We start from the raw sequence: 144179 nt of genomic DNA on the forward strand, positions 1-144179 counted from the left end.
TATGTGCAAGTTCTTAATGATATTTGTAGAATCGTATGTACATACATATTGATTTTTTTTTTTTCAATTTAACTTTATTAAGTTATAATAAATTCCATATTTTTTAGGAGCATCTATCACTAGGTCGAAGAGAGTATCAAATCAATCAATGGAGGGCCATTGTGCACATCATCGTGGTATGGTATTGTTGTATTATTCAACAACCCCCCCATTTATTGATTTAATAGTTAATATTCTATTGATAAATGGGGACCCTTTATAAATATTCTCCAAAAAACTTAGCACTTAAGCGCTTCCTTTTTGAATTATTAGAAATAAATTTCTAAATAAACATAAGGTATCAAGCCAAAATCCCTTTGTGACTAGATATTCTCACTTTATCGCATATTGCTGGACCATGTGTGTCAAAGGTTAATTAACAATCAGGATCTACGAATTGTGATAAGAGGGACCACCATAATAGACTTATGGTATCATTAAACCTTTCATTAAAACTAAGGCTTAAAGTATTTCTTACAAAATAAAGTACCTATCGTAATTGCATAGTGGCATTCACAAAAGCACAAACAAGCAAAACCGAAAGTGTGATGTTGCGATATTGCGACATAACAAGCTGAACACTCATCGCATCACAACACTTACACAAAGGCCAATATTATGAACCATGAAAGGTTACGAAATGCGATATGACCCGGACCCAATGAAAGTATGTGATAATTGTTATAACTTTGGTTAGGTCCGGCGCATAGTAAAAGTCACTTTATGCAATAAGTATTCATTCATGCAAAATGCGCTCAAAACAATAAAAGGTACGTTGCTCACATCGCATGTCGCAAAATTCTAAATAACTTCGAAATAACGCATAACCGAAAGTGCGATGTTGCGATAATATTTATCGCAATCGCATAATCGGCATCACGCGCTTCAAACTCATCAACTTGAAGTTTTTCTTACACATTTGCGATGCAATGGCTTAAATCAATAATAAAGGAAATAATAAAAGATCTTATTGTGTATTTAATGAGTTTTAATGGCATTTATGTTTAAAATGACTTGACGTGATTTGATATCTTTCATCTGCATTTTTGATTAAAATCTTCTTCCTTGTCATCTTTCGAAATTAACTGTATCATTGCATTTTCTCTATCATTTTCGCTTTGTGTGTTTATCCGATAATATTCATTGCTCAATTTTAGGGAACCTCCGGAAACAATGTTTGAAAAGATGGCGAAGAAGGGAAAAGCTACTGTATCTAAGAAATCGAACATGATACCACTCTTCTCCGATACCACCTATAGCAAAGACAGAGCAACCACATCATGGGAAGCCATGTATAACCTACTGGAAGAAGAGAAACCCAAGCCACTAGAAATAAAGGCAACAACTGATGCCGAAGAATCATCTAACGCTTCCTACTTTGAGGTAACATGTTTGTTTTTACACAGAATAGCTGCAAGTCCTAAGATATTACCATACACAGATATGGTAAAATGGGTGATTGATAATGTAAATATCTCATACAGAACTTTCAGGAATGAAAGACATGAGGTCATGGGGTCTTTCACACCAGACAAATTGCGCTAGATGTACCATCTACCAGAGCCTCAAAAGCTCTATGACAAAGATTTCCTAGAGCATTTTTCCAAAGAGAACGAGGACCCATTGGACATTACACAGACCTAGAGGTCAGGCTCGGGCAAATTCAAATGGGAGAAATCCGGTATGTACCCAATTGCATCCCTCTCGGCCCCACATAATTTCGCAGCTGCGATGATGTGTAGATTATTTGGTAAAGTTGATAGTACCAAATTTTCTATAGAGTGGCTTCCATTAATTGATGCACAGTTAACACAATGATTATGAATTGGAGTCAGATTTTATCAGACAATTTAGCTATGGCTATTAGGGAATATAGGCAAAAGAGAAGTATCTCCTCAAGAATTATTCCCCCTTTTTATATGAGTGCTTATGTAATGGACGCCATTTGTTTTTGTTCTCAATTTCCAAACATGGGTTGGAAATGGATTGTACAGAACCCTCTCCCCATCCATGTGTATCATAAAATCTTGTGGGAATCCCAATTCAATTCCCATTTTTACAAAATATGCCATGGTATTATGTTACCTATTTATAAAAACATTTTTGACAAAACGACCCCCAGGATTTCCAAAGAAGACAAGATAGACATCTTGCTAGTCGCAAGATGGTTCAGTGAATAAACATTCACTTATATCAGAGTCTCAAATTGAGTTTAAGGTGAAAAAATTATTAAATTTACAAATGATGATAATTAAAAGTTATCTGAAGATTTATATCTCCTCCACATGTCTGCATGACCACTATTTATCAAATATTTTGAAAATTTGACTTAGATGGAAACCTTAATACCTAATGATATTGAAAACCCTAAGACATAAGACTTATTTAAATCAAATGGACAAAAGATAAGAATTAACTCTAAACCATTTAACTGAATTGTGTCTGAAGGAGGTCAACAGATCTTATGTGATGAGGAGAAAAAACTGGAAATAAATCTACCATTAGTTGACCCATGACCTAATGGAGTGCAACTCATCAGAATGGGACACCTAATATGAAATGAAAAAGAGCAATTTGATCATTGATGGTAGTGTGAAAGCAATGACATTAACAACCTACACCATTTTGACACTAGGGCCCATAGACTTAGTCCCTCATGGACGAATTTTGTTATCAACGTCTTATGTTTTATGTTGATGATTCTTGACATGTTCCTTATTCTTTACAGCATGCATATATGTTCCCTTGTGCTTTTTTAAATGCAATTCTAATCACATCACGAAAGCAAAAGATCCTTGTTAAATCCGGGAGTCGAGTCAACTCAGATTAGTTGCCATCCTTAGTAGAAGGAAGGTCCAACATGTAATCCATGGAGATGGATTCCCAAGCTTGACTAGAGGAGTATACAGGCCTTTCTTCTTGATGTTTGGTTTGAAAATGACACAAGCAGTGCATGATCTGATGTACTCCCAACATCCTATAGAAGGTTCAGCCAATAAAAATACTTATGTATTAGTGCCACTATTTTCTCTACCCTAAAATGTCCAGCGACCCTACTATAGTGCGCCTACCAAATCATCTTGGAACACTCGCCTGAAGGAACATAGAGGTGTCCCAGGTGGCATAACATTGCATCCTGGAGGTGAAAATTTGGAACTTGCTTGCCTTCCAAGAGTGTCTGGTATGCGTAATTTTTTTGGACCCTCTATTAGGTGGGAAGACCTACCTATGGTTTTGTGCGTGGTTTTCACACATGGTTTTGGGCATGATCATTTTCTACCCATGTTATTTTGTAGATCCGGTCAGGGGAACTATGATTATGTTCTAATACAGGGTTAATGGATTGGGTTTTATGGATGCTTCGACATGTATATATATGTATTATAACATTGAAATGAATAGAATGAAAAATCAATCTAGTAGTTCCGGTTTTGGGATCCAGGGGAAAAATATCTGTGTATATTTGTTTTATGTTTTATGCTCTTGCCATTGTTTATCTTTTGTTTTTAGAATTCGTATGCAAGTAATTTCTGTACGGGGTTAAAACCTACAGTACCCTAGATATTGAACCTGGGTCATACCAAAAGTGTATTTCTCCAAATTGGCACACAACTTGTTCTGCCGCAAGGTTTGGAGGACCTGCCTAATATGGTGGAGGTGTTCTTCCCAGCTCTAGCTAAAGATCATAATGTCATCCAAATACACCACCACAAATGAGTTGGTGAAGGGTCGCAAGATGATATCCATCAACGTCATGAAAGTTGCAGGGGCATTCGTCAACACGAAAGGCATGACCAGCCATTCGAAAAGGCCATCTACTTGATGAAAACTCGACTTCAAATCAATATTGTTGAAATATTTGGCCCCCTTGAGCTGGTACAGAAGGTCATCAATCCTTGGGAATGGATACCTATTCCAGACAATGATCTTGTTCAACGCCCGATAGTCAATATAGAGTATCCAGGTCTCGTCCTTCTTCTATACCAACACGATCGAGCTCCCACATAGTGATGAACTTGGCATGATGTGCCCTTTATCCAACAACTCCTGAATTTGCCTCTTGATTTCATCATTCTCCAGAACAAATCGTTGATAGATTGGTCTATTAGGTAGTGACACACCCAGGGTCAGATCGATGGAGTTTTTGACTTGGCAGTGTATAGGTACCCATGTAGGCGAGGTGAAGATGTCCATGAACTCCTCTACTATCTTGTTGATCTGCTGCTGTAATGTGGAGGATCCTTTTCTGGAGGCTGTGGCCACAATATTCTTCTTTCCTTAAGGGTGAACCATAAGGAAAACAAATTTCCTAGTTTGGGAAATGATCTTACTACATTACTTCGCAGTGATCAAAGAAATGATGGTAGGTGGTGCTACCTCTAGTATCCTATACAATTTACTGCCAAAAGTAATAATAAAAGTGCAAGGCTTAGAATTATACACAGCATGTCACTTCCACTAGTATGGTTGGCCTAATAAAATGTCACAAACTTCAAGAGGAGCAACATCATACAATACATCATCTGTGAAGGGTTTGATTCTATAGGGAAGGCGACGTTATTGGCTAACGTGAAGATCTCTCCCTTGGTGAAGCCACCCAATTGTGTATGATTGTGGGTGTCTTGTGGTCGGAAGGCCCAACCGCTTCACGACCTTTGCTGAAATGAGGTTCTTTTGGCTCCCAATGTTGAAAATGAACTGCAACGAAGCACCCTTCACCCACATCTATGAGTGGAAGAGTCTCTCCCCCTCCTCTAGATATTTAGGTTCATCCTTCTGGATATTGGTGGTGGAAATGGTCGCACTAGGCTATGCATCGATAATATGCTTCCCTTTGTCATTCCCCTTGTTGGTTTCTAAAGCAAAGTCGAAACATGCATCTGATTCGGAAGCCTTCAGCTCCAGTACCAATGACTGCTTGGCTTAGCACTCACTTGTGTTGGAACGCTCGCCTGAAGGAACATAGAGGTGTCCGAGGTGGCATAAAATTGCATCCTGGAGGTGAAAATTTGGAACTTGCTTACCTTCCAAGAGTCTCTGGTATGTGTAAATTTTTTGAACCTTATATTAGGTGGGCGAACCTACCTATGGTTTTGTGCGTGGTTTTCACACATGGTTTTGGGCATGATCGTTTTCTGCCCATGGTATTTTGTAGATCTGGTAAGGGGAACTATGATTATATTCTAATCTAGGGTTAATGGATTGGGGTTTATGAATGCTTCGACATGTATATATATGTATTGTAACATTGAAATGAATAGAATGAAAAATCAATCTGATAGTCCCGGTTTTGGGATCTAGGGGAAAAATATGTATGTATATTTGTTTTATGTTTTATGCTCTTGCCATTGTTTATTTTTGTTTTTAGAATTCGTATGCAAGTAATTTTTGTATGGGGTGTTACACCTCTGAGATAGTAGTAGGTCAGGTTACCAATGCCAGAGCATCTAAAATAATTTGTTTTGGGGGTTTTTGGTTTTAGTTTTGGAAGACCAATGAATGAAGACGAATGTAGAATTGAATAAATTAATCCTTTGGGGTATATTAATACTTCAACAAAGGGCTGCTATAAAGCATTACACAGTGATATAGATCAAAATAGTGGTGAGTAGAAGACAACAAAAAATATGATTATCACAGTTTCCAGACTGTAAAACAGAACAATCATAAGTGGGAAAACCTTCTGAACTACGTTCAAAATATTCAAGGCAGTATACTTAAGCTTACACAATATGCTGATGATTTATTGATTAGAGGGGATTAGCTACACAGACAATTGCATTAATCCAATCTCTTTAATAGATGATCACTTTAGGAGCTTATAGGAATCAATTGAAACGCTAATTGTTCCTACCTAGATATCTCTGTAAGTCGTAAGCATATGAAGAAATAACATAATGATTGAAAACTGGAAAAACTTACAAGATAACACAAACTATGCAAGACCATATTTAGAATCCTTTGCTTTGTATTAAGGTTCCATAAAGACCGATTACATCAAGTGTCAGCAAAAGCTTCCTTCAAAGGTGGCTTCCAGGTTCAAAGTAGCATTAAAAATCAAGACTTTAGAAGCAATGAACTATGAATATTGAAATCTGAACCATTTACAACTCTAGAAAAGAGTTATTTATACAGTGATGAAATTCAGGAAAAGATCCTGAAATAGGTTAAGATCTTTAGGAAAAGAAAGATCTTCATGGCAAGAAGATGGGCAGTTGTATGAGCTGTTTCTTGTTGTCCCCTTTATTCAGGCTGTGCTGGCTTTTTGTAGGATATTTTTGCCCTTTAAGCTGCTTGGTTGTTCACATTCTTCATGCTGGACGATTGTTTTCATTTAACCTTTTATCTGATATTGTTTGAACTCTGTAAATATCCTTTAATCTGGCTGAGTGACCTTTACTATGATCCTTTCTACTTTACTGCGCATTTGAGGTTTTTACTATGTTTTTCACAGTAAATCGCTCATTTTGTCTTCCAACTGTTATGCATGATTATTTTTATAAACCTGGAACAACAGTCTTTACCTACAAAACACAACAACTTATTAAGAAAAACATAGGTGACTAAAGGTCTTCAATGGAGGCTTCGTTGTATAAAATAGGCAAACAGAGCAAAAAATGGCTTTTATGTGTTCAATGGGATGATCTGATAATCACCCTATGAGTGACCTTAGTTTGAAGATTTATTAAACAAAAGGTATTACAGACTCGTGCTAGTGTGTGTGTTCTGTGTTATTGAAACAACGGATTGATCAGATTTCCAATACACAGAAAATAAGTGGAAAGACAATAGAGAAATACAGTAAGCAACATAAAGACACAAGCATTTTTAATAAGGAGTTCACCCTATTCTCCAGGGCTATGTCTCCGGTCCAGCTTCAGTGGTGGCCTTGTTTTATTGTGTCTTACAGCAGAGAAATTACAATACAGGGACTCAATGTGAGTTCTCCTGACAGCAGATTTTTGCTTGGCAGGGCGGTTCTTGGATTCCCCAAGCCACTCGGAGTACACAAACTCGTTCTCTTCCTACCAGTACTGTGACCCTTGGTCTACAGTGGAAAGAGCCAAATGTGATGCTCAGTCCGGACAGATTCCTCTATGGGAAGGCTTGAATCTTCAAGCTCTTTGGTGCTCGATGCTGCTTGTGGTCAGCTCGGCCCTCTGTCTCCTCTGCTTGGCTTTACTATTCTTTGTGTTCAGACCTCCTCTCAGGGTGCACTATTCACTATCTCTCTTGGTCGCTCGGACTCCTCTCAATTCTTCCTAGTTCTCTGTTCTCTGTTCATGGCTTTAGCCATTCGATCCCTATGCATGTTCGGTTCCTCTCCCACCTGCGTCGATTCACCTTCTGCAGCTGCGCTTGGAGTTCCCTGCTCGGCGTCAGCACGAACGCTCAGGAAGTGACCACGTGTCTCCATCTAACTGGTGCCAGCATGCTTCGTCGGTTCGTTTCTTTAGTTACGTCGGTTATGCGTTCTTTCTTCACTGTGGCGGTCAAACAGACTCCAAATCTCTTTAGAACACGACTTAATCCCCTGTCGATTCCGCTTCCTCCATCGGGCGTAATCTTAGCCATCCGATCTGGGCTCCTCCAGATCCAACATCATACACACGTCGAGCGCGGTTGACTTGGTCGACCGTTAGCGCGCGATCACGGCGGTTTTTCTCTCACCTCCGTTGCCATGCGTCGATCGTTGAGTGGGATCGTTCCGCTTTCCTCCAAAACCTCTTACCGCTCAAGGGCGCCTCGATCAATACCACCGGTTTTCCAGAGCGCGGGTCCCACCTTTGTCCTTTGGCGCTTTTTCTTTCTCCGCCCGCGGTTCTCCGGCTCCCAACGCGACCGAGTGCTTAAGGATTTTCCACTTTAGCCATTGCCACTGGTTCAAGGCGTTTTTGATCGCTGTTTTGGAATTTCAAAGATTTGTTCAACTCGATACAGTCAAGGTTCTTGACAGTCTTTTGTGCATCCGATTCGGAGAATGGCCTTCTCACTGAAAAAGCTTTTGGACCACCAAAAGTTGGTTTTCTTCAAGCATCGACTAAGTGAGCAAACTGTTGTCTCACTTGTCCAATTTCAATCCACTTCGCACTGCTCGGCTTCGAACCCTTAAGCCCAATCCTGAGGTATTCCACTTGTCCACTGCGCGTCGTCCTTACCTTCCTGTCTAACACTGTATCTTCCTGCAACTCATTAAGATATTCAGGTAGCAGGTCATCAATAGAAGGTAATTGACTCTACTCTTCAGGGTCCTCAATCATTGAAGGTTCAAACAACCTCAAACAGTCCGCATTTACGACTGAGTAGATGTGCATGTAAGCTAGTAGCTCAAGGCGGAAGGAATTTTCACCAATCTTCTCAAGTATCCTGAAGGGTCCATACCTGATAGGTTTCAACTTTTTACCTTCACCTTGCATCCTGTCCTTGCTAAGATACAGCCAGACTTGGTCTCCAACTTGAAAACTATGCTCCATCCGATGCTTATCATGCCTAGCCTTGTACTTTGCCTGGCTCTTTTCCAGCTGTTCCTATACTTCCTGGTGGATCTCCTAGATCTGTTCAATGAACCTAGTTGCCTTGTCCACATCACTGTGTCTATCAACCATGGTATCTTTACCAAAGACAAAATCCAAATGAGACCTTGGTATGAAACCAAAATAGGTCTCAAAAGGAGATCTCTTTGTAGAAGAGTGTTTGGCTCTATTGTAAGCATGTTGCACATAACAAAAGTATTCATCTCAAATCTTAGGGTGTTTGCTACAATATCCTCTCAGTAACTGGATCACTGTCCTATTAACTACTTCTATCTGGCCATCTGTTTGTGGATGAAAAGCTGTGCTTTTCTTTAACTTGGTGTCCATTAGTTCCCACAGACTTGACCAAAACTTCCCCACAAATCGGGTGTCTCGATCAGATACAATAGAAGTGGGTAAACCAAAATGAACCCATACATGTTCGAAGAATAATTTTGCAGTTTGTTCAGTTGTAATCTGTTTACTATAGGGTATCAAAATACACATTTTTCTAAACCTATCCACAACAACATACAGATAATCATGACCTTTCCTAGATTTTTTAGGCAGTCCTCCAACAAAATCCATGGAAATGCTTTCCCAAGGGTGAGAAGGAACTGGTAATGGAGTGTATAAGCCTAGTTTTCTGTTACTGGGCTTGCTTTTAGCACACATAGCACATCCCTTCACATATCTAGAAACTGTCTCATTCATTTTCGGCCAATAGCAGAACCTTTGCAGCTGTGTAACTGTTTTACTTACCCCAAAGTGACTTGATATCATAGAAGTGTGTGCTTCCCTAATTATCTTTACTCTCTCGGTTTGTGGAATGCAGAGTTTCCCACAATGATATAAGAGCCAGTCCTTCACATGATATTCCAATTCTTCTACTCTTTTGCCTTGACTCAAAGTTGCATATACATCTTTAAAGTCCATATCCTGAGCATACTGTTCTATGTAGCTTTCATGCAACACAAAATTATGCTTAAGTATGGTAGATGGATTTATAATGGGTCTAGATAACATATCTGCAACCTTATACCTGATGACTAAATGAAACTGTTGTAGAAAACCCATCCATCTGTAATGTCTTGATTGTTGCAACTTAGTTTGGGAGTGTAGGTATTGGAGTGGCTGATGATCAGTATGTATTACTGTTTCGTTGCCCATTAAGTAATGTTTCCACTTTTTCACACTATGAACTAATGCATACAATTCTTTATCATAGGTAGGATAGTTAACAACTGCAGGATTAAAAGTCTTAGAATGATAACATATGGGTTTACCAAGCTGTGTCAACACTGCTCCCATGGCATAGTCACTGGCATCAGTTTGGATCTCAAATGGTCTTTGTAGATCTGGCAGTGCTGTACTAATCTTTTCTTTCAAGGTGTCGAAGGATTTCTGCTGTTTGCCTCCCCACTGAAACACCTTGTTCAATCCTGTCAAAGCATGTAAGGGAGCTGCAATTGAGGAAAAATTTGAAATGAACTTCCTCCAATATTGTGCTGCTCCTAAGAAGCTTCTCACTTCTATAGCAGACTGGGGTTTAGTCCAGTTTACAATGACTACCACTTTAGAGGGATCTATTTTCAATTCACCTCCCCCTACTATGTGACCCAAATAATTTAGAGAGGTTTTGCCAAATTCCCATTTGGACAGTTTAACACAAAGTTTTTCTCTTCTCAAAACATCTAATGTCTACTTAACATGCTTTAAATGTTCTTCCCACGTTTTACTAAAAATCAGAATGTCATCCAGATGCACAATAACAAAATCATCAAGAAAAGGTCTGAGTAAATCATTCATTAATCTCATGAAAGTAGCAGGAGCATTAGTTAATCCAAAAGGCATAACCAGCCATTCATACAATCCCTGCATTGTTTTGAAAGCAGTCTTCCATGCATCTTGCTCTGCAACTCTGACCTGATGGTATCCACTGTGCAAATCTAGCTTGGTGAAGTAAATAGCTTCCTTCAATTTATCTAAAAGATCATCTATGCGAGGAAGGGGATAATGATTTTTGATTGTAACCTTATTCAGTGCTCGGTAGTCAATGCACATTCTCCACGAGCCATCTTTATTTCTCACCAAGATGATGGGTGACCCACATGTTGATGTGCTAGGCCTGATGAACCCTTTCTCGAGCAACTCCTGCACCTGCTTCTTGATTTCAACATTCTCTAAAGCAGACAACCTGTACATCCCAATGTTAGGCAAAGGAACATCTTGCTGCAAAAGAATATCATGTACTATTCCATTTTTGGGTGGCAGGCCTTTAGGTTCTTGAAATAAGACATCATACTCTGAAACAATCTTTTCTATATCAGCTTGCTGATCAGCATTACAGCCCCCAATACATTGGTTTTATCATATTTCTTTTCCTTTACAACCATTAGTAAGAACTGTTTGCATGAATTTATCATTCTTTTTATCTGTCCTGAGTTTATGAGAGTATAATTATTCTTGAGCTTATGAGCTCTTACAAAGTATTCAATTCCATATTTAACAAGTAGATACTTGTTCTCAGCTCTATAGAAAATATCTTTTCTATCATACAAGTAGGGACTTCCTAAAACAATTCCACATATATCTAAAGGAATTACATCTAACTCAACCTCATCTACAAATGCTGACCCAAAAGAAAACTTGAGTTTGCACTGTCTAGTCACTTGTAGTTGTGCTTTATCATTCAACCATCCTAATGGGTATGGCTTCTTATGAGGTGTAGTTGCTAATCCCAATTTCTTTACAATTGCTTCATAAATCAGATTTACTTGTGAGCCACTATCAAACAAAGTATCAATATTTTGATTTTTGGAAATAACTCAAATATGGAAAAGCTCATGTCTTTTTCTCTCATGTTCTTCATCAACAACAGATTGAGCAGAATTACTAGTAGATGCTTCAGAATTCTTACCTTTTATACCTGTGGCTGCAATGATTGTTTCATCTCCCGAGTCTGACCCCAAATATTTTTGAATAGCTGCAACAGTCTTCTTCTTCTTGCCCTCGGACTTCTTAGGTCTCAGCTCTGGATGCAGAATCCAACAGTGCTCATCATCATGCCCCTCCTTTTTACAGTGAGTGCATGAAGCTTTGCCTTTTTGTGCAGTGTTAGCCTTCCTTGCTTTCCACTTCTGCTTCCTTTTCTCCTTGCTCTTGCTTACAGTGGGTTGGGATGGTCCCCCAACTTCTGGATTTCCATTCTTTCCTCTAGTTTCTAGATGAGTAGCTTGTACAAATACCTCATCTATACTAGTGGGATTAAACATGAGGATGGTATGCCTCATGTAGCTGTGTAGACCACCAATGTACTTCAAAAGAGTCTCTGGTGAGTCTAATGAGATACCCAACATCAATGCTCTCTTTCTAAACTCTTGAGTATACCCTTGTACACTTTGCCCTTTCAATTGTCGAAGAGTTTGCCAACTCATCATGGCTTGTTGCATGTAGGCCAATCGATAGAACTGCTTTTTGATTGCAGCAACAAATTCACTCCAGACAAAGAGGGTCTTACCATGCCTTTTCATATAAGCTTGGGTTCTGCCTTCCCACCAAACCAAGGCAGTGCCTCCTAGGTGTAGGCTTGCCAGCTGAATCTTACTCTTGTCTGAGTCTATGTTTTGTACCCTGCAATACACATCAATTTGTTTAATCCAATTGTCCAACTTTTCAGCATTTAGCTCTCCATCATATATAGGCAAATCAAATTTAACATCTAACTTAATCAAAGATGCTTTCTTATTATGCACAGGGCTATTAGGAGGTGTGAGAAAGCTTTCCTCTTTCCCCTTTTCTTTGGAGTGGTCATGGGAATGTGACTCATCTTTTTGTTTATCTTGTTTAAAACCTGATGAATCTTCATCTCTATGCTTTCTAAAGTCCCTATACATTTCTTCTACCATAGACTTTATAGCTAGGAAAATTTCTATGAATTGAGGGTCGGGCCCTATAAAACCTTCTTCTGACATTGTCTTCCGAGAATAGACTCTCCCAATTTCAGGATTAGTTTCCACCAACTCTCCTTCTCCTAATTTGAGCTTTGATCTAGTGAGAATTCACAGCTAAACCAACACAAGCTTGTTTAACCTTACGGCCTAGAGCTCTGATACCACTTGATTTGATAATCACCCTATGAGTGACCTTAGTTTGAAGATTTATTAAACAAAAGGTATTACAGACTCATGTGCTGGTGTGTGTGTTCTGTGTTATTGAAACAACAGATCGATCAGATTGCTAATACACAGAAAATAAGTGGAAAGACAATAGAGAAATACAGTAAGCAACATAAAGACACAAGCATTTTTAATAATGAGTTCACCGTATTCTCCAAGGCTACGTCTCCGGTCCAGCTTCAGTGGTGGCCTTGTTTTATTGTGTCTTACAGCAGAGAAATTACAATATAGGGACTCAATGTGAGTTCTCCTGACAACAGTTTTTTGCTTGGCAGGGTGGTTCTTGGATTCCTCAATCCACTCGGAGTACACAGATTCGTTCTCTTCCTACTAGCTCTGTGACCCTTGGTCTACAGTGGAAAGAGCCAAATGTGATGCTCATTCTGGACAGATTCCTCTATGGGAAGGCTTGAATCTTCAAGCTCTCTGGTGCTCGATGCTACCTGTGGTCAGCTCAGCCCTCTGTCTCCTCTGCTTGGATTTACTGTTCTCTGTGTTCAGTCCTCCTCTCAGGGTGCACTGTTCAGTGTCTCTCTTGGTTGCTCGGACTCCTCTCAATTCTTATTAGTTCTCCATTATCTATTCATGGTTTTAGCCATTCGATCTTATGCCTGTTCGGTTCCTCTCCCGCCTGCGTCGATTCACCTTCTGCAGCTGCGCTTGGAGTTCCTTGCTCGACATCAGCACGAACGCTCAGGAAGTGACCACGTGTCTCCATCTAACTGGTGCCAGCATGCTTCGTCGGTTCATTTCTTCCGTTACGTTGGGTATGCATTCTTTCTCCACCGTGGCGGTCAAACGAACTCCAAATCTCTTTAGAACACGACTTAATCCCCTCTCGATTCCGCTTCCTCCATCGGGTGCAATCTCAGCTGTCCGATTTGCACTCCTCCAGATCCAACGTCATACGCACGTCGAGCGCAGTTGACTTGCTTGACCATTAGCTCGCGATCATGGCGGTTTTTATCTCACCTCCGCCGCCACGGGTCGATCGCTGAGTGGGATCGCTCTGCTTTCCTCCAAAACCTCTTACCGTTTAAGGGCGCCCCGATCAATACTGCCAGTTTTCCAGAGCGCGGGTCCCACCTTTGTCCTTTGGCGCTTTTTCTTTCTCCGCCTGCGGTTCTCCGGCTCCCAACGTGACCGAGTGCTTAAGGCTTTTCCACTTTAGCCCTTTTTCCCCAGCAATGCGCAATTAGCGCTAAGCGCTAATCGCGCATCAAAAATTGCCTCCTTTTCCCGATCCGGGGCTCCCAGGGGCTATTTTGACCTCCTGCGCAATCTCCATGGGCCTCGGTCATCGTACTTTGACCGAGGTCCTTGTCGTTCCATGTTGGCGGCCATTGCCACTGGTTCAAGGCGTTTTTGATCACTGTTTTGGAATTTTCAAAGATTTGTTCAACTCGATACAGTCAAGGTTCTTGACAGTCTTTTGTGGATCCAATTCGGATCATGGGAAAAACAATCTTCTTTTGCATTATCGGGCAAAGTTGAACAGTGTGAAAGAAAGGGTACGGAGGGACTAAATATGGCGGGAATGGCTTAATTGTGGTTAAAAGCGTGATTAGCAATTAAAATGAAGTTTCGGGTCATTTCTTTGTTTAAATCGAAAAAAACGATTTAACACAGAAAATATTTGCATACACATAATCGTGGATTTGAAATTTTATTAACCCGGGCCGATAATGATATCGGATCTAGGCTAATATTGCATATTGCTATCGCAGTATGGCGGGGGGAAGGCGCTTCACAAAATAATATGATAATGAGCGAATGCAACGTGAAATGATATATGACATATAAATATGTCGGGTTCGGGCTTCCATCGGATATCAAAAATCGCAGTGGTGGGAGATATATATATCGGACGAGATGTGTGATGAGGCCAGATGCGATGTGGCGATAGACTATAATATATAATGACATCGGGTCTGGATTCTCGTCGCGCATCGCATATCGCAATGGCGAAGGGTTATGTGTTATAAGCGGGACTTTGCGATGGGAGCGGACGCGATATGGGAATAGATTGCGATATATATAGCATCGGGTCCAGGCTTCCCATCGCATATCGCAATCGGAGGGGAATGTATTCATGTGGAAAAGCTTTGAATCCACCGATATTGCGATGTGATATGTTAATACATAGTTTTATTAATAAAACTAAGGGTTTTCGGGGTATTTTATTAAGGAGCTAATATATACGGGAGAGGGGAAATCTTAAGGATTTAATAATATATGTTAGTGTTAATATGAAATATAGCGGAAAAGAGGAATAACACTAAGTATAATGCTTTTTATGAGTTCTTGCTTTTCATATATGCATTAATACTTAGGGAAAACATCATTTGTGGGTTTTTTTTTTCGGATAAAAGAGATTTTACATGGTAAAAGGGATTTTTCATGGTATTTTTACTTTTCCTAGGTAAAAAGGGTTTTTACCATAGGAAAAGGGGTTTTTATGGAAATGAATGATTATGAACTGAATGAAGGTAGGAAGGAGGAAATTAGTAAATATATGAATGAATGGCGATGAATGGGAAGTTAATTACTTGATCAAGTAGACCTTCATTTGCCTTGTATAATTGCTTCATGAGCATAGAAACATGATAAATATTCATTTTGCCCAATCAACCATCAAACTACTGAAACCTTTCTCTACTTACCCTTTGCTTAACCTATCATTTTTCTTCACTTAATGGGTGCATTTAAGCTAGCAAAACCTTTTCCTTTCTTCTTATTTAACAAAAGAAAACTATCTAAATCTACCCTTATATCAATCCAAGGGCTCAGATTAAACTGATGAGCACCTTAAATAGTTTGGCCAGATCTTTATTCTCTAACTATAACATCAAATTTAAAGCATGAAGCAGTCAAGGTTAAACTGTTTGACTGTCATGGGTTGTGGCATTTAGACAAGCTGCACACAACCATTATTTTGCAGAAAAAGAATAGTGGCATTTAGACTTGCTCACTTTCAGAGTTTATTTGTTTTATTTTCTTTCTAACCTAACATTTTCTTTTTGCCTTGATTTTTTAGAGCATCTAACCTAACATTTTCTTTGATATGGACATCATCATCAAGATTTATTTTTCAACTAACATTTTATTCACTATTGTTATGTCCATATCCTAACTTAACATTTTTTCAAATATTCTATCTTATCAAAACCAAAAAATGCTACAACATTGGCTCCATCTGGGGACTGCTTTCTCCTGTAGAATGTAGAGAACCTGTAGATCCATGTGCCTTATCCTCAGGCTATGGAGTCCTTGCTGTAAGAAAATCACACTGACATCTTGGAAAGGAAAAGAAAACCAGAGTATTTACAATGAAAACTATTTCAAATTCTCAACACTGAATCTAATGTTTGAGAAACCTTCCATTTACAGGATAAGTGGAATATAGCCCCTCAAGATTCTATAGCACAAAAGTGTTATTACCCTTTACTTCAGCAATTTCTAAAGGTCCAAACCACAGATTGTCAAATTTGCCATGCTTTCCTTTCTCTTCTCTCATGGCATCCCATCTTAGAACTAAATCACCTTCCTTAAAGTCCCTTTCCCTGGATCTTCTATCAAATAGAACCTTCATCTTATTCTGGTATTTCTGCAATTTGTATTGAACTTCATCTCTGTTCTCATTAAATTCAATAATCTAATTTATTATTCTAGAAAAATCATCAGGTTCATTTGTTGCATCCTGCAGGAATTTTAAAATTGGGAAGGCCAAATTGGTAGGGAAGATTGCATCTTTATCATACACTAATTGAAATGTAGATTTTACAGTTGATCTCTTTGGAGTAATTCTATTTGCCCATACTGCATAAATCAAATGTGAATCCCAGCTCTTCTTATGATCAGCTAGTGTCTTTTTGATTACCTTTACCAAGATTTTGTTTGATGATTCTGCAAGGCCATTACCTTGAGGGTAATATGGAGTTGAATGATGTAACAAAATATGATATTTCTGGAAAAAGTCAATCATTTTAACACTAGAAAAAGCTACTGCATTATCAGTTACAATTTGAGTTGGGCAACCAAATATAGCTAAGATATTCTCCTCAATAAACTTAATTACTATTGCATCAGTAGCATTTCTGACTGGAATTGCTTCCACCCATTTAGTAAAGTAATCTATTGCAGTGAGGATCCATCTATGTTGATTACTTGAAGTGGGGTGAATCTCTCCAATAAAATCTAATCCCCATTGAGAAAAAGGAGTTGAAACTATTGATGGAATGAGTGGAAGAGCTGCTAATTTCTATTTTCCAACAAACATTTGGCAAGGAACACAACCTCTTACCTTTGCCCCTACTTGTAAAAACAATGTGGGCCAATAAAATCCTCCCCTCATAATCTTGTATGTTGTAGCTCTCCAAGCATAATGTCCCCCACAAAATCCTGTATGAAACTGATCAATGATTCCTTCAGTTTCAGATTCTGTTAAACATAATAACAAAATGTTGAGTGGATCTTTCCAGTATAAATTTGCATTAATAATGCAGTACTTGACTGATTTTAACTTAAGAGTTTTACACTAGGTTTTGGAGAACGATGCTGGACACTCAAAATTGATCAAGAAATTTACAATATCTTGATACCAGTTTGACAACAAATATTTTTCATCAATGTGTATAGGACTGATCTGCTCTGAAGGTAGAGGTTCTTGTGGATTCTCTCTTCTAGGATGAAGGGAAGGTTCTTGTGGATTCTCCCCTTCTACAAGGACAGAAGGTTCTTGTGTATTCTTCCATTGTATTTCCAAAACAGAATTAATTCCAAGTACTTTGCAGTCCAAAATTTGAGTGATCCATCTACCTCTTTTCCCATCGGTGTCTGGTTGGGTTAAGACAATTTTGACAACACTATTTGGGACATAAGCAGTAATAGGTGAGTGTAAGACATACATCTTGAATGATTTCAGGGCTTGAATAAGGGCATAGGCTTGCTTCTCAATGATGTCATACTTCAGCTCAACATCTCTCATAACCTTGTTGAAAAAGGCTATGGGTTGGTCATGGGAATCTTCATTTTTCTGTAAAAGAACAGCAGCAAGGGTTGTTTCAGAGGCAAAAGAGAAAATACTAAATCTCTTAGTATAATCGGGGTTGGCTAAGGTGGGAGCTACAGAGGTTGCTCTTTTTATTTGTTCAAATGCATGCCTAGAAGTGGGATTCCATTTGACTTCATGGTCCTTTCGGAGCATGTTAGTTATGTATTTTACAATCTCTGCATAATTTGGAATAAACCTCCTTAAAAAATTAATCTTTCCTAGAAAAGCCTGAATCTCCTTCTTGTTTCTAGGCAATGTCATTGATTCAATGGCAGATACTCATTTGGGATCAATTACTACTCCCTCCTTTGAATTTATATGGCCCTGTTAGCCTCCTGTTGCAATAGGTGTTCATATTTCATGATTGACAGATTGAAAGTGCCAAATATGTCATCTTTTCATGCTGCAAGGTTCCATATTTCCTAAAGAGGGCAAAGAAGAGGTCATGAAAGTGTGATATTCCAAATGCCACTGCTGTATTCCAATTTTGATAAGTTCTCCAATTAAGGGAAGGCCAAACAGCTTAATCTTGGCCTCCCTAGGTTTCAATTTCCTGTTTTAGAATATAGAGAATGATATCTATCCAAACAGCCTAATCTTGGCAGATTTGTAGATAGGTAGAGAATCAAAGGAGCCCAACTGCTTAATCTGGGCCCTTGGCAGAAATAAGTGTAGATTTAGATAGGAGGTCAGTCAAAAAAGAAAAATTGTAAAGATGGGTCTGCAAGTCTAAGTGCACCCAAACCAAAAAGAAGAAAAAATGTTAGGTCAGTAGGCTGGGTAGGTAGATTTGAGGTTGCAGAATGTTGATTTATGATCAATTTTGTGTTTCAAAGTGTTATATCTTTTCAGATCATAGTCATGATGCAGTTTTTCATCTGGAGGAGCTCGAGCTGGACATAACTAACCCCCCCTTCTTCTTATTCCCCAAATCACTCACTAACATCCCCAAAGAGGTCAAGATCTGCTTGAGCCTCTTAGTTTCATCATGTTCCATAACATTGGCCTTGGTGAAGATCTGCTTCACTCAAGGATTTCCATTCTTCTTTTACAAAGTTCTATCCCCCCAAAATAGCCTAAGGTCCCTCACCTTAGCACTTTCTTGTCATTTTCACATTAACTACTAACTCTATTATCTAGCTCCCTATTTGTTTTTCCCCTCCCCCTACTAAAACTATGTATAAAATTCCCCTATGTACATATCCCCTCCCTGGCACTATAGCCCTATTCTTCTAAGTCTGGGAAATAGCAGTTCATCTGGGGCTGTTATTAGCCCATCCGTGTCCTGGAGTTACTCTGACATCTGGTCAGAATAACAACCATTTCCCCTAAAGCCCTAAACCTACAAAACCCACTTTTTCGCCCTTATCTTAAAGCTTTGTTCATAAAACATTAAACCCCCGCTCATAATCCCAAAAATCCCACATTTCCTAAGTATTAACCCCCGCGCCGCACTGCATGAAGATTCAAATATTCCGTGGGCCCCGTCCCTTAACCTCCGCCGCCTCATCCATCCCGCCAGCTGTCAGATCTGACGCGCCCTAGATCTACGGTGGGCGGGTGTTGTCACACGCCAACATGTCGCGGGTTAGCGTCCGGGAGTTCGGCGGTTTTCCGTCATACTCCCGCCACGCGTCGCTCTCCCGGGGGTGGCGGAGCCCCCTCCTCCAAAACCACTTATGTGTAAAGGTGATGCGGCCGAAACCAGAAACTGCCCCCGCCCAGTGATGTCATCTGCCTGCGTCGGCATCCTGCCAAGTCATCCTGCCACGTCCCTGCCACAGTGTCCCCCTACCGTACTACCACGTCACACCGTACATGCTGATGTCACCCTGCTGACGTCATCCTGCCACGTCATCCACCGTACTGGGTCCCACCCGCTGATGTCATGCTGACGTCATCATCAATTTTGGCGCGAAAGGCAAAATCACAGCTCTGGAAGCCTGGATTCAAATTCTGAGGCAATTTTTGATGCGCGATTAGCGCCTAGAAAAAGGGGCCAAAATGGTAGCTCCCCTCGTCGCTCGGCCTCCAGCATGGCCCGAAAATCGCAAAATAACAGGTTTTCTTCACACAGTTTCAGAAAAGGAGCAAAAAAAAAAAAAACAGTTCAAAAGGAAACAGAGGGCCGAACAACGGCCATTAAATTTTTATTTGACACACAGCGCATCGAAGAAGCGACAAAGAGTATCAGGTGAATATTTTTAAAGGAAATCTTCAGTTCCCAAAGCAGCTTAACATTCAAGACCTCCATCAAAGTCAGCAAAGCAGTTAAGGCCATTTAAGGCTTATGTGGTCGGGATTGGTGCACATCAATGCCGTCGAACAGCAAGTATGGCCGACTTAGAAGTAGAGCAGAGACCCATGCACAGTTATTGCAGAAGCACTGCACCAAGCCACCGAGGACAATACATTTACTCAGTTTTGATACGGCTGCCCTCAGCGCAGCCCAAAGATATTTTCTTGCATTTATTTCTGGATAGGATTAGGTTAAAAGTAATCATTTTCTTTCAGACCTGTTTAGGTCAAGCTGTAATAGACAATTTTCCCTATATATACCGCCCTCTGTATTGTTTTAAGGGTTGGTTGGTTGAGAATTTTTCATCAGAGACTCGCACTGTATACCTGATAATCTTTCTATAATCAAAGACTGCTTACAAGCTTGGAGAATGGACTGTTTGATGTGTTGTTAATGGTTCTGAAGAATTGAATGTGGAATTCTTGTGCTGCAATATGAATCAATAAGTGTTCCTTACCTCTGTTATTTCAATTTCATATATGCTCAAGTCACAGAACAAAGGATTGGTTTAGAATTTGCTTAGCTGCACTCTATGCTCAGGTTCTGTGGCTTCTTAATGTTTTCCTCTTGATCTAGGCATAAATATGAATTCTGTTATGGCTCATGTTTGATCTATTTCACATATGAATGACTGTTATCTAGGAATTCTTAACTGCTCCTAGATAGAGTTCATCCATCTTCTTTCTGCTAACCTGTTTGAGAGATTATTTGTTGCCTCTCATTCCTTAGCCCTTATTCCATCCTTTCAAGCTTAAAATGTTGTTTCATGAGCAGCTACCTTGCTCCTCATTCGTGTTATGACCAAGTAAATGCACCAGCAGCCTTACGCCTCGACTCCATGCCCAATGGTTTGAAATTTACCACACTATGCATTGCCTCTCTACTTGAAAGCATTCTCCTTCCCACCAGAAATTAAACAAAAACCCCCTTGAACTCAATAACTAGCCTAAAATCATTTTCAACAAAGCTAAATCAGAAAGAGAGAGCCCTCTCTGACTGTAGGTGGGCTAGAACCTGCAGTCCAAAGATTGGTTTGTGGTTACCTCGGCTGTATCCTTTCAGGAGCTTAAGGACAACCTGAGTGATAACATAATGGCGACTCCACTGGGGACGATCCTCAGATAAATCAAGTTGGAAAGCTCCACTCTTAAAGAACCAGACCTGAGGTTTCTTTCTCATTTTCTAGAGAAGGTCATCTATTTCCTTCAGAACCATTTTTACAAGTTTAGTTCTGATCTGTGATGGTGGACATAGATCGGGCACTCCAAAGTTGATCATCCACCTGGCGACTCCACATCATCCTTACAATTAAGACTCCACTGGAGGAGTGAACCTGAAAGAGAAATTTTCAAAGTTTTTGAGCAGTTCTACAGCCAAGTAATCCCATTTCAAAGTGTTAACAGCGAGACAGGATGACCGGGTGTGTGGAAGATGAATTTGAACAAGCTGTAAATGAATTCACCAAGTTGTTATCAGAATATGAACTTGATGAATTTTTTTTAAGATTGGTATTATTAAAGGTCAAAGCAATACAACAGCCTCAAATCAAGATGTGTCTTCTTGATTTAGTTGTGGAAGAACATGAAAATCAAATTGAACTTTTGGATTCTCAAATTCAATCATATGATTTTCGCGATCCTAAATAATTCTTCCAAAATCTTCCTTCCCCAAGCTATGAGGAAATTGTACTACCTCCTGACTTACAGATAGAGGGTAATTATGCTTTCAAGAGTAAGACTGAAGTATTGGCTGCAGAGTTTGTCACTGAGGATGCAGCTGTTTCATCAGACAAAGAAAGCTCAGAAGAAACTCTCCCACATGATGCTTTTGTTGATCCTGTAGCTGATTACATGGAGGATCTTCTCAGCTCAAGATCTTTAACATGTTTGCTCTATAAAGACCAAGTGTATCAGCAGTGGCCTTCATGTATCACAATTTTGATTATGGGGGCACATGACCAGACAATGTTTCTGATTTCACCAAATGTCTGTCAAACAGTTTGTTTCTTTCTACAAGTGCTTAAGTGGTTGCACTGGTTGTTTCATTTTACCTAACCAGCAAACATGTGCTGATTAGGGTAGGTAGGTAGGTTTTCAGTTTTTTTTTGGATAGCAGCTTGATGCAGTTGAAGCCCGAAGTGAAGGCCCTAAGCTCTTCAAGTCTGCTGTCATATACATAAATAAAGCATCCAGCAAAGGAAAGTTTTTAGAATGCAGCAAATAATTGAAGATTAAGGCAGTCTGACCTGCTGTTCTTGGCTTTTCACAAGGAAAAGCCATCCCCAAGTGGAGCCACTGTTAGCCTCCTGTTGCAACAGGTGTTCATATTTCATGATTGAAAGATTGAAAGTGCCAAATATGTCATCTTTTCATGCTGCAAGGTTCCATATTTGCTAAAGAGGCCAAAGAAGAGGTCATGAAAGTGTGCTAGTCCAAATGCCACTGCTGTATTCCAATTTTGATAAGTTCTCCAGTTAAGGGAAGGCAAAACAACTTAATCTTGGCCTCCCTAGGTTTCAATTTCCTGTTTTAGAATATAGAGAATGATATCTGTCCAAACAGCCTAATCTTGGCAGATTTGTAGATAGGTAGAGAATCAAAGGAGCCCAACTGCTTAATTTGGGCCCTTGGCAGAAATAAGTGTAGATTTAGATAGGAGGTCAGTCAAAAAAGAAAAATTGTAAAGATGGGTCTGCAAGTCTAAGTGCACCCAAACCAAAAAGAAGAAAAAATGTTAGGTCAGTAGGCTGGGTAGGTAGTTTTGAGGTTGCAGAATGTTGATTTATGATCAATTTTGTGTTTCAAAGTGTTATATCTTTTCAGATCACAGTCATGATGCAGTTTTTCATCTGGAGGAGCTCAAGCTGGACATAACTAACTCCCCCTTCTTCTTATTCCCCAAATCACTCACTAACTTCCCCAAAGAGGTCAAGATCTGCTTGAGCCTCTTAATTTCATCATGTTCCATAACATTGGCCTTGGTGAAGATCTGCTTCACTCAAGGATTTCCATTCTTCTTTTACAAAGTTCTATCCCCCCCAAAATAGCCTAAGGTCCCTCACCTTAGCGCTTTCTTGTCATTTTCACATTAACTACTAACTCTATTATCTAGCTCCCTATCTGTTTTTCCCCTCCCCCTACTAAAACTATGTATAAAATTCCCCTATGTACATATCCCCTCCCTGGCACTATAGCCCTATTCTTCTAAGTCTGGGAAATAACAGTTCATCTGGGGCTATTATTAGCCCATCCGTGTCCTGGAGTTACTCTGACATCTGGTCAGAATAACAACCATTTCCCCTAAAGCCCTAAACCTACAAAACCCACTTTTCGCCCTTATCCTAAAGCTTTGTTCATAAAACATTAAACCCCCACTCATAATCCCCAAAAACCCACATTTCCTAAGTATTAACCCCCCTGCCGCGCTGCATGAAGATTCGAATATTCCGCGGGCCCCGTCCCTTAACCTCCGCCGCCTCATCCATCCCGCCAGCCGTCAGATCTGGCGCGCCCTAGATCTACGGTGCGCGGGTGTTGTCACACGCCAACATGCCGCGGGTTAGCGTCCGGGAGTTCGGCGGTTTTCCCGTCGTACTCCCGCCACGCGTTGCCCTCCAGGGGGTAGCGGAGCCCCCTCCTCCAAAACCACTTATGTGTAAAGGCGGTGCGCCCGAAACCAGAAACCGCCCCCGCCCAGTGACGTCATCTGCTTGTGTCACCTGCCTGCGTCGGCATCCTGCCAAGTCCTCCTGCCATGTCCCTGCCACCGTGTCCCCCTACCGTACTACCACGTCACACCGTACATGCTGACGTGACCCTGCTGACGTCATCCTGCCACATCATCCGCCGTACTGGGTCCCACCTTCTGACGTCATCATCAATTTTGGCGTGAAAGGCGAAATCGCAGCTCTGGAAGCCCAGATTCAGATTCTGAGGCAGTTTTTGATGCGTGATTAGCGCCTAGAAAAAGGGGCCAAAATGGTAGCTCCCCTCGTCGCTCGGCCTCCAGCATGGCTCGAAAATCGCAAAATAACAGGTTTTCTTCACACAGTTTCAGAAAAGGAGCAAAAAAAAAAAAACAGTTCTAAAGGAAACAGAGGGCCGAATAGCAGCCATTAAATTTTGATTTGACACACAGCACATCGAAGAAGCGGCAAAGAGTATCAGGTGAATATTTTTAAAGGAAATCTTCAGTTCCCAAAGCAGCTTAACATTGAAAGACCGCCATCAAAGTCAGCAAAGCAGTTAAGGCCATTTAAGGCTTATGTGGTCGGGATTGGTGCACATCAATGCCACCGAACAACAAGTATGGCCGACTTAGAAGTAGCGCAGAGGCCCATGCACAGTTATTGCAGAAGCACTGCACCAAGCCACTGAGGACAATACATTTACTCAGTTTTGATACGGTTGCCCTCAGCGCAGCCCAAAGGTATTTTCTTGCATTTATTTCTGGATAGGATTAGGTTAAAAGTAATCATTTTCTTTCAGACCTGTTTAGGTCAAGCTGTAATAAGACAAGTTTGGAGAGTTTTCCCTATATATACCGCCCTCTGTATTGTTTTAAGGGTTGGTTGGTTGAGAATTTTTCATCAAAGACTCGCACTGTATACTTGATAACCTTTCTATAATCAAAGACTGCTTACAAGCTTGGAGAATGGACTGTTTGATGTGTTGTTGATGGTTCTGAAGAATTGAATGTGGAATTCTTGTGCTGCAATATGAATCAATAAGTGTTCCTTACCTCTGTTATTTCAATTTCATATATGCTCAAGTCACAGAACAAAGGATTGGTTTAGAATTTGCTTAGATGCACTCTATGCTCAGGTTTTGTGGCTTCTTAATGTTTTCCTCTTGATCTAGGCATTAATGTGAATTCTGTTATGGCTCATGTTTGATCTATTTCACATATGAATGGCTGTTATCTAGGAATTCTTAACTGCTTCCAGATAGAGTTCATCCATCTTCTTTCTGCTAACCTATTTGAGAGATTCTTTGTTGCCTCTCATTCCTTAGCCCTTATTCCATCCTTTCAAGCTTAAAATGTTGTTTCATGAGCAGCTACCTTGCTCCTCATTCGTCTTATGACCAAGAAAATGCACCAGAATCCTTACTCCTCGACTCCATGCCCAATGGTTTGAAATTTACCACACTATGCATTGCCTCTCTACTTGAAAGCATTCTCCTTCCCACCAGAAATTAAAAAAACCCCCCTTGAACTCAATAACTAGCCTAAAATCATTTTCAACAAAGCTAAATCAGAAAGAGAGAGCCCTCTCTGACTATAGGTGGGCTAGAACCCGCAGTCCAAAGATTGGTTTGTGGTTACCTCGGCCGTATCCTTTCAGGAGCTTAAGGACAACCTGAGTGATAACATAATGGCAACTCCACTGGGAACAATCCTCAGATAAATCAAGTTGGAAAGCTCCACTGGGAAAGAACCAGACCTGAGGTTTCTTTCTCATTTTCTAGAGAAGGTCATCTGTTTCCTTCAGAACCATTTTTACAAGTTTAGTTCTGATCTGTGATGGTGGACACAGATCGGGCACTCCAAAGTTGATCATCCACCTGGCGACTCCACATCATCCTTACAATTAAGACTCCACTGGAGGAGCGAACCTGAAAGAAAAATTTTCAAAGTTTTTGAGCAGTTTTACAGCCAAGTAATCCCATTTCAAAGTGTTAACAGTGAGACATGATGACCGGGTGTGTGGAAGATGAATTTGAACAAGCTGTAAATGAATTCACCAAGTTGTTATCAGAATATGAACTTGATGAATTTTTTTTTAGATTGGTATTGTTAAAGTTCAAAGCAATACAACAGCCTCAAATCAAGATGTGTCTTCTTGATTTAGTTGTGGAAGAACATGAAAATCATATTGAACTTTTGCATTCTCAAATTCAATCATATGATTTTCGCGATCCTAAAGAATTCTTCCAAAATCTTCCTTCCCCAAGCTATGAGGAAATTGCACTACCTCCTGACTTACAGATAGAGGGTAATTATTCTTTCAAGAGTAAGACTGAAGTATTGGCTGCATAGTTTGTCACTGAGGATGCAGCTGTTTCATCAGACAAAGAAAGCTCAGAAGAAACTCTCCCACATGATGCTTTTGTTGATCCTGTAGCTGATTACATGGAGGATCTTCTCAGCTCAAGATCTTTAACATGTTTGCTCTATAAAGACCAAGTGCATCAGCAGTGGCCTTCATGTATCACAATTTTGATTATGGGGGCACATGACCAGACAATGTTTCTGATTTCACCAACTGTCTGTCAAACAGTTTGTTTCTTTCTACAAGTGCTTAAGTGGTTGCACTGGTTGTTTCATTTTACCTAACCAGCAAACAGGTGCTGATTAGGGTAGGTAGGTAGGTTTTCAGTTTTTGTTTGGATAGCAGCTTGATGCAGTTGAAGCCCGAAGTGAAGGCCCTAAGCTCTTCAAGTCTGCTGTCATATACATAAATAAAGCAGCCAGCAAAGGAAAGTTTTTAGAATGCAGCAAATAATTGAAGATTAAGGCAGTCTGACCTGCTGTTCTTGGCTTTTCACAAGGAAAAGCCATCCCCAAGTGGAGCCACTGTTAGCCTCCTGTTGCAACAGGTGTTCATATTTCGTGATTGACAGATTGAAAGTGCCAAATATGTCATCTTTTCATGCTGCAAGGTTCCATATTTCCTAAAGAGGCCAAAGAAGAGGTCATGAAAGTGTGCTAGTCCAAATGCCACTGCTATATTCCAATTTTGATAAGTTCTCCAGTTAAGGGAAGGCAAAACAACTTAATCTTGGCCTCCCTAGGTTTCAATTTCCTGTTTTAGAATATAGAGAATGATATATGTCCAAACAGCCTAATCTTGGCAGATTTGTAGATAGGTAGAGAATCAAAGGAGCCCAACTGCTTAATCTGGGCCCTTGTCAGAAATAAGTGTAGATTTAGATAGGAGGTCAGTCAAAAAAGAAAAATTGTAAAGATGGGTCTGCAAGTCTAAGTGCACCCAAACCAAAAAGAAGAAAAAATGTTAGGTCAGTAGGCTGGGTAGGTAGATTTGAGGTTGCAGAATGTTGATTTATGATCAATTTTGTGTTTCAAAGTGTTATATCTTTTCATATCACAATCATGATGCAGTTTTTCATCTGGGGGAGCTCAAGCTGGACATAACTAACCCCCCCTTCTTCTTATTCCCCAAATCACTCACTAACTTCCCCAAAGAGGTCAAGATCTGCTTGAGCCTCTTAGTTTCATCATGTTCCATAACATTGGCCTTGGTGAAGATCTGCTTCACTCAAGGATTTCTATTCTTCTTTTACAAAGTTCTATCCCCCCCAAAATAACCTAAGGTCCCTCACCTTAGCGCTTTCTTGTCATTTTCACATTAACTACTAACTCTATTATCTAGATCCCTATCTGTTTTTCCTCTCCCCCTACTAAAACTATGTATAAAATTCCCCTATGTACATATCCCCTCCCTGGCACTATAGCCCTATTCTTCTAAGTCTGGGAAATAGCAGTTCATTTGAGGCTGTTATTGGCCCATCCGTGTCCTGGAGTTACTCTGACATCTGGTCAGAATAACCATTTCCCCTAAAGCCCTAAACCTACAAAACCCACTTTTTCACCCTTATCCTAAAGCTTTGTTCATAAAACATTAAACCCCCGCTCATAATCCCAAAAAACCCACATTTCCTAAGTATTAACCCCCCCGCCGCGTTGCATGAAGATTCGAATATTCCGTGGGCCCCGTCCCTTAACCTCCGCCGCCTCATCCATCCCGCCAGCCGTCAGATCTGGCGCGCCCTAGATCTACGGTGGGCGGGTGTTGTCACACGCCAACATGCCGCGGGTTAGCGTCCGGGAGTTTGGCGGTTTTCCCGTCGTACTCCCGCCACGCGTCGCCCTCCCGGGGGTGGCGGAGCCCCCTCCTCCAAAACCACTTATGTGTAAAGGCGGTGCGCCCGAAACCAGAAACCGCCCCCGCCTAGTGACGTCATCTGCCTGCGTCACCTGCCTGCGTCGGCATCCTGTCAAGTCATCCTGCCACGTCCCTGCCACCGTGTCCCCCTACCGTACTACCATGTGACACCGTACATGCTGACGTCATCCTGCCACGTCATCCGCCGTACTGGGTCCCACTCACTGACGTCATCATCAATTTTGCCGCGAAAGGCGTAATCGCAGCTTTGGAAGCCCGGATTCAGATTCTGAGGTAGTTTTTGATTCGCGATTAGCGCCTAGAAAAAGGGGCCAAAATGGTAGCTCCCCTCGTCGCTCGGCCTCCAGCATGGCCCGAAAATCGCAAAATAACAGGTTTTCTTCTCACAGTTTCAGAAAAGGATCAAAAAAAAAAAAGTTCTAAAGGAAACAGAGGGCCGAACAGCGGCCATTAAATTTTGATTTGACACACAGCGCATCGAAGAAGCGGCAAAGAGTATCAGGTGAATATTTTTAAAGGAAATGTTCAGTTCCCAAAGCAGCTTAACATTCAAAGACCGCCATCAAAGTCAGCAAAGCAGTTAAGGCCATTTAAGGCTTATGTGGTCGGGATTGGTGCACATCAATGCCGCTGAACAACAAGTATGGCCGACTTAGAAGTAGAGCAGAGACCCATGCACAGTTATTGCAGAAGCACTGCACCAAGCCACCGAGGACAATACATTTACTCAGTTTTGATACGGCTGCCCTCAGTGCAGCTCAAAGATATTTTCTTGCATTTATTTCTGGATAGGATTAGGTTAAAAGTAATCATTTTCTTTCAGACCTGTTTAGGTCAAGCTGTAATAAGACAAGTTTGGAGAGTTTTCCCTATATATACCGCCCTCTGTATTGTTTTAAGGGTTGGTTGGTTGAGAATTTTTCATCAAAGACTCGCACTGTATACCTGATAACCTTTCTATAATCAAAGACTGCTTACAAGCTTGGAGAATGGACTGTTTGATGTGTTGTTGATGGTTCTGAAGAATTGAATGTGGAATTCTTGTGCTGCAATATGAATCAATAAGTGTTCCTTACCTCTGTTATTTCAATTTCATATATGCTCAAGTCACAGAACAAAGGATTGGTTTAGAATTTGCTTAGATGCACTCTACGCTCAGGTTCTGTGGCTTCTTAATGTTTTCCTCTTGATCTAGGCATAAATATGAATTCTGTTATGGCTCATGTTTGATCTATTTCACATATGAATGGCTGTTATCTAGGAATTCTTAACTGCTCCCTGATAGAGTTCATCCATCTTCTTTCTGCTAACCTGTTTGAGAGATTCTTTGTTGCCTCTCATTCCTTAGCCCTTATTCCATCCTTTCAAGCTTAAAATGTTGTTTCATGAGCAGCTACCTTGCTCCTCATTTGTCTTATGACCAAGAAAATGCACCAGCAGCCTTACTCCTCGACTCCATGCCCAATGGTTTGAAATTTACCACACTATGCATTGCCTCTCTACTTGAAAGCATTCTCCTTCCCACCAGAAATTAAACAAAACCCCCCTTGAACTCAATAACTAGCCTAAAATCATTTTCAACAAAGCTAAATCAGAAAGAGAGAGCCCTCTCCGACTGTAGGTGGGCTAGAACCTGCAGTCCAAAGATTGGTTTGTGGTTACCTCGGCCGTATCCTTTCAGGAGCTTAAGGACAACCTGAGTGATAACAGGCCCAACAATTTTCCTTCTTTAACAAAAAACAAGGAATGCTTTGGGTTCAGTGATATTCCAAATTTTCTACACCTGTCAAAAACTTTCATCAAGTGCTTTAAATGTTTTTTATCAGATTTAGAAAAAAAAAGTTATATCATCAAGATAAATAACCACAAATTTATTTATTTGACCCATGAAAGCGATGTCCATAGCTCTCTGAAACATTGCTCCAACATTTGTTAAGCCAAATGGCATCCTTGCGTACATGAATGTACCCCAGGGTGTAGTAAAAGTTGTTTTCTCTCTGTCTACTATATCAACGTTCACCTGATTATAACCTGAAAAACCATCAAGCATAGAAAGTCTTTGTGCTCCTGAAACCATTTGCAATAACTAGTCCATTTTGGGCAAAGGATAATTATCTTTTAATGATGCCTTGTTCATATTTCTAAAATCCACGCAGAGTCTTATTTCTCCATTTTTCTTTCTAACAAGAACCAGATTTGCAACCCAATTAGAATATCTAAGAGGGAGGATGATTTTGGCATCTAACATTTTCTTAATTTCTCTTTCTACAGTTGGTAGAAGAGCTGGATTTATTCTTCTAAGCTTCTGTTGATACGGTTTTGCTTCTGGCTTCAGAGGAATCTTGTGTTGTATTAACGATGTATCATAGGTTTTCAAATCAGTGTAAGTCCAGGCAAAAACGTCCTTATAATTTTGCAGTAATTTAAAATATTGAGCTTTGATTTTTGGGTCCAGAGATGCGCACAAATTTGATGTTTTTAATATCTTCAATAGTTCCAACATTAATCTCTTCCACGTCATCTTCTGAAGAAATAGACTGTGGGTTTTGGAAAACATCATTTTGATCGAATAATTTTTCTAAAGGAATGAGTCCCTTTGGAATAAAATTATTAGATAATTGGATAATGTCGTGATTAGAAATCTGGGCTTTAAAATCTGAAGTATCATTTCCTTCTGCGTTTTCATTTATTTCAGCTCTGTCTTCATCAATTTGTAGAAATGAGAAATCATCTACTACCTGCAGAAATGATTTCAGCTGTTCATCATCTTCAAATATTTGCCAATCTTTCAGATTATCTGGGATGGATGGCCTATATTTGACTTGTATCTGATAGGGTACATCAGTATGATCAAGAATTTTAAAAGCGCTAGCAGAGATAGCTAAGGCAACTGCGTGAATGTTTTGATCTTTGGGAATGTGAGTCAAATTAATAGCATCAAACAAGTTTTCCACCGAATCCCATACCTCATTTCTGTAGGACCTAAGTCTAGGGTGCTTGGTCTGGCAAACATTCTTTACTTGCTTAACAATAAGTTCAGAATTGGTAAAAACACTTAAGTTCTGAACTTTTAGGATTTTGGCTAAATTCAATCCTAAAAAGAAAGCTTCGTATTCAGCTACATTATTAGTGACTTCGAAGTCTAATTTACATGATTGGGTTATATTTTCCTTTTCAGGTGAAATTAAAACTACTCCAGCTCTTGCCCCATCTTTCGTGCAAGAGCCATCAAAGAACAGTTTCCAAATATCGGTTTGGTTTGGTTCAGAACTTTCAACTACCTCTTCAATTTTGACTTGAGTTTTATGTTGTTTTGAAGTGAGTTGAAAACAACCAAAGTCTTGATCTATTGCATAAATTGGATGGTTCCTTGGCTAGTCAGTGTTACAAACAGTATGTATAAATTGTGTGTAGTTTTCTTCCGGAGTTATCACATCCATAATTGTTTGCATCGACGTTTCGAGCCATCCATCGTGGCTCATCATCAGGATAGATCAGTAATTGTGTAAGACAAATCTCATTGGTATGAATAAATAGAGTTAGGGGATGTAAAGGGAATGGAAGCTGATTCTGTCATAATAGTTTTATAATATTTGGTTTTAATTTTGAAATATTTAATTGTATAATAAGAATTCTAATTATTTTTTATTTAAATTAATTTTTATTTATTTATTTGTAATTGGTTATTTTATATTAGTTATTTTATTTTATTATATATTAATTTAAATCTGTTTTTTTTTTTTTTTTTTTTTTAAGACTAACCTAAGTACCCACGGGGGATTTGAACCGGTGACCTATCACAAGGAGTGCCTTAACAGCGCATCCATTCACCATCAATCCAAAGCCCCATGGGCAATTTAAATCTGGTTTTAATTTATATAATAATAATAGAATGATTTAAATTGAAATATTTAATTATATAATAAGAATTTTAATTATTTTTTATTTAAATTGATTTTTATTTTTATTTGTAACTAGTTATTATATATTAGTTTTTGTTTTATTTTATATAATTAATTTATTCTGGTTTTGATTTTAGAATAAACTAATTAGATTGATCTTAATCTTATTAGCATTGATTAATACTAATTACTAGAAATTTTAATGATTTTTTTTTTAATTTTTAATTTTTTTAATTTTTTAATTTAATTTAATTTATTTAGTTATTTAATTAATATTTATTTATATTGAAATATTTAATTATATAATAAGAATTTTATTTTATTTTTTTATTTAAATAAAAAAATAATTAAAATTCTTATTACATAATTAAATATTTCAATATAAATAAATATTATATAATTAAATTAAAAATCAAAATAAAACAAAAATCATTAAAATTTCTAGTAATTAGTATTAATCAATACTGATGATGATGGTGGTGGTGGTGGTGGTTAACGTCCACTGAGACCAAACTTTGGTCTATCGGACCTAAAGAAACAAATTATTTAGTTTGGTTTAAGATTTTATTCCTATGCTCAAAATGCTTTGAGAGAAGCTTCCCGAGCTCACTATAATTTTGACATTGTAAGAGGCTAGGAAGGTCAGTATTGCGACAAAGATTATGAAACTGAGATCTAATGTGGTTGTACACGGGGCACTCTAAGAGGAAGTGGTTTTCATCCTCGATGTTCCTATTCTCACAGAGATGGCAGATCCTTTCCATCCATGGTGTTTTAGGAATTGCCCAATGACTTGTTTCACTATGGAGCTCATGAGAGTTTGTTCTAATCTTCACTATATTAATTTTCTTCTTTGGGCTAGTTAAAACAGAGAGATACTTTTGATCTTCTAGGGTGGGGTTGATGACCTTCTTCTAATAACTTAATTTTTTTTTAGCTGCTAAATCTTTCTCACACCACATTTTTCTGTGAACTTAGAAGTAACAATATTTTTAATGTTATTAATGTTTTGCAATGCACCATTCTCGTTGATCTCCCAATGGTTTAACCGGGACCTCGTGTCTTTATACCACCCCCGCTTGAGCCTTAGGTGGTTTTGGCTGGAATTTAAAGCTAGCTTAGGAAGTCTATGATCTCCTATGTTATTGAGTTTGTGCTTTTACAACAGAAGTCTAGTCATAACTAGGCTCTCGATAGGGGAAAGACCTACTTCTATAAGGAGAATAGGATAGGAAAGATCAATCTAATTAGTGTATTCTAAAAACAAAACCAGAATAAATTAATTATATAAAATAAAACAAATAAAACAAAAACTAATATATAATAACTAGTTACAAATAAAAATAAAAATCAATTTAAATAAAAAATAATTAAAATTCTTATTATATAATTAAATATTTCAATCCAAATCATTCTATTATTATTATTATTATTATATAAATTAAAACCAGATTTAAATTAATTATATAATAAAAACAAAAAAACTAATATAAAATAACCAGTTACAAATAAATAAATAAAAAATAATTTAAATAAAAAATAATTAGAATTCTTATTATACAATTAAATATTTCAAAATTTAAAACCAAATATTATAAAACAATTATGACAAAGTCGGCTTCCATTCCCTTTACATCCCCTAACTCTATTTATTCATACCAATGAGGTATGTCTTACACAATTACTGATCTATCCCAATGATGAGCCACGGTGGATGGCTTGAAATGTCGATGCAAAAAATTATGGATGCGAGAACTCCGGAAGAAAACTACACACAAAGCACTGATCGAAGAAGCCTCAAAACAATAGTATGTATAAATCTTACCTCTCTATATAATCTTAACTGCTCTCCTCCATAAACAAGAATAGTAGCATATGACATGTCCATTTGTAGATTTCCCCCTAGTTTGGCACAACATGACCTAGAAAGGAGCATTCCAAACTTGGGAGGGATATCTGTGACAACAATATCAAGTACTACACTCTTTACTGGAATTTGGGAAAGGGTAACCACTAAATCCTTGATCAATCCTAAACAGGGTACCCTTTTGGAATCAAAGGTGTACAGGTCGTGGTAGGATTTAGTGATGTCTAATTTCAAAAGGTCCATGATAGATTTTGGCATAAGGTTGTGTGATGCTCCTGAATCAAACATATAATTGTATAACATGGAGTCATTTGTCTTAAGAGTTACATAGAAGGGAGGCACTATCTAATCTATCATGTCTGAACTAGGGCCAAAGACTACTACTGGTTTTTCATCTTGTAGACTTATGACATCACCTTCTGCATCAACCGACGTATTTTGAATCCATTTTGTCACTTGGCTTTTGTAACCAGGGTTTTTAGAAAGTTCTGACAATGGAATTTGGATCTTAACCCTCTCTAATTCTTTTTCAACATTAAATGCAGTCAAAATGTTTTTACCAGCTTGGGTAGTATCAATTGACTGATCTAGTGGCTAAATAAGAGTGGTTTGAGCTTCAGTAGTTTTGCTACGTGGTTCAATCACTGGAGCTTCCTTTGGAGGTCTCCCAGGACCAGGTCTAGGCCTAAGATCATACCTTTTGTTTAATTCTGCAATTAAAAATTAAGAAAAAACATGATATTTAGATACCTGTGCAGCTTCCTAATCCTCTTGAACCTGATTCTGTTGTGAGAGAGGAATGATGGTTGTTTGATTGGAAGAAGAATCCATACTATTATTATCTTCAATAATTGTCATAGTATTATCATCAGGTTGTTGTTCATCTATTAATAGAGGAGTAGGAACCCGTTGATCATTGGTAGGTCTCTGAAGAATTTGTAGTGGTTGGTTTCTTTTATACTGACTTTGATTTTGGTTTTGAGGTCTAGCAACTGTTTATTGTATGGTCCTAGGTTGGGTCTCAATCTTTGAAATCCCATTTGATAGGTTTCTAAGAAGAGATGTTATTTCATCTATTTTTTAGTCTTCTAATTTATTCTTAGAGGAACTAGAGGCTTCTTGAATAGATTTAAGTTTTCTTTGGGCCTTTTCTTCCTTAAGTTTTAAAGAAGTTGAGGTTTCCCTATTTGCTTCTACTTCTATAGCGTTTGTTTGCATGTCTTCAAGAGTTCTTGAAGTTCTCTCTCGTAGCATAACAGCAAAGTCATCATCAAAAGCTTTAGAAAATCTAGACTTAGCTGCTACTACAGGAGGCTTACAATCAGCAGGCATTTTGTGATAGAGTTTGTTGAATCTCTTGATGAAATCTGAAACTGGTTCACCGAAGTTCCTTTTAAGCTCTTCAAATTCTGTGAGGAAGTAAAGAGGATCCTTTTTGACACCCCATTGATTTTTAAATATGGTTGTAAGCTCTTCCCAATTTCTAATGGTAGCTGCTAGTAACTACCTAAACCAAATCCTCACATTTCCTTCAAGTGACTATACAAACAATCTCATATAAACATTCTCTTGCTCAATATTCATATTATCTGCAAAATCTAGGAAAGCTTGAAGACGGTCCTCAGCTGAGGGACCAATTTCTCCATTGTACTTGGGAAGGTATTTTAAATACCCAGCTGGGAATGCCTCAAGGTTATTAGGTAAGACTAAGGCAGCATATCTAGCCTGTACAATAGGTCGGAAAGCCATGACAACAGGTGGTGTATGAGGTTTTCCAGGTGGAGTAAGAGGTGTTTGTGTGGATGTAGAGGATGAAGAAGAAGTAGAGGAAGAAGATGGTGATTTAGGAGTTGATGAACTAGTTGGAGGTGAAGGAGGAGATGAAGGAGGAGATCTCCTGAAAGACTTCAAAGGAGTCCTAAGAACTAACTTTGGGACCTATAAAAGAATACCTTATTTTTTTTCAAAGAGAGGATTGGAATATATAGAAAAGGTCTCCTCAAATTGTTTGGAAGAAGAAGCTTCAGGTAGGTAAAAAATGGAAGGAAAACGATAGGTGGTAGGGGATATGAAATCCATGGGTTTATATTCTGGTATATTAACACCCAACTTAGATTCAATTTTAGGTGATCCTGGAGGTAGTGTGGGTATTGGATGAGAGTCTAATGAATGAATAAGGTATGTTGACTTAAAATCAACTCCTCTGTTTAGAAGTTCAGCAACCCTAAGTGATAAATGGGAGTAATCAGGATCATATGGATATTACTATAGGGGTCAAATGATTCTACTTCTTTAGATTGTAGGACTGAAGAGGAAGAAGAAGATGATCGGTGGTGTCCCCTTTTAGAACTGGCTTTTCTCAGAAGCCTTTCAGGATCTGACAGAGGTTTAACTATGTCAGCTTCTGAATGAGATCTGGTATGTTTATAAGGTGCCAGCTTGGGAGTGTGGAGTCGCCAAGGTGAATGATTTTAACCTTTCTAAACCTTTAATCACCTTTAAAGGAAAAGAATGAATGAATATCGTTGTCCCAAGGGAAACTTTAATGAAATTCGAATCCCCAGCAATGACGCCAGTCTGATGTTGTACCTTTGAGATAGTAGTAGGTTAGGCTACCAATGCCAGAGCATCTAAAATAATTTGTTTTGGGGGTTTTTGGTTTTAGTTTTGGAAGACCAATGAATGAAGACGAATGTAGAATTGAAGAAATTAATCCTTTGGGGTATATTAATACTTCAACAAAGGGCTGCTATAAAGCATTACATAATGATATAGATCAAAATAGTGGTGAGTAGAAGACAACAAAAAATATGATTATCACAGTTTCCAGACTGTAAAACAAAACAATCATAAGTGGGAAAACCTTCTGAACTACGTTCAAAAGATTCAAGGCAGTATACTTAAGCTTACACAAGATGCTGATGATTTATTGATTAGAGGGGATTAGCTACATAGAGAGTTGCATTAATCCAATCTCTTTAATAGATGATCACTTCAGGAGCTTATAGGAATCAATTGAAACTCTAATTGTTCCTACCTAGATATCACTGTAAGTCATAAGCATATGACGAAATAACATAATGATTGAAAACTGGAAAAACTTACAGGATAACACAAACTATGCAAGACCATATTCAGAATCCTTTGCTTTATATTAAGGTTCGAGAAAGACCGATTACATCAAGTGTCAGCAAAAGCTTCCTTCAAAGGTGGCTTTCAGGTCCAAAGTAGCATTAACAGTCAAGACTTTAGAAGCAATGAACTATGAATCTTGAACTCCGAGCCATTTACAACTATAGAAAAAAGTTATTTATACAGTAATGAAATTCAAGAAAATATTCTGAAATAGATTAAGATTTTTAGGAAAAGAAAGATCTTCATGGCAAGAAGATAGGGGCAGCTGTATGAACTGCTTCTTACTGTCCCATTTATTTAGGTTTTGCTAGCTTTTTGTAGGATATTTTCACCCTTTAAGCTGCTTGGTTGTTCACATTCTTAATGCTGGCCGACTATTTTCATTTAACCTTTTATCTGATATTGTTTGAACTTTGTAAATATCCTTTAATATAGCTGAGTGACCTTTACTGTGATCCTTTCTACTTTACTGTGCATTTGAGGTTTTTACTATGTTTTTCACAGTAAATCGCTCATTTTGTCTTCCAACTATTATGCAGGCTTATTTTTATAAACCTAGAACAACATTCTTTACCTGCAAAACACAACAACTTATTAAGAAAAACATAGGTGACTGAAGGTCTTCAATGGCTCTGCTGAGCTTGAAAGGCTATCGGAAGGAGTTCAGGGCATATTGGAGGGTAAACAATGGATTTAATGGCCGCAGAGGCATAATGGAGGCTTCACTGTATAAAACAGGCAAACAGAGCAAAAAATGGCTTTTATGTGTTTAATGGGAAAAATAGTCTTCTTTTGCATTATCGGGCAAAGGTGAACAGTGTGAAAGAAAGGGTACGGAGGGATTAAATATGGCGGGAATGGCTTAATTGTGGTTAAAAACGTGATTAGCAGTTAAAATGGAGTTTTGGGTCATTTCTTTGTTTAAATCGAAAAAAATGATTTAACACAGAAAATCTTTGCAAAACACATAATGGCGGATTTGAAATTTTATTAACCCGGGCCGATAATGATATCGGATTTGGGCTAATATCGCATATCGCTATTGCAGTATGGCGGGGGAAAGCGCTTCGCAAAAGAATATGATAATGAGCGGATGCGACGTGAAATGATATATGACATATAACTATGTCGAGTCTGGGCTTCCATCGGATATCGGAAATCGTAGTGGTGGGAGATATATATATCAAACGAGATGTGCGATGAGGTCGGATGCGATGTGGCAATAGACTTTAATATATAATGACATCGGATCTGGATTCTCATCGCGCATCGCATATCGCAATGGCGAAGGGTTATGTGTTATAAGCGAGACTTTGCAATGGGAGCAGACGCGATATGGGAATAGATTGCAATATATATAGCGTTGGGTCCGGCTTCCCATCGCATATCACAATCGGAGGGGAATGTATTCATGTGGAAAAGCTTTGAATCCGCCGATATTGCCATGCCATATGTTAATACATAGTTTTATTAATAAAACTAAGGGTTTTCGGGGTATTTTATTAAGGAGCTAATATATACGGGAGAGGGGAAATCTTAAGGATTTAATAATATATGTTAGTGTTAATATGAAATATAACAGAAAAGAGGAATAACACTAAGTATAATGCTTTTTGTGAGTTCTTTCTTTTCATATATGCATTGATACTTAGGGAAAACATCATTTGTGGGTTTTTTTCGGATAAAAGAGATTTTACATGGTAAAAGGGATTTTTCATGGTATTTTTACTTTTCCTAGGTAAAAAGGGTTTTTACCATAGGAAAAGGGGATTTTATGGAAATGAATGATTATGAACTAAATGAAGGTAGGAAGGAGGAAATTAGTAAATATATGAATGAATGGAGATGAATGGGAAGTTAATTACTTGATCAAGTAGACCTTCATTTGCCTTGTATAATTGCTTCATGAGCATAGAAACATGATAAATATTCATTTTGTCCAATCAACCATCAAACTACTGCAACCTTTCTCTACTTACCCTTTGCTTAACCTATCATTTTTCTTCACTTAATGGGTGCATTTAAGCTAGCAAACCCTTTTCCTTTCTTCTTATTTAACAAAAGAAAACTATCTAGATCTACCCTTATATCAATCCAAGGGTTCAGATTAAACTGATGAACACCTTATTATTCTCTACCTAACTACTGATCTACCAAGATTAAATAGTTTGGCCAGATCTTTATTCTCTAACTATAACATCAAATTTAAAGCATGAAGCAGTCAAGGTTAAACTGTGTGACTGTCATGGGTTGTGGCATTTAGACAAGCTGCACACAACCATTATTTTGTAGAAAAAGAATAATGGCATTTAGATTTGCTCACTTTCAGAGTTTATTTGTTTTATTTTCTTTCTAACCTAACATTCTTTTTTTTGCCTTGATTTTTTAGAGCATCTAACCTAACATTTTCTTTGATATGGACTCATCATCAAGATTTATTTTTCAACTAACATTTTATTCACTATTGTTATTTCCATATCCTAACTTAACATTTTTTCAAATATTCTATCTTATCAAAACCAAAAAATGCTACAACATGGGGTTAAAACCTACAGTATGTTGGGTGTGGAGCCTGATTATCTTCTATAGTACCGGCATATTGGACCCCAGTTCAAAATGGGGCGGCAACTCCGCTCGTAAAATAATCGCTGCCGTGGGGGGTCCAGGGGGGGGCGGCAGCGACTTTATGGAGCCCCCCCCTTGCGGGGGGTTTCGGGGGCAGCGCCCCCGAAGCTAAAAACAGCTGTAAAATTTCCTTGTAAAAGTATAGTAATTTCTAGTCAATCTGGGCCGTTCATTAGGCGGATGATCTGACGGTAGAACTTATGTTTAGTTTAGGGTTTTTTGCCCTAGAAGGCAACCCCTCTCTTTATATGAGGGCATTGTATTTGAGGCTGTGAGATAGACGTGTATTCGGTGAGTGAGAAACATAGAGGTGAGACTGTGAGAGAAAATAGAGGATATTACAGCGGTTTTGCTGTAGGTTGTATCTCTTCATCTTGGGATAATAGAAAGGAAGGACTGGCTGTTCGAGGTGGACGTAGCCCAAACTGGGTGAACCACGTATATTTGTGTCTCTCTTGTTTTGTGCGTTTTCTGTGTTTATATTTCTACAATATTATATGTGTTCCATTGCTCCGTAATATATAATTTTCTAACAACTGGTATCAGAGCCGAAGGTCTATTTGGCTGATAAACTCGCAGGAAAGAAGGGTTCCTGGTTCGAGTGGGAGCAATGGCGGAAGATGGTAAGTTTAGGGTCGAGAAATTTAACGGCCAAAACTTCTCGCTGTGGAAGATGCAGATGGAAGATTATCTGTATCAGAAAGATCTATACCTACCATTGGGCGGAAAAACAAAGATGCCGACGGGTATGAAAGACGAAGAATGGAACCTTCTCGATAGAAAGGCACTCGGAACAATACGGTTGTGCCTTGCTGCGTCAGTCGCCTTCAATATTTCGAAGGAAACCACGACAGAGGGTTTGATGCAGACGTTTTCGAAACTATATGAAAAACCCTCGGCCTCAAACAAGGTATTTCTTATGAAACGGTTATTTAATATGAATATGTCGGAAGGTGGATCTGTTGCAAACCATTTAAATGATTTTAATATAGTTACAAGACAGTTAAGTTCCGTAGGGGTAAACTTTGATGATGAAGTTAGAGCTCTGTTATTCTTGTGCTCATTACCAGAAAGTTGGAATGGTTTGGTAATGGCCATTAGTAACTCCGTTTCTGGATCTAGTACTTTAAAGTTTGATGATGTTGTCGGTGCTATCCTTAGCGAGGAAATGCGACGGAAAAGCTCCGGTGAGACATCGAGAAATGCTTTGAGTGCAGAGTCTAGAGGAAGAAAAATGGAAAGAGGAAAGAGCTCAGGATATCGCAGTAAATCAAGGAAAGGCAGATCCAAGTCCAGATCAGGGATAGTGTGCTGGAAATGTGGAAAGAAAGGACACCCAAAGAAAGACTGTAGATCTCGGAAGGGAAAAGAAGGAGATGCACAACAAGAAAACAATCATGAAGCAAATGTGACATGTGAGGTGTTACAAGATGCTTTGATTCTTTCTTTCGAAAATATTACTGATTCCTGGGTGGTAGATTCAGGGGCCTCATTCCATGCCACACCTGAAAATAAATACTTTTATGACTATGTTCAAGGAGATTTTGGACAAGTTCGTCTGGGTGATGACAAACCCTGTAAAATTGTTGGAATGGGTAAGGTTCTTGTAAAACAGCAGAATGGAAACCAATGGCTACTAAAGGAGGTAAGGCATGTTCCAGATCTAAAGAAAAATATGATTTCAACAGGGCAGTTAGGCAGTGAAGGTTGTGTGACAACTTTCACAGATAAAGCTTGGAAGGTCACAAAAGGAGCCCTGGTAATAGCAAAAGGTGAAAAGGTTGGTACATTGTATTTATGCAATGGTATTTCTAACTCTGTTAATGCTTTGACTTCCAAAGGAGAAGATGCAGCATTGTGGCATCATAGGCTCGGACACATGAGTGAAAAAGGGATGAAGATTCTTCACTCAAGGAATTTGTTGGCAGGTGTGAAGAATGTTGATTTGGATTTCTATGAGAACTGCATTTATGGAAAACAGAAGAGAGTCAAATTTCTCAGAGTTGGGAAAGAAAAGAAGAACGAAAAATTAGAGCTTGTGCATACAGACGTATGGGGACCTGCTCAGGTATCATCTCTCGGTGGCTCTCGTTATTATGTTACTTTTATTGATGATGCAACTAGAAAAACTTGGATTTATTGTATTAAGAATAAATCTGATGTATTTGATACTTTCAAGAAATGGAAAGCTTTGGTTGAGATTGAGACAGGAAAGAAATTGAAGTGTCTTAGATCAGACAATGGAGGTGAATATTGCAGCAAAGAGTTTGATAGGTACTGTTCAGAGCATGGAATTCGCAGAGAGAAGACAGTTCCAAGAACACCACAAGAAAATGGTGTGTCAGAAAGGATGAACAGAACAATCATGGAGCGTGCAAGGTGCATGAGATTGCATGCAGGATTGCCTTTACAGTTTTGGGCAGATGCTGTAGATACTGCTGTTTATCTAATAAACAGAGGGCGTTCAAGTTCCTTGGATGGTGGTGTTCCAGAGGAAGCATGGACGGGTAAAAGGGTAAACTACTCTATTTTAAAGCCTTTTGGTTGTGAGGCCTTTGTCCATATTGATAAAGAAAATAGAACAAAGCTTGAGGCAAAGTCAAAGAAATGTACCTTTATTGGATATGGTGTTAATGATTTTGGTTATCACTTATATGATTACGAAAATCACAAAATCATTAGGAGCAGAGATGTAATATTCAATGAAAAGGTCTTGTATAAGAATCAGTTGCAGGAAAAGAAACAGGAAAAGGAAAACAAGGAATACATAGTCCTTGATGAAATCACTGAAAAAGTAAAGGTGTCTGAAAATAATAATAATCAACAACCACAACAACAACAACCACCACAACAGCAACAGGCACCCCAAACACCTGAAAGTGGTGTTAGAAGATCTACCAGGATAGGTAGACCTCCTGAACGATACTCTCCTTCATTATATTATTTATTGTTGACTGATTCCGGTGAACCTGAATGTTATGAAGAAGCAATGCAAGTTGAAAACAAGAAGAAGTGGGAGGTAGCCATGGAAGAAGAGATGGACTCCTTAATGCATAACCAGACTTGGGATTTAGTCAGGTTGCCTGCAGGAAAAACTACATTGAAGAATAAATGGGTTTACAGGCTGAAGGAAGAAGATGGAGGAAAGCAAAGGTACAAAGCTAGACTTGTGGTGAAGGGGTTTGCACAGAAGAAAGGTATTGATTTTGATGAAATATTTTCTCCTGTTGTTAAAATGACTTCAATCAGAACTATTTTAAGTCTTGTAGCAGCTGAAGATTTGCACCTTGAGAAGTTAGATGTAAAGACAACCTTTCTGCATGGGGATTTGGAGGAAGAGATATATATGCAGCAACCACAAGGATATGAGGTGAAAGGGAAGGAGAAACTTGTGTGCAGGTTGAAGAAGAGCTTGTATGGTTTAAAACAGGCTCCAAGGCAGTGGTATCTAAAATTTGACAAGTTTATGTCTGAACAAGGTTATACTAGATGTCACTCTGATCATTGTGTTTATCTGAAAAAGCAAAATGATGGAAGCTATATTATATTGTTATTGTATGTAGATGACATGCTTGTTGCAGGATCTAACATGCAGGAAATAAATGTGCTCAAAAGAAAATTGGCAAATTCATTTGCAATGAAGGATTTGGGTGCTGCAAAACAAATCCTTGGTATGAGAATAACTAGAGACAAGAAAAATAGAAAATTAACATTGTCTCAGAATGAGTACATACAAAAGGTGTTGAAAAGATTTAACATGGAAAATGCAAAACCAGTTAGTACACCTTTTGCTAGCCATTTCAAACTTAGCAAAGAAATGTGCCCAAAGACCCAAGAAGACATGGATTATATGTCTAAAGTTCCATATGCATCAGCAGTTGGAAGTTTAATGTATGCAATGGTCTGCACAAGGCCTGATATTGCACATGCAGTGGGCGTTGTAAGCAGGTACATGAACAATCCAGGAAAGGAACATTGGATGGCAGTGAAATGGATTCTTAGATATTTGAGAGGTACCACAAATCAGGCATTATGCTTTGGTGGTTCAAACATATCCCTACAAGGATATGTTGATGCAGATATGGTAGGTGACAAAGATAATAGGAGGAGCACTACAGGATATGTATTTACTGTCGGAGGAACAACTGTCAGTTGGGTTTCAAAAATCCAAAGTGTTGTTGCACTTTCAACAACAGAAGCAGAGTATGTTGCTGCTACAGAGGCTAGTAAAGAAATGATTTGGTTACAAAGGTTTATGGGTGAATTGGGTAAGGAGCATGATATGGGCACGTTATACAGTGATAGTCAAAGTGCCATTCATCTTGCAAAGAACTCAGCATTTCATTCCAGGACAAAACACATACAGCTCAAGTACCATTTCATACGATCAGTGTTGGAAGATGGAGAGTTGAAGCTGGAAAAGATACACACTAGCCAGAACCCTGCAGATATGCTAACAAAAGTTGTAACCAGGGAGAAACTGAGAATATGCTCAGTTTTAGTTGGTCTTCAAGGATGACGATGAAGATGAGAAACAGCCAGGTCCAAAGAGGAGTCATTTTCCATCAAATGGAGCAGCGGTGGAGTTGCTACAATCAGTCTCCAAGTGGGAGATTGTTGGGTGTGGAGCCTGATTATCTTCTATAGTACCGGCATATTGGACCCCAGTTCAAAATGGGGCGGCAACGCCGCCCGTAAAATAATCGCTGCCGTGGGGGGTCCAGGGGGTGCGGTAGCGACTTTATGGAGCCCCCCCCTGGCGGGGGGTTTCGGGGGCAGCGCCCCCGAAGCTAAAAACAGCTGTAAAATTGCCTTGTAAAAGTATAGTAATTTCTAGTCAATCTGGGCCGTTCATTAGGTAGATGATCTGACGGTAGAAATTATGTTTAGTTTAGGGTTTTTTGCCCTAGAAGGCAACCCCTCTCTTTATATGAGGGCATTGTATTTGAGGCTGTGAGATAGACGTGTATTCGGTGAGTGAGAAACATAGAGGTGAGACTGTGAGAGAAAATAGAGGATATTACAGCGGTTTTGCTGTAGGTTGTATCTCTTCATCTTGCTGGATAATAGAAAGGAAGGACTGGCTGTTCGAGGTGGACGTAGCCCAAACTGGGTGAACCACGTATATCTGTGTCTCTCTTGTTTTGTGCGTTTTCTGTGTTTATATTTCTGCAATATTATATGTGTTCCATTGCTCCGCAATATATAATTTTCTAACACAGTACCCTAGATATTGAACCTTGGTCATACCAAAAGTGTATTTCTCCAAATTGGCACACAACTTGTGCTGCCACAAGGTTTGGAGGACCTGTCAAATATGGTGCAAGTGTTCTTCCTAACTCTAGTTGAATATCATAATGTCATCCAAATACACCAAAAAAATTGAGTTGGTGAAGGGTCGCAAGATGCTATCCATTAGCATCATGAAAGTTGCGGGGGCATTCGTCAACCCGAAAGGCATGACCATCCATTCGAAAAGACCCTCCTTGGATTTCAAGGTAGTTTTCCACACATCAGAGGGTTCAATCGGTACTTGGTGACAACTCGACTTCAAGTTAATATTGCTGAAATATTTTCCCCCCTTGAGCTGGTCTAGAAGGTCATCAATCCATGGGAATGGATACCTATTCTGAACAATGGTCTTGTTCAGCGTCAGATAGTCAATACAAAGTATCCAGGTCTTGTCCTTCTTCTATACCAACACGGTCGAGCTCCCACAAGGTGATGAACGTGGCCTCATGTGCCCTTTATGCAACAACTCATGAATCTACCTCTTGATTTCATTGTTCTCCAGAACAAAGTGTAGATATATCGGTCCATTGGGTAGCGGCTCACCCAGGGTCATGACTCATATCGATGGATTTCTTGACTTGGTAGTGTATAGGTACCCATGTGGGTGAGGTGAATATGTCCCTATACTCCTCTACAACCTTGTTGATCTACTACTATAATGTGGAGGAGCCTTTTCTGGAGGCTGTGGCCACAATGTTCTTCTTTCCCTAAGGGTGAACCATAAGCAAAACAAATTTCCCAATCTGGGAAATGATCTTATTGCATTACTCAGCAGTGAACAAAGAAATGGTGGTATGCGGTGCTACCTCTAGTATCATGTACAACTTATTTCCAAAAGTAATAATAAAAGTGCGAGGCTTAGAATTATACACAACATGTCACTTCCACAAGTATGGTTGGCCTAAAAAAATGTCACAAACTTCAAGAGGAGAAACATCATACAATACCTCATCTGTGAAGGGATTTATACTGTAGGGAAGGAAATATTATTGGCTGATGTGAAGATCTCGCCCTTGGTGAAGCCACCCAATGGTGTACGACTGTGGGTGTGGTATGGTCGGTAGGCCCAACTGCTTCACGACCTCTACTGAAATAAGGTTCTTTTGGGTCCCATTGTCGATAATGAACTGCAACGAAGAACCCTTCACCCACATCTATGAGTGGAAGATCCGCTCCCCCTCCTCGGGATATTTTGGCTCATCCTTCTGGATATTGGTGGTGGAAACAGTGGCACTAGGCTATTCATCGATAATATGCTTCCCTTTGTCATTCCCCTTGTTGGTTTCTGAAGGAGAGTCGAACCATGCATCTGATTCGAAAGCCTTCAGCTCAGGTACCAGTGACTGCTTGGCTTAGCACTCACTTGTGTTGGAACGCTCACTTGAAGTAACATAGAGGTGTCCCAAGTGGCATAACATTGCATCCTAGAGGTAAAAATTTGAAACTTGCTTTGCCTTCCAAGAGTTTCTGGTATGTGTAATTTTTTTGGACCCTATATTAAGTGGGCAAACCTACCTATGGTTTTGTGCGTGGTTTTCACATATGGTTTTGGGCATGATCATTTTCTGCCCATGGTATCTTGTAGATCCGGTTAGGGGAACTATGATTATGTTCTAATACAGGGTTAATGGATGCTTAGACATGTATATATATGTATTGTAACATTGAAATGAATAGAATGAAAAATCAATATGGTAGTCCTGGTTTTGTGATCCAGGGGAAAAATATTTGTGTATATATGTTTATGTTTTATGCTCTTGCCATTGTTCATTTTTTGTTTTTAGAATTCGTATGAAATTAATTTATGTACGGGGTTAAAACCTACAGTACCCCAGATATTGAACCTAGGTCATACCAAAAGTGTATTTCTCCAAATTGGCAAATAATTTGTGCTGCTGCAAGGTTTGGAAGACTTGTCGAATATGGTGGAGGTGTTCTTCCCAAATCTAGTTGAAGATCATAATTTCATCCAAATACACCACCACAAATGAGTTGGTGAAGGGTCTCAAGATGCTATCCATCGGTGTCATGAAAGTTGTGGGGGCATTCGTTAACCCAAAAGGCATGACCAGCCATTCGAAAAGGCCCTCCTTGGATTTCAAGGTAGTCTTCCACACATCAGAGGGTTCAATCAATACTTGGTGACAACTCTACTTCAAGTCAATATTGCTGAAATATTTGGCCCCTTGAGTTGGTCCATAAGGTCATCAACCCATGGGAATGGATACTTATTCCGTACAATGATCTTATTTAGCGCTCGAGAACCAATACAGAGTATCCAGGTCTCGTCCTTCTTCTATACCAACATGATCGAGCTCCCACACAGTGATGAACTTGGCCTGATGTTCCCTTTATGCAACAACTCCTGAATTTGCCCCTTGATTTCATCATTCTCTAGAACAAAGAGTCGATAGATTGGTCCATTGGCTAGCAGCGCACCCAGGGTAAAATCAATGGATTTCTTGACTTGGCAGTGTATAGGTACCCATGTGGGTGAGGTGAAGATGTCCCTGTACTCCTCTACAAGCTTGCTGATTTGCTGCTGTCATGTGGAGGAGCCTTTTTTGGAGGTTGTGGCCACAATATTCTTCTTTCCCTAAGGGTGGACCATAAGGAAAAAAAATTTCCCAGTTTGGGAAATGATCTTACTGCATTACTTTCCAGTGATCAAATAAATGATGGTAGGTGGTGCTACCTCTAGTATCCTGTACAACTTATTGCGAAAAGTAATAATAAAAGTGCGAGGCTTAGAATTATACACAACATGTCACTTCCACAAGTATGGTTGGCCTAATAAAATGTCAAAAAATTCAAGAGGAGAAACATCATACAATACCTCATCTTTGAAGGGCTTGATGTTGTAGGGAAGGCAACGTTATTGGCTAACGCGAAGCTCTCGCCCTTGGTGAAGCCACCCAATGGTGTATGATTGTGGGTGTTTTATGGTCGGTAGGACCAACCGCTTCATGACCTCTGCTGAAATGAGGTTATTTTGGCTCCCGATGTTGACAATGAACTGCAATGAAGCACCCTTCACCCACATCTATGAGTGGAAGAGTCGCTCCCCTTCCTCTGGATCTTTGGGCTCATCCTTCTGGATATTGCTGGTGGAAACGGTGGCACTAGGCTATGCATCGATAATATGCTTCCCTTTGTCATTCCCCTTGTTGGTTTCTGAAGCAGAGTCGAAACATGCATATGATTTGGAAGCCTTCATCTCGAGTAGCAGTGACTACTTGGCTTAACACTCACTTGTGTTGTGAGTGGGGCTCTTATGGAACTCACACCATTTCCTTGGTTCCTTATTTGTCTTCGTGGTGTTGTTATTTTCTTACAGCTTCGGTGGGTTGTCCTGGATTTCCCCACCTTCACTTTGTACCTTGTTATGCGGTTTGGGGGCACCTTTCCATTGCTTCAGATTTGCAGATCCAAAGTATCACTTCTTCTATTTAAATTTCTGATTGATCTTGACAATGTATCGATAGGTGGCGCCAAGCGAGGAGATGTCCAGGAACTCCATCTCGTCCTAGATGTACTTGTGTAGACAATTGCAGTACTTGAGTACCAAATGCCACTCAAAATGCTTAGTACCTAGCTTCGTGCGAAGGGTATGGAAAGCATTTGTAAAATTTGGCACATCTTTGTCCCTTCCCTGCCATAGCGTGGTCCACTTTATGTATTTATCTTCATAGCTCCTGACAGGGTAATATTATTCCTTGATGGCATCTAAATAATTCCAAGTGGGTGCGGCTGAAAACAGTGAGGATTCCCTCTTGTCCTTTTGTTCACAGTAGGTTTCCCACCAGTCCTTGACATGTGGGGCAGCTTTGAGGAGTGAAAAAGTAATATTTTCCCGATTGGAAAAGTCATGAACTGAAAAATATCCTTCCAATAGATTTAACCATCTATCTACAACATTTGCATCTATCTGTCCTTCAAATATGGGAATATAAAAGATAATTTATACCTTAAAAGGGTCGACGCTTACAAAGTGGTTGTTGGATGAAGATGTGTTGCCTGTGGGTAGCCACCGAAGGATCTGGGAAAAGTTATCCATCATTGCATTCCTTTGCTGCTTGAGGGCTTCCTCGAGCAATATTTTGAAAGGATCTCCTGGCTCTTCATATTTATTTTCTTTTGCCATGGGAGGTCGTTAGGGTTTGGGAGGTTGATATTGGAAAATTTCAACCAGTGCGAGCCCTAACTCCTTATACCCTGACCTCATTGGGAACATGCAAATAAAAATAGAGAAAGAGCAAACTGCTCTGATACCACTGATCTAGACTAACACAGGAACACAAAAAAATACATATATACACATAAACACAAATATGCAACAAAAATAAAACTTCATTTCATTAATATCAAAGAACTAAAATATTCTTACATACAGAAATGGAAATAAACTAGCTTGGGCGATTGTAGCTAATCTCTAAGAAGAGATGTGGTGGCTACATGCCTATGAACTATGTTACAATGAGGCTCAAAGGCCTATTTGTTATTGATAAACAACGGAAAACCCTAAACATCCCAAAACATAAACTAGGAGATGAAGCGCCAAAATCGTGGGCCTCATTTGGGTAAATTGGTACATCAACTTCCCAGGGTCGTAAGTTTGGCATACGATCTTTGTTTGGCTATCATAATACCTCATTTTGAATATCTCAAAGAGGAAGATGAAAACAAATAGGGAGACCAATTTGGGACTTTTCCAGTCACTCCATTTTCCCTAGAAACGTCTTTTAGTCCCTCAAAACAACTCCCAAAGTTTAGGACCCGAAAACTGCCAAAAATAGTAAGTTGTGCTACAATTAAGGAAACTAAAAAGAAACAACGATGGGGGTCCAAGTGGAAATGCGGGTGGCCACTAATATCCATATGGATCATTCATCACCTAATGTCTCTTCATCTTCCAATTCCGTTTACTTTTCTATTTACCATATTTACATGGATTTACCTAATCCCAAAGATTAAGTTTCAACATTCCCCCCCTTCATTTGAAGGGATGTTGCTAAGTCCAAACATCCTTCTGAATCTTTCAAACTTTTCCCTTCCAAGCGCTTTGGTGAAAATGTCTACAATCTTCTCATTTGTGGAACAATGTCATAGGTGGATTTTTTTTGCCTCAACATGATGTTGAATCAGATGGTATTTTGTATTGATGTGCTTCGTTCGATTATGGAACTTTGGGTTCTTGGCCAACTTTATTGCAGAAGTGTTGTTAATAAAAAGAGGAGTTAAATTCACTTGTGTCTCCTGCAAATATTTCAGAATTTTCCTGAGCCATAGAATTTCCTTCGTTGCTTCATTTGTTGCCACTTATTCTGCTTCAATTTTGGAATTTGCTAGAACTGACTTCTTGCATGACCTCCAAGCGAAAACTCCTGATCCAAGACTCATAACATAACCTAAACTAGATACCCTAGTTTCTTTATCTCCATCAAAATCTAAATCATAATATCCAATCAAGGTGAAGTCACCCACCTGTGTATACTTAAGGTCAAGGTCTTGAGTTCCCTTCAAGTACTTTAGAACTCTTTTTGAAGCAGACCAATGACCCTCAGAAGGCTTTTGCGTAAACCTAGAGAGGATTCCAACAATAAATGAAATGTTTGGTCTAGTAGTAGTCAGGTAGTTGAGTCTTGCTACGAGATGTTTATACTTTGTTGCATCCTCAAATTATTTTCCTTCAATGGATGTGAGCTTTAAGTTCTGTTACATTGGAGTAGTCAAAGGATTGCACTCATCCATGCCAAACATGTTCAACATATCTCCAATGTAGTTATTCTGAGAGAGGAATATAAACTTATGATGTTGGGTTACTTCAATACCAAGATAGTAGTGAGCATGGCCCAAATTTGTCATTTCAAAACCTTACCTCAATTCCTTGTTTATGGATGCAGTGTAGTTCTCATTTTTCCTTGTCATCAAAAGATCATCTACATACACCACAAGGTATACAACTGTTTTTCCAACTTTCTTGAAAAACAAAATTGCATCATCAAGGTCATAATGTTTGAAATTGAGTTTTAGAAGATGCTTAGTTAATTTCTAATACCAGGCTCGTGGTCCTTTCTTGAGGCCATACAAGGATTTGAAAAGATTGCATACTTTTTGTTCCTAGCCCTTCACAAAAAATACTTCTGGTTGGGACATAAAAACATTTTCTTTCAAATCTCCATTCAAGAAAGCAGTTTTTACATCCATTTGATCGACTTTCCAACCATTCTGAGTTGCCAAGACAAAGAGTGTCTAGATGGTTTCCCATTTTTTTATGGAGGCGAAGGTATACTCATAATTGGCCCCTTCCTTCTGTGCAAATTTTTTTTCCACTAGCCTGGATTTGTGCTTGTCAAGTGAGCGATCTTCTTAATACTTGTTCTTGAAGCCTAGTTGCAGCAAATTGGTTAGGTTTCCAATGGAGGATCAACTAGTTTCCAGGTGCCATTCTTTATCAAAGCATCATATTCTTTCTACATTTCTTCTTTTCGTTCATCATGAGAAGTGACTTCCTTGAAGGACGTTGGTTCAAAATGTGTAGGAAAATTTAGTTCACTGTAACACCCTCATCCCACGTCTACCTAGGTAACTAACCAACTAGGGTAAATAAGCAACGAGAAGCCACCATAATGGGATTCAACCTCCTAGGTGACCTTAAGGAAGTGGAATTGATAGAAAAAAACCACATAGTCCTTCCACATCAACAACGGAACTCCTAGGAGCCATCCCAACCACTCAGGGAACCAAACCCTAAGACCAGCTAAATTTTTAGACCATTAAATCCCCAGACGCTCCCTTGATATGGACAAGCATGTGTATAGGATGCTCCATATGCTCCCACAACATGGGTATGCATGTGTCTGGGGAATTTTCTCCTCATACCTGTGCCTGCGACTCTGAGATTTGTGCCACTTTTTCAGGCCCAGAGCCCAATTCACTGCCCATAACTCAATGACACTTTCAGAACTAAGAGATAACAAGAAAATAAGGATACAAATGCAATTAATTGAACAAGGAATTGACTAGACCCCTACTAGCCATGACATGCATTTCGTCAAACATGTCAAAAATATGTAATCTACAAGTTTAAACAACATATCTAAGCATAGGGGTTTCATACTTATCTGAGAATCACTAAGAAGCATTATTCCCTTATATCATTAGCTACATTATCATCTATTAGGTCATAGATGCATTTTTCATTCATTCACAAATCAAAACATGAGGATATCCATACATCATCACTGTCATAATACATATTCATAACCAACATAATAAAAAAAAAATGCCAAGAATACATCAGCCATAGAATCCACATATAAACCAATACATTTACACATAAGATACCAAGGAAAGAACCTCTTATTAATGAATGAAAAATCCAACCCGGTATGGGACTACCATGTTCCACCCAACCATATATTGGCTGAGCCAAATCTCTCTTCAGCCAATCACCCTCGTGCCATATTCTAAGCATGAATGTGGGAATTAAAATAAAAGAACCAAACAGGGCATCCCAAGGTTAAACCACCTGACCCTCATACATAGAAACGAGGATTTACGGCAATCCACATCGGATCACTAGGCCAAAAAAATAAACATGTAATAACATGCTTTACCATGATCTCCACCAGAATAATAGGCCAAAACAAGCATGGATGCCACCGGATTTCTCCACCTACACCATGAGGAATTTTCTTGTCTCCTAGTCTCCCAGGCTTTACCACAATCCATAGTCTGATCCAGGGATCACTAGGTCCTAATCCTAGACTTCACCCTTTAGGATTTACCATATATGCCGCCATTCGCCTACAAGGATTCCTAGGCCTAATCAAGGGAAACCACCTCTAGGATTTACCGTATATCCTGCCATTAAGGATTCCTAGCCCACTGAGGCACACAGTACTTGGCTTTACCGCAACCCACATTTTGGTTCATGGGTCCCTAGGCCAATGGCTTTACTACAATAGAAATTCTAGTTTAGGGATCACTAGGCCATGTGTTCTTTCTTTTGGAGAGCCACTTCGCTCAACTTCAAATCCATTTGACAATCCATCTCAAACAAAACATGAGAACCTGTTGTGTTGTGCAACAATCCCCCATTTATTTTACATAAATGACTTAGGATATTATTGTATAAATAAATGGGTACGCTTAAAAAATTAAAAGACATAGGAATATCGTTGGCTTAGGGGACCTTACCCAGGTTCAACGTTAATTTAGCCAAACAAATCCCTACACTACTAACCATTTCTGCATCAATCCATGGATCGCAGACTGAAGTCTCACTCGAAGCAGTCTAGGGTGTGCAAACCAAGTTTCTGCACCTAGAGATGGTAGTGATGTCGTTTTATGCCCTAACCCTGCCTTTGCGTAGATCGATAAGCCTTTAAAAGGCTTATCGATATACTTCTCTTAATCGGCTTCTAGAACTTCATGAAGGTCTACAACTATCATTCGTGAACCCTAACTAGGTGAATCAACTACTTACGCACTTCTGTAGTTACTCTTACTTCCATATTTACCTAGATCAACTTAAGTATTTGATAACTTCAATATGAATTAGTATGTTCTTTGCGTAAACAGATATTATTACTTGCGTACAGATAACAATGTAAAACATATAGATTCACGCATCAATATAGCATTAAAACATAAACCCATTATCCAACATAACATAGCCACATTTATTCATAACAAAAGTAAATAGATCAAACACATATATTTCCATAGTAATCTTCTTTATTAGTACTTCAGATCTTCTCACAGATTCTAACTACCCTATGCACTCAACTGCAGGGGCCCGTGCACTCAGCTGCAAACTTCTACCGTAGGCCTCTGTGCACACAGTTGTAGATCCTCCCGGCTACTCGAAGACTCTTCACCCTTTTCGCTAATGACCCATTGCACTCATCATTATTACTTCTACTTCTCCAAAGGTATGCTTTAGACTCTTATAAGACTCTCCTTTCTATGCAATCCCATGGTCCGTGGACCATTGGTAGATCTTCTAAAGCTGACAGAACTTACATAACAAAAGGGCAGAAACCCTTTTTAAGACTTTACATATATGCACTCCGGGACCAAAAATTGCGGAGACTTTACACTTTTCATACAAAAACTTGGGCTTTCTGCCCCAAAACTTGGGATTTTAACCCCAAAATTGACCCTAAGGGACCCTATCCCAACAGGCCCCCAACAAAAATATGGTAACTCGCCCTCGAGTCACTCTGATGGCATGGAGATCTTACTGCGAAGACCCCCAAGCTCTACTTGCACCACTGCAACTTCAGTTGTACACTATGTAGCTACTTTCTTGACCTGCTCCACTAGCTGGTCCATTGTTGGTCCTGCACTATCTACCTGGATCTTGTGTTGTGTTATCTACAAGCTAGCCAACTTCTCTGCAATGGTGGCAGAGAGAACATAGGCCTCATCCAGCCAAGGCCCCAATCTAGCCTTGAGGACTGCTTTTGTTTGGTTCACTGCTTCCGCCTGTTCTTTTAGTTCCTTTGCCTCCTGCAGCTTGGCCAATATTTTTGTGATAGCGATGGTGCACGCCATTTCTCTGGCTTCATTGTACTATTGTTGTAATTCCCTTGCCTCAATATTCAATCTCTGCAGGTTAGGATCTTTCTGCAGAATCGTGAGGACCTCCATCGATTGCGTGAAGAGTGCAGTGCATTCTCCCACCGCAATATCCACTACAACAGCTACATCCTTCACAGCTCCCTTGCGATGTCCTTTGACCTCTGGCAGAGTTGAAGGTTGTGCCCTCAATTTGAGATATATAATCTTGAGGTTCATCTCAAACTGAACCTTGTCCATCTCAGTCCAAGCATCGCGCACACCTGCAGCCAACTTTCGAATCTTGGCCTCCACAGGCGCCTCTTCAGGAATATGCAGTTCCAAAATGGTTTTGCACGCTTTTGCTACCACCACTATGGTGCATTCATTCTTCTCTTGATCCTTCTTCCAGGTGTCTATCATTGTTGTTTTCTCAATGAACAATTGTTCATTGTTAACCTTCTGCTCGTTGATCACGCTCAGTGTGCGCTACTCTTGGGCCCTAAGTTCTGCGATCACACCTGCTTGCAGCATGTGAAGGAATTCGCTTGGGAGCACGGCCAAGTTGAGACCAATGTTCCTTAAAGCAGCCTTGTCAACATCTGTCTCCACGCTTAGGGATCCATCAGGTAGCGCGACGGCCTGAGGATCCAAAGAGTGAACCATCTCTACTGCTCCAATGGTCCCCAGTGCCAAACTAGTCGACATTCCATTGCTCTGCCCTACATCCTCTTGCAGTTGAGTAGTTTGGATCTGCATCTTGTCCAAACCCGTCTGAATGGAAACCAAGGCTTGCTTCTGCTACTGCTCAAACTGCTGTAGCAGTTCCGCTGTCAAGTCCCTTACCTTATCTCTAATGTCATCTAAGTCACCCTCTATCAAGGTGATCAGGTCTAGGGACAACTTAATGGCCTTGTTCTTTTTGCGCGACCCTTCCTTCTCCTACTCCCAATTCCGCTTTACCTAGAAGGGAGTGCTCTCCAAATCTGCACCACCCTACTCTGATCACTCTTCTTCTTCAGTTTGTGGTGAAGGGGATTTCTGACTTCTTTCAGAGTCATGCTCTTTCTGTCATTCCTTGGTAGGGCACTTTGCTTCTGCGTGTGCCTTCTCCTCAACCTCCTTCTTTCTCGTTTCAGCCAACCGCTGAATTTTCGACTGGGCCTCTTCCTTCTTCTGCTTTCCTGGAGACTTACTAGACCCAAAGGACAAATCAGATGTTGTGCGCCACTCGGTTGGCCAACGATTAAGGACTGCTACTATGGCATCATCCGCCGCGAGGTATGGTAGACCATACCACTTCTATTCTAGGTCCTTGCATGCCCGGATGGAGATACAGTGAAAGTCTTCTTTGAACTCCGTGTATCCTGACAACTTCTCAAAAATAGTTGGTGACAGCCATGGCTTGTGGATGATGGCTGCACGAATGCTTGACTCCATCAGCACCCAAAATATTTTACTCTTATGGACTCGTCCAGCATCCTTCATGGCCCATAGCGAAGCGAACTTCGCTGCTTCTGGTAGATCTATCGTGATCAGAGGAAATTGGTTGTCCTCCGGCAATTCCCACACAACAAACACAATTGACAATAACAACCATGAGTAGTGGAATGTTTTGTTGTGGTCCTGAGCCTCCCTGCAGTTCGCTAGGAACTCGCTACATAGGTAGCGCACCCAATTTAATTATACGCCCTTCGTGCACTGGGCCACTAATGAAACAACTGGTGTTGGCACCTCATCTGCGTGACACTTCCTCATTACCTTCCCAACCAAGATCTGGGTGGCCACCTTCACTGCGGGGTCCGTAATACTCGAAATTGAATATTTGCGTGACTTCTTGACAGGATTAAACTTGTCGTTCATCCTTTTGGCAAGGTCATGCTCGCCCATCTTTCTGCCAAATGTCTTGGCTGGATTCAACCCTAAATGGGGTAGTAGGGTGATCCTATGGATCAGCATATCAGTTATAAGGATCGACTCTCCCAACCACAGGAATCCGTCGTGCACCAATCATGACAACTGTTTGATAACTATCAAATTTATGGGAGTGTGGTGGTAATGCCGCACCCATAGAAGATTCAACAATCCTACCTTTTCCACCCCATGAATCCACTTCACCGGCTCCAGCGCGGTGACACCCGAGTCCTTGTAGAATACTTTGTGCATGAAATTATCAGTAGCCAGGTGGGGGAACCGCTCAATCTCCCCCAAGTGCCAATCTTCTAATTTTAGATGTGGGATGCACGCTAAGCGTGGACCTTCAAATGTTATGTTTTCTGGAAGCAGGGGTGTGTTAAGGAGAAACTTTCCCTCATCAGGGTCCTTTGGGACCTTTACCTTGCCCTGGCACGGAGGGATGTATTCTGGCAGCTTTGAGATAGGGTCTACTCCCTCAATATCAATGTTCTTGATGCCCATATCAATTTCCTCTATGCCCTCATTGGCCTCTAGGTTTACTACCTTGCCTTTCTCCTGCGCAGTGGGATTCTCTTTCCTCTGATGCTTCCTTGGTGAATTGCGCACTGACTGTGTCACCTTTTGCTTATATTTCTTTTTCTTGGAAGCCTCTCCTGCTAGCATGGGCTTCAGCCTAGGTGACCTTGGTGATTTTGGTACCACGACGGGCAGCTCCATAGTTACGACCTCAGGGGCAGCTCGCTCAGAGGCCATAGATCCTCTAGCACTAGCAGTTTCCATGGTTATCGACATGAGGCTATTAAGGAGCTCCTGGGTTTCCTTAGGTAACTTGTCAAACACTAAACTAGCCACCAAATCCTCAAAAACTGCAATATTCATGCGCAACTGATAGAACGACAAAAAATCTCTCAAAATTCAAAGTGTTTTTTCGTTGGGTGGCCATCCGTAATTTATAGGAAAATTTGAATTCAAATCTGACCGTTCCCCCCAAAATCTGCTCATAAATGCTAGATTGGCAGCATATTTTCAAAGATCTCGCTCTTAATTTCAGCCTTAAATGTCGCCCCCGCTCCTCTTAGCCATTTTCTCACTGTCAAATCATGAACAGTGACTGTAATGGTCACTTTCTGGCTGCCCTGTGTGGTCTCTCCTGCTATAGCGCAGCTTCATCGTGCTTCTGCTGATGCTATGGCATTATTCCATCCCATGTAGTCCCCTAGTCACGCAGCTCGACAACCCAGGCAGTGTAGTTTATAGTCAAGTGCCTCCTTTCAGCTGCCTGGAGTGCTAAGACTATGCTTCCATTATATAGTCATTTGGCCAGATCTAGTGTATGGCTTCAATCGACTGCTATTTACCTTTCTGGGAAATGGATCTTGTTATAGACATATTTGGGCACTGCAATCCCAATCTTATATGTCGATAGACTAGGGCTCTTTAACCCCTAAAAGTGTTGTTTCATACCCTAAAGGATCATGGTCAATTGATTACATCATTCCCCAAATGTTCCACCTGAAAAACCACTCAAAACTGGCCAAAACAGGACCATACTGATTGCTCCATTGTCAGGGTGCGATGCATACTGACTCCTACACTAGCCAGGTGCGATGCATACTGCAGAGGCCTTTTGTGGGGTGCGATGAGTGAGAATGGACAAATGTCCAAGACAATTTGCTAAGTGGATGCTCATGGAATCTTCTAGAAACTTCTCCTATGACACTTGCCTCTCTGAATTCGCCCAGGGATGAGTAAGAGATCCAAGAAATCTCCAAATGGAACCAAGAACAACAAGTGGAATGACACTAATCAAAAACCTAGAGATGACTCACACCCTTGCAAGCATCTATAAATGGATCCCTCATCTGAGAGATCTAGAGGCGGGAATTTTGTAATTTGTAAGGAAGTGTTGATAGTTTGTATATGAGAAAGAGCATTGTATTGTTGGGTGATCTTGCTTTTCATGAGGTGAAGAGGGCTTTGATGCTGGGAGGATGATGCTGGATCAGACAGTTGGGTTGTAATTCTCCCTTCATATTTAATAAAGTTCTTTGAGTTTTCTTCCATACAATCGTGTATTTGTGAATGATGTTATTTGTGAATTCCATTGTATGTTCAATGTATTTCTGATTCTGCATTGTTTATGATATAATAGATCAAGATGCTTTGATGGTGTTTTGTTACTTTGTTTCTACAGGTATTCTCTAAGCGGGATAAGTAGGAGAGGAGTTGCAAGCTCTATCAAGGGGGAGAGAAATCAAGCAAGGAGTCAAGCAGAAGATCCAGGTTGGTTCCTTTGCTTCTCTCTTATCTATCATACATAGAGGAAATCACAAATTGCTTTAAACTGTTTGTTTCTAGGATAGCTACCAATCCTAGAGGGCTAGTCGATCAAAAAGACACTAGTTTTCCCAGAGAAAAACAATGGTGACTCCACTGGGGATTGAATAGATGTTTGTTTTTTGCTGTTGTTTGTTTTATAAACTATAGATGGAGCCTGAAGTTAGCCAGATAGCCTTCGAACTGCTCTTGCTCTGCAATTGCAAAGTAGATGACTGATGCTTCAGTCAATCTCCGGTTTAGTTTATGAATTGAACATCTAACTTACAAGGATTCTAGATGCCCTTTTGGTAGCTCAGTAACCTCTCAAGATCATACCTCTGTACTTTGCTCTTTACTGTCCATCATAGCTCAGCTTAACTCACTGAAACCAGCTGCAAATTTGAGCTAAAACCCATCTCAATTGTGCTCCTTGGCCCATTGCACTGTCTGTCACTGTCAACCAGTATGCATCGCACCTCTCGAGCCTGAAAAGTGCGATGCATCCCTGTTTCTGTGAAGCCCAGGTGCAATGACTGACTGAGCCTATTTCCCTTCTTGAAATTTGGGGTTTTTGTCCTTGTTTACAGCTCTGTTTAGTTGTTTTGTTGCTGATGAATAGTATCTCATTGCTGAAGCCTACTTGCATTACATAGTCCAGCCTCCATTGATTAGGATTAGTAAATGTTTTTATGTATTTTTACATCATTTACAATCCTTTGTTGAAAAGTTGCTTAAATTGATCTGTCGTTTTGGTGCAAAAAGTGTCGTAACTGTCTGTTGAGCGTGAGAAAATGTATGTAATTGCTGCTGATTTCGTTATCTTTTCCTTTAATGCATAACTTATTTACATTATGAAATGGGCACATGATGAAGGATTATGATAAAGTTTAAGAGATTTGTAAGTAACGAAAAATGACTAATTATTACCTTTTTCTATGCAGAAAATGAAGAAAATGGAAGATCACCATTTCAAAGAAAAAGATAAGGCGAAACCAACTGTTGTCCCTTTGACAGGGAACCGCATCCAAACAAGGCAATCCAGATCAGAGCGCATAATCTAGGAAAAGGAAGAGGAGATACCAAATCAGCGCAAGAGAATGAAGAGATAACTGAGAAATAATGATATGGCGAATCCCTCAGGATCCTTTGATCCTGAGGGATCGCTACCTTAAGAATATCTGTATCTTTGGTATTTCCTCCTAGCTGCTATAAAAAGGGATAGTGTTGCTAGCCCAAGGGGTAGATTATTGTTGTTTTATAGAATTCACTGTTGTAACTTAAACTTTGATCATCGACTCTCTTTAAAGAGTGATTACTGTAACTCTGTTTTCATGATTAATACATAAACTCTGTTGCTGTTCCGTCTTTGATTCTGGAGTAATCACAGCAGTGCGTCCCTGGAGGCTAAGGGCCCAACCCTAGTGGATCACTTGCTTCCTGTACCATTATTTTCCAATTCCAAGTCATGTGTGGTTTGATTTCTCTTATTTTCTTCGTTCAGTAATCTGCTATTCCTTATCATTTCGTTTATTGGCTATGTTATATTTCATTCATATTTGACTAGTAAGGTTATCTTCTACAACTGAAATGTTATGCTATTCATTCTGAATTTATATCGCATTACCATTCCTTTACAGATTGATATTACTGTATAACATTGTTGTTCCTTTACAGATTACCATTACTGTTCGTTTACAGAGTAACAATGTTGTGTATATAGATCGATACTATTGTCTATTCATCTACGGTTTACCTCTAAGTGTGATTGTTGTCCATTGGGATTGCTATTCCATGGTAACCGCAATTTCTATTTCTTCATAACCGTGATTACTATTTGTTATGCCGAAACCCAGATTACTACTTCCCTCAGTATCGATGCATTGTGTGTTCACATTCGATTTAGTGTGCTGTGCGTTTACATTTGGTTCAAGTTGTTGTTCAATATTTCATAACTTACCTTAGTTTGCTGTTCCATTTTTGGTTTGTTGTTCAAATCATTCTTGAGGTAAAGATTGTTGCTTAATTCCTTTAGATTATAATTGCTGCTTAATTCATTTCTATAGGTTAAAGCTTTGTTGTTCAATCTTTTTAAAATAGATTAGTTGCTGTTCCCTTTCCTGTTAATTGAATTATCATTTCAAGTGATTGCTTTGGTGTGAACAAAACAATTTGAAACTATAGTGAACATTGACTATTGCTGTTTAGTTCCCAGATTGATGATATTCTCCTTGATTGCTTTTCAATTGCATCATTTTACAAAGGGAAGAGTTATCATTTAGTTACAAAGCATTTCAAGTTCTTGCCATTACATTTAGATTTTGTTTCCAACATTTACTTACTTTTGCAAAAGCACTATACTACTAGCATTACTCTTGACAAGTGACCACCTCAAACTGAGTACACTCTTTGAGATAACAAATCGTACCTAGATTGATAATTAATGTAGGGTAAATAGAGGTGAAAAAGACCCTTTTTACTGCTCGACATTTTGGCGCCGTTGCCAGGGAAGAGTGTAGCCATTTGTTTCTTTTGAGAGTAGTGTAAGTACCTGCTAGGAGAGAATTGGGTTTTAAAAACGGAAGGTAAGAACCTGCGTACGGAGCATGTAACAGCCTTGCTCCCCTGCCCGCTTTCTTGCAGATTTGCTGTTGTTTTGGGTAGAAATCAGCATTTGATTTGTGTGCATGACTAAGCAGAAAAAGCCTGAAAAGAATCCTAAACCACTACCCAAGCTTGATAAAGCTAAGGGGCCGATGACCCTTGGCCGATCGACCTTTATAGACGAAATCCTTAAAAAAGCAGAATCTCAGCCTTCAGTAGGACCTAGAAAAGTTTCTTCTAGACAACCTACTAGTTCCCTTCAGGCCATAGGATCACCATCTGTAGCCTTTGCTGAGGTGCACAACCAAACTGAGGAGCAAGATTTTCAAGAAATTGAGAATTCTAGCCCAAAATCATTGCAAGAAGGGAACCTTAGTAATCTCTGTGAAGGGAGAGGAGAAACAGGGGAAACTGAAGAACCAAGATCTCCTCTTGGAATAATTCAGCCATTAAGCAGCCCAGATAAGGGAAGTGCTGCAAAAATCATCCAGAACGAAGTCGAAGAACCTCAAGAGCTAAAATCCCCCCAGACATTAGGAACTCTCATCATCCTAGACAAAGGAAGTGTTGTTAAGGCCATTCCTGCTCCATCTAACCAACCTAGGAATACCCTCCTAGAAATCCCGGAAGGTTATTGGCACATATTTGACCAAATGGCCCAAGACCAGCAAACTCCCCAAACTTCCACACTGCAATATCCCATTGTAGATACTGCAGTCAACGCACCTATGAAGGCAATTCCTCTCCAGCATATCCCTACATTTCATGGCCTAACATCAGAGGACCCATATGTATTTTTTTCAAATTCGATGTGCTGTGCAGGGGATATGACTATACCACCGACCCTCAGAAGTTGAAACTATTTCCCTCTACATTAAAAGGAGCTACTTTACGATGGTTTATGGGGTTGGGTGGAGGTGTTATAAATGATTGGGATCAGATGAAAGGTGCTTTCCTGAAGAAATATTAGGATTATTGTAGGTCCAGAGAGTTAAAGGATGAAATATTTCAGATGGTAGCTAGACCTAATGAAATACTAGAAGAATATGTTGAACGTTTTTAGTATAATCTTCAAAGATCTCCCTATGCATCATTACCATTACCTGACAATGTATTAAAAACAACATTAATTAAAGGTATGAAGGAACAATGGATTGAAACACTAAATATTATGGGAAAAGGAGATATCTATCAAGAAGATTTTGCTAACATCATTGATTTATGTATCAGGAGCTCACGAGGAAGCACAAGGCTAAAACCAGCAGAACATGACAGGTTTACAAGGGACAACAAGATCTTTGGAGGAGTAACTCGTGCAGAAATTGGAAATTTATTAGAAAATTTCAAAACTGATATATTGGGGACTCTGACAATGCAGCTCGATATTATGCAAGCCAAACAGAAACAAGCAGAGGCAGAGAAAAATCTGGCAATATTCTGTCCCAGATGTAGAAAGAAACACAGCCACAAAGAGTGCCCATTAGATGCAGTTCAAGTTTGCGCTATTTGTACAAAAGACCACTCTACGGAGAGCTGCCCCTCACTTCCTGGTTTGAAAGCAGTATACAAAGAAGTGGAAGAAGAACCAGAACTGGTGTACCTACTTAATCAGCGCCGTCAATGGCAGCCGCGACAATCAGGTATGTTCCCTGATCCAGCTTCTTCTTTCCAGCCTCCACAATATCATGCTCAACAATATAATACAATGTGGCAAAATCAACCTCCCTTCTCAAATTGGTCACAACAACCATTTCCTTCATCATCACCATGGCTGAATCAAGCAAGCCAATCTAATTGGCCAAATTTTCCCTATGCTCCACCATATTGGCAAAACAATGCGTATCCAACACAATGGTCCCCTCCCACTTCGCAAAGTCAAGCCTGGCAGACAAACTGGAAAAGACCGATGAATCAGCCAGTAGGAACCATTCCACTCCCTCAACCTACACTGCCAGCACTACAACAAAATCCCCAGTCCAATTTAAGACCGCAACTCCCAACCCAACCCAACCCGAACCCAAATAATAGACCGGTTCAATCTGTTCAAATAATTGAAACACCAGAACTAGAAACTGATCTAAGGGAGTGCAATGACCTTCAATTAAGGTTTGGGCGCATCATAGAAACAAAGGGAGATAAAAATGTTCAAGTTGAAAATCAGTTACCCGTAGAACAACCATTACAAGAAGAAGATGTGGTCAGAAAACAGACTCATGACCAAGCAACCACATCTTCTCCCCCATTCCCAGAACGATTAATTATACCACGCCCTATAGAACATCCTGACTTTGATATTCTGGGAGAACTAAAGAATTTGTACATAAAAATCCCACTCCTCCAAGCTATCCAAGATATCCCAATATATGCAAAGACCATCAAAGAGCTATGTATAAAAAAACCAAGGAGGAGAATAACAAATAACCCAACAGTCCAAGTAGTTGGCACCTTATCTGACCTGTTATCAGGAAGAGAAGCACCCGTCAAATATGAAGACCCAGGAAATCCAATAGTGACAGTGCAAATCAATGGACAAACCTTTTCAAATGCCTTAGTTGATTTAGGGGCTACAATTAATATCTTAACAACCACCACTTGTCAAAAACTGGGCATTACATCAGTAGAACCAACTTCCACTTTATTAGAATTGGCTGACTGATCAGTGGTTAGGCCAGAAGGCACACTACATGATGTCATGGTATCTGTTGATTCCTGGGAATATCCTGCCGACTTTCTGATAATAAACCCCAAAAACCGACTCGATGGACATCCGTTAATTTTAGGCAGACCTTGGCTTGCAACCGCTGATGCTTACATTGGTTGCCGACAAGGCAGTATGACCATAACTAGAGCTAGTAACATCAAGAATATAGCCCTATACCCTCTAGCCTAGCCAAGTGTAACAATAATAAAAACTAACAAACATACTGTATCATACCTTACCAAAAATATTAGATCCCCATTAACCATAGAAGACGCCCTCGATTTCAAAGATCAAACAAAGGATGATGTTATTAACAACTTCATTAACCAAGCTGAATCCAGATTCCACGTACAATGTCACATGATAGAGGCAACATTTGATAATGAACTAGAAGAAGATCCTTGCAAAGACACTCATGATCAAACAATACCTACTACCTCTGTTTCAAACAACAAAACTATTGAGATTGAGCCGGGAAAGACTTTAAACATCAATAATAGCTTGACTCTTGAACAAGAAGAGAAGTTGATCCAACTACTGAGAAAATACAAGGAAGCTTTTGCACGGGATTATCCGAATATGAAGGGAATCGATCCCTAGCTATGTACACACCACATTTATACAGAAAAGGATGCGAGACCTGTTCGCCAACCACAAAGAAGAATTAACCCTCATCTAAAAGACATTGTGAAAGCTGAACTACAAAAACTTTTAGATGTAAACTTTATTTATCTAATCTCCGATAGAAAATGGGTCTCCCCGCTAGTAGTGGTGCCAAAGAAGAATGGAAAGTGGAGGATTTGTGTAGATTATAGAGAATTAAACAAAGCAACCCAGAAAGACCACTTTCCCCTTCCATTCATTGACCAGGTATTAGATACATTGGCAGGAAAGAAATTCTTTTCTTTCTTGGATGGCTTCAGTGGGTACAATCAGATTCAGATTGCCCTTGAAGACCAGGACAAAACTACTTTTACCTGTCCTTGGGGAACGTTTGCCTACAGAGTTTTACCCTTTGGCCTATGCAATGTCCCTACCACATTTCAAAGGGCTATCCTCAGCATCTTTTCAGATTTAATAAATGAAGGGCTCAAAGTATACATGGATGATTTCACACCATATGGAGATGATTTCGACATAGCACTAGACACATTGGAAAAAGTGCTGCAACGATGTATCGCCACCAGGCTCTGCTTGAGCCATGAGAAGTGTTATATGATGATGACTGAAGGACTCATCCTAGGTTATTATATCTCAACAGCTGGAATATAGGTAGATCCGACCAAAATTCAAATAATTTTGTTAATACCTATTCCTACCACATAGACAGAGGTACGTAGTTTTCTTGGATTTTCTGGTTAATATAGGAGATTTATAGAACATTTTTCTCAAATAGCTGCACTTCTATATGCACTAACATTGAATGTTGATTTTGTTTGGACAGATAAATGCGACCGTGCGTTTGAGGATCTGAAAAAGCTTGTGTCAACAACCCCAGTGCTCAGAGGGCCAAATTGGGACCTGCCATTTCAAATTTCATCAGATGCCTCAGACACAGCTATTGGAGCAGTCCTTGGGCAGGAAGAAGACGAAAAACCATATGCAATCTATTATATTAGCAAGAATTTTTCCCTTGCTGAGCTAAACTATATTGTTACTGAAAAAAGAATTTTTAGCTGTAATACATGCTGTAAATAAATTTAGGCATTATATCACTCGATATCCTGTTGTTTTATATACAGATCACTCTGCCATAAAATATTTAGCAAATAAACCAATTACAAACGGTAGAGTAACAAGATGGTTGATTTTATTGTAGGAATTCGACATCACAATAAAAGATCGACTTGGAAAAGAAAACCCTGTAGCTGACTTTCTCTCACGAATGCCGAAGCCAGTGGACACAGCAGCAGTTGAAGATCAATTTCCAGATGAACATTTATTTTTCGTTACTATCAAAACACCTTGGTATGCTGATATTGCGAATTATTTAGTAGTAGGCAAATTACCAAAACATCTGACCCCCAATGAACGAAAACAGATTGTGTAGTGTAGTACCCAATTTTCTTGGATTGAGGTCTACCTATTTCATATAGGGGCAGATATGCACATCAGAAGATGCATCCGTGAAGATGAAATTTTTGACATTTTGAAACCCTGTCACGATGGACCGTGTGGTGGACATTTCGTAGATCGAAGAACTGGTCACAAAGTTCTGCAAACATGGTATTACTGGCCCACAATATTCAAAGATGCAAAGAAATTTGTTCAAGCTTGTGACAGTTGCCAAAGAGCAGGACGCCCTGGACAGTTCGACGAAATGCCTTTGAACCCACAGCTAGTCATTGAACCATTTGAGTGTTGGGCGCTCGATTTTGTTGGTCCGATCAACCCATCATCAAACCAAAAAACATATATTTTGGTAGCAATGGAATATGTGACCAAATGGGTTGAAGCAAAGGCACTTCCAAGAGCTACAGAGGATTCTGTCATTCATTTTCTGTTCCAGATATTTGTGCGGTATGGCCTCCCAAGAGACATAATCACAGACAGGGGACCACAGTTTGCTGGTAATAAAATTACTGCAACATTAAAAAACTATCATATTCAGCATAAAATTACCACTCCATACCACCCACAGGCAAATGTCCAAGTAGAGAGCACGAATAAAGTAATAGAAGCAATACTAACAAAAACCATTGCATCACACAAACACAATTGGGCTACAAGATTGATGGAAGCCTTGTGGGCATACAAAACAACATGGAGAAACATGACCGGTTATTCACCATATCAGCTAGTATTTGGAAAGGAACCCATCTTTCCAATAGAATTCGAAATACAAACCTTGAGAACAACACAAGAAGTCAGTCTAGATTTAAATGAGGCCCAGATTAATAGACTACAACAAATCAATGAGCTGGATGAAATCAGGCTCTCCACTCTTCAACATACTGCATTAATCCAACAACAGAGAGAAAAATGGCATGACGCCCTCATCAAAAAGAAAGTCTTCCGTGAAGGAGATTGGGCACTCCTATACGATTCCAGGTTTCAGGATTTTTCGGGAAAACTTCAAACTCACTGGCTGGGACCATATGAAATCCAGAAAGTGCATGATAATGGCACCATTACTTTAACTACCATTGACGGATCTGGACATACCTTTAAAGCAAATGGCCACCGAGTTCGACTGTACCGCAAACCACTTACTCGGGAATCCTTCTACCAGCAACTCTGGGAAGACTCTGACATGCAGATTCTGGCTGAGGAAGAGAACTCTTCCTCACCTTTGGTTCACTAAGTGATTTGATTGCTTTTAAATTTTGTACATAATTCTTTTTGTTTTGTTTGTGTAAATTACTTTCTGTACAGATTTCTGCATTTCTGCAATTTTTGCATTTTGTTGTTCCTTTTCGAAGGAACAACATTTTCACCGCTTTGCTATTCCTTTTCGAAGGAACAACACTGTTGCATTTTGTTGTTCCTTTCGGAAGGAAAAACATTTTCACGTTTTGTTGTTCCTTTTCGAAGGAACATCACTTTTTCATTTTGTTGTTCCTTTTCGGAGGAACAACATTTCCGCCGTTTTGCTGTTCCTTTTCAAAGGAACAACATTTTTTCATTTTGTTGTTCCTTTCCGAAGGAACAACATTTTCGCTGTTCCTTTCCGAAGGAACAACATTTTCGCTGTTTGTTGTTCCTTTCCGAAGGAATAGCATTTCCGCCTTTTTGTTGTTCCTTTCCAAAGGAACAACACTTTCACATTTTGTTGTTCCTTTCCGAAGTAACATCACTTCCACGTTTTGTTGTTCCTTTCCAAAGGAATAGCACCTCTGCATTTTTGCTGTTCCTTTCCAAAGGAACAACATATCCGCATTTTTTCTGTTCCTTTCTGAAGGAACATCACTTTTGTTTTTTTCTGTTCCTTTCCGAAGGAATGGCACTTTCGTTTTTTTCGTTGTTCCTTTCTGAAGGAACAACACTTTCGTTCTTTTTTGTTCCTTTTCGAAGGGACAACACTGTCATTTTCTGCTGTTCCTTTTCGAAGGAACAACACTTTTGTTTTTTAGTTGTTCCTTTCCGAAGGAACAACACTTTTGTTTTTTGGATATTCCTTTCCAAAGGAACAACACTTTCTTTTTTCTGTTCCTTTCCAAAGGAATAGCATTTTCGCATTTTTTGTTTGCGCTTGCTTTATTTGCTGTTCCGATTAAGGAACAGCTGCTATTCCTCTCAAGGAACAACAATTTCGAGCATGTTTTTCCTTTTTTCTTGCGGTTTTTGTGTGTAGATATTCTTTTGCTGTCCCTCTAAAGAAACAACACCTGTTCCATCTTGAGAACAACACTTTTGGAGTGCATTTTTCTTCTTTTTGTGTATGTGTGTTCTTATGAGTGATGGTCATTTAAGGCACAACTATACATTTATGAAAGAATACAAAAACTAGAGGATACTGAAATCGGCAAATCAAAGAAAAATCGTCATCTTTAGAAGAAATTGTGTTGAATTGATAAGAGAATAGAGGACGGGACACAACTATTTATATCACCTTGCTGTCATTATTTTACTAATACCAATATGATTGATTACTTTTATCATGATGGTTCTTTCCAAATCTCCATAATTCTCTTTGATCATTATTATTGAATAAGAATAAGGGCATATTTTTCTCTATTGAGATGTTCAGAATTATTCCACCATCCCTACTCTTAAGGAGTGTTGAACCACCCTCTGTATATAAATAGGAAAAGTGCTGTATAAAAGAAAAGAAGAAAAAGAAGAAATGTTTATCTATATGATTACTAACATGATTTGTCAGATGAAGGATAGGGGGACTCATCAAGAGCTAGCCTACCATGATCATAAGGAAGAAAGTGAAGTGGAATTCCCACTATGGCCACCACACCAGGGATATGATCCAAGAGGCACATCAGAAAAATACAAAAGTCCTTGGAACAGGAGGTCTCATCATGAGCCGACGTGCCCACCTTTCACTCCTTCCTGGTGAATGGCATTGTGATTCATCTGGTTACCAAGCCAGCACAATGGCCTCCATTTTGACATTGCACAACACTTTCCTAGGCATACACAAAGGATTATGGTTCCAAGGGTAAAATAAAAAACTCTGTCAAGGTTATGGACACCTGTGGGCAACAGAGCTCTGTTGATGGTATTGAAGTGATATTTCTTATACACCAATAGTAATTATAAAACACTTCTTCTTATATCTTTATAAGTGGTTTCAAATGAGACTATGTATATAACCCTTTCAAACCTTTGATACATGAAAATCATTTACAAATCAATCATGACAGTAAAATTCGATAATGACCGCATAAGAACTTTTATTCACGTCAGTTGTCCTATCCTCCATTTCTCGCATCATATCACAACATTTCCATATTTATTAGCGATTCTATCATACGCCTTGATTTCGGTAATCCACTCATTTTTGTAAACATGTCATATCTCTATACGTTGTTCCTTTATTCCTCTGTACCATTGCAGTTTAGCATGCTGCTCCTTTATTTGATGGCCGAGGATAGCCTATCACATTACAGGGGGGCGCAGGTGATCTCCATAATTCGCTGGCATACGTGTCAGCTCATCATTCAGAATAATTATGACTCGGGAATAGCAAGCCTAACGGTATTTTGTTTCCCAATATGCATGGCTTGTTATTCTGACACCAATTTCATGTTTTTCTCTGCAAAAATTAGCAGTAAGTTAGAAATTTGAACAACTTGCTATTCCATCATCTTCTCTGTGCTTTCTTAACAGTGAGCTAAAAATTTGAACAACCTGCTGTTCCATTGTCGTCTCTGTGTTTTTACAGTGTGTTAAGTGTGAATAATATGGGAGGAAGATCAATTCGCAATGAGCCACAGGTGTTAATGGTCTCCGATGCTGCACGAGAAATCCTAGCAAGGGCAGGATGGATAGCTTACCTTAACTGTCTACAACAATCCAATGAGACGGTGGCAATCGAGTTTCTGCAGAACTTGTAAGAAAATAATTCCATGGTGAGAGGGAGACAGATAGCAGTCACAGATGACATAATTGCTGAAGTTTCGGGACTGCCAGCCGCTGGACCTGTGTGGACTTTGAAAAAGGTGAGACTGCGAGATGCCATAACCATCTTCTAGGACGAAGGGAAGAACCTTACTGTAAAAGGGAAAGGAATCCTACCGGCAACCCTAGGAGAGCCGTGGGCAGAATTGGCGAGAATTATCTAGAGCTACATCACTTGCGATGGCAGAAAAGACATGGTAAGACCACGCCATCTCAAACTTTTAGCCGTGTTAAAGCAAAAATGTGCTGTGAATTTGCCTGCATTTTTAAATTTTTTATTACACGATGTTGCCCGAAGCATGAAGAAATCTCGCCATGTAGAGTCAGTAGTAAGCCACCATGGGTTAATTCGACTGATAGTCAGTTACAATCTTTCCCAATAGTAGAGTAGTTGGGAAGAATTGATTTTCTTGATAGATGGGGGACTGGCTTTGCCAGCCCCAAAACGAAAACATATTGCCAGCACATCGAGCAGACCACTGAAATGAAGAAAATATGTTAGATTGGCAAGGAGTAGAGGAATGCTGGGAAATTCCTAGGGAAACATTAGTCAACCTGTGGAAATACATGATTCAGAAGACGAACAACCCCCACAATTGGAAGGTGGGGAGAACGAAAAAGAATTGGAGGAAAATGATGAAGAAGAACCGGAGGAGGAGACTGAGCAATCCAGTCAGGAAGAAGGGGAGGAAACAGAGCAACGCAACGAAAGTCCACTGCAAAACCCTCTGCAAGAAGATGAATTGGCCCAAATTTTGGCCAATATGGGCGAATATGTCCAACCTCATAGCCCACTCAACCCCCATACCGAAGAAGGGCCGCAGGAACACTCTCCTCATGATAAAAGTGCATCCGAGGAAATGTGTGATGAGGAGGAAGAAGAAGAGGATCACTCTGCTCATGATAAGAGTGTATCTGGGGAGAAGAGTGATGAGGATGAGGAAGAGGAACAATCTGTTCCTAGTCAGAATACACCTGAAGAATTGCACGATGAAGAAGAGGTAGAAGAAGAAGCTGCCCAGGAGACAGCAGAACAAACCAGGGTCTCTACCCCTGAAAAACCTAATTAGCAGAACACTGAAGAAGTGTTCCAAGAAGGAAACATGGAAATTGGCTGAGACGAAGAAACAATGCCTGAGGTACAAAGCCCAGGCCTGAGAAAACAAACGGCTGTTCCTTCCAAGAAAACAAAAGAAATTAACAGATTGCGAAAGGAACAATAGAGATTGCTTAACATAATTAAGAAACTTTGACAACAAATAAGAGTCTTGAAAATGGGGAAGAAATCAAAAGGAACCTCTGTGGCAAAGCATGCAACCACCCAGGAAAAACCCCATAAGAAAAATACCAAGAGGACTCAAGTCCAACCTGTTATTCAGAATCGAAAGGAACAACATTTGGCTGTTGCAAATGTAGAAGTACAAACAGACAATGCACCGACCTGTGATAAGGAAATCCAGACAGAGGCACTGTCCTCTAGCGAGAAGGAAACTCAGACCATAAAGACGAGATGTCGCAATAAGGAGATCCAAGTAGATCTCCAGCCCAAAATTATCATGTTGGATAATGACTCGAGGATAGTAACTCTGCAAAAAGATTTGGCACAAGCCCAACAAACAATAGAGAAACTCACAGAACTGTTCCTCAAGAAAAATACCAGAAGTTACAACAGCAGCTGAAGAACATCAATGCATCAGAAAGCCAGGCCTTTGAAGGATGGAAAAAGGAAAAGGAAAGAGTCAAAAAGGTAACCCATAGACTAGACACAGTCATAAATCAAATGGATACCTTATGTTCTCTGTATACTGATGTTCTAGCATGTAGGGCACCTGCCAGAAACTATGCTTTGTTTTTGATGGAAAGATATTTACAATTGAAAATTAAGGCTGTCAAGGCAGGAGTACCTATAGAGATAAAAACCATTGATGATTTCATAAATTGTTGTAAGCATTACGGGGTGAAAGTTCAGCGATTGTTATGCAAATTTTATTTGCACAATCTTGTGTTAGATGGAGAAACAGAATAGAACCCTAGCCCATTTGTGGGTGATGTGCAACTTCAGGCATTTATTTCTTTTGGTGTTAATCAGATAAAGTGGCTTAAAGCCTACAATGTTTTTCAAAGACAAGAGAATGGATTAGATCTATGGGTAAGAGGTGAACCTAGAGACCCATTGCAATTATGGAATAAACATAGGAGCCTAATGAGAACTCAGGGTGTGATCCAGACATTGGGACCTATTCACACAAAAATCATCTGGCAAGGGGTAGAATACTTCTTTACCATCAAAGACCTTGCCATAGCAACAGCCAAATTCCGATACCAGACTTCTAATTGGAATATCCAAAACAGAGAACCATTCAATTATGAGAATTTTAAGCTAGCTGCTAATCACTTGGGTATCTATGGTGACCTCATTTTGAGAGAAGGCCTGTCTTGGTTAGGCTATAGGTTCTGAAGTCCAGTCATTTGGTATCCTGCACTAGGATATAGAGCCCTATATGAATTGCTTGAAGGTCAGACAGGGCATATTTTTGAATTTTTAGCTAGGAATCATGGTTGTAGATTGTCGATTGAGAACCCTTCTCTAGCCTATTCCCTAACTACCTTGCATGTCAATTACAATGTTTTCATGAGGGCATGAAAAAGGGTAAGCAGGGGGGTGTGTTGAGCATGAGAAAAGGTATGTAATTGCCACTGATTTCGTTATCTTTTCCTTTAATTCATAACTTATTTACATTATGAAATGGGCACATGATGACGGATTATGATAAAGTTTAAGAGATTTGTAAGTAACGAAAAATGACTAATTATTACCTTTTTCTATGCAGACAATGAAGAAAATGGAATATCACCATTTCAAAGGAAAAGATAAGGTGAAACCAACTGCTGTCCCTTTGACAGGGAACCACATCCAAACGAGGCAATCTAGATCAGAGCACATAAGCCAGGAAAAGGAAGAGGAGATACCAAATCGGCGCAAGAGAATGAAGAGATAACTGAGAAATAATGATATGGCGAATCCCTCATGATCCTTTGATCCTGAGGGATCGCTACCTTAAGAATATCTATATCTTTGGTATTTCTACCTGGTTGCTATAAAAAGGGACAACGTTGCTAGCCCACGGGGTAGATTATTATTGTTTTATAGAATTCACTATTGTAACTTAAACTTTGATCATCGACTCTCTTTAAAGAGTGATTACTGTAACTCTGTTTTCATGATTAATACATAAACTCTGTTGCTGTTCCATCTTTGATTTTGGAGTAATCACAGCAGTGCATCCCTAGAGGCTAAGGGCCGGGTCCTAGTGGATCACTTGCTTCCTATACCATTATTTTCCAATTCCAAGTCATGTGTGGTTTGATTTCTCTTATTTGCTTCGTTCAGTAATCTGCTATTCCTTATCATTTCGTTTATTAGCTCTGTTATATTTCATTCATATTTGACTAGTAAGGTTATCTTCTGCAACTGAAATGTTATGCTATTCATTCTGAATTTATATCGCATTGTCATTCCTTTACAGATTGATATTACTGTATAACATTGCTATTCCTTTACAGATTACCATTATTGTTCATTTACAGAGTAACAGTGTTGTGTATTTATAGATCGGTACTATTGTCTATTTATCTACGGTTTACCTCTAAGTGTGATTGTTGTTCATTGGGATTGTTGTTCCATGGTAACCGCAATTGTTGTTTCTTCATAACCATGATTAATATTTGTTATGCCGAAACCCAGATTACTGCTTCCCTCAGTATAGATGTGCTGTGTGTTAACATTCGATTTAGTTTGCTGTGCATTTACATTTGATTCAAGTTGTTGTTCAATATTTCATAACTTACCTTAGTTTGTTGTTCCATTTTCGGTTTGCTGTTCAAATCATTTTTGAGGTAAAGATTGTTGCTTAATTCCTTTAGATTACAATTGCTGCTTAATTCATTTCTATAGGTTAAAGCTTTGTTGTTCAATCTTTTTAAAATAGATTAGTTGTTGTTCCCTTTCCTGTTAATTGAATTATCGTTTCAAGTGATTGCTTTGGTGTGAACAGAACGATCTGAAACTGTAGTGAACATTGACTATTGTTGTTTAGTTCCCAGTGTTAGTGTTAGTATTTGCAGCCTTCCTCCAGTGATCAAACATTCTCTTACACAAGTGATTTTAAGGTGTCAAGGTAAAATTTTATCATTTCAGTGAGTCTTCAAGTAAAATTTGGTCACTAGGCATTAGGTCTAGGGTGTGATTTTACCCTTGTCAAAGTTGTCCAAATGATGTTCCATGTCACCATTCAGCTGAGTCTACCATCATTCAGAGGGTTGTCATCATCATGCCAAGTTCCATTGGGTCATTTCACACCTTGTTCGTGCTTCAGTTGCGCCTAGGCAAGGTTCATTTCCCTCTCCTAGGGTTTTGAAGCTAATTTCTCTTGGATGGTCAAATCATCGGAAAAGCTTGTATCCTGATGTTCATACACCTTCCCCTATCCTTAAAATACCTTATCAAACACTTCCCATCACTGAGATTCCCCAAATTCCTCATTTTCGCACAAACCCTAGTTTCTTGCTACAACCTGGACCCCTTCCCCTCACTCAATTTCTGAGATTCCACTTTCCCCTACTTTCTAACATCCCTCCATACTTCCCAAAATTTCCTCAAGAATTTAGAAGCTCCCTATCCCCTTCATTTCGCTTCATTTCGGCAAATCCCTTGTCCCACACATCGGGATATGTTTCACTCAAATGATGTTTCTGAGCAATCAAAAACGAATTTGGGAAACAATGAGAGAGGTTTTTGTCCATAACAGACCCAGGAAGAAAAACCTCCTTCACTTTTTACACAGGCATTATGGTTTTGAGGAAATGTCAAAAATACAGTTGCCTTGGGAGAATTCATGCACCTCTGGAGCGACCTCAGGAAAATCAAGTTTTCTCCTAGATCAGTTGGCCAAATGACTTTATTGATGATCCAAATGATAACTAGAGACACGTAGCTTTCCAATGAGCTATCATGAGCTCAATTGGGAGTTGCAGAAGGCATTCAAAAGTTGACTGTAACAACACTCTGTCTTTAGGAAGCCTCATTTCGCACAGTTCGACCAGTCTTGGGAGATCTGGTTTTTGACAGGGAAAATGAACTCCAAATTGCCAAATTCTAGTTGGGATGGAACGTAGACAGGACAAGATTTCCAATGAGCTATCACGAGCTTAATTTGAGATTGAGGAAGGCCTTCAAAAGTTGACCACAACAGCACTCTTCCTTGAGGCAGCCTCATTTGGCACAGTTCGACCAGTCTTGGGAGATTTGACTTTCGATAGAGCAAATGAACTCCAAATCCACAAATTATGGTTGGGTTGGAAAGTAGACTCAAATACCTTTCCCACAAGCTATCCTTCACTCAATTTTGACATCGGGAAGGCCTCCAAAAGTGACCTGGAAAAGAGCGCGACGCACAGGAGGAGGAGCCCGACGGTTTTATAAATATTTTCACTCCATATGGTCAGTTATACAAGCGGAAAAGGAAGGCAAAGGGTCACCCAAGCCATGTGTCATGTTTTTGGTGCTGCACCCGTAGCTGATGCTTGGCTCTCCACCTTCATTTTGTGACCCTTGGGCGTTCTATCTCTTCATGGCACATTCTATATATTGTATGCAAACCATTTGCAAAAAACAATTTTTTGGTTGGCTGGCTTGTAACTTCTGGGAGACTGTGGGAAAGAAACTTTGTTTCTGCATTGTATATTTTTACAGAGAATTAATGAAAGGTAGCGGCTCTGTTTCATGAGATTCCTGTGGTTGTAAGTGTAGCAAGTGTGTCTCTTATGTTTCATATGTATCTTGTTATGTTCCATATTTCATTTCATATTCATTTCTAGTAAAAAATTTCGAATGAGATTAGGTAGAATTCAATTTTATTGCTCTACCTGTGGGAAAATTTCATGTATAGTTGTTGGTTAGGTAAATCCCCTCTGCGGATAGAGGCGATCCCACTAGCTTAAAACAGAACTAGCCACAATCAATCCACGCTGCCACGCAAGTTCCTAGTTGTACATTAAAGGTGAATTAAGAAGACCAACCTGGAATCCAACGCTATAGTCGAATGGTGTTCCCACTCCCTTGCTCCGGAAGGTCACAATCATTGCGATCCTTGCAAACGGACACCTGCACATGCAAAGGAGGAAACAGATACAAGCATAAAATCCACCAAGGCACAACTATATTTCAGTCAGAAAGGAAATAAATCAACATCACTATAATAGACAATGAGATTGGAACTATAATAACAGTCGTTCATTAATTAATAATAGACAGGAAAAGTTACAACCAAGGTTCTGACGTTGAACCTTTCCTCTGGCTGGGCGAGCAGCTATATGCCTTGCAGTAGACTTCCTCTCTCTCGGACTCCCGGCAGCATAACCTTTCTAGCATTACTCCAACAACTCAAGAACTCAAAACTACAACACTTCGGAACTCATAAACTTGGAACTAGCTTGTCTAATGCATGAGGACAGGCTTTTATAGATGAAGAAGGGAGAAAGATTCAATGCACCAGGACACCCATTATGGAATGGCAACATCCATGAAAAGCTACTGCGGATAGATATGATGACTCTCGAGCTTTATCAGATGGATTTTTCCCTCAAAGGACTTCATGATCTGGGAGGAAAAAATCATACAGTCGTGCTTTTGGCAAAAAACATTACTAAACTCGACTGGCGCGGGCATTGTTCTAAGACAGAGCGCCAATGGGCGCGCCCCTTTTTGAGGATCTGAGTTATTGGCGCGGGTCAGACATTGGGTACCTGCGCCAATGGGAAAAGGGCACTTTTCAGGGATAATTTGCAGAAGGTGTCTTGAGGGAACATGAAGTACATACTCAGGGGAACATAGTGCAAGTGTTTTTAGGCTATGTCACTGCTCACAGGTCCCGAAATGCATCCTCCAATGTACTGGAATCAGGGCGATAGGGACGGTGACCAACGGTGACAAATTACTGTGTAACAGATGCCCCCCAAAGCATGAGGCCCGAGCGAGAGAGAGGGGTGAAATGCTTTGCAAGAACACATATAGCCGCTGCCGAGAACCTGCATTGAGAGATACTATTGATAGCTCAAATACATGATGTACGTGGTATGGTCGCAGCCATCCATAAGAGAGTACATGATAATTTAGATCCATAGTATGGACACAACCATCTGGGTAGGATCAATGAATTGACTCAGGTATGGTCGCAACCATCCAGTGAATGAGTCATGTATCAAGAATCACGCCTGGATTACAACAGACACAATCCAGGGTCTTGCGCTCCATCTCGACCCGAACAGAAGTACAAGTTCAAGCATGCGAATATGTGAGCTGAAGTCGAACATGCATGAACATCGTCTGATTACCAGTCAATATTTGGAACTGTTAACAGACGCGAGAGGTACCACCAATAACGACAATGGCCCTCAAGGTACTATCGGTACAATATACGGCATGTGAATTAGTGATCTGACGTCGAACACCCGTAGAATCATTTGATCGGAGGCCAATGATGAAAACCTCGCGTAGAACACGAAGAACCTGCCATTGAGGCATGCAAGCTCCAAGGCACCGGAAGGGAGTCTCTAGATCAACTTCCTGGATAATGAGCTGAAGTCGATAGGAAGTGACCTTGATCGAAGGTGGGCCATAATGTTTCCCACATCATCGACACGAGACAGAGAGATGATGTTGTGAATCAAAATTGTATGAGCTATCAGAGGGAGGTTGTTTCTTTGCAGAGGTCAACTTCTCTTGAACATATCGGCGGCACTAGAGTGGAGTTGGCAGTATTTGACATCGATGGATCAGAGGTCATAGTGATGAGGCAATGAGCAGATGAGAGGTCAAATAGGATTACCCAATCCCACGGAGGCAAGTGAAAAATAAGATGAGATGTCCCCACCCAGACACGAAAGCAGAGGAGTGCCATGTTCAAGAGCGACATACTGCCAACACAACAATAATTATGGTTCCAATTTTTTTTTTTTCCCCCCACCATTTCTAGCGAGTACCCCAATTATTTTTAACAAGCTTGATGAGGATAGCATATGCTTGTGGTGCGTCATTTCGACAAAATCCAATGTCATTAGGTTTTAACGAGTCTGACAAAGGAAGAACTCGGCGTCTTTTCATATTTAGAGAATTTGAAAAGACAACGAAAAGGAAACTCCAGGGGTGTCCTTTTTCGTAAAGTTGTGTCTCTCGGGCCCGAAAAAGTATAAAATAATGCCTGAAAGAACCGCCCGATCGTTACGATCGAGGAGTACTTTTCACAAGTAGTGATTTCGACCTGAAAAAGTAAAAAAGTGATCAAAACCACGTCGTTTCGTAACCATTAACGAGTTTGAAATGACAAAAACCCGGTAATCTTTTTAAGTTTTAACGGTCGACAAAAAGAACTTAAAACGACCGCCCCTTATTTACATTTAACGAGTCAAGGGGAGTAACTCAGCAATCTTTTCCTCTTTAAATGGTCGGAAGAGAGCTCAAAAAAGACCTTCAATTTTATTCTCTTTAACGAGTCAAAAAGGGAAAAATACTCGGCAATCTTTTCATATTTTACGAGTCAGAAAAGAGCTTAAAGGCGACTCGTCCTAGAGGAACGAGTGGTATAAAGGGTAGCAACTGGTTCTGGTAGTGGTGGAACTGCTAAAAAAATGTAATGGTCAAGAGGCTGGCTAATAAAATCACTCATCGCTGCGGTTCCTCAGGAAAGGAAAACAACCAAGTGAAAGCATATGATCAGCCAAAGAGATGGTGGCGATGGAATGAAACAACCAAGGCTCATCTAGCAGAATTTAGCAGATAAATGGCAATCACGGGATGTAAATCAGGTATGGGTTCGTTTTTACACAAGTTTGAACCATGAAGAACTCTGCTTGGATTCGGTTTCATGTTTACACAAGCTCGAAATGAAAAAACTATGCTTTTTATAAATTTGCATACCCCTAGCATGATAATGCAAATCGAGGTACATGCCCCCCAAGCTTCATGGCATTCACGGAGTGGATGGAATGAAGGTTCACTTGGAAAGACTCGATTTTGAAAAGGAGGATGCATGCCCCCCGGGCTTCAGTCACGCGCCTGGGTCAGCTGCCGTCATCAGAATGACGGACTGGATGTTGAGGCATTTCCTGTGGAAATAAGACCATTTAGGAATGGTAGATGACTATATGTAAAGTGTGAACTGGGGAACGGAAGTTGGTCTACGATCTTGATCGTTCTTCTGTCGTGCGGAAAACACATCACTCTGAAGAGTGAGGACACAATTGCACGTATGCGATAAATATAGTCTCGCCCAAGGAGTAAATTGTAATCTAACGGGCCTTGGACTACCATGATGCCCATTTGAACGGTCTTTCCTTCTAATGTGATAGGTACATGGGGAAGAATTCCTAAAGGTCGACTGGTTTCTCGATGAAAACCTGTAAGGTTTCTCATCTCAGGCAGAAGCAGTGGCGAACCAAGCGCTTCCCAAGCTGTGGAAGAAAGGATGCTCACAGGAGATCCCTCATCAATAATGGTACCGGCCATAACCATTCGGTATACTTGGACTATACTTTGAAATGGTCTGGAAGCTGGTAACCGGGAATTGCCTAGTTGATCCCAATTGAAGGAAACAACTAGGTCGCTTGGAGGTGGGACTGGATAAACGACTGGGTATGACTCTGATGGACTTCCTTCCTCCTGTGAAGGAATGAGGGGGATACTCACTTGATCATTAGAGTCTATGTTTATGTATAGAATTTGGACGGTGTGATCTTCATCCTTTACAGTGATAATATCATCTGAGATTGGAACTTCTGAAGGCAAAACCGGGTCAACTGTTATCTGGACCTTTGGAAAGACCGGGTCACTTGTCATCTGGACCTTTGGACTTTCATCTGGTTTGGATTCAGGTGGTTCATCTTTGATGACAAACGTTTCCGGAACAAAGTGGTGTGTAGACGATGAAGGTAAATCAACAGCGTTTCCGACCAGGGACTGGTCTGGAACAGGCTGAAAATCAACACTCTTTCCGACCAGGGACTGGTCTGGAACAGGCTATAAAGCAACACGCTTTCCGACCAGGGACTGGCCTAGAACAGGCTGTAAAGCAACACTCTTTCCAACCAGGGACTGGTCTGGAACAGGCTGAGCACAGCCAGGTTCGGGAAGAGAAAGTTGGACCAAAGAGGAATCATGCTTGACTGCTTGGTCAGCAGGGGAACATTCTGCAATTGCAGAGAGACGTTGATAACCAGTAGGAATTTGAGTTGAGGGAGCTGTAAGACTTTCCAATACAATAGAGGCTCTATCCATGAATGGACAAAGGTGAAGGGGATGATTGCCTTCACAAAGTCTACAGGGGATTCGAATCTTCCCTTTTCCCTTAACATTTCCAGCTGATAGGGTAGCATCATCATGATCTCCAGAGGCCGATGCAGGGCGGTCCCGATCGTGATCCCATACTTCTAAGACCCTGGGGATGCCAGGACAATCGCGAAGAAGATGGTCTTCCTTGCATAATCTACAAGGAAATTTAGCCTTCCGCGGCGAAGCAGGAGGAGACTTTACTTCAGGTATATTCGGGGTAGATGGGACCTTTCTTTTGGGAGACTTCTTCTTTTTGGTCTTGTTCTTCTTCTTCTTAGCCACCTGGTTACTTAAATCCAGAGTTTCACGAGGCGAAGTAGAAGATGAGGATGCAGCAGTAGGCGAAGAAGGGTAGGGTTCCACCTTGGAATCAAAATGATGTTTCTCGGGTGGAGGTTGTGGTGGTGGAACATGAGTTATCACACTCGAGACCACTTAGTTTGAGAACACCCATACGGGTAAACCGATGGTGAACCCAGGTAAAGACAAAGTTGCTATATACTGAAAACCAACATTTCCGACAGAAAGAATCGGACCAGCCGGGGGACCACCTTGGCCGGTGGGCTCAGGGAAGGATGCCATTTGAGCGAAAAGAACCCTACTCAAGCTAACACAAGAAAAATTTAACTGGGTTATATGTGATCGTGGTCAAATAAATTTTAAGACACTGAACTTTGAACTTGACCTTTTCACTTTTTAAGAGTCGAGAAAAGGATGAAAAGATGACTCTAGTCTCCTTCGAATATTTAATGAGCACGAAGTGACAAGACGCTCACAGGCACCTTTTCGTTTAAGGAGTCCGAAAAGGATCAAAAGTGACTGATCTGGAATTCTAGGTAGAGGGTGTGCCAAACTTTTTGCAAAACCACAAAATACTTTTTAGGGTACGGGTGGTCGATCTTCGTGAATGCTGTGTTCACTGCATTGCGAATCGTAGGGCGGCCGACACGACTTCCTATGGATAAAAGCTTTATTCCTATAGGGGTCTCCCAATGTATACGCGACGGTACGTGGGAGCACAGTCCGTATTGGCACCTATCGTTTCACCGTGGAGGAATCACCCAACCACTCGACGGTAAGCTACCAGGTTTAACGACGCCGAAACACGTCTCTAACCTAGACCTCTAGAATGTTTGCGTTATGTTCCAATGCGTTGTTAGGTTCATTGAGTTTATTTTATAGTTTACCTTCAATTATGTTTCAGTTTTTTGGTCCTACCGTATGTGGTCTCTCCAAACTTCCTAAATGCAATCTATATGCCAAAATTATATCGTTTCATTCGATGAATTCTACCTACAAAAGAGTAGAGATTTTTTTTTTACACAAACAAAATGATCATCAAGCAAGTAACAAGAAATAAAAGTTTTTTCCTTTTCTTTTTAAAAGCGAAAAATAGCAATAAATGCTAACTAATATAATGCAAAAAGCTCTTTTGTTTTTTGATTTTTTAAAATGGCATAATGCATGTAAACAAACCTCAAGAGATATCCACGAGTACAAACACAATTCACTCAATGGACATAGAACCAATTTAGAAACATGAAGATGAACTCTCAAAGCAAAGGAAAACACGAAGACGTTCAATGAACCATGTGATCTAAGTTCAAATGAAGTCAAGCAAGATCCAAGAAAGCTAGAAGTGAATCACTCGAAGCATAGAATACCAACTTTTAACAACCACTAGATGAGTGCGGAAAACAACCAACAAGCTGACTGGATAATCAAACCACAAGGTCCCACAGAAGGCTCGACATGCAAAGCCACTAGGTACTCTAGGGTTGGGATACAAAATCGATAGAAATAAGCAAACAACTAAAGGATGAAGGTAACAACCAGTCACACAGAGGTTCAACACACTCCCAGAAGTAGCAAAAGATATGGAAAAACAAAAAATCCGAGTTTAAGGAGCTTTTAAGTACCAAACTGGCAAAATTCACAGAGCTGGCGCGACTGTGAATCTGCAACTCGCGCTAACAGTCAATTGGCGCGGGTCTTTATGGAGCAACATGTGCCAACTGGCGCGACTGTCAAAAGAAAAAATGCGCCAGCCGCGTTTACTGACCCAAAAAATAAATATAACAACCCAGGGTCTAATTGACAGTGCCCAGCAGATAGAAATTTCAAGACTGACCCAGAAAGTTCATTAACTCAGGCAAGCGAGATAAAACTAATCATGCAAGACAAACTCCAAATAGCTTCTCCCCAGTGGAGTCACCAAATTGGTGGTTTGGTAAATCCCCTCTGCGGACAGAGGCGATCCCACTAGCTTAAAACAGAACTAGCCACAATCAATCCACGCTGCCACGCAAGTTCCTAGTTGTACATTAAAGGTGAATTAAGAAGACCAACCTGGAATCCAACGCTATAGTCGAATGGTGTTCCCGCTCCCTCGCTCCGGCAGGTCACAATCCTTGCGATCCTTGCAAACGGACACCTGCACATGCAAAGGAAGAAACAGATACAAGCATAAAATCCACCAAGGCACAACTATATTTCAGTCAGAAAGGAAATAAATCAACATCACTATAATAGACAATGAGATTGGAACTATAATAACAGTCGTTCATTAATTAATAATAGACAGGAAAAGTTACAACCAAGGTTCTGACGTTGAACCTTTCCTCTGGCTGGGCGAGCAGCTATATGCCTTGCAGTAGACTTCCTCTCTCTCGGACTCCCGGCAGCATAACCTTTCTAGCATTACTCCAACAACTCAAGAACTCAAAACTACAGCACTTCGGAACTCATAAACTTGGAACTAGCTTGTCTAATGCATGAGGACAGGCTTTTATAGATGAAGAAGGGAGAAAGATTCAATGCACCAGGACACCCATTATGGAATGGCAACATCCATGAAAAGCTACTGCGGATAGATATGATGACTCTCGAGCTTTATCAGATGGATTTTTCCCTCAAAGGACTTCATGATCTGGGAGGAAAAAATCATACAGTCGTGCTTTTGGCAAAAAACATTACTAAACTCGACTGGCGCGGGCATTGTTCTAAGACAGAGCGCCAATGGGCGCGCCCCTTTTTGAGGATCTGAGTTATTGGCGCGGGTCAGACATTGGGTACCTGTGCCAATGGGAAAAGGGCACTTTTCAGGGATAATTTGCAGAAGGTGTCTTGAGGGAACATGAAGTACATACTCAGGGGAACATAGTGCAAGTGGTTTTAGGCTATGTCACTGCTCACAGGTCCCGAAATGCATCCTCCAATGTACTGGAATCGGGGCGATAGGGACGGTGACAAATTACTGTGTAACAACAGTGTTCATTCTTCTGTTGAAAAGGATTCATGTTGTCCATGCCCTTTTCACCTTCTTAATCAATCTCCCCCTTCCGCCATATCTTAAAACTAAAATTTCTATACTTTCCGCCTACCTTGCCTCACGAGATAATCTGCGCCTTTATGTTAAGTTCTCTGTTCATTGAGGTCCAGGGGTCCCATAACATCCCAGAAACACAGTCATTCATAAAAATCCCTCTTTATGTTCATTTTCACTTACTAGCCTAAGATAAATTGTTCGTTGGAAAGTCATATCAGTCCTTTTCTTTCATCTATTCACTGAGTGTGACTCGGAGAGAGCCCTCTCCTGTTCTGGTAGGGCTAGCTACCAGACTGAGCGTGGTTTGTGGTTACCCTGAATTTTGCCTTCTTTCAGCTTGAGGTGGATTTAGGTGCTAACATAGTGGCGACTCCACTGGTGTTGTGGGGAAAAGTATCCGATGCGGATGACCCTATCCCTACTCTAAAGGTGACAGTCTTTAGCAACAACTGAAAGTAAAGTTTTGATGTTTCACTTTATGAAAATACAGAGAGAATGAAAAGAAGGTCAACCAACCTGGTGTCTTTCGCTTAGTCGATCCTTGTCCTCTCTCTTTGTCTCTTGTTCCCAGCTCCTTGCTCTCTTTGCCGGTCCAGCTACACACAGATCCTGCACAAAACAAGAGAGCAAACTACAAGATACATGTACTCATAACTGAAGCATGGATTAGGGTGCATCAAATATACATGTAAACACAAAACATCTATGCAATACAAGTATATAGGAGAACATGCAAAACTTTATTGATAGAAGTAACAGGGTTCTGAGAAGGTTACAACCAATGATGATGGCTCCAATCCAGCAGCACCTCCCCAGCAGCAAGAACTCTCCTCTTCACCTCTAGTAAAACAATCACCCAATAGCTCTAACTGTAAACCAACAGCACCTCCTTGCTTTACACAAAATTCCAGCCTCCTTAGACCTCATAGAAGAGCTCTATATATAGGAGAGAAGAGGAAAGGATGAGTCAGCTTGAGACTGACATGAAGCTGCCTTGTGTCCTCTCCCTCTTCAGTTAATCTTCAGTCCTTGAGTCCACTTGGAGATCCTTGCTTACACATGGTGATCAAGTACCTCTTACTCATCACAGGGCGAATCTCATGAACCAAGTGTCAGTTTGGAAGCTTCCTGGGCAGTTGACACCTTGCAGGATGACTGTGCCACTTGGCCAATCTCGCCCAGCGCAGGTAGCCTTCATTAGTTTTGACTTCCAGTGCAGGTACAAGGAGGGACAGTTGCATTCCAGCGCAGAAGCTCAGTGGAGCAGCTGACATGATCCAAAATAAGCCTGTTTTGAAGTGTTTTCAGGTGGAGAACTGATTGGAAGTGCTGTTGTTTGATGACCTTGTTCTTTTAGGGGTAAGAACAACATGTTTAGGGACTGAGGATCCCTGTAATTATTGACATTCCATGCTCCATGACGCGAGGCACAAAAATGTCTATAACAGTTGCCCCCTAAAGTATGAGGCCGTTTATCGAGTGAAATGCTTTAGCTAGAGGGTTCGAAGTTCATTCCAGTGTTGAGGAGGTGCCCTGTAATACAATACAATACAATACATTATTTTTCATTCAATTTTCATGATCTAGCTGAGGCGGGCATTCCCATGCTCAGCTTTTATAAATACATTTTGGTACATATGACAGACGATCGTCTGAAGGTAGACTGATAATTTTCTGCTGAAATTATCATCCTTTGAATAGGATGATCATCTGCTACAATGATGTACATGGCAAATGCTTTTATATTTCCTGAATATATATCGCAGCCCGGATGGATGAAACTAGATCCGGGGTCTTCAAACTCGTTCGATCTTCACTCTAAGTACAAGTCGATCCATGTGAGAATTGCGCTGAAGTCGAACATGGAAAGACATCGCTTGATTATCGGTCAATAATGAAAACCGTTAACAAGCGCGAGAGGAATCACCAATAATGACAATGAACCTCAAGGTACTGCAGTACAATTCACGTGGCGTGAATAAAGGACTTGGCGTCGAACGCCACGCAAAATCTTCTGGTCGAAGGTCATTGATGTATACCTGTCGCCGGAAGTGAGAAACTTGCCATTGAGGCATGCAAGCTTCAAAGTACTGATGGGGGTGTTCCTAGATCAACTTCTTGGATAATGAGCTGAAGTCGACAAGAAGTGATCCGTCAAAGGAGGGCCTTAATGAATCCCACATCAATGACACGGAATGGAGCTAATGACTTTAGTGGAGGTGAAAACAAACTGTGACATATGATTCAGGGTGGCGATTGTTGGAAAGGTAAATCCCCTCTACGGATAGAGGCGATCCCTACTAGCCCAATAGGGGTCTAGCAACAATCACACAATGCTGCCACGCATGTTCCTAGTTACAATTAGACAAGAAGTAAAGAGCACCTACTTGGATTCCTGCCCTGTCGTTTGTCGAAGAGATGTTGCCTTCGTTCCTTCGCTTCTGCTGGTCACAGTCCTCCGTGATCCCCACGAACGAACACCTGCACACACGAAGAGGGAGCAAACGCAAGCGTGAAATCTAGTAAAGTAACCATATGTCAGTCAGAAAAGACATAATTCACGTTTATCCATTGCATAAAAAAGCGAGAATGGAACAATAATAGCAGTCATCTATTATTAATCAGAATAGAGAAGAATACAACCAAATGTTCTGACGTCGATAAACTTCTCAGGAGGGATCAGTCAGCATGTATCTTAAGCATTCACCTTTGAGGATGTTTCTCCCAAGACAAAGAACTCTCTCTCTCTCACACAAATGTCACAAACAACCTTCCCCAAGCAATCAATCACTTCCACACCTAACACACCAAACCTATAGGAGCAATCTGAGCACTATAAGCTCTGTACAATCCAAGCTAGTTCCAACTGATTCTAACTCATTCCAAAACTAGTTGCTCATGGTAATGGTGAGGGTTCTTATAGGAGAAGGAGTCTCCTAAAAAGGTGGAAGGATGAGCTTATCTTCAAGGGGAGCTGTTGCAAAGAGTCGAACAGACATGCCATAGAAGGGAGGCGACAATCACAAGGCTAACAACCAGGCCTGGAGTAATCTGGAAGGCTGGCTGTTTGAACAAATTCGCCTAAACTGGATCAGCGCGGATATTGAGGAAACTGCCGCGCTGGCAGCGCACATCAATAACTGAAGAGGTCGTGTCAGCGCGGAAGAACACGGGAAAGCCGCGCTGTGCATCATCGCGGAAAAGTGATGTTCTTCCGCGATGGCAGCGCACGGAATACACTGGGAGGCGCCTGTCATCGCGGATATTTGAGGAACAGACGCGCTGATGCATAAAACTTTGGAAAAATGGGTTTTCAAGCCAGTTTAGGGACCAGACACTTAGTGATTATAACTTCTGGACACAGCAGGGTGACTGACAGGAAGGCAGTGATAAATTACTGCGTAACAGATGCCCCCTAAAGCATGAAGACCGAGAGAGTGGGAGGGGTGAAATGCTTTACAACACACGCCGAACTGGAACACCACCAGGAAGTACCGAAAATCTCTTACAATCAAATACATGCAGTCTAGGCATGGGCGCAGCCATCCAAAGGACATGCAAGAATGGTCTATGGTATGGACGCAGCCACCCAGCTGAAGAGACCAGAATAATGACAAGGTATGGTCGCAGCCATCCATGAAGACTCAGGTATGGGCGCAGCCATCCATCAATGAGTCATGCAATGATTATCCACAAAATCGCAACCTGGACCACAGTGAGCAAGGATCCAGGGTCTTGCGCTCCATCTCGACCCGAACAGAGTACACGTTCAAGCATGTGAATACATGGGTTGAAGTCGAACATGCATGAACATCGTCTGATTACCGGCCAATGATGAAAACCGTTAACAGACGCGAGAGGTACCACCAATAATGACAATGGCCCTCAAGGTACTATAGGTACAATCCGTGACGTGTGAATCAATGAGTTGGTGTCGAACACTCACGGAATCATTCGATCGAAGGTCGATGATGCAAACCTTGCGTCGAACACGAAGAACCTGCCATTGAGGCATGCAGGCTCCAAGGCACCTGAAGGGAGTCCCTAAATCTCTTTCTCGGATAATGAGCTGGAGTCGACGAGAAAGGACCTTGATCGAAGGTGGGCCATAATGATTCCCACATCATCGACACGAGACAGAGGTATAATAATTTTGTGATGAGATAGTGAACAGGGTTGTACTGTGGCAGAGGACAACTTCTCTCGAACATATAACGGCACTGTAACGGATTTGGCAGTACTTGACATCAAATGAGCAGCGGGTACAAAGTGACGACAGCTATGAGCAGATGAGGGGTCAAAATAGGATGTCCCAAACCCATGAAGGCCAGTGAAAATGAGATGAGATGGCCCCACCCAGACACGAAACAGCGGAGTGCCATGTTCAAGAGCGACATACTGCCGAGACGACTGTAACTGTAGTTCCATTTTCCCCACCTTCGCAGGCAGGTACCCCGATTATTTTTGGATGACAAGCTTGACGGGGATAACATATGCTTGATGCGTGTCATGTTGACAATATCCGATGTCATTGAGTGTTTAACGAGCCTGACAAAGGAGGGACTCGGCTTCTTTTCTTGTTTCGAGAGTCTGAAAAGAATGCGGAAAAGGAGGCTCCAGGGGGGTCCTTTTTCGTGCAGTTGTGTCTCTCGAGCCCGAAAAAGTATAAAACCATGCTCGAAAGAACCGCCCGGTCATTACAACCGGGGAGTACTTTTCATGAATAGTGTTTCCGACCTGAAAGAGTAAAAAAGTGGTCGAAAACACGTCGCTTTAGAGCCAATATCGAGTGCGAAACGACAAACACCCGGCGATCTTTTTGGTTTAACGGTCGGAAAAAGAGCTTAAAAACGACCGCCTTTCGTTCCCTTTAACGAGCTGAAAGGAAGCTCGGCCATCTTCTCTCGTTTAACGTCGGAAAAGAGCTTAGAGACGACATTTGGGGATCGTATGACTCGCGGAGCGGTACGACCAAGCTGCTACACCTGTACCTGCACAAGGGCACTACCCGCATAAATCCATTCGATATCCGTAAAAACACACTAAATCATGCCTAACGCAAAACCAGGGCTAGTTTAATGGCTAAAAATGGCAAAAACCCAAAAATATGGTAATTCAGGAGCTTTTACTATAAATAGGGGGGGGTAATAAAACATTTTTACCATTTTACTATTTGGAGCGTGAAGAACGTGGAGAAGGCCAAAAGTTGACGGAGCGATTCCCAGCTCATCCGGAGACCATTTCCAGATCCGTTTCCTCCAGGTAGGTCCTCATCTCCTTGCCCTGCATTTAGGTTCATTTTAGGAATTTTTTAACGGTGAATTTGGCCCAATTGGGCATTTTTTGTTTGCATGGATGCGCCCTCGGTCAGCGCGGAAATTGCCCACGGGGTCGCGCTGACCGAAAAATATCCAACTTGGCCAATTTCGGGTCAGCGCGGAAAAGGCGTGTTCTTCCGCGCTGACCCCGGATTTTTTGCACAGGGCCGCCATTGTCAGCGCGACTGTTTTAGAAACAGCCGCGCTGGCGCAGAAAAATTTGGTTTTTAATAAATGAACGTGAATTTTTCAAAGGAAGCGTTTCTAATTGGTTTTTATGGCTTGTGCAGGTGATTATGGCTTTTCAATGGCAAGAACGAGTTCATGACGTCGAAGATGTGGCTGCTTGGGCGGACGTGAATTGCTGCAATGCTATGCGCGCTTGCGGATTCATGAAGTACTTCCTCACGCCGCGCTTGAGGGCCCAGCATGACCTGCTAGAGCTGCTGATCAGAGCCTGGAACCCAGTGGACCAGAAGTTCACTATCCGTGGTCACGACATCGAGTTCGACCACATGGACATTTTCTTCTTGACTGGGTTGTCGCGCCGAGGTGCGAGGCCCATCCTGGAGGGGCAGCGACCTGGCGGTGGTACTCTGGATACTTTGATGGAGCAGGTTTGCCCAGGAGCGGTAAAGACACGGAGTGGGAAGTGCTCGATCCCCTCTGTGAGAGACATTGTGCTGCGCACCATCCTGTTTATGGTGACTCGGGCAGCGGGCAGCATGGCAAACCATGAGGCCTCGAAGGCCCATCTAATGCTAGCTCTGGAATGCCTCGAACCTACAGTGTTCGATTGGTGCACAGCAGTGTGCAACAACATGAAGAGGCAGTTGGGCAACTGCCGTCGTGGAGAGTCGAAGCAGTTCGGCTATGGGTCTATCCTGGTCCCGCTCATTCTGGAGCGAGTACCAGCCATGCGGCTGCAGGCTATGGCGGTGGATGCCCCCAGGGATCCTCGGGAGACGAGGGCGACACGATGGGGTCGGATCATGCCACGTGGAGGTGGCGGCCGTCCTCATAGTTGGGGGGCATTCTTCAGAGACTGGCTGGACCAGCAGGAGATCTTCGTCCAGGATTGGCCATATGCGGGGTTGGATTTCCGCAATGATCCTGATCTAGTGCTGCCTCCGGGCGAACAGTGGGATGACGCAGGTATGACACTTTTGTCTTTTTGAGTTTTGTATTGTTTTTCGATTTTTAATGTACATGTCTTAATAAATGTCTTGTTGTGCAGATGTGGGTCCTATTAGACCGATTGGACTGGCTGCCACGGCACGGAGAGAGGGCCCGGGAGCCGGAGCCTTGGCCTTGGCCCCTCCAGGGGCTAACCCATCAGAGACCGTGGCTAGCAACCTTGAGGGTTTGCTGGAGGGGGTGCCGGACTACCAGGGGGTCGAGGAGGTCCCTGTGGCGCATCAGATCCACACAGTGGGGGTGGAGCCCAGGGTGCACCGCCTTCTGAGGCGGGTGGCACGAGCAGCTGTGTACTACAGAGAGCACCATCCAGCTGACTAGTCGCCTAGGTTTCATTTCACTGTTCATTTTTGAGACATTACGGCTCAGATGTATTTGAGATTTTGGGACATGTACTTCTATTTTTGAGCGCCTTAGTGCGCCACACGATATATATATATATACATACCGATTTTTGGATGAGTCGTTGTTACATATGATGATGTGTTATTTTGTGTTATGCGTTTGTCCAGTACAATTTGTGATCTTATGTATGAACTTGCACGACACTCGACTCATGGATTTTATATGTTTGATGCAAGCTTAAAACACACACATGCAAACTATGATTAAAATGCTTTATTTACATATGCTTATGGTCTTACTATGCTGTCTATGCTTTCTTGTATGATGTTTATCGGTTACGCAAATGTCTATCTAACACACGATTTGCCAATGCATCAGATAACGTATTCAATCGTCTTGGAATATGCTGATAAGTAATGTAGTCAAAATTCCGTTCCAATAATCTTACACGTAGGTACAACCTTAATATGCGCTGGTCTCTGACGGAATATCGTCCGTTGAGTTGATGGACAACCAGCTGGGAGTCCAGGTTTACCACTAGCTCTCGGATGCCGAGGTCAACTGCTTCGGCAAGTAATTCAATTACAGCGCTGTACTCGGCAACGTTGTTAGTGGTACGACCTAGGCAGACACCCTGAAGGTCTAACAACTCTCCGTGAGGATCGTAGATCACCCACGCTGCCGAAGACAAATTACAAGTGCTACGGCAGGCACCATCAGCGAAACCAACATAAGGGGTACGAGACATCTGCGCAAGAAAGAGAGAGCATAATAAGGGGCAAAAACACGCCTTCAAACCAAAGCAAAAAGAAACTTACGCACTAAAGAACTCAAAAACACACGTATGTACAGAGTGAATGTGAGCAACTATGCATAATACTTCTTCAGATATAGCCCATTACGGGGCTTGTCAAGAGGATTTCCCTCATAGTCAATCAGCTCATATGCGCCCTTTTGTAAAACACGCTTCACAATATAGGGACCTAACCACATGGATTCGAGTTTTCCTGCCCCCAGCTTATCCTTAGCTTGATCGTAGAGCAGTACTAGGTCTCCCTCAACAAAGGAACGGGGATGAATATTCTGATCGAAGTGAGCTTTGACTCTCTTCTTTTGTGCTTCGATAGCCAGAGAGGCCAAACGACGGGTCTCGTCTAACCGTTCTAGGTACAGAAGTCGTTCCTCCACTGGAGTGGTGTTGGGAAGTAACTCGACAACTAATTTTAATGAAGGAATTTCACATTCGACGGGAAGGGTAGCCTCCAGTCCATAGACCAGTTGGAACGGGGTGAAACCGGTGGCATCCTTCACCGAAGTCCGGTAGGCCCACAAGGCCGGGAAAAGCATTAGATGCCAGTTCGACTTGTGTGTATTGACGGTACGTTGAAGCATGGTGATCAGAACTTTGTTCACGGCTTCGACTTGACCGTTAGATTGAGGGTAGTACGGGGACGAACTATCCTGCCGCAAGCCTAGCTGGGTTGTTAACTCGGTCATCATATGATTTCGGAAATGCTTTCCGTGATCTGTGACAATAGCCTGAGGGACTCCGAAGCGAGTGATGATGTGATTGAACAAAAACTGCGCCGCTGTGTGACCGTCCTCGTTTAGTGTAGGCATCGCTTCGGCCCACTTGGTGAAATAATCCACGGCAACGATAATGTACCCATGCCCCCCGGCCGAACGAGGGTTACAGGACGTATAATCGATGCCCCATTTGGCAAATGGACCGACGGTTATGACAGGGTGCAGTGGTGCAACGGGTGCACGCATCTTCCGGTGGTAAACCTGGCACTCATGGCATGCGCGTACTGCGAGGATACAATCCTTGAATATAGAAGGCCAGAAATAACCAGCGCGGAGGATCTTTTGAGCGGTAGCGTATCCGGACATATGACCGCCACAAGCGCCGGAGTGGCAGTCATTTATGACTCGCTCAGCTTCCTCGAGGGTTAAGCATCGGCGAAGAATAGAATCGACGCCGAGGCGGTACAGGGTGTCGCCCAAAATGCGATACGGTTGAGCTTGGTGACGAATCCGTCGCCGAGCATCCTTCGATGTGTTGGGACGAAACGAAGACGTTTGTAAGTATACAATGATGTCCCCGTACCATGGGTCGAGAGTGCTGATAAGAAATAATGTTTCATCCGGAATCTGCTCCTCTGAGGGAGATGGTGCAGACGGAGAGGGCAAGGAACAGAGCAATTCAGCAAAGACCAGTGATTTCTTGGACTTGGCGGCAGTGAATTCCAAGTCGAACTCTTGGAGGATGACGATCCACTTTGAGTATTTGCCCCCCAGCAACTGACGTGACAAAATATAGGTCATGGGGTTGCAGTCAGAGATCACAGTCGTTGTGCGCAATAGGATGTAATGACGGAAACGTTGTACGGCGCATACAGCGGCCAGTGCCAACTTCTCGACATATGCATAGCGAGTTTCCGTATCCAGAAGGTTGCGACTAAGATAGTATACAACGTGCTCAGTGCCGTCGTCGTCGTCTTGCACCAAAACCATGCCGATGGTGGTATCGGCAGCGGCCAGATAAAGGGTATAGTCACGGTGATAATTCGGAGGTCTTAGGAGCGGAGCTGAGACCAGAAGGTCTTTAAGGCGCTCGAAAGATTGTTGAGCGATAGCGTCCCATCGAAAGGGCGTGTCTCGCTTTAGTAATCGTGTGAAACCCTTGGCCACCTCGGCATAATTTGGGATGAATCGTCTAAGGAAATTAGCTTTTCCCTGCAAGCTTTGTAACTGCTGTAGAGTGGCAGGGGGAGGAAGATTCAAGATGGCCTCGACTTTAAGGGGATCCAGACGGATGCCCTCTCGGGAGACGATAAACCCAAGAAGTCGGCCAGATTCGACGCAGAAGACACACTTATGCGGATTGAGTCGAATACGGTAGTGTCGACAGCGAAGAAAGATTTCGCGTAAATGAGATGGATGGTCTTGTCGTTTAGCTGAATGAGCAGGTAGGTCGTCCAGGTAAGGCTGTACGATGTGTCGAATATCATGAAAAGCATACGACATCGCACGCTGGAAAGTGGCGCCGGCATTTTTGAGACCGAAAGGTAGCTTCTTGTAAGCGAAGGTGCCCCAAGGACAAATGAAAGCAGTTTTGTGCTGGTCTACGGGGGCTATGTTGATCTGGTTGTAACCAGAAAAGCCGTCCATGAACGAATAGATTTCGCTTCCCGCGCAATCGTCGATAAGCTGATCGATAAAAGGCGTAGGAAAATTATCTTTAGGACAGGCGCGATTGATGTCGCGATAGTCAACACAAACCCTAATAGTACCCTGCTTTTTATTGACAGGAACTATATTAGATACCCACTCTGTGAGGGGAATGGCGTAAATGAAACCAGCTCTAAGGAGTTTTTCAACTTCGGCCTTGATGGCTGCAGCCTTTCGAGGATGGACTGGGCGTAAACGTTGACGAACAGGTTTAGCGCCGGGATAGGTAGGGATCTCATGTTCCACGATACTCGGGTCAATGCCGGGCATTTCCTCGTAAGACCATGCGAAAACATCACGAAATTCTTGAAATAGATCTTTATAAAGTTGAATTTCCTCGGGAGTGCATGTGACTCCAATATGAATATTTTCGACAATCCCTGTTTTGACAGAGATGTCGATAGCCAAAGTCTGCGTGATGTTACCCATGTTTCCCTCCGACGATACTTGATATAACTGAATAGGTGTTTGGAGAGGGATAGATGGGAGACATGGAGCAAACCGTTCGAGACACGTGGCCATTTCCGAATGGGGGGGAAGAAACGAAGAGCGATGGTGGTGATCTAACCAAGGGAGCTCTTCGGGAGACATAGTCTCGATGATGGCCTCATCGGAGGGAAATGATTCCTTCAGGGGATCCGAAGTGGCTTTTTCTCCCGACCAAGGGAAGGTGGTAGGTGAATCGGGAACGCTGCTTGAATGAGCAGGTTCAGGGGTTGAAGCCGATGCAGCAACTATCTCGATGTAGTTGAGTTCGGCGGGACTCAACGGCATCATCTCGCCCCAAGAGTCTTCGTGATGCATGGGAGGGAGAACCCATGGATCAGAATGTGCTGTGATCATGTTTACAGAGGCGAGGTTCGGAGGTGGGAGGGGAAAGACTCCCATTAAAGAGGGATCTTTAAATAATCCGGCACCCACACTCACTAACGAGTTGGAGGTATGTTCCACGAACGGTACATTCCCTTCAGAAGAGGAAGCAAAGAAGGACAGCTGGTCGACCGTGACAATTTTCCCTTGATGGGGAAAACGAACGATACGAAATAAAGAGGAAGCCACGGCTTGCATGGCATAAGTCCAGCTGCGTCCTAGGAGGAGGTTGTAAGTGAGATTAGCGTCAACGACTTCAACCTCGACTTCTACTGTTTTCCCTTCTAAAGAGATAGGCAACCGTGGGAGGATACCGTGTGGACGAGATTCTCTTCCATCGAAAGCCTCTAGGGTGGTGGGAGACTGGCTCAGAGCAGGCGAACCGATAGCCTTCCAACAAGCGAGCGACATAATGCAAGTTGAGGCTCCTTCATCAATGACAGTGCGGTGAATGGTCTTGCCTTTGATGAGGACTTGTATAAGGAAAGCCACCTGATGAGGCAATCTTTGCGTGAAACCTTTGAGGTCAAAAGAAATTAGATCCGAATCTGTCGGGTCGATGCCACCAATCGCTGACAGCAGGGACTTCCTCTGGGAGGGGCAGCTCTGGAGGACTTCTAACGCGGACATAGCAGACGGAGCCTGAGCTAAGTCCTCGACAATGCTATAATGCTGCGCGGCACGAGCATTGGGGTTATAAGATGACTTCCTGAGTACACCTTTGGGAGGGGGTCGGGGGATCGTCTCGGTGCTGGGCCGCTCAATATGAAGAGGGCCAGAACTGGACGTGGGAGCGCTGGAGGGGACCTCTGGCTCCTTCCCGGCGGAAGATGGATAATCTTTTGTTCGAGTCGTGACATGGACGGGAATGGTTCCAGCCATGAACACTTGAGAACCGAAGGAAGAGGACTGTGAAGGGTCTGCCACCTGATGCGTTTGCTGGGATGGGAAAGGCTCTTTGAGCACGACAGGGGATCCTGAAGTACCTTTCAAAAGCCGACTGACCTCGGACCGCCTAGGGCAATCTTTGGTGTAGTGATCCTCCTCACAGATAAGACAAGGATACTTAGGCTTCCGTTTGGCTCCTTCCTCGGAGGGAGGTTTAGGAGGGTTCTGCTTAGGTTGGCCGGATTTTTCTTTGGCCTTTCCTTTCTTCTTTCCTTTTGAGGATTTGTCTGCCGCGGTGGACTGGACGGCATTTACCTCAGAGGTATTCCCAGGAATGGATGGGCTCTGAGAAGCATTCTCGTTAGAGGAGTTTTGCTTCTGCTTCCCAGAGTTCGCGGTTGATTTCTTACTTGATGAATTCACGGAGCCAATAACTCCATCAACAGAGGGTTTTGGTGGAGCTTTGGTTTGCCCGTGCCTCGGGGCATCTGGCAGATAGTCATACAAAGTACCTGACTGAGAGTATACTAAGTCAAGGTATTGAGCTCGCGCGATTGCTTGCTCTTCAGTTACACACGCTCCCATTGCAATGTCTTTGGCAATTTTAGGAACAAAGGACGTGGTAAACCAGTCGGTTAGGAGTTGATCGGGAATCCAGAATTTAATCAAACGACGGCGCCTTCTCCATTCATGTATATGATCGGAGATGTGCGTCGCGGTCGTTTGTTTCAGAGACGTGAGCAAATTAGTCCCAGTCTCGTACCGAATGGGTAACTGAAAGTGAGTCAAAAAGGCCATAGCCAACGAGTTGAAGTCTGAAAACATGCCGCGGTTAAGTTCAATATACCATTTTGCGGCCGATCCAGTGAGAGTCCTCTGGAAGAGGCGAAGGCGGATAGAATCATCAAGCCAAGAGTTAGATGAGCACCAAAGGTGATAAGTCATTACGTGGGCCTGAGGGTCTTCTCCGGCTTTGCCGTCGAACTTTGGACAGTCTCCTGGTATCTTGGTTGGAACCGGTGGCCAATATGAGTTATGCAAGATGGGATCATTTGTTAACTTGGACACATCAGGCAGTTCCAACGTAGCTAAAAATGGTAATTGCGGGTTGAAAGACATCTGTGGCTGCGGGTTGGAGGCGGTATTAGGGTTCCATCCAGATTGAGGTTGCCCCCATGAATTTTGTCCGGACGGGCCCGGCCCGTAGGAATTTTGTCCTGATGGACCCGGTCCAAAGGGACCTGGCGCATAGGAGGTTTGTCCATGAGGGGATGGCTGTCCTTGTGTCTGCCCCCCAGCTCCCCAGGAATTAGCAGTGTGTCCACTAGGTTGACCATATTGATAATTTTGATAGGGAGTGACCTGTGGTTGCTGATAATTTTGATACGGAGCGTACTGATTTTGCCCCTGGGGTTGCTGGTAGCCATGCGACTGCTGGGTCCCATACGGAGCTTGGTAAGCAGGCTGCGTTTGGTACGAAGGTTGATAACCTGTTTGAGTCTGAGGCCCAGAGTAGTGTCCTTGAACCGGTTGGGGTTGAGCCATACGTCCCGAAGGTTGACTTGGTCGGATTCGAGGTGGACCTGGTTGGCCGGCAGGATATCCTTGCTGGGTGCCAGGTTGCCCATGTGCCACCAAGGGTTGCCTTCGTGGAACGGGTGGTCTAGTTGGTTGGATAGCTGGTTGACGTCGAGGTTGACCAGCTTGTCCAGGTTGACGATGAGGGTAGGTTCCGGGTTGATTTGGCTGTATAGACGGTTGGCCCGTTTGTCCCCCACCGTGACTGGGTTGGTGAGCGGGTTGGGCTTGCTGCCCTCCCTGGTATATGGGTTGAGCGGAGGGTTGGCCTTGCTGTACGGCAGGCGGCCCTCCCTGATATATCGGTTGAGCAGAGGGTTGGCCTTGCTGAAAAGCAGGTTGCCCCCCTTGCCCAGGAGGATTGGTGATTTGAGGGACAGGTTGGCCCTGTTGAACATGGGGTTGCGCACCCTGCCCCAGGGGATGCCCTTGCTGGACGGCTGGTTGATTTGGAGGATTGTAAACTGAGCCAGTTTGTCCAGAGGGGTACCCTTGCTGGAAACCAAGTTGATTTTGTTGAGAAGACGGTTGCTCTGGTTGCCCAATAGGTTGATTCTGATACGAATATGGCGGACCTCCAATACCCATGGGTTGTTCCTGGTAAGGTTGACCTTGTGGGTGCCCAGATGGTCCTGGGTCAGGCGGGCCATACAGTGGTTGCCCCTGGGGGTTTTGCACGTGAAACGGCGGGCCTTGATTGGATGGTCCTATGGGCTGCCGAGGAGGATCTCGGTTTCCAAAGTATCTAGTGGTGTCATTATGCCAGACATTCAAGGATTCCTCGTTTTCTTCAAAGGGACGACGAGGGAGACTCGAGATTTCCTCGAGGAACTCACCATTTTCATCGAAGTAGAAGACGGGACCATCGTAATCTGGGTCCGTTATGGGTTCCCCATAAGCATCATACGGTCCTGATCCTGGAATTCCTCCAACAAAAGAACCAGCTTGAGGGACTTCAGACGAGGAAACTGGTACAGCACTGATGGGCGGAGTCGGACGTGCTATACAAACAGTAGGTTGAGTGGGAACTGAGGTGACGGTCGGGTTGAGTTCTGACGTGAGGGGTGGAAAAAGAGGCTGCGAAACAAAAGGGCCGATAGTGGCAGCGAGACTAGGATCCCATATAGTGGTAGAAGTTGTTCTAGCATCATATCTATCCCTGAGCGATTGATATCGCGGAGGGAGGGGAGAAGAAGACGGGATCGGGGTCTCAATGTCTGTGACCGCGGGTGTCTCGACGTCTGTGACTGCGGGTGTCTCACCCGTGCTGGAAGCTGCCCCCTCCATGGGAGATGACATATTCAAAGGGGTACGAGGGGTTTGGGGGGTATCCCAATCCTCCTCCCAGACGGGATTCCAATCCTCTAGGTAATCTGGATTGCCCGGGGCACGTACGTTGATAGGCTGGACACTCGGAACAATAGGAAGAGTGCCGCTTACAACTGGTACCTCGGGGGCAACAGAGGATGGAGAACCTTGATCACTTAGACGAGGGGTTGATGGGTCAGCCAGGATGACCAGACCCCTTAGAACTCCTAAAGGAAACTGCCGATAAAACTCTACTCAAAACTATCGCACACAAGACCTAGAAAGGGTAATGTTATCGAGGCCAAATTAATTTTAAGACGCAAGAACCAGACTTGACCTTTTCATATTTCAGGAGTCGAGAAAAGGACAAAAGATGACTCCAGTCTCCTTCGAATGTTTAATGAGCACGAAGTGACAAGACGCTCACAGGCACCTTTTCGTTTAGGGAGTCCGAAAAGGATCAAAAGTGACTGCTCTGGAATTCTAGGTAGAGGGTGTGCCAAACTTTTCGCAAAACCACAGAATACTTTTTAGGGTACGGGTGGTCAATCTTCGTGAATGCTGTGTTCACTGCATTGCGAATCGTAGGGCGACCGACTCGGCTTCCTGTGGATAAAGGATAAAAGCCTAGTGGGGTCTCCCTATATACTCGACGGTACGTGGGAGCGCAGTCCGTATTAGACCACTATCGAGTCACAGAAGGAGGAATCACCCAACCTAATGTGAAACAACAGTGACTATGTTTTAAGACGCCGGAACACGTCTCTAACCTAGACCTCTAAATATTTGCATTTAGTTCCAATGCGTGTTTAGATTCATTTGGTTCATTTTATAGTTGATCTTGAGATTAAGTTTCGATTTCAAGCTCTATCGTATGTTCGCTCACAATTACTTAGATGCAATCTATATGCAAAAAGAAGATTCGTTTCGTTCGATGAATTCTAGCTACGGGAGAGCAAAGAATTTTCCAAACCAAATCAAACGAATACAATCAAACAAGTAGTTAAATGCAACTAAAGCAAGGAAAGGAAACTTTTCTTTTGAAACGCAAATCAATGAAACGTTCTTTTCCTTTTCGAATTTGTTAAAGCAAGCTACTAATTTGATTTCTTTTCAGTGACATAAAGCATCTAAAGGAATTTGGAGGAACTTGAACACCAAGTAAACTACTTAATGAAAGCACACAAAGTTCCCGAAACACTCAAACAAAGTTTCGAAATCAAAAGGAAACAAAGCAATGCACGAGCTACGTGATCTAAGCTCTGCAAAACAAGCAAGGATTGCAAGTGAGGAGGAAGCGAAAAAGACCGCTTGGAAGCCGGACCCAAAACACTCTAACAATCACTGAAAAAATGTAATCAACAAGTCAAGAATGAGCTGGTCAATCAAACAAACAGAGATCCCGACGGGAGGCTTGACACACGCACAGCCACTAGATGCCCTAGGGTATAAAGCGCGAAATCAATAGAGAAAAGCAAACATCCGACGGACCAAAGTCACAACCAGTCGATTAGAGACTCAACACAATCCAGTAATTGCAAAAGCACGGATGAAAACACGAACCAAGCAGCGAGGAGGGGAGGTGTTTGCAAACTCAAAACCAAGCAAAGCGAAAACCTATAAGGCTAAGCTTTGTAATCAAACAATTCAGAGTTCAAACAGTGAAAAACAAGTCACTGGACAAGTGGAAAGAGAAAGGGAAAGTCACAGCAAGAGGTTCAGGAGGCTATTTTGGCCAAAAAGAGTTTTTCTGCCTCAGCGCGGGTAGCCTTCAGCAACTTGGCGCTGACCGGAAAAGGCCTTCAGCAACTTTGCGCTGTCAGCGCGGAAAGACCGGGAAAAAGCGCGCTGCCCTAGAAAACGAGGTCAGCGCGGATATAAGGCACACAGACGCGATGACAAAAATCACAAAGAAGGGGGGGCGCGATGTCAGCGCGGAAGAACACGAATAAAGCGCGCTGCCCTTGAAAACGAGGTCAGCGCGGCTATTAGACGTACAAGCGCGATGACAAAAGTCACAAAAAGGAGGGGGCGCGATGTCAGCGCGGAAGAACACGAATAAAGCGCGCTGCCCGTGAAAATGAGGTCAGCGCGGCTGTTAGACGTACAGGCGCGATGACAGGAAAAACAAAGAACAGGGTCGCGATGTCAGCGCGACTGTTCTTAAACAAAACGCGCTGAGAGCAAAAACAAAGAAAGCCAAAAACAAAAACTTCCCAAACCAAAACCAGAGGTTTTTCAATAATAAAAAGGCTTCCCAAGAGTACCCAGAAAGTTCACAGTAACCAAGAAAATCCCAAAAACTTGAAGAGAGGTCAATAAAAAACAAACACAAGGGTGGACTCAAGAGACAATAAGGCAAATCCCCAGCGGAGTCGCCAAATTGTTGGAAAGGTAAATCCCCTCTACGGATAGAGGCGATCCCTACTAGCCCAATAGGGGTCTAGCAACAATCACACAATGCTGCCACGCATGTTCCTAGTTACAATTAGACAAGAAGTAAAGAGCACCTACTTGGATTCCTGCACTGTCGTTTGTCGAAGAGATGTTGCCTTCGATCCTTCGCTTCTGCTGGTCACAGTCCTCCGTGATCCCCACGAACGAACACCTGCACACACGAAGAGGGAGCAAACGCAAGCGTGAAATCTAGTAAAGTAACCATATGTCAGTCAGAAAAGACATAATTCACGTTTATCCATTGCATAAACAAACGAGAATGGAACAATAATAGCAGTCATCTATTATTAATCAGAATAGAGAAGAATACAACCAAATGTTCTGACGTCGATAAACTTCTCAGGAGGGATCAGTCAGCATGTATCTTAAGCATTCACCTTTGAGGATGTTTCTCCCAAGACAAAGAACTCTCTGTCTCTCACACAAATGTCACAAACAACCTTCCCCAAGTAATCAATCACTTCCACACCTAACACACCAAACCTATAGGAGCAAACTGAGCACTATAAGCTCTGTACAATCCAAGCTAGTTCCAACTGATTCTAACTCATTCCAAAACTAGTTGCTCATGGTAATGGTGAGGGTTCTTATAGGAGAAGGAGTCTCCTAAAAAGGTGGAAGGATGAGCTTATCTTCAAGGGGAGCTGTTGCAAAGAGTCGAACAGACATGCCATAGAAGGGAGGCGACAATCACAAGGCTAACAACCAGGCCTGGAGTAATCTGGAAGGCTGGCTGTTTGAACAAATTCGCCTAAACTGGATCAGCGCGGATATTGAGGAAACTGCCGCGCTGGCAGCGCACATCAATAACTGAAGAGGTCGTGTCAGCGCGGAAGAACACGGGAAAGCCGCGCTGTGCATCATCGCGGAAAAGTGATGTTCTTCCGCGATGGCAGCGCACGGAATACACTGGGAGGCGCCTGTCATCGCGGATATTTGAGGAACAGACGCGCTGATGCATAAAACTTTGGAAAAATGGGTTTTCAAGCTGGAAAAATGGGTTTTCAAGCCAGTTTAGGGACCAGACACTTAGTGATTATAACTTCGGGACACAGCAGGGTGACTGACAGGAAGGCAGTGATAAATTACTACGTAACAGCGATCATGAATGGATGAAGGATAATGTATGGCAGTGGATGGGACACGGTTGACACTTTCAGAATGACCACTCTTGAACATATAACGACACTGATGCGATGGATCGGTAGCATTACCCCAAATGAGGATGGTTTGGCGAGGACCATGGTGATGAGACCGGTGAATGAAACAACCCAACCCGATGTGGTACGGAGGAAAAGTGTCATGTTCAAGAGTGACTTGCTACCTTTAAACTTTGATGTTCTCCCAATTTTTCCCCAGTCATTTCTGACCAGTACCTCTTTATTTTTGTCAAGCTTGAGGAGGATAACATATGCTTGTTCTATAACCTGCCCTTCGGGCAAGCCCATTGCTAAGATTTAACGAGCCTAGCGATAGGGAAACTCGTTCTCGTCTAAAGACAAGTTTGTCGCTATTTAATCATTTTAACGAGTCTAACGACAAAGAAAACTCGGTCCTTTTCATTTTTAGAGAGTCTGAAAAGGTACAGAAAGTCAACTCCATAATTCCTTTTTCGTCAGCATATCCCTTAAGTCCGAAAAAGTATAAAACAATACAGAAGGGATGGTTGTTCGGTACTTTTAACGAGCCGAACAAGACAAGCGCTCGATCCTTTTGTGCAATAATCCCTCAAGTCCAAAAAGATTAAAATTTAGAGGAGGGATAGCGTTCCGGTTATTTTAACGAGCTGGAAGGCCAAAACTCGGCAAACTTTTCATATTTTACGAGTAAGTGAAAAGAGCTCAAAGAAGACTCGTCTTTTGAGGAACGAGTGATAAACAGGGATAGCTACAGATTCCAGGTACAGGTTGGAATTTTCCAATCACGGCAGTGTCACAAGGATGGATAGGTGAAATCACTCTTCGCAGCTGTTTCTCAAAAGAGGTAAACACACAAATGGAAGTGAATGATCGGCCAAATGAACGGTGGAGGTGATGGATGACAACACGATCAAGGCTCTTATGGCTGATGAATTTACGATCTCAAAAGGTTATTTACCGGTTCATTTTTTCCATGAGCTTGAACCTTGGGGGAAACTTTTGCTCATACTTTTCTATTTTTTAACGAGCATAGATTCAGTCATAAAACTGCTCGAACTTGCGTTTGTTTTTTAACGAGCATGAACTATATGCTAAAACTGCTCGATATACCAGTCATATGAAGAACGCCTCTCGTAAGGACCAATTTTTATAGAGCTTATGCCTTACCACAGCTATGCTCTAATTTTGGCAAATTTTACTTTTGCCCCACAGGCTTCCTTCATGCAAGTTTGGAAACGGCTAATCTTAAAACCAGATAAATAACCGCCCCTAGCTTGCACTCCAGAAGGTTTGCATGCCCCCAGGTATAGGGTAGAATTTCGAGACTGCCTCTTTATCAACGAGGTTTGTCTCTTTCTTATTATTCGAAGAGGGTTCAATTTTGCTGCCGCAAATCAATCCCTTCCTTCGGCGATGTCTATCATTGGGTTGTCCAAAGATGGTTACCCTCTGTCACAACAATATAGTCCCCTTCTTTGTAGGCTGCCCCTGCTTATCCTTCAAAACACATGTTTCGATGGGCGAGGCTTGAATTCAAAGATGTTCACTACTTGTTGCAATAAGGGAATTCCTACTCGGGCATTGCCCACTTTTTTAGACAAAGGTGAATGATTCCCAGACACATAACTTTAACAAAAGATTATTATTCCAGAACAACCCCACTTCCTACGGACGGGGTACGGACTAGTCATATTCTTCTGCGGAAATCCTTCCTTATACCCGGAGTTTCTTCTGCCCGAAGCAGACCAGGGTGCATGCCCCCTGGGTCCTAGTCTTTCTTTCTGAATCACTCGCGCTCATCGGGAAGTAGGACCGGGGGCGGAGGCGTATCTTGAGTGAATAGACCATTTAGGATTGGTATTTGACTATTTGCGATGCGAGATCCCGGAAATGAAAGTTGGTCTACGAGCTTGACCATCCTTCCTTCGTGTGGAAAACACATTACTCTAAAGAGTGAGGAGACTATCGCTCCCATGCAATAAATATAGTCACGTCCAAGGAGTAGGTTATAATCCAAGGGTCCTTGGACGACCAACACGTTCATCTCGACAGTCTTCCCTTTCAATGTAACAGGTACATTGGGGAGGATTCCTAATGGTCGACTGGTTCCTTTATCAAAACCTGAGAGATTTCTCAACTCAGGTAAAAGCGTTGGGGAACCCAGTGCTTTCCAAGCAATAGAGGAAAGGATACTCACAGACGCCCCTTCATCAATGATAGTACTAGCCATAATCATTCTATAGATCTGGACAATGATTCTGAATGGTATACTGGCTGGTAACCGGGGTCTGCCTAGTTGATTCCAATCAAAGGATACAACCAGGTTGCTTGGTGGTGGGACCGAATATACGGCCGGATATGACTCTGATGTTGTTCCTTCCTGCGATAAAGGAATGGGCGCATTGCCCTGACGCTCATCAGAGTCGGCGCTGATATAAAGAACCTGGATGGTGTCATCCTTATTCTCTTCAGCTAGGGTGTCGCATGAAGATGACTCTTCAGCGACGGTGTCATTTGAAGACGGATCTTCAATGACGGAGTCATTGGACGATAGAACCTCTGAAGGAAGAACCGGGTCAACTGCCGTTTCGACCTTTAGACTTTCGTCTGGTCTGGATTCGGTAGGTTCATTGTCAATGACCGACACTTCAGCTGACCACTTGAGCGGGTCAACTGGATTTTCAACTATCGAGGGATTAGGCGCGAGTTTTTCGTATCCAGGAGGAAGTCGCATCGGTGATACCGAGTGATCTTCCAAAACTCTCTTTGCCTCATCTAAGAATGGACATTTGTGGAGGGCATGATTGCCTTCACATAATAGACAGGGTGATCTTCGTCCCCTTCTTCGTCCTTCACTCTCGCTAGTTGACGGAATGCAATCAACTTGACAACCAGAGGTTTATGCTACCGGATTGTGCAACCTTGGGGACCAGTCCCTCAGTATCCGGGGAATACAAGGACAATCACGATGGAAATGGATCCCTTTGCAAATGACACATGGCGATTTAGGCCCGGTCGGTGCAGTGTGTGGGTTTTTGTCAGCTTTCTTCTGCTTGCCCCCAGTCGCCTTCGCCAGAGGCTCCTTCTGCTTCTTTTCTTTCTTCCCCTTGGGAGGCTGACTTTTTCCGGCTCTACCTTGTGAAGACGAAGGATCAGAGGAAGTATCATAAGAAGTGGAAGGCTGGTGGTTAGTTCTAGATTGTTCTGACTGTTGATTCGACTGCTCAGGATTAGTGGCGATTTGGACTACATTAGTTGAAAAGAGCCAAACAGGGAGGCCGATTGTCAATCCTGGAAGCGACAATGTAGCCATATGAGGTGCACCAACATCTCCCCAAGAGGAGAAGGGATTTTGACTTCCGCCAAGGTTACTTCCTTGGTTGGTGGGCTCCATACTTTTCAACTGAAAGATCAACGTGGGAATAATAGGTGATTATGTTCCGCTTTAAAATAAATTTTATTTACGACGCTTTTAGACACAAACTTGCTTTTTCATGTTTTAAGAGTCGAGAAAAAGCTAAAGATGACTCTAATCACCTTCGATGTATTAACGAGCCCGAAGTGACAAATGGTCGGTTGGACTTTTTCAATTATAGAGTTTGAAAAAGGCCAAAAGAAACTGCTCTGGAGATCTAGGCAGAGGGTGTGCCAAACCTTTCGCGAAACCACAGAATACATTTTACGGTACGGGTGGTCGATCTTCGTGAATGCTGTGTTCACTGCATCGCGATCAGTAGGGCAGCCGACACGGTTTCCTAAGGATAAAGGATAAAAGCCTATAGGGGTCTCCCAATATACGCGACGGTACGCGGGAGCTCAAGTCCGTGTTAGTGCCACCGACTCTCAGGAGGAATCACCCACCTTCGTAGAGATCGACAGTCACTATGTTTAACGACGCCGGAACACGTCTCTACCTAGACCTCTAGATGTTTGCGTTAAATTCCGAAGCGTTGTTATGTAAATTTGGTTTATTTTAATGTTGATCTTTCTTAACAGTTTGCCTTTCAGGTTCGCCACGAGATGTATATATACAACTTCCTATATGCAATCTAAGAATGAGAAGCAAAATCTTTTCAATCTTTCAACTTTGAAAACCTTAATCTACTGAGGGAAAAGAAAGACACAACTTTTTCCACAGATCAAAGAACACACACTAAAATGCACATTTTCCTAAATCGTCAAGCATACAGTCAAATGCAAAATGCACAATGCATGTATTTCTTTTCGTTATCCTTAATGTTGATGCTAGACAAAAAGGAAACTGTTGTATAATTTTGAATCTAATTTCAAGTAGAAATAAACAAGCTTGTCCACAATCAAAAAGACACCTTATGATAGACTTGTTTAAAAACACAGGAAATGTATAGATTCAAACCATAAAATGAAAAGCCAACAAACTCAAACAACCATGAACAGTAATAAAACTAGCTCATAAGATCACAAAGACACTTTTACAGTTCAGGATCTAAGAGGTCACGGCTATACTGGTTCGCTTTTCACAATGGGAAACTGGAACTGAAACAAGAAATACTGAAAGAACATTCACAGTTTCATCACACAACTGAGGCGGAATAATGTCAAGGAGAAGTGGTCTACAGCAAGTACAATGACCAGCAAGCAATCAGCAAGAAAATCAGTGAAAACAGGGCCAAGACACAAAGGGAAAGCTGAGCTAGACTAAGGCTAACTGGACCAGCGCAGGTTCTAGTCTGCCAGTTTCACTCTCAGCGCAGTTCCCGAAGGGAGCACCTGCGCTGTAATGCAGACTGCCTGTGGACAACCTGCACTGACACACGAGAGTTGCGTCTGCAAAGAATTCCGGGTCATAAAAAGCTCAAAAATGCACTGTTTTTGCTGAAATAAAAAGCTATAGGTCAAGTACAGGCTAAGGGATGATCAAGAGGATGAAGATCTATCACAAAGAGTAAAGAGTCTTTTGTAGATTAGCTCTTTAAATCTTGAATTTGCTCAGCAAAGGAGCAAGAGTAACAGACCCTCTACTTCGCTTTTGATATAGTCAAAAGCTTTTCGATTTGGTACTCTTTTCTTCAAGAAATGAATAGCAAAATACTACAAACACCAACAAGATACTAGGCTCCCCAGTGGAGTCGCCAGTTTGTTGTGGGGAAAAGTATCCGATGCGGATGACCCTATCCCTACTCTAAAGGTGACAGTCTTTAGCAACAACTGAAAGTAAAGTTTTGATGTTTCACTTTATGAAAATACAGAGAGAATGAAAAGAAGGTCAACCAACCTGGTGTCTTTCGCTTAGTCGATCCTTGTCCTCTCTCTTTGTCTCTTGTTCCCAGCTCCTTGCTCTCTTTGCCGGTCCAGCTACACACAGATCCTGCACAAAACAAGAGAGCAAACTACAAGATACATGTACTCATAACTGAAGCATGGATTAGGGTGCATCAAATATACATGTAAACAAAAAACATCTATGCAATACAAGTATATAGGAGAACATGCAAAACTTTATTGATAGAAGTAACAGGGTTCTGAGAAGGTTACAACCAATGATGATGGCTCCAATCCAGCAGCACCTCCCCAGCAGCAAGAACTCTCCTCTTCACCTCTAGTAAAACAATCACCCAATAGCTCTAACTGTAAACCAACAGCACCTCCTTGCTTTACACAAAATTCCAGCCTCCTTAGACCTCATAGAAGAGCTCTATATATAGGAGAGAAGAGGAAAGGATGAGTTAGCTTGAGACTGACATGAAGCTGCCTTGTGTCCTCTCCCTCTTCAGTTAATCTTCAGTCCTTGAGTCCACTTGGAGATCCTTGCTTACACATGGTGATCAAGTACCTCTTACTCATCACAGGGCGAATCTCATGAACCAAGTGTCAGTTTGGAAGCTTCCTGGGCAGTTGACACCTTGCAGGATGACTGTGCCACTTGGCCAATCTCGCCCAGCGCAGGTAGCCTTCATTAGTTTTGACTTCCAGCGCAGGTACAAGGAGGGACAGTTGCATTCCAGCGCAGAAGCTCAGTGGAGCAGCTGACATGATCCAAAATAAGCCTGTTTTGAAGTGTTTTCAGGTGGAGAACTGATTGGAAGTGCTGTTGTTTGATGACCTTGTTCTTTTAGGGGTAAGAACAACATGTTTAGGGACTGAGGATCCCTGTAATTATTGACATTCCATGCTCCATGACGCGAGGCACAAAAATGTCTATAACAACTGGGGACTTGATTACAAATTGTTTGCTTGTAGATTGTCTTGTCCCAGGACATATCTCAAGTTCAGATCTGATGTTGACGGTGAACAACGATCAGACATAAGAATATGGCTGAAATCATTCACCTGGCGACTCCATTCATGATGGATCGGATTGCAAGAAGATACGCTCCCATGAGCCGAGATCACATCCCAGGCTTCCCAAATAAAATTCCGAAGGTAGATTGGTCAAAGAATCTGCCTACGTTTAAAGATGATGGTAAGAAGGATGCTGCTTTACACCTAGTTCGATTTCACATGCATATTCGCAAGTTGAAGGTTGATTTTCCTGAAGATTGCTTAATGAAGATATTCATGGCCACTCTGGAAGACGAAGCCCGATCTTGGTATGAAAGTTTGCCACCTGCTTCCATTTATTGTCTAAAGGATTTCCATTCAGTATTCTTTGAGAAGTATAAAGAATCTTATCCATCATTAAATTTAGTTCAAGATTGTTGCAAGCATGCTCATGGTTTTATTGAGAGCCTTGAAAAATACTATGGGGATGATAATTTTATGGATGATGATATCATGGAAGCCTTGTATGAGAATCCATTTCAGCAACATGAAGAGAAACTAGAGGAGTCCCATCAAGATGCTCAGGAAACTTTGCAGCAAAATCAAGATCTTTGTACGGTGGAAAATGAAGGAATTTTGCATCTTGACAGTCAGCATGAATTACATGAAATAGATCAGCAGGTTGGAGAGTTCCATATGGCTGAAAGTGATGAAAGAAAAAGTGTCGTTTCAGATTGGTCCATAAAAGAAGACAAAGTTTTGGGTCCAAATGTTCTCATGTCATCAGAACAAAGCCTTCATGAAGAGGTAATCCAGTCAGTTCATAAACAACAAGATGAGATCTGCAGTCAAGTAAGTGAAAAGCTTTCTCTGGATGAATTTATGGTAGATGATAAAAATGTTAATGTTGGGTTTCAAGAATCATCCGAAGTTGCTTTTCTCATGATTGATGAATGTGATGAATGTAATGAGAATCTGGCTGTCATATCATGTCAAGATGATCAGAAATGTATTCAGACTATAGCCGACCAGACCATTATGGATTCCATTTCAGATTCTTCCTCATATGTTTCATGTTTTGAAGTGTTCTTTGAAGGGGAAATCCACTCATCTGCTTGTTCAGAAATTTTTGAGGACCAGGAACATACGTTTTCTGAAGTACATTATGAAGGAAGATCAGAATCAAAAGAAAAAGACATCTTGTTTCTTCAACAGGAGGTAAATCTTCATGTTTTTCATGATCCAATGGCAAATTTGTTGCGGACAACAGTGAAGGTGATTATTGCAGTATTCAGTGATGAAGGAGATCATGGCCAATTATGTTTTTGGATGCCCAGTTACCAGTATCAATTGTTGACCAGAAGATCTGATCGGAAGAATCAGTCAAGAAGCCATCTTCTTGATTGGTTACATTGGCTTTTTGATATAGTTTGATGATATATAGTCATGTAAGAAATAAAGGTGGTCATGCTCTACCACCAAGCTTTAAGTTTTAAATTCAGAGTCAATTTTTTTTAGTCATGTCAGTTTGCATTGAGTCAGTTTGAGTCAGGTTTCAGTCAATAAATTGAGTCATGTTGGTTTGTCAGAATAATGGACTCCATAGCCCAATGGACAAAAGGCACTGTCTAGCTCTTCCAGAGATCTGCTGTTCTTGGCACCTCCAAGGAGATACCATCCCCCATTGGAGCCAATGTTAGTGTCAGTATTTGCAGCCTTCCTCCAATGATCAAACATGCTCTTACACAAGTGATTTTAAGGTGTCAAGGTCAAATTTTATCATTTCAGTGAGTCTTCAAGTAAAATTTGGTCACTAGGCATTAGGTCTAGGGTGTGATTTTACCCTTGTCAAAGTTGTCCAAATGATGTTCCATGTCACCATTCAGCTGAGTCTACCATCATTCAGAGGGTTTTCATCATCATGTCAAGTTCCATTGGGTCATTTCACACCTTGTTCGTGCTTCAGTTGCGCCTAGGAAAGGTTCATTTCCCTCTCCTAGAGTTTTGAAGCTAATTTCTCTTGGATGGTGAAATCATCGGAAAATCTTGTATCCTGATGTTCATACACCTTCCCCTATACTTAAAATACCTTATCAAACACTTCCCATCACTAAGATTCCCCAAATTCCTCAATTTCGCACAAACCCTAGTTTCTTGCTACAACCTGGCAATTTTCTATGGTTAGGCCTGTGTTTTGCCTTTGTGGACCCCTTTCCCTCACTCAATTTCTGAGATTCCACTTTCCCCTACTTTCTAACATCCCTCCATACTTCCCAAAATTTCCTCAAGAATTTAGAAGCTCCCTATCCCCTTCATTTCGCTTCATTTCGGCAAATCCCTTGTCCCACACATCGGGATATGTTTCACTCAAATGATGTTTCTGAGCAATCAAAAACGAATTTGGGAAACAATGAGAGAGGTTTTTGTCCATAACAGACCCAGGAAGAAAAACCTCCTTCACTTTTTACACAGGTGTTATGGTTTTGAGGAAATGTCAAAAATATAGTTGCCTTGGGAGAATTGATGCACCTCTGGAGCGACCTCAGGAAAATCAAGTTTTCTCCTAGCTCGGTTGGCCAAATGACTTTCTTGATGATCCAAATGATAACTAGAGACAAGTAGATTTCCAATTAGCTATCATGAGCTCAATTGGGAGTTGAGGAAGGCATTCAAAAGTTGACTGTAATAGCACTCTGTCTTTAGGCAACCTCATTTGGCACAGTTCGACCCGTCTTGGGAGATCTGATTTTTGACAGGGAGAATGAACTCCAAATTGCCAAATTATAGTTGGGATGGAAAGTAGATAGGACAGGATTTCCAATGAGCTATCACGAGCTTAATTTGAGATTGAGGAAGGCATTCAAAAGTTGACCGCAACAGCACTCTGCCTTGAGGCAGCCTCATTTGGCACAGTTCGACCAGTCTTGGGAGATTTGATTTTTGACAGAGCAAATGAACTCCAAATCCACACATTCTGGTTGGGTTGGAAAGTATACTCAAATACCTTTCCAACAAGCTATCCTTCACTCAATTTGGACATCAGGAAGGGCTCCAAAAGTGACCTGAAAAAGAGCGCGACGCACAGGAGGAGGAGCGTGGCGGTTTTATAAATATTTTCACTCCATATGGTCAGTTATACAAGTGGCAAAGGAAGGCAAAGGGTCACCCAAGCCATGTGTCATGTTTTTGGTGCTGCACCTGTAGCTGATGCTTGGCTCTCCACCTTCATTTTGTGACCCTTGGGCGTTCTATCTCTTCATGGCACACTCTATATATTGTATGCAAACCATTTGCAAAAAACAATTTTTTGGTTGGCTGGCTTGTAACTTCTGGGAGACTGTGGGAAAGAAACTTTGTTTCTGAATTGTATATTTTTACAGAGAATTAATGAAAGGTAGCGGCTCTGTTTCATGAGATTCCTGTGGTTGTAAGTGTAGCAAGTGTGTCTCTTATGTTTCATATGTATCTTTTTATGTTCCATATTTCATTTTATATTCATTTCTGGTAAAAATTTTCGAATGAGATTAGGTAGAATTCAATTTTATTGCTCTACCTGTGGGAAAATTTCATGTACAGTGTTCATGCTTCTGTTGAAAAGGATTCATGTTGTCCATGCCCTTTTCACCTTCTTAATCAATCTCCCCCTTCCGCCATATCTTAAAACTAAAATTGCTATACTTTCCGCCTACCTTGCCTCACGAGATAATCTGCGCCTTTATGTTAAGTTCTCTGTTCATTGAGGTCCAGTGGTCCCATAACATCCCAGAAACATAGTCATTCATAAAAATCCCTCTTTATGTTCATTTTCACTTACTAGCCTAAGATAAATTGTTCGTTGGAAAGTCATATCAGTCCTTTTCGTTCATCTATTCACTGAGTGTGACTCAGAGAGAGCCCTCTCCTGTTCTGGTAGGGCTAGCTACCAGACTGAGCGTGGTTTGTGGTTACCCTGAATTTTGCCTTCTTTTAGCCTGAGGCAGATTTAGGTGCTAACATAGTGGCGACTCCACTGGGGACTTGATTACAAAATTGTTTGCTTGTAGATTGTCTTGTCCCAGGACATATCTCAAGTTCAGATCTGATGTTGATGGTGAACAACGATCAGACATAAGAAGATGGCTGAAATCATTCACCTGGCGACTCCATTCGTGATGGATCGGATTGCAAGAAGATACACTCCCATGAGCCGAGATCACATCCCAGGCTTCCCAAATAAAATTCCGAAGGTAGATTGGTCAAAGAATCTGCCTACGTTTAAAGATGATGGTAAGAAGGATGCTGCTTTACACCTAGTTCGATTTCACATGCATATTCACAAGTTGAAGGTTGATTTTCCTGAAGATTGCTTAATGAAGATATTCATGGCCACTCTAGAAGATGAAGCCCGATCTTGGTATGAAATTTTGCCACCTGCTTCCATTTATTGTCTAAAGGATTTCCATTCAGTATTCTTTGAGAAGTATAAAGAATCTTATCCATCATTAAATTTAGTTCAAGATTGTTGCAAGCATGCTCATGGTTTTATTGAGAGCCTTGAAAAATACTATGGGGATGATAATTTTATGGATGATGATATCATGAAAGCCTTGTATGAGAATCCATTTCAGAAACATGAAGAGAAACTAGAGGAGTCCCAGCAAGATGCTCAGGAAACTTTGCAGCAAAATCAAGATCTTTGTACAGTGGAAAATGAAGGAATTTTGCATCTTGACATTCAGCATGAATTACATGAAATAGATCAGCAGGTTGGAGAGTTCCATATGGCTGAAAGTGATGAAAGAAAAAATGTCGTTTCAGATTGGTCCATAAAAGAAGACAAAGTTTTGGGTCCAAATGTTCTCATGCCATTAGAACAAAGCCTTCATGAAGAGGTAATCTAGTCAGTTCATAAACAACAAGATGAGATCTACAGTCAAGTAAGTGATAAGCTTTCTCTGGATGAATTTATAGTAGATGATAAAAATGTTAATGTTGGGTTTCAAGAATCATCCGAAGTTGCTTTTCTCATGATTGATGAATGTGATGAATGTAATGAGAATCTGGCTGTCATATCATGTCAAGATGATCAGAAATGTATTCAGACTATAGCCGACCAGACCATTATGGATTCCATTTCAGATTCTTCCTCATATGTTTCATGTTTTGAAGTGTTCTTTCAAGGGGAAATCCACTCATCTGCTTGTTTAGAAATTTTTGAGGACCAGGAACATACTTTTTCTGAAGTACATTATGAAGGAAGATCAGAATCAAAAGAAAAAGACATCTTGTTTCTTCAGCAGGAGGTAAATCTTCATGTTTTTCATGATCCAATGGCAAATTTGTTGCGGACAGCAGTGAAGGTGATTATTGCAGTATTCAGTGATGAAGGAGATCATGGCCAATTATGTTTTTGGATGCCCAGTTACCAATATCAATTGTTGACCAGAAGATCTAATCGGAAGAATCAGTCAAGAAGCCATCTTCTTGATTGGTTACATTGGCAGTTTGATATAGTTTGATGATATATAGTCATGTAAGAAATAAAGGTGGTCATTGTTGGTCGCTCTAATTGCTTTCACAATTCGAGCTCCACATAAATTGTCAACCCGAGAAGGTCTTTTTATTCCAAAGGTAATAGCGCACTGGATATGCTCAATTTCAAAAGCAGCTCACTGTTGTAGTAAAAGAAAGACACACACATCTGTTAAATTCATTAAGCTGTTAATACATACTCTACTTAATTAAAGCTGAAGCCAATTAAATTACAGCAAAAACGATTTCTCTGTTACAGCAAAGGAAAATCACTCTACAAAGGAAGAAATCATTCAGCCATAGCAGGAACAGGACCCTATTCCCTAGTGGGAGCTTCAGCACCTGCTGCCTGGCACTAATCACACTGTAAAAGAAGTAACCTCAAGAGGTCAAGACCCTATTCCCAAGAACAGGAATCTTCAGCACTTGTCCTCTTGTTTCTAACCACACTGCAGGTAAAAGAAAGCAATCAATGGGAGCAAGACCCTATCCCTTTATGCAGGGATCTTCAGCACATGCTCTCAACATCATCCACTCGTGCATTCAATACATGTAGCGTTAAGAAACAGAGTATCGCAAACCATGTAACTAGTGTTTCAGCAACAGAATTAAAGACAATGCAATTACATAAAGAAATAAACAACTACAGGAACAAAAGGGGTGGATCTTGTGAGGAAGGCGGGCCCTTTCCTTCTCACAAGATTCCCCGGGAGAAAGAATTAAACTGGAACGCTCAAAACAAGTCTTTATTCATCTGTCAAGAAAACTGATACATTACAAAAAGGGAGGCTAGCTCCTGTCTCTCACAATAAAGTTCTGTGAATTACCATTCGATCCCCTCTAATGATGATGTCTCCTCTTTTTAAAGAGGAGACATCATTTACAATTTTACACAAGAGCGGATATCTCGATTCTGTTCAAAACAAGACTATTCTGTTTTTCTTTAAAAAGAGATACTGTTACAACCGAGACAACAGTCATGCTATCTTTAAAATAATTCAGGTAACCGTATCTTCGGCCTGCTGCTATTATCCACAAAAAGTTCTTCAGAATCGCAAATTATGCATAACGGAATTTGCGTGCTTTGTCGGCTGTTTCAGCAGCTGAGTTAACTGTTTCAGCATCGAGACCAGCTGTTTCAGCAACGGGACCAGCTGTTTCAGCAACGGGACCAGCTGTTTCAGCAACGTAGTCGGCTGTTTCAGCAACTCAGTCAGCTGTTTCAGCTACGGCCGTTTGTTCCCATCAAGGCATATAACTTTATCTGCGATCTTTAACTTATGTTAGCAACAATGCACTTCAATAATTGATAAAATATAAGAGTATTATGGAATTAAATGTAAGACAGATTAACCATATAATAAAGAAGAGGTTTCCATATACCTTGGGATAAAGTGAATGAAAAAGACATTGAGGTTCATGGTTCTAAGAGTAAAGTGATGTCAAAATATATAACAAAAATGGTACATATTGGAGTCCTAACAGTCATGCTCTGCCACCAAGCTTTAAGTTTTAAGTTCAGAGTCAAGTTTTTTTAGTCATGTCAGTTTGCATTGAGTCAGTTTGAGTCAAGTTTCAGTCAATAAATTGAGTCATGTTGGTTTGTCGGAATAATGGACTCCATAGCCCAATGGATAAAAGGCACTGTCTAGCTCTTCCAGAGATCTGCTATTCTTGGCATCTCCAAGGAGATACCATCCCCCATTGGAGCCAATGTTAGTGTCAGTATTTGCAGCCTTCCTCCAATGATCAAACATGCTCTTACACAAGTGATTTTAAGGTGTCAAGGTCAAATTTTATCATTTCAGTGAGTCTTCAAGTAAAATTTGGTCACTAGGCATTAGGTCTAGGGTGTGATTTTACCCTTGTCAAAGTTGTCCAAATGATGTTACATGTCACCATTCAGCTGATTCTACCATCATTCAGAGGGTTGTCATCATCATGTCAAGTTCCATTGGGTCATTTCACACCTTGTTCGTGCTTCAGTTGCGCCTAGGCAAGGTTCATTTCCCTCTCCTAGAGTTTTGAAGCTAATTTCTCTTGGATGGTCAAATCATCGAAAAATATTGTATCCTGATGTTCATACACCTTCCCCTATCCTTAAAATACCTTATCAAACACTTCCCATCACTGAGATTCCCCAAATTCCTCATTTTCGCACAAACCCTAGTTTCTTGCTACAACCTGGCAATTTTCTATGGTTAGGCCTGTGTTTTGCCTTTGTGGACCCCTTCCCCTCACTCAATTTCTGAGATTCCACTTTCCCCTAATTTCTAACATCCCTCCATACTTCCCAAAATTTCCTCAAGAATTTAGAAGCTCCCTATCCCCTTCATTTCGCTTCATTTCGGCAAATCCCTTGTCCCACACATCGGGATATGTTTCACTCAAATGATGTTTCTGAGAAATAAAAGACGAATTTAGGAAACCTGAGAGCGGTTTTTGTCCATAACAGACCCAGGAAGAAAAACCTCCTTCACTTTTTACACAGGTGTTATGGTTTTGAGGAAATGTCAAAAATACAGTTGCCTTGGGCGAATTCATGCACCTCTGGAGCGACCTCAGGAAAATCAAGCTTTGTCCTAGCTCGGTTGGCCAAATGACTTTCTTGATGATCCAAATGATAACTAGAGACAAGTAGCTTTCCAATGAGCTATCATGATCTCAATTGGGAGTTGAGGAAGGCATTCAAAAGTTGACTGTAACAACACTCTGTCTTTAGGCAGCCTCATTTGGCACAGTTCGACCAGTCTTGGGAGATCTGATTTTTGACAAGGAAAATGAACTCCAAATTGCAAAATTCTAGTTGGGATGAAAATTAGACAAGACAGGATTTCCAATGAGCTATCACGAGCTTAATTTGAGATTGAGGAAGGCATTCAAAAGTTGACCGCAACAGCACTCTGCCTTGAGGTAGCCTCATTTGGCACAGTTCGACCAGTCTTGGGAGATTTGATTTTTGACAGAGCAAATGAACTCCAAATCGAAAAATTCTGGTTGGGTTGGAAATTAGACTCAAATACCTTTCCAACAAGCTATCCTGCACTCAATTTGGACATCGGGAAGGCCTCCAAAAGTCACCTGGAAAAGAGCGCGACGCACAGGAGGAGGAGCGCGGTGGTTTTATAAATATTTTCACTCCATATGGTCAGTTATACAAGTGGCAAAGGAAGGCAAAGGGTCACCCAAGCCATGTGTCATGTTTTTGGTGCTGCACTTGTAGCTGATGCTTGGCTCTCCACCTTCATTTTGTGACCCTTGGGCATTCTATCTCTTCATGGCACATTCTATATATTGTATGCAAACCATTTGCAATTTTTTTTTTTTGGTTGGCTGGCTTGTAACTTTTGGGAGACTGTGGGAAAGAAACTTTGTTTCTGCATTGTATATTTTTACAGAGAATTAATGAAAGGCAGCGGCTCTGTTTCATGAGATTCCTGTGGTTGTGAGTGTAGCAAGTGTGTCTCTTATGTTTCATATGTATCTTGTTATGTTCCATATTTCATTTCATATTCATTTCTGGTGAAATTTTTCGAATGAGATTAGGTAGAATTCAATTTTATTGCTCTACCTGTGGGAAAATTTCATGTACAGTGTTCATTCTTCTGTTGAAAAGGATTCATGTTGTCCATGCCCTTTTCACCTTCTTAATCAATCTCCCCATTCCGCCATATCTTAAAACTAAAATTGCTATACTTTCCGCCTACCTTGCCTCACGAAATAATCTGCGCCTTTATGTTAAGTTCTCTATTCATTGAGGTCCAGTGGTCCCATAACATCCCAGAAACACAGTCATTCATAAAAATCCCTCTTTATGTTCATTTTCACTTACTAGCCTAAGATAAATTGTTCGTTGGAAAGTCATCTCAGTCCTTTTCGTTCATCTATTCACTGAGTGTGACTCGGAGAGAGCCCTCTCCTGTTCTGGTAGGGCTAGCTACCAGACTGAGCGTTGTTTGTGGTTACCCTGAATTTTGCCTTCTTTCAACCTGAAGCGGATTTAGGTGCTAACACCCAGATTGACGATCTTCTCCTTGATTGCTTTTCAATTGCATCAGTTTACAAAGGGAAGAGTTATCATTATAGCACCCTTGACTGATGAAGTGTTGTAGTTTCTTAAATGAATGATTGAGTTCCAAAGCATTTCAAGTTCTTGCCATTACATTTAGAGTTTGTTTCCAGCATTTATTTACTTTTGCAAAAGCACTATACTTCTAGCATTACTCTTGACAATTGACCGCCTCAAACTGAGTACACTCTTTGAGATAACAAATCATACCTGGATTGATAATTAATGTAGGGTAAATAGAAGTGAAAAAGACCCTTTTTACTGCTCGACACTGTCGTTTTGTGTCAAAAAATAGAAGTGTCGTGAAGTCTTCCTTCTCTGGATAGTCGATTGAACTTTTTGTCATATATTTGATTTGATTTGTTGATATTTGAAGTGTTGAAAGCATTTTCTGTTCGAAATCGAAAAGTTTCGTTTAGTCTTCCTTTCTATTTTGAAAAAGAAATTGTCGAAATGTCGCTTTGAGTAAAAATATTTCAGATCTTTGCTATATTTAGTTTTCCTTTTTGGCATTTTTCACATTAAGGGGAATGAAAAACAAATACATGCATTTGCATTTGCATTTAGACTGTGTGCGAAAGATGATTTAGGAAAAGTGCATTTAGTGTGCGCTCTTTGCGTTTTGTTTGAAGGAATCGTAATCTTCTTTCCTTAGTAGCTAGGATTTTCATTGCTCAAAATAAACAACGATTCTTTGTCATTGTAGATTGCATTTTAGGAATTTTAAATCTACATCACGTGGTGAACCATTGAAAGGAAAAATTTTAAATAAGATCAACTCTAAAAGTAAATTTCAATGAACTTAACAACGCTTTGGAACCTAACGCAACACATCTAGAGGTCTAGGCTAGAGATGTGTTTCGGCATCGTAAAAACTAGTAACTATCGTTTTCATCGAAGGTCGGGTGATTCCTCCTCTTTGATATGAAAAGTGCTAGCACGGACTTGTGCTCCCCATACCATCAAGTATATATTGGGAGACCACAATAGGCTTATATCCTTTATCCATAAGAAGTCGTGTCTGCCGCCCTATTGAACGCAATTCACTGAACACAACATTCGGGAAGATTGATTGCCGTACATAAGTCCTTGGTAATTTATCACCAAGGTGTATATTGCAGTTTTGCGATTGGTTTGGTAATCCCTCTGTCTAGATTTCTAGAGTAGTCACTTTCGTTCCTTTTCCTCTCCTTAAAAGAAAGGTCCATCTGAGCACTTTTCACTTCAATCTCATTAAAAATCGAAGGGGACTAGAGTCATCTTTAGCTTTTTCTTGACTCTTAAAATTGAAAAAGAAAAGTTGTGTCAAAGCGTCATTAAAATTTATTTAATTCGGAATAACATTTTTTTCCCCCTTAATTTTGAGTTGAGCAAGTAATCCGCAATCGTGGAAGAAAGTCAATCAAAACCCTTGTTATAGACATTTTTGGGAACTGCAACCCCAATCATAAATGTCCATAAACCAAGGGCTTCTAAGTCCCTAAGGGTGTTGTTCTAACCCCTAAAAGAACAAGGTCAACTGATTACAGCATCTCCCAGAAGTTCTCCATGAAAAACTACTCAGAACTGGTCAAAACTGGACCATTTCACCTGCTCCATGGTCAAAGTGCGTTGCATCCCACCTGAATACACACAGTAAGTGTGATGCATGTTGAAAAGCCCTTCTATGGGGTGCGATGGGCGAGAGTGGACAAATGGCAGGGTCAATCTGCAAGGTGGAGGAGCATGGAATCTTCCAGAAAATTCTCCTGTGACACTTGCCTCTCTGCATTCGCCCAGGGATGAGTAAGAGATTATCAGTCTCCAAGTGGAATCAAGAACTATCAGAGAGAGGAAACTAATCAAATCTCAAAAGCTGACTCACCCCCCTTGCAAACATCTATATATGGATCCCTCATCCCAAAGATCCAGAGGCTGGAATTTTGTATCTTGTAAGGAAGTGTTGTTGACTTCTTGGTGCAATATCATAGTGTTGGGTGATCTAAACTTTTCATGAGGTGAAGAAGGGCTTTCTTGCTGAGAGGATGATGCTGGGTCAAAACAATTGGTTGTAATCCTCTTTTCTCTTTCTTGATTATCAATAAAGCTATTCAAGTTTTCCTCCACATTCTTGTATGATTGATGTTATATGCATTTGTGTGGTCAATATATATTTGGTCCTATATTGTTTATGATAATAGATCTATGTTCTTGGATAGTGTTATGCTGCTTTGATTCTACAGGTGCTCTTTGAAGCTAGGTAGACGAGGAAGCAAGTGGCGAGGACCTATCAGAAGGGAGAGGAATCGAGTAAGGAACCAAGCGCAAGACAGAGGTTGGTCTCCTTATTCCCCTCTTATCTATTTCTCATAAAGGAAAACGAAAGTAGTTTTTAGTTTGTTTGTTTCTAAGGTAGCTACCAGCCTTAGTGGGACTAGCAGCTCTGCATAGACACTAGTTTTCCCGATAACAAAATGGCGACTCCCCTGGGGAGATGAATAGATTGTTTGTTTATCTGCATTTGTTTACTTTATAAACTTACAGACGTAGCCTGGAGTCAAGCCAGCTAGCCTTCGAACTGCATTTTCTATGCAAGTGCAAAGTAGATCAATGTTGCTTCAGTCTATCTCTGGGTTTTGTTTATGAATTAAACAGTTGATTTACAAGCTCTCTAATTGCCCTTGTGGTGGCTCTAGCAACCTCTTTAGATCTACCCCTGTTATTGATTTACTGATTACCACTTACTCGGCCTAAATCCCTGAATTGAGCTGCAAACTGTGACCCGGAACCCAACTAAAGTCTCGTCCTTGGTCCATCGCACTGTGTCTTCTCTGAAACCTGAATGCATCGCACTTCCCGAGTGTAGTAGGTGCGTTGCATTTCAGTTTCCCTGTGCTACAGGTGCGCTGATCAGACCTCTTCTGCTCTTAGATTTTGGCTTCTGTGTTCACTCTTTTCAGCACTTTTCAGGAGTTTTGCTGTCTGTAGTCGGTACACCTCTGTTTGAAACCCCTTTCCTTGCTTTTATTCCACCTTCATTGTGCAAAGAACTGTAAATGTTTTTATGTATTTTTGAGCCATTTTCAGTTCTCTTTTACAAAGAAGTAGCGTAATTGAACTGTCGTTTCTTGATTTGAAAGTGTTGCAAGTGTCGTTTTCAGTCATAGAAGAGAATCTGATTATTCTTGATAGTCGATTACACTGTTACTCTTGTATTTGATTTAAATTAGTAGTTTTTCAAGTGTCGAAAGCAATTTTTAAATTCCAAATAACAAAGTGTCATCATTGTCCTCATTTTGTTTTGAAAAGAAGCTTGTTAGTAATTGTCGCTGTGAAAAATAATTCAGATTTGCGCTTAGCTTTCTTTTTATCATTCACACATTAAGAAGGCTGAAAACAAATACATGCATGTGCATTTGCATTTAGACTGTTTGCTGGTTTGATTTAGGATAGTGCATATAGTGTGTGCACTCTGCTCTTTGTTGAAAGAATCATCTCTCTTTCTTTAGTAGCTAGGATTTTCATTGCAAAAAGAAGATTAAACGACTGTTTATCATCTTAGATTGCATTTTAGGAATTATACATCTACATCACGCAGTGAACTTGAAAGGCAAATTTCTTAAGCAAGATCAACTATAAAATAAATTTAATGAATCTAAAAACGCCTTGGAACCTAATGCACAACATCTAGAAGTCTAGGCTAGAGACGTATTTCGGCGTCATAAAGCCTGGTAACTGTTGTTTTCACTGTTGGTTGGGTGATTCCTCCACTTTGAGACGACAAGTGCCAGTACGAACTTGTGCTCCCACGTATCGTCGAGTATATTTTGGGAGACCACAATAGGCTTTATCCTTTATCCATAGGAAGCCGTGTCTGCCGCCCTATCGATCGCAATGCACTGAACACAGAATTCGGGAAGATTGACTGCCGTACCGTAAAAAGTATTCTGCAGTTTTGCGATTGGTTTGGTAATCCCTCTGTCTAGATTTCGAGAGAAGTCCCTTTCGTTCCTTTTCAGACTCCTTAACGGAAAAGGTCCATCTGAGCACTTGTCACTTCAGGCTCATTAAAAATCGAAGGCGACTAGAGTCATCTTTTGTTTTTTCTCGACTCCTAAAAATTGAAAAAACAAGTTGTGTCAAAGCGTCTAAAATTTATTTTAAACAGAATAAACATCACCTTTCCTACGTTGGTCTTAGGTTGAGAAAATGGAGTCCACCAACCAAGGAGTTCCCCTTGGAGGAAATCCTAGTCCTTTCTCCTCTTGGGGAGATGTTGGTGCACCCCATATGGCGACATTGTCTCTTCCAGGATTGACAATCGGCTTGCATGTATGGCTCTTCTCGACTTCTATCGTTCAGAACACCGTGATTCCTGAACAATCAAGTCAGCAACTAAATGATACAAGAGTTACCCCCCAACCCTCTACTTTGTCCAATTCTTCCTCTCCTCCTTCCTCTTCGCTTGATGAAGCTGGTAAAGCCCAAAATCAAGTAACTGAGAAGAAGAAGGAGAAGAAGAAGAAAGAGAAGAAGAATAAGGAGCCAAAGGCGAAAAGGGGCAACCAAGCATCGTCTAGCGAAAATCCACACACTGCACCGACCAGGCCTAAATCGCCATGTGTCATTTGCAAAGGAGACCACTATCATCGAGATTGTCCTTGCATCCCTCGGATCTTAAGGGACTGGTCTCCTCGTTTGCACAATCTGGTGTCATCAACCTCTGACGATCATGTTGAGCATACACCATCAACTAGTGAAAGTGAAGCCCCTGGAAAAAAAGGAAAGTATAAATTTCCTTGTAAATTGTGTGAAGGCGATCACGCCGTCCACTGTTGTCCCTTCTTAGACGAAGCTAAAAGAGTTTTTGACGACCGTCTGGTTTCACTGTTACGGCTTCCTCCTGGATATAAGAAACTCTTGCTGAGTCCGTCACTAGTTGAAAATCCGGTTGACACGCCCTTGTGGTCGGCCGAAGCGTCTATCATTGAAGATAAACCATCTGAATCCACACCAGACGAAAGTCAAAAGGTCAAGGCGGCAGTTGACCCGGTCGTGCCTTCAGAGGATCAATCTTCAGATGATACAGTCACTGAAGAGAACAAGAACGACACCGTTCAAATTCTCTTCGTAAGCACAGACTCCGATGAACATGGGGGCAGTCTACCCGTTCCTTTACCACAGGAAGGAAGTTCGTCAGAGTCGTATCCGGCCGTCTATTCGGTCCCACCTCCAAGCAACCTGGTTGTTTCCTTTGACTGGAATCTACTAGGCAGACCCCGTTTACCGGCTAGTGTACCATTTCGAATCATTGCTCAAATATATAGAATGTTCATGTCTGGTACCATCATAGATCAAGGGGCTTCTGTGAGTATCCTTTCCTCAACTGCTTGGAAAGCGCTTGGTTTGCCATCGCTTTTGCCTGAGATGAGAAATCTAACAGGCTTTGACAAAGGAACCAGTCGACTGTTAGGGATCCTTCCCGATGTGCCGATAACATTGAGAAGGAAAACCATTCACATGAACGTAATGGTAGTCCAAGGACCCCTGGATTATAATATACTCCTTGGACAGGACTATATTTATTGCATGGGAGTTGTCGTCTCCTCACTCTTTAGAGTAATGTGTTTTCTGCACGAAGGAAGAGTGGTCAAGCTCGTAGACCAGCTTTCATTTCCCGGTTCACACATAGAAAATAGTCATATACCAACCCTGAATGGTCTTTTCACGCAAGGAATGTCTCATCAATCCCTAGTCCGTCCTCCTGATGAGCGCGAGTGATTCGGAGGACATGACTGAAACCCAGGGGGCATGCACCCTGGCCTGTTTCGACAGGAAAACCTTGGGTATAGGGTAGGTTTCCGCGAAGGATATATGACTAGTCTGACACACCTGTCCATTTAGGAAAATGGGATTAGGCTGGAATAAGATTCCCTCGTCAAAGTTATGTGAGTGGAGGTGTCTGCGCCACTCACCTTTGTCTATTTCGGTAGACATCGCCGAGGAAGTGTTTTGTCTGTGACACAGATAGAACAATCTTTGGTAACCTGGAAATTTTTCGCTATACCTGGGGGCATGCAAACCTTTTGGCATGCAAGCGAAGAGCGACCATTTATTTTTTAAATTTATAGGTCCTCTAACCCTTTAAACTCGTAGGATTGGTCGTTTCCTAACTTGCATAAAGAAAGGATGCGGAGCAAAGCTTTGTAAGGTGCAAGCTCCTTAAAAATGGCATCTTAGATGAGACATCCTTATTATATGACTGGATCGAGCAGTTTTAACGCGGAATTCAAGCTCGTTAAAAAATAAACATAAGCAATGAGCAAGTGTTCCCCCAACGTTTAAGCTCATTAAAAAATGAACAATTTTCCGGTAAATAACCATCGTGAATGTATTATCATCAGCCTTTGAAGCCTTGGTCGTGTTCTCATCATCACCTCCACTCTATATTGGCCGATCATTCACCTCCACTTGATTGTTTACCCCTTTTGAGGAACAGCTGCGAAGAGTGATCCTGTTAGCCATCCTTGTGACACTGCTGTGATTGGAAAATTCCAAACCTTTCCTGGAATCAGCTGCTACCCGAATCTATCACTCGTTCCTCAAAAAATGAGTCTCCTTTAAGCTCTTTTCAACTGACTCGTAAAATATGAAAATATTTCCGAGCCATTGGCCTCTCCAGCTCGTTAAAGTGACCGGAAGTGCTATCGCTTGTTTAGATTTTAATGTTTTTGGACCTGAGGGATTATTACACAAAAGATCGAGCACTTGTTTTGTTCGGCTTGTTAAAATTACCGAAAATTCATCCCTTTTGTATTATTTTATACTTTTTCAGACTTAAGGGATTAGATGAAGAAAAAGGATTTTGGAGTTTCCTTTATGTCCCTTTTCAGACTCTCTAAAATTGAAAAGGACCAAGTTATCTTTGTCGTTAAACTCGTTAAAACCTAATAGCGACAAACTTGTCCATGACAGACAAGAATGAGTTTCACTATCGCTGGGCTCGTTAAAACATAGCGATGGGTTTGCTCAAAGGGAAAATTATAGAACAAGCATATGTTATCCTCCTCAAGCTTGACAAAAATAAAGAGGTACTGGTCAGCAATGACTGGGGAAAATTGGGAAGAAAACTTGAAGAAACTTTGTTGGTAGCAAGTCGCTCTTGAACATGACACTTTCACTCCGCATCCGAGTCGGGTTGGGTTGTTCCATTCACTGGTCACATCGCCATGGTTACATCACACCATCCATATTTGGGGTTAATGCTACCAATCCATCATGTCAGTGTCGCCGATATGTTCAAGAGAAGTCGCTCAGAGAATTCACCTGTGTCTCACCCGCTGCAATACATTTACGCTCCATTCTTTCATGACCGCCACCCTGAACCTTATATCACCAGATCGTTTTCACCTCCATTAAAATCATTTGCTCCGTTCCGTGTTATTGATGTGGGATTCACTAAGGCCCTCCTATGACGGATCGCTTCTTGTCGACATCAGCTCATTATCCAAGAAATCGATCTAGGAACAACCCTTTCAGTACTTTGAAGCTTGCATGCCTCAATGGCAAGTTTCTCACTTCCGACGACAGGTTTACATCAATGGCCTTCGACCGAAAGATTTTGCGTGGTGTTCGATGCCAAGTCCCTTATTCACACCACGTGAATTGTACTGTAGTACCTTGAGGGTCATCATCATTATTGGTGATTCCTCTCGCGCCTGTTAACAGCTTACATCATTGGCTGGTAATCAGGTGATATCTTTCCATGTTCGACTCCAGAACATCTCTCACATGGATCGACTTGTACTTTGAGTGAAGATCGAACGAGATTGAAGACCCCGGATCTAGTTTCATCCATCTGGGCTGCGAGATATATTCAGGAAAATAAAGACATCAAATGTACACCATTTCTGCACAGATAATCATCCAATCTAAAGGGATGATGTCTCTACCAGAATCATCAGTCTACACTCAGACGATTGTCTATCCTATGTACATGAAAATGAATTTATAAAGTTGAGCATGGGAAATGCCCGCCTCATCCAGATCATGAAAATATTATGAAGATAATGTATTGTATTGTATCTTATTACAGTTCACCTTCCAGCTTGAAAAAACTTCGGATCCTCATGATAAAGCATTTCACCCGACATAAAAATATTAACGACCTCATGCTTTAGGGGGCAACTGTTATAGACATTTTTGGGCACTGCAACCCCAATCATAAATGTCCATAAAACAAGGGCTCCTAAGTCCCTAAAGGTGTTGTTCCAAACCCTAAAAGAATAAGGTCAGCTGATTACAGCATCTCCAAGAAGTTCTCCATGAAAAACTACTCAGAACTGGTCAAAACTGGACCATTTCACCTGGTCCATGGTCAAAGTGCGTTGCATCCCACCTGAATACACACAGTAGGTGCGATGCATGTTGAAAATCCCTTCTATGGGGTGCGATGGGCGAGAGTGGACAAATGGCAGGGTCAATCCGTAAGGTGGAGGAGCATGGAATCTTCCAGAAACTTCTCCTGTGACACTTGCCTCTCTGCATTCGCCCAGGGATGAGTAAGAGATTATCAGTCTCCAAGTGGAATAAAGAACTATCAGAGAGAGGACACTAATCAAATCTCAAAAGCTGACTCACCCCCCTTACAAACATCTATATATGGATCCCTCATCCCAGAGATCCAGAGGCTGGAATTTTGTATCTTGTAAGGAAGTGCTGTTGGTTTCTTGGTGCAATATCATAGTGTTGGGTGATCTAATCTTTTCATGAGGTGAAGAAGGGATTTCTTGCTGAGAGGATGATGCTGGGTCAGAACAATTGGTTGTAATCCTCTTTGCTCTTTCTTGATTATCAATAAAGCTATTCAAGTTTTCCTCCACATTCTTGTATGATTGATGTTATATGCATTTGTGTGGTCAATATATATCTGGTCCTATATGGTTTATGATAATAGATCTATGTTCTTGGATAGTTTTATGCTGCTTTGATTCTACAGGTGCTCTTTGAAGCTGGGTAGACGAGGAAGAAAGTGGCGAGGACCTATCAGAAGGGAGAGGAATCGAGTAAGGAACCAAGCGCAAGACAGAGGTTGGTCTCCTTATTCCCCTCTTATCTATTTCTCATAAAGGAAAACGAAAGTAGTTTTTAGTTTTTTTGTTTCTAAGGTAGCTACCAGCCTTAGTGGGACTAGCAGCTCTGCATAGACACTAGTTTCCCCGATAACGACCCTGTCGTTCACGGAGACTAGCGAGTCAACCGCTTTTGACTCAAGAAACGAAGCCATTCCAGGCAAAACGGTCTCATTTAACTGAGTCCAATTCACTTGATTTATTTGAAACTTGTGTTTCAACATCGTCAGAGACTACAGTTACTTTGATCATTTCTGGTACATCTACCTTTACAGAAGAAGTTCCGCAGTTACAAGAGGACATTAGAACTGATCCTAGTGTAACGGTAGACACTTCTATACCTAAAACAACTCCATCTAGAGTTGATCCAGAGACTGAAGTTCACTTACCTAAACATCTGGAAGTTGAGTTCCAGAATTCAGAAGGTGTCACCCCTCCAGTATCTGTCACTGCAGAAGCTATACCTTCTTCGGCTCCAGAAATATTTTACGGACCTGACGGTCTACCTCTTCCACCTGGACTGATTGCTATAGAGGAGATAGTAGAGGATCTTCCATCCAGTACCCCATTACATTTTGGAACTGGGATCCACTTATATCCTTCTACTCCTGAAGTTAGTTCTTTTAATCATCCTTCATCACAAGTTCCCGTCGAATCGCTAGGAAATCTTTTGGATAGACTAAATATGTTTGAGCAACCATCAACATCTAGGACTGTGTCGTCTGATACAACTAAAACAAAACTACCTGCTGCCATTCCTACAATGTTTGCTGGTTTACCATCTGTCCCGGCTAGTTATCAATCACTAGCTGGAGTCCACTCAGGGGTTGTTTCGACGACATGGTCTGTTCCTATTTTTTCATCCGGAGTCCCATCTGGTATTTCTTATGTTGAAACTTAGCAAATTGATCCTGCATGCCAATATCAATTTGGGCAGACCAGTCTTCAAAGACCAATATATTCTTTGAACACTGAACTACCACCATATGGAGGGCAATATGCTTTTTCATTGTTCCTTACTGGAGAACAACCATATGAGAGTTTACAACAAAATTCATGTCAAACTGGAATTACATCCAGCGGTTGGGTACCAATACTGCCTCAACAACCAAGGGTTGTATATTCAATGTAACTGGTCCAACCTGTGTCAAATATTACCACTACACCTGCTATTGTGACTGTGTTGCAAGTAAAAGCACTGCCTGTTTTGTGTCAACCTCAAGTCTCTCAAGTTGCAATACAAAAGCCTCTTGTCTCTACGGCTCAATCACAACCTCAATTTAGTGCTTCTTTACCTGGAACGACTCAGGCTGAAACGGGTGTTATCACCCCACATCTTGGTCAATCTTCCAGTATTGGGCAACAAAAAATGGTCCAACAACCATGGTTGGTACAATACCAACAACCGCAATTCCAGCAAATCTACCGAGGACCTGAGCAACAAGGCTTTGTAGGTAATGGACAACCGCATTTCCAAAACGGTTATCAACAACCACACTATAATGGTTACCAACAACCTTATCAGAGTTACCACCATCAGATACATTATGCTAGTATGCAAAGACCTACTGCTCAGGTGATCCCATCTTATCCTGGGTATGCTTCACCTAACTTGAATCAACAATTTCCTTTTGTAGCAACTCTAGAATTACCAGATTTGAACCAGCTGACGAATGATCCAATTGCATACGCCCCTTGGTGGCCAACGATTCCTCATAAACTTCCCTCCGATATTCCTAAATTCAATGGAAATCCAGGTGAAGATCCATCGAATCACGTAATGACTTTTCATTTGTGGTGCTCATCTAACACCCTAAATGATGATTTGATTAGGCTTCACCTTTTTCAGAGAATGCTAACTGGTCCGGCAGTGAAATGGTATATTGAATTGCCTAGAGCTTCATTTGATAACTTCAGCGCCCTTGCCACTACTTTTCTAACCCACTTTTAGTTACCCATAAGGTATGAAATGGGAACAGAACTCCTTACCAACTTTAAACAGACCATGGCCACTCACATATCTGATCATATTCATGAGTGGTGATGTCGTCGACGAATGGTAAAGACTTATGTTCCTGATCAAATTTTAGCTGAGTGGTTTATTAAGTCCTTATTTCCTTCTATTACTAAGGATGTGGAAAAAGGAGGAGTTGTCACTGAAGAGCAAGTCATTGCTCATGCCCAATATTTAGACTTGATCTATACTCAATCTGGCACACTCTACGACAAAATTCCTGACGCTCTAAGACCAGAATTTTCCGTTCCACCTCCTCCTAAATCGAACAGGGAATCTCACACCTGTGATGGCGTGATCGGTACCTCAAACATGAAAACCGCGAAGGCTCCATCTAGTAAAGCCCTTGCAATTTCTAGTCAAAAAGCAAATGACAAACCTCTTGCCTCGGAGATTAATGCCGTGTCATCTGACAAGGGCAAGAATCCAAAGCAACCAGGGGGCAAGAAGAAAGGGAAAGATAAGAAGAAATAAGAGAATTCAACTCCTGAAAAATCTTCTGAGAACCCTACTGGGTGAAAGAAACCTCGTGATCCATGTTACATATGTAACGAGGACCATTGGACAAAAAATTGTCCACATCGAGCTGAGGTTACGAAATTGTTAAAAACTTCAAGTACCTCAGCGGTGTTGATTGATCCGTTTCTGAACCCAGAAACTAATCTGGTTGCTATCGATCCTGCTTCCACATCCCAAGTGCTTATGCTATCCATCTCAAAACAACAAAATGATTCTTTTATATCAACAAGGAATAAAGATTATGGGAATCAATAGTCGTCAAACAACAAGGCTACAGATCAACCTAGTAGTTCGACAACAACTTCACCAGAAGTTGTTCCACCCATTATTCCTGAATTAACTATAAAGCCGCCAAAGGGAGTCATACATAAGTCGAAATTTAATCCTCGTTCCCGAGAAGCACAAAATTATAATATAGTGGAGGACCTGGCTCAATCACCATCTACTATGTCGACACTTGAAGTACTGCAGAATTTTCCCTCCCAAAAGCAGGCTTTGTTATCAGCAATAGGTGGGATTGATCCAGTGGATTCCAATCTTGTGGCCTTTAACCATAAAGGATACACACCTCAGTTACTAGCCCAAGTCACTTTCCTTATATAGGTGAGAGCCCTCAATAAAACTGTTCATTGAACAATCATTGATGAGGGGGCATCTATCTGTATTATGTCAATGAGTTGCTAGAAAAATTTAGGTTCACCACCCTTGTCATGATCATCAACGACATTAAAAGCATTCAATGGAAGAACATAAACACCATATGGGATTTTAAGTAACTTGAAAGTTGAACTGGGGGGAAAGACAGTAGAAATTGAAGTTGAGGTCATTGATGGAAACCTTGACTACAATATCTTACTAGGAAGGCCCTGGATTTATGCTATGGCTGCCGTTGTGTCTACATATTTTAGAAAGATTGCATTTCCCTTCCAAGGTGGAATTATAGTCGTTGACCAACTAACCTTTTTCCCCAACAGTTCACAAGCTACTAGAAGCATTCCATTGATTCATGGAAGTTGTCAATCGCTTCAAAATGTCGGAGTAGGTCTCCTAAAAGACCCTTCCATAATGGGTACTTTTGCCCTCCCGCATCCAAGTAGTGTGGATCACCGCGAGGTGTTGCCCCCAAGCCCCATAGAATCTTAGTAGCAATCAATTTTCTGGGCCTGGGCGGTGAACCCAAATCAACACTCAACAAGTGTTTGGATAGATAGGTCTCTAGAGTATGGTACCTCTTCTGATCGTTGGTCTCGTATACATGCCACAGACGAAGGAATCATCCAGTCGATGATGATAGAAGAGATGTCGTGGGAAGATTACCACCATCTTTCCTTCCTTCAAGATAACAATGAAGATTATTCAAATGACCTTAATCATCCTTCATTTTTTGATTTTATATCAAATACTATAAATACAGTGGATTCCGAGCGAAATCTGTCCAATATTGAAGAAACTATCACCATTAATATCTCGATCAAACCTAAATTTATGGAGAAAATTCACGCTGGCAAATCTTGTTCTCCTTCAGAACCGGAAATTTACTGCACTCTCTTTCGCGAATTCAGAGATGTCTTTGCATGGTCATATGAAGAAATGTCAGGCATTTACTCAAGAATCGTTGAACATGAAATCAAGATGTATCCATATGTCAAACCAGTACAACAACGGCTTCGACCTGTTCACCTGAAGAAAGCCACTGCCATTAAGGCAGAAGTTGAAAAACTTTTGCATGCTGGTTTCATTTACCCCATTCCTCTCACTGATTGGGTATCGAACATTGTTCCTGTAATGAAAAAGAAGGAACGATTAGAGTGTGCGTCAAATATAGGGATGTAAATCAAGCATGTCCAAAGGACGACTATCCTACACCCTTCATCGACCAGATAATTGATGAATGTGCCGGATGCGAAATATTTTCATTCATGGATGGATTTTCCGGGTACAACCAAATCAATATCCACCCACAGGACCAGTCGAAGACTGCATTTATATGTCCGTGGGGCATATTTGCATATCGTAAACTACCTTTCGGTTTGAAGAACGCAGGGGAAACTTTTTAGAGGGCTATGAACTACGTCTTCCATGACATCAAACACATCGTTCAACTGTATCTCGACGATCTACAAGCTAATTTGTGAAAGCGGACTAATTGTAGCATTTGAGAGCCATATTTCTACGTTGCCGACACTACAAGATACGACTGAATCCACACAAGTGTGTGTTTTGTGTTGGTTCTGGTTAATTACTTGGTTTTGTAGTTTCTAAGGACAGAATTCGACTCGGCCCATTTAAGGTTCAAGCAACCCTTGACATGCCTCCACCTTCAAATTTGCTTCAGATTCAGAAACTCCAAGGGAAAGCTAACTTTCTGAGGAGGTTCATTCCACATTATGCTGAACTCGCTAAAGGTTATACATGTCTTTTGAAAAAAGCAGTACCGTTCCACTGGGATCAGGTTGCACAAGCTTCCTTTGATGCTTTAAAAGGTTCCCTGTCAAAAGAATCATTAATGTATGCTCCTGACTATCAAAAAGACTTTAACCTGTATCTCGCTGCTACAGATACAACCATTGCCATGGTTTTAGTGCAAGAAGACAATGGAATAGAACATCCTATGTATTATTTAAGCCACAACTTAAATGATATAGAAAGCAAGTACTCCTATGTTGAAAAGCTGGCTTTAGCAGCTGTTCAAGTAGTACAGAGATTTTGACACTATATTCTCTTTCGCAAAACTAGCATTGTGTCAGATTACAACCCTATGACCTACATTCTGACGTGTCAATTATTGGGGGGCAAATATTCCAAATGGATAGCCATTTTGCAAGAGTTTGATCTAGAATTCACCAAATCCAAATCAAAGAAGTCTTTCGTCTTCGTGGAGTTACTTTGTGACCTTCCATCGTCATCCAACGATTTAACATCTAAAGCATCAATCGTGGATGAGACTCTGTTTCTGATATCGTCAAGTGATCCATGGTATGGAGATATACTGGTCTATCTCCAAACCCAAACTTTTAGGCCAAACACCTCTCGCTCTGAACAACGGCGTATTCAATACCAAGCCAAAGATTACCTCATTGTCAGTGATACACTTTACCATCGTGGTGTCGATACAGTTCTGCGAAGGTGCCTCACGCATGAGGAGGCCGAAAAAGTTCTGAATGACTGTCATTTAGGTGCATGTGGGGGGCATCTATCTGGTTACGCTACTACACAAAAGATCTTACGAGCTGGTTACTTCTGGCCCACTATATTCAAAGATTGCATAATTACAGTCAGAAGTTGCCATGCTTGTCATATTTTTTATCGCAAAACCAAATTACCGCCTGCACCACTGCATCTAGTAGTTGCTGTTGGGCCATTCACTAAATGGGGCATTTATTTCATGACATGTAACCCCACCTCGGTAGGGGGGCATGGGTATATTATAGTTGCTGTCGACTGTTAGGATATTCCGACACATAGGAAATAGTTAAGTTCAACTTGGTCTAGTATAGAGTAAGGTATAGAGTTAGGTAAAGTGTGTTTCTTTACTGTTGTACATTTTGTAACTTACAATCCGACGGTTCATTCTCTCCTCGGTATTATCGACACTTGATCCATGGCTTGACACCCGATTGGTCCATGAGTTCTATTTAAAGCGCATGGAGGGTCATTGTTCGGGTAATCCGTGCATGAGAGAAGCTTATGTAAATTTTCATTCTTTGATTAATAAATTGCCTGTAGTACCCACGTTGGGACAGGCCGTGGACTGTTTCCCTCTTTGAGGGTTTTAACCACGTCAAAAATACTGGTGTATTGATCTATGATCTGGTTGTGAGCGGTGTCCTTTTGGTATTCTTTCTGAGGAACTTACCCTGTAAATTCCTACATGGTATCAGAGCTATTTGAGGGCCGCGTCCGTTGGTGATCCAAATCTGAAGCCGGTAGAACTGCATGCGGCTGTCGTTTCCTAGATCTGTTGTTTCTGACTGCTTTTGGGCCGAGAGTACTGCTCTGTTGCGTTCGGAGCATCTGTTCCAATGAGGAACCCGTTTCGTTTCACGCGAAAAGGTTTCCGGTAGCCCTAGCTGCGTCATTTTTCAGATCGGGAGGTATACAGTGTTTTTTTTGCAGTTTACTGTTATTTTCTCTTTGCTTATTTCGGTTTCGGTTTATTTAGCCTTTTTTTTTAACCGGATCTATACCTTTCATTTCTGCGTATGCTCTTTCCCTGCGACTCTGTGCGATCTGGGCAAATTAGAAACAGAAAGGAAGGATTTTTCTCATGCGTATGCTCTTTTCCCTGCACCTTAGTGTGATATCGGAAAATCAGAAACATTGAGAAAAATATTTAGTTTCTCGGCTAAAGCTAACTTTGAGATTTTTTTAAAAAATTTCTAGTTTTTTGGCTAAAGCTAACTTCGAGCCACAAGGTTCGTTTTTCTTTGCATATTTGTGTTGGGTTTTTTGTTTTGTGTTTTGTAGGGAAAAAGAGCTTTCTCAAGGCAAGCACGCAAACCAAGCCCCCCCCTCTCTCTCTCTCTCTCTCTCAAATTTTTTGTATAGATCAATTGGTTCAAAGCTATTTTAAGAGAGTAGAGGTCTTGGGTTCAAGTCTCCATTTTGTGGGGCATATTTTTTCATTCCCGCACATTCGCGCACTTTGCTGACAACGTCAACAATTGTTTTTCAAAAAGCCATAACTTCTTCATCCGGAAGCCTTTTTCAGAGCCGTTTTTTTTAAAACCGCCTATTTTTTCGAGATCTATCCATTGGAACACTTACTTTCAACATCTTCAGCTTCAGTTTTTAAAAAAAAATGGAAAGTCCATGCCAAGTCATTCTTGACAGCACTAACTACTTCCAATGGGTAGCCTACATGGAAGATTTACTTAGAAGTAAAGGTCTCTTCAGAATAGCCACAGACCAAGAGAAGAAACCAAAAGATGAAGACAAGGCTGCAAAATGGGAAAATAGACAAGATCAAGCACGTGGTTTGATAGGGATGTCTATTTCTCCTGATCTTAGATTCCACATTGCAGAACTTGAGACTCCTCATGAAGCATTAGAAAAACTCGCTAAAGTTTTTGGGATTAAAAATGAAATTAGAGCCCATCAACTTGAAAATGAGTTGCTTACTTTGGATCCTAATAATTTTTCTTGCATTGAAGATTTCTTGTCCAAATTCAAGACCCTTAGATATCTCTTGGAAGGTGTTAAAGTTAAGAAAGAAGATGGTAACCTTATTTATTCCATCCTTACTAAGTTGGGACCAGCCTACTCTGTATTTGTTTCCACTTTCCATTCTACAAGGGAAGCTTTCATTTGTCAAGGAAAAGACTACAAGGCCCCTTCCTTTGACTCCTTTTGTGATTCCTTAATAAGAGAACAAGAAAAACTCTTACACCTTGGTCTTCTTAATCTTGGAAACTCTTCCACGAAAGCGTTAGCCGCCCAGCAGCAACCAAATTCAAAGAATCCTAAGAAGTCATATCCTCAAAAGAATGGTCCTAAACCAACTCAGCCTCAAAATGAAAGATCATTTCAGCAAAATGATAAGACCAATAAAAACAAATGGAAGAAGACTGATAGACATTGTAACTTTTGTAATCGAGATGGCCACTTAGAATCTAAATGCTTTAAGAAGATGGAAGCCTTGGAAGCCGCAATGAAGAAACATAACATCCATGTGGAGCCTACTTCAACTTCAACTTCCGGAATGGCACTTTCTGCATGTCGTTGTCAATCATCTCAGTCTGGTTATGCATTAAATGTATCTTCTTCTTCTTCTCATTCTCATGAGTGGCTCATTGATTCTGGAGCCTCTTATCACATGGCCAAAAACCAAGCCATGTTTTCTTCTTTAAATGATTGTAACACCAAAAATATATATGTTGGTGATGATAGATCTCTTAATGTTGTAGGGACTGGAACTGTTCATCTAGACAATGGTCAGTTTAATGATGTATTATGTGTTCCAACCTTATCCTGCAACCTTCTATCTGTCTATCAGATAACTCATTCAGGTGAAGGTAAAATTGTTGAATTTTCACCTCATGATGTTGTAATCAAGGATCTAAAAGATCCTAAACAGATTCTAGCTACTGGTCTTGCTGATGATTCCACAAGGTTGTATAAGTTTCACAACTTTGGGTCATCAAATCTTCCCTCAGTATTTGTTGCTCATAATGATGAAGTGAGCAAACTTTGGCATGAGCGATTTGGTCACTTAAACTATCGCTCCCTTCAGCATCTATGTAAAGAAAATATGGTGACAGGTCTTCCTATGGTATCTTGCAGAGATGGTGTTTGTTCCGGATGTGTACTCGGAAAACATCATCGGGACAGTTTTGACAAACGTGCCTCTTGGCACGCCTCAGCCCCTTTACAGCTTGTGCACAGTGATTTATGTGGTCCTCTTCCTGTTGCTTCATTCTCTGGCTGCAAGTACTTCTTAACTTTCATTGATGATTTCTCCAGACGCACTTGGGTATACTTCTTAAAACTCAAGAGCGAAGTATTTAACACATTTTTGGCCTTCAAAGCCTTTGTTGAAAAACAATCTGGACATCAAATTCTTAAGCTAAGAACTGATAATGGTGGAGAATATGTTAAAAACACATTCATCAACTTTTGCACCGAAAATGGAATTCAAATGCAACATACTGTTCCATACACTCCACAACAAAATGGTGTAGCTGAAAGGAAAAATCGCACCTTAAAGGAAATGGCTAATTGTATGCTGCAATCTAAAGGACTCAGTCTTAGTTTTTGGGCCGAAGCAATTAATTGTGCAAATTATATAATCAATCGCACTCCTACTAAGGTTCTAGAGAATATCACTCCAGAAGAAGCTTGGAGTTCCATTAAACCAGATGTAAGTCACTTTCGTGTGTTTGGAAGTGAAGCATGGGCCCATATTCCAGATGAAAAGCATAAAGCTTTAGAACCTAAGAGTGAGAAATGTACTTTTGTTGGATATTCTGAAGATGTAAAAGGTTATAGACTTATTCCATTTAAGTCCAAAAATGTTATCATTAGAAGAGATGTAAAATTTGATGAAAATAAATCGGCCTGCGAGCCTAGTCCGGCGGATGTGCCACCTCTTCCTATCTCTTCTACTTTTGAAAACATTTCTTCTTCAGATGATGAAAGCGAGGATGATAATCCTCCCCCACCTTCTCAGGATCCTCAACTTCCAAGATGGGTCCGTGCTACTCGGGATGCAGCAGGTGATCTTGCCGGTGATCCTACAGATCAGCGACGTACACGTTCTCAGTTTGAAAGAGCCTCTTCTTTACTGGCTCAAGCTCCAGTAAATCATGATCCTGACACTTTTGCAGAAGCTTCAGGCCATCCACATTGGGAAGCAGCTATGAATGAAGAATATCATTCATTGATGACAAATGATACATGGGATCTTGTTCCTCTACCAAAGGGACGCAAACTTGTTAGATGTAAATGGGTTTACAGAACCAAGTATGGACCAGATGGGAAAGTTGATAAACATAAAGCTCGTCTCGTTGCTAAGGGCTTTTCACAGGTTGAAGGCATTGACTACACTGAAACCTTCTCCCCTGTTGCCAAAATGAACTCTATCCGCCTTGTTCTTTCCCTTGCTGCCTCTTTAAAATGGGAAGTCCATCAGATGGATGTTAAATCTGCCTTCTTGCATGGGGACTTGCAGGAAGAAATCTATATGGAACAACCCATTGGCTTCATACAAACAGACTCCAGCCTTGTTTGTCGACTTAAGAAATCCCTTTATGGCCTCAAGCAAGCTCCTCGGGCTTGGTATGCCAAAATGGATAGCTTTCTTTTAGAATCTGGCTTTTCTAGGTGTCATTCTGACAATACTGTCTACACCAAGAAAGTGGGAAACTCTCTTATCATCCTTGTTCTTTATGTTGATGATCTTATTCTTACTGGTAGTGATCCCAACCTTATAAACCATGTGAAGTCCAGCCTTAAAAAGAAATTTGAAATGACAGACTTAGGACACTTACACTATTTTCTCGGTCTTCAAGTCTTGCAATCCAAGGAGGGTATTTTCCTTTCCCAGTCCAAGTATGCTTGTGATATTCTTCGTCATTTTCACATGGAAGACTGTAAGCCAGCCCCTTCTCCCTTTCAGTCTGGAGTCAAACTTTCAGTCTCTTGTACTTCTCCTGAAGTTGATGCTACCTTATACCGTCAACTTGTAGGAAAACTCTTGTATTTAACCCATACTCGTCCTGATCTTTCCTTTGCTGTTGGCCTTGTTGCTCGTTTTATGCAAAACCCCCGTGAAAGTCATTGGAAAGCAGCTAAAAGAATACTTCGTTATGTTCGAGGTACAGTACAGTTTGGGATTCATTACAGTGCCAAAGCAGCTCCTCTGTTAGTTGGTTTCACTGATTCTGATTGGGCTGGTGACCCTGATGATCGGAAGTCTACTGCCGGTTATGTCTTCACTCTTGGTTCAGGACCTATTACATGGGCTTGTAAGAAACAGGCTGCCATTTCTCTTTCGTCAGCAGAAGCAGAGTATCGTGGTGCCGTGGAAGCTAGTAAGGAAGCCTTGTGGCTTCGTCAGATCCTATCAGAGTTTGGCTTTGAGCAGCAGCATCCAACCACACTTTGGTGTGATAATCAAAGTGCCATTCAGCTATGCAAAGATCCAGTCCAGCATCAGCGCAGCAAACACATTGAACTACACATGCACTTCATCAGAAAGCTCATTCATGACCATGTTCTTGAAGTGCAATATTTTTCAACAGATGATCAGGTTGCAGACATCTTCACAAAGGCTCTCACAGAGGCGAAGTTCACTAAACTTCGATATATGCTTGGAGTTCAGGAAGTTGTCACTATGGGGGGATAGCTCTAGTGCCTCCTTCCTTCTCCTATTGTGTCATATTTGTAAATCCTTCAATCCTATCCCAAGTTGTTCTTAAGGGGGGATGTTAGGATATTCCGACACATAGGAAATAGTTAAGTTCAACTTGGTCTAGTATAGAGTTAGGTATAGAGTTAGGTAAAGTGTGTTTCTTTACCGTTGTACATTTTGTAACTTACAATCCGACGGTCACGATATGTAGTGATCCGACGGTTCATTCTCTCCTCGGTATTACCGACACTTGATCCGTGGCTTGACACCCGATTGGTCCATGAGTTCTATTTAAAGCAAATGGAGGGTCATTGTTCGGGTAATCCATGCATGAGAGAAGCTTATGTAAATTTTCATTCTTTGATTAATAAATTGCCTGTAGTACCCACGTTGGGACAGGCCGTGGACTGTTTCCCTCTTTGAGGGTTTTAACCACGTCAAAAATACTGGTGTATTGATTTGTGATTTGGTTGTGAGCGGTGTCCTTTTGGTATTCTTTCTGAGGAACTTACCCGGTAAATTCCTATATCGACTATTTTACAAAATGGGCCAAGGCGATGCCTACATTAAACAACAGCGGCGAAATGGCTGCTCTTTTCTGTTTTAATCAGGTAGTCTCTAGATTTGGTGTTCCACAGGCTATAGTCACAGATCATGGATCGCATTTTCGCAATCAGATGATAGTTGAATAGACTACCAAATTAGGACTATCCCATGATAGTTCTACTCCATATTATCCGCAGGCTAACGAACAGGTTGAGGCAATCAACAAAGTCCTTAAGTGCATGTTGCAGAGAATGATTGGAGTCCACAAATGGAATTGGCATTTAATCTTGTACTCAGCTCTATGGGCATATAGGACTTCAGCGAGAAATGTGACTAGATTTACGCCTTTTCAGTTGGTGTATGGTCTGGAAGTTGTCTTACCAATTCAATACAAAATTTCGTCTCTCAAGCTCGCAATTGATCTGCTTCCCGAAACTTCGAAAGAAGAGGCTCGTTTATTGGAACTAATCCACCTGGATCAAACCTGTCGAGATGCCATGTTGGCTAACGAAGCACATAAGAAACGTGTCAAAGCGCAATTTGACAAAAAATTCATGCCTCGTGTCTTCTCCGAAGGTGACCTGGTCTTGCTTTACGATCAAGACTCTGACAAATTGGGAGCAGGTAAATTCGAACCATTATGTATGGGCCCCTACATTGTTAAAAGAGTATTGACAAAAGGAGCCTACGAGCTGGTCGATTATGATGGAATTCCACTGTCACAGCCCCAAAACGGGTTGTATCTTAAACGTTACTATGCTTGATTAAGTGTAGTAATCTCTTTGTATATATGTTTTGTTACATTTTTGTTTTCTTTTAGAGTTGTCATTTTGGTTAGGTAATCCACTTTTCATTTGTTGCAGATGTCAGACTTTTTGGAACCATTTGTTGGGTATGCCGACGGAGCTAGTCGTAGTACGCGGAATCTTTCTTTTGCAGCCTAGGCCATTTTTGCCCCAAGCAGCGAGTTAGTGAGTTTCAGGGGGATATGTATTGGTCGATCGACGAACAACATCGTTGAGTATAGCACGTTGATTGAACTTCTCTCTGATGCCATTTCACATGGCATACGCCGACTCGTTGTCAGGATAGATTCACAACTCGTCATCCTACAGCTTACTGGCGTTTATTCCATTTGGAACCCAACTATTTATCGTATGTTCCTAAGAGTCAGGATTTTGGAACGACAGTTTGATTCCATTCAATATCAACACATTTCCAGAAACTTAAACACATTAACTGATTCTTTAGCAAACTATGTGTTAGATAGACATTTGCAGCATTTATAAAGAAAAGCATTTCACATTAACATTTGCATCAGGATTGCATAACTTAACCAAAATAAAACTCTGAAAATAAAAAATATATAAGTTCATAGTTTTTACAAAATGTTTTGTGTCCAAGACAAAATTGGTCATATGACCAAGAAACTAAAAAATGAATGCAAAAAAGCACCCTAGACTAATGATGTTGGTGATAACATGTCACTGCCTGTGCAATCATGCGCAAAAGCTTGGTCCATCGACTCGGCACACCAGTAGTATGGCATTGTAACCTCAGAGGTAACTCATCGGTCCTGACATCCTGAATACCAAGAGTGAGGCCCTCAATCTGATCCTGTGGCACTGTCAGGGTCTCCGATATGTCCAGATCTCGAAGGACGGCCCTCCCTACAGCCTCTCTTGCTGGAGCGTCAGTTGCCGCCCATGGGCGTGCCACTGGTTGCACTGGCCTAATATCTGCACAGACATATGAGTTTGATTAGTCTTGGTAACATTTAAAAACACAAAAACATTATAAAACTGATAAACAAAGATGTGGTCGAATCATTTTACCTATAGCACTCCACTGCTCGCTAGCTAGTAACGCCAAATCTGGGTCACCTCGGAAATCCATCCTGACGTATGGATACTCCGCAAAGACCATCTCCTGACGGTCGAACCACTCGAAAAAGGAATCAAAGAAGGAAATCTGTGACTGGTCAGCATGTTTGGCCATAAGATCAACCCATCTATGCATTCGTGGGTCCCTCGGTGCTGGCAATCCCAGTGAAATGTTCTGAAGCTGCATCAGTGGAATCCTCTCTGAGGCAAAAGCAATCAATATGGAACCATAGCCAAAATTCTTGGATCTTCCATTCTTTACTTTTGAGAGCTGTTCTTTTATGACAAGAAGTACTGCCTCACACCAGTTGAACAACTTCTATTCCAAGCATTCCAGGGCGTACTGCATGTAAGATCTGTTTGCCAAATGTAAAGCCGTGTTGCCAGCCAATCTAGCAAAGGTAAATAAAATGGTCCTCAAGGGCTGATCAGTGACATCCCGGGTATTGATCTTGCCATCTCTGCTGGAATGAGATCCATCTCTACAGAACTGACGAATATAATCTCTCACAGATTCACCTCCACGGGCGGATCCTGATAGTGAAAGAGGGGCACCACACCTCAATAACCCCATCAGAAAGTAAATATCCTCGACTGTCAATGGAATAGATTTGCCTCTAATCTGGAATACCTGGTCAATCGGATCCCAAGCATTGAGAAAATACTGCAACAAAATGATTTGTTGCCTCATGCTGGATATACAGAAGAACTTTAGCAAGCCATAGTTTTGTAATGCAGTAACTGTGCCCTAGTTGTGTAAGGCAATCATGTCCTCTTCTTCATGTTCACGTTCACGCCATGTGACGACCATCTTGATCCAACAAATATCTGAAACACAGACAAAAGATGAGTTAGGATCCAAATTTGAGCAAAAACAGGTAAAAATTTCATGAAAAATCACTGTGTAAAGTTTCCCTTCTGTGCCCATCACACCCTGCCTTTGAGCAAGGTGAGATGCATATTGAATGACCAATGTACAACTCAGTATTCATCACACCTTTCGATATAGGCTAGGTGCAATGGTTGGAGAACGAATTATTCAAACCCCAGGGGCCCAGAAAAATGGAAAATCTTGCTCAAAATCAAGAAAAGATGGAATGAAAATGAAGAGCTCAAGGTTAGATCATACCTGGTCCTAACAACGCAGAGAATAGTCCACTGGATCTCCCGAAATCAATTGATGAAATTTGAAGGGGAAAACCAGTCTAGAGCTCCAAAATCCCAAATTTGAAATGAAATGATGAAAGTGAAAGGTAAAACTACTTTTTATGTTACTATTCACGTACTTCAAGTAAAATGTTAGTTTTAATTCATTTTTCATGTCTCTCTCTCTCTCTCTCTCTCTCTCTCTCTCTCTCTCTCTCTATATATATATATATATATATATATATAGATAGATATGTATGTATGTATGTATGTATGTATTTCTAATCAATTTGATGGAGTGATTGAGCAGGTTGAACGACCAATGAAAGAATCTAATGTGCTAAACGGTGAATTGAACATCTTTGACCATTGTTCTGAGCAATGTTATCGCATGGTTCATTATCGTTAAAAAATAAACATACCACTGAGCATAGTTCCCCCACAGGTCAAGCTTGTTAAAAAATGAACCCACCTTTGGTAAATAACCTTTGTGATTGCCCTGCTATCAATGTTTTGAGCCTTGGTTGTGTTCCTGCCATCACCTCCATTCTTTTGGCCGATCATACGCTTCCACTTGATTGTTTACCTTTTTGAGGAACATCTGCGATGAGTTCTCCTATTAGCCAGGCTCTTCACATCACCATGTTTTGAGAAGTTCCAAGCTTACCCGGAACCAATTGCTACCCTAAACACCACTCATTTCTCAAAAACAAGTCTCCTTTAAACTCTTTTCAGACTCGTTAAATATGAAAATATTGTCGAGCTATTGGCCTTTCCATCTCGTTAAAGTAATGGGAAGTGCCATCCCTCCTGTATATTTTAATCTTTTTCAGACCTGAGGGATTATCTCATGAAAAATTTTGAGCGCTTGTCTTTTTTGGCTCGCTAAAGTGATAAAAAAGTCATCCCTTTTGTATTATTTTATCCTTTTTCGGACTTAAGGGATTATGCTACGAAAAAGAACTACTGGAGTTTCCTTTTCGTCCCTTTTCAAACTCTCTAAACATGAAAAGGACTGAGTTATCCTTGTTGTTAAACTCGTTAAAACAATAGCAACAAACTTGTCCACCCAAACAAGAACGAGTTTCACTGTCGTTAGGCTCGCTAAAACATAGCGACAGGTTTGCCCGGAAGGCAAATTATAGAACAAGCATATGTTATCCTCCTCAAGCTTGACAAAAATAAAGAGGTACTGGTCAGCAATGACTAGGGAAAAAGGGAAAAAAACTTGAAGAATTTTATGGTAGGAGGTCGCTCTTGAACATGACACTTTCACTCCATCACCATGATTGAGTCGGGTTGGGTTATTCCGCTCACCTGTCATTTCACCATTGGTCCTCCACACCATCCATCTTTTGGAGTTAACACTGCCAATCCATCTCAGTGTTGCCGATATGTTCAAGAGAAGTCATTCAGTTGAGAATTCGCCATCCAGTTAATGCCTCATCCACTACAATACCTTCACCCTCCATTTTTCATGACTGCCATTCCTGAACCTTGTGTCGTCAGATCATTTTCACCTCCAGAAAATCATTTGCTTTGTTTCGTGTCGTAGATGTGGGATACATTAAGGCCCTCCTACGATGGGTCACTTCTTGTCGACATCAGCTCACTATCCAAGAAGTTGACTTAGAAACAACCCTTTCAATACTTTGAAGCTTGCATGCCTCAATGGCAAGTTTCTCACTTCCGGCGACAGGTTTACATCAATGGCCTTCAACCAAAATATTTTGTGTGGTGTTCGACATCGGATCATATATTCACACCACGTGAATTGTACTGTAGTACCTTGAGAGTCATTATCATTATGGGTGATTCCTCTCGCGTCTGTTAATGGCTTACATTATTGGCTGTTAATCAGGCGATGTCTTTCCATGTTCGACTTCAGAACATCTTTTTACATGGATCGACTTGTACATCGGGCGAAGATTGAACGAGTTTGAAGACCCTGGATCTAGTTTCATCCATCCAGACTGCGATATATTCAGGAATATAAAGACATCAAATGTACATAGAATCTGTGCAGACAGTCATCCAAGCCAAGGATGATGACTCTACATATGAAGAATCACCAATCTGCAACCGCTGACGACTATATGTTCTATGTACATGAAATGAATTTATAAAGCTGAGCATGGGAATGCCCACCTTAGCTAGATCATGAAAAATTATATGATGATGATGTATTGTATTGTATCTTATACAGGTCACCTTCCAGTTCGAATACCTCAGAT

Source organism: Pinus tabuliformis, chromosome 1_1 (assembly GCF_031772625.1).
Source record: "Pinus tabuliformis cultivar Carrire ecotype Pingquan chromosome 1_1, CPIR1, whole genome shotgun sequence".
NCBI lineage: Eukaryota > Viridiplantae > Streptophyta > Pinopsida > Pinales > Pinaceae > Pinus > Pinus tabuliformis.